Source organism: Scleropages formosus, chromosome 11 (assembly GCF_900964775.1).
Source record: "Scleropages formosus chromosome 11, fSclFor1.1, whole genome shotgun sequence".
In the NCBI taxonomy this organism is placed as follows: Eukaryota; Metazoa; Chordata; class Actinopteri; order Osteoglossiformes; family Osteoglossidae; genus Scleropages; species Scleropages formosus.
In genome coordinates, this window is record NC_041816.1 from 7,619,913 (window position 1) to 7,764,091 (window position 144,179).

At 42.7% G+C, this 144,179-nt stretch overlaps 1 protein-coding gene across 1 annotated transcript; it reads left to right on the forward strand.

Annotated features, from left to right (window-relative positions):
• The first annotated feature begins 5,933 nt into the window (after window positions 1-5,933).
• Window positions 5,934-63,940, forward strand: cdh11 (cadherin 11, type 2, OB-cadherin (osteoblast)). Its single transcript, XM_018752601.2, has 12 exons — window positions 5,934-6,515; window positions 44,799-45,201; window positions 46,062-46,356; window positions 47,140-47,259; window positions 48,952-49,119; window positions 51,598-51,785; window positions 55,256-55,509; window positions 56,353-56,489; window positions 56,935-57,056; window positions 57,590-57,707; window positions 61,163-61,414; window positions 62,318-63,940. Exons 2-12 carry the CDS (start codon window positions 44,971-44,973, stop codon window positions 62,812-62,814), a joined length of 2,382 nt encoding a protein of 793 aa, XP_018608117.1. The 5' UTR covers window positions 5,934-6,515; window positions 44,799-44,970; the 3' UTR covers window positions 62,815-63,940.
• The last annotated feature ends 80,239 nt before the right edge of the window (window positions 63,941-144,179 follow it).

Consider the following 144,179-nt stretch of genomic DNA (forward strand, 5'->3'; position numbering starts at 1 on the left):
GCCTTCTGTGCTCCTGTACCCTGACACGTAAATATATTTAAGCAACATCCTCGTGTTTTAAGTGGAAACAGCTTTTTGTTTCTTAAGTAAATATCAGGCGAAGGGGGATTCTTAAAAATGCAACAACTCTAAATGATATTTAGTTTCATAAATTATTACTTTTTAATGTTTGCTTCATTATAGCAGAACTATTTTGATAGATTAAAACTGAGTTTGAAGCATTGCTTCAGCCATCGGCTTCAGATACCATTGAGTAAATGTGAATTATTTTTCTCCTTCTAATTTAGTATCTGATTGATTTTCAAAGTCTTTCCCTTCTAGCTCCCACACTTTTGACAGCACAGGGTGATACAGGCGAATAGGAGCCGTTGAGTTCAAAAGCAGAAAAGTAAGCAAAAATGGTTTATTGCTTACTTTCAGCAATATGTAAATGGACACATTGATTCAATATTTCACAATTATTAGCTTCTTTTGAAGGAAAAAAAAACAGAAAAGATAAGAAGTTGATCCTAAAGAGTGCATGTAAAGTCTCTGTCAGCCCTACAGCTCTCTTCACAGACTGATTTTATCAGACTGGCTTATCTGGCCCCTTTTGGCCAATGGAAGGAGGAGAATTTGGTCTCCTTTTAACATGATCATTTCCAGGCTCTGCCAGGCTCCTCCCCTTTGCTGACAGATCCCTGCAGGGCTCAATCCTATTTACAGGATATTGCTGGCACAGTGGGCTCCTCCATATGGACAGCGAGATTCGGCCGTGGACCACCCCTTTTCCCGTTAGCAGTCAGAGAGAGCGCCTGGTGTTCATTTTATGACTGGAGTTGCTCGTACCTGCAGCACAAATGGGAGAGAGAGGGGTGCAACTAAACCCTCTATAGGATGTCTACCATCCATCATGGAGGTCTCACTCCCTGTACCACCAGTAGCACATAGTGTAAGATGCTCAAATGTGGATGTTCACATGCAGCATCATTAATATGGGTAAATATGGTATTTAATAGTGGAAAATATAGACTTTAAAGCGGGAACCATAGTCTTTAATATGGGGAAACATTAGGTTATGGTGGGAAGCGCTCAGCCACTCTACTGGTGAGGGATTGACAATAAAATATACTTTTATTTTTCCTTACTTATCTCTTTTACTACATTTACATTCATTTGTTTAGTAGATGCCTTTATCCAAAGTGAATATATATATACACACACTGTGAATATGAGGAACATGCAAAGTTGCTCTTAAATGTAAACCATTTAATTAGTGATAAGCATTTATTACAGCATATTATTTTCTTCTCTGTCTGGTGATTATGAGGCTACATCTGACAGCATGGTTTACAGTGGCTCACCTGGCTGACTGTGAGTATTACTTCCCTGAAAATGGACAATGAAAGACTGATTACAAGTCTACAAGAGATCATTATTTAGCAACAAAGTCTTTGTTTCATTTTTTGTTTCAGTCATTGAACATTTAAGAAAATGTGACAGGTTATAAATACAAATACGGAAATTATTATAATTCCTTATAAGTATGAAAATTGTTAGACGGGTTGTATGGTAAAGAAGAAAGAGCTCTGTATGTGGACACCAGCCCATCACAGGGCGACAACTAGGTAACCAGGCACAAGTACTGGAGCAATTGCAGGGCAAGTACCTTACTCAAGGGCACTACAGCTAGATACAGAGATTGAAGCGGCAACCTTCGGAGCTAAAGGCAGCTGCTCAAACCACAACGCCACCAGCCGCCCCAGCAGAAGTTACTCTGTTGCAAATGTGTAACTTACAGAGTACGTAGTTAGTTTAGGTTACAGGCACCGAAAGTTACCTTGTAGAAAAGCATGAGATAAATGAAGAAATACCTGAATAAATAAAAATACAAAATTACATGTTTTATATGAATGTGAGAATTACTGCCACCCTGAGTAAAAACACCTCTTCTATGAACCATGTTGTATTATTTTTAGGTCCTGACATGTGGTAGCAATGTCTGGTGATGGCCCTTCCTTCAACTGTACAAGGGAAACACACACACACACACACACACTTTCAGAACCGCTCGCCCCATACGGGGTCGCGGGGAACCGGAGCCAACCCGGCAACACAGGGTGTAAGGCCAGAAGGGGAGGGGACACACCCAGGACGGGACGCCAGTCCGTCGCAAGGCACCCCAAGCGGGACTCGAACCCCAGACCCCACAGAGAGCAGGACCCGGTCCAACCCAATGCACCACCGCGCCCCCCACAATGGAAACAGTACAATACAAAAATATAATACTGTGCTGTATTATTATAATTATTATTATTATTATTATTATTATTATTATTATTATTATTATTATTATTATTGGCATTAGTATTTGTACTTGGGGGGTGTCTTGGTCCTGTCTTGGGTGTGTCCCCTCCCCCTCCAGCTTAGGCTCTGGCTCTCCGCGACCCCGAATGGGACAAGCGGTTCAGAAAGTGTGTGTGTGTGTGTGTGTGTGTGTGTGTGTGTGTGTATTTGTACTTGTATTATTTTAAAATGAATAGTGTTTAAAATTACAAAAAATATTTTTAAAAAGCCTGTTAATTGTTCCCATATTGGTGTGGTTTATATAATACAGCATGAGGGGATTTTCAACTTTTCAGCAAAGTTGCCCTAGAACAAGGTGGTCATAATGGAACCCTGCAGAGAAAGTTGAGGACCACCTGTTGTGCTGGCATCTATATGTTCGTGAGTCCGTGTGGAAACCAGGCTGTGAAGCCCTTGTGATGCTTCCTTTTTTGGCAACTATCTTGTTTATTTTCTCAAACTTATCCACTGTGGGTTTTAGGGCAATCAAGGGCTGCCCCCTACCTCCTCTCCCAGAAGGCCAGCTTTCCTCCATTCTAGATCTGACAGGGGACCTTATTAAGAAAATAAAGGGCTCCGTCTCCATTTTGCCCCTCCAGCTTTAGTACCATGTGCAAACCAGTCGTGTCGAGACATGTGACAGTTCTGCCCTGTTTATCCTGCTCCCCCGTCAAACCCTGGTGATCATCAATTCTACATGTCCGTCGTGTGGCCAGCAGATGCCTTCAGATGTTGCCTCTGACATCAAAGTTTTTTTTTCTAAGAGGGCCAAAAAAAAAAAAAAAACGGGTCAGACATTCCCCAGGAATTTCTTGTGAGACGTCTTATCTTTGTGATCCATGATGCACACGACAAATTGGAAGATTCCATGGGAACAACAGTGAGGACAGGCTGCTGCCATGTCTCTGGATGCCAGTGTGGGGTGGGGGGTGGCAGAGCTGCCATGAAGGACCGGTTGAAAAGAGTCAAGGATGCACACTCCATTTCTGCCAAAAAACCAAGTGAAACTCAAGGTAATGATATAAAAGGCCATGAAAAGTAGTGTAATTCAATGTGATATGTGTGATATGTGCAAAACAGCAACGGTATTCTCAGCACCTCCTCTAGGACAGCAAAAACCTGTGGCGTTATTGATTACAGCATCGTCAGATGGTGTCATCTCGTGAATCGTCTCATGCAAGACAAGGCCTCACTAAGTGCAGGGCATCAGCAGTGAGCCCATTATTGCTGCGGTGGCCTGATTCAGTTATTAGATGGCCAAATAATCTGACAGAATTGATTGTTCACTATATTCTACATCAAACAGCCAATAAGAGCCAGATTATGTGAGCAATGCTCTGATGTTATGACAGTAATGGCACTCCACAGTACAATGGATGTGTGCCTCTGTAGTGGTGTCCCAGTAACTCAAAAGAAGTAAGTACACAGCCATGATGTTAATGACATGTGAGTATGAATGTGCAAAGATGATTTATCCCTAGTTTTTGATAAAATCTGAAATCAAATGCCTCACAGATGCTTTGGCAGGAAAAAGAAACTCTTATTTTGTAATGGCTCAAGAGCAGAAGACTCATTTCTGATTTTCCTACTGAGAAGAATTTTTTTCCCCCAAATTTATTTCATACCATTAAAATTAAAACACTGCAAGATTCATAAACACAAAAACACATCCAGACCATACATCATTAAAAACTACTGAGGTGGAATATGTTGGCTACGGGAGGAGGAATGAACAGGGACGTGGCTTATGTGTCTGTTATTATTGTTCACACCCAGGGGAATGCTGCTGTCACTGACAGTTGAGACATGCTGGAACACACAGTTAAGTTTCCCACAGAGTGGTGTAATATGTGTACATGTAACGTGTTTTATAATGCTGTAAAGCTACCAGTGGAATCACTTTTTTCTGTTAAATTATTATATTAACGAGGGGGTGCGGTGGCGCAGTGGCGCAGTGGGTTGGACCGCAGTCCTGCTATCCGGTGGGTCTGGGGTTCAAGTCCTGCTCGGGGTGCCTTGCGACGGACTGGCGTCCCGTCCTGGGTGTTTCCCCTCCCCCTCCGGCCCTGCGCCCTGTGTTGCCAGGTTAGGCTCCGGTTCCCCGTGACCCCGTATGGGACAAGCGGTTCTGAAAATGTGTGTGTGTTTGGCTGAAGTGCCCACCATCTGTTCTCATTTTTTTTTTTTAAAGATAAGCACTGTAGATAAAATATTTAGATGATGTCGACATTAAGATGTACACATTTTTATGGACAATTTTTCTTCTCTTTTTTAGAATTACCAGTGACCACAATGGAGAATCAGGTGGCCCCCCTCCCAAAAAAAAAAAAAAAGTATGGATTGCTAACTGAGACCACCTGGACCAGGTAGCTCCACTAACATGCCAGTCTGGAGTTAACTACACACACACACACATTTTCAGAACCGCTTGTCCCTTACGGGGTCACGGGGAACCGGAGCCTACCCGGCAACACAGGGCGTAAGGCCAGAGGGGGAAGGGGACACACCCAGGACGGGACGCCAGTCCGCCGCAAGGCACCCCAAGCGGGACTTGAACCCCAGACCCACCGGAGAGCAGGACTGCGGTCCAACCCACTGCGCCACTGCACCCCCTTGGAGTTAACTATTATAGCACAATCTGAGGACCTAGAGGACTTTTGCAGGTAATCAGGTGAGTGTCACTCTTCCAATAGGAAGGTTTTGAATAGTGTATGCTGTTTACGTTCAGGTGGAGTTAATAAGGTTATCTGAACAGACTCCATCCAGGTACAAATGAAGGCTGATGGAAACACTTAGTGTGATGGTGATCACTGAGCATCTGAGAAGGACGGAGTTTCCACCTCACAGCTGTTCAGGACTCACAGCATCAGGAACATGGAGTTTTGCACACACAGCATCTTACAGGTGTCACCAATTTCAGATTTGCTTTCATGCAAATAAAAACCTCTTATTTGAGCTATTCCTACAATGAACAAGAACAACACACACACATTTTCAGAACCGCTTGTCCCATACGGGGTCGCGGAGCCTACCCGGCAACACAGGGCGTAAGGCCAGAGGGGGAGGGGACACACCCAGGACGGGACACCAGTCCGCCGCAAGGCACCCCAAGCGGGACTCGAACCCCAGACCCATGAGAGAGCAGGACCCGGTCCAACCCACCGCGCTACTGCACCACTGCACCACCGCACCCCCCTCTGCAAGAACAACAATTTGATGATAATAACAATAATAATAATAATAATAATAATAATAATAATAATAATAAGAAGAAGAAGAAGAAGAAGAAGAAGAAGAAGAAGAAGAAGAAGAAGTTATAGCGAGGTTCTGGTCATTTTCTTAATGACAGAGAGGGTGTATTCCACTGATGTATGGATGAGTGACCCATTAGTGTATCTAGCAGTGTAAGTCACCTTGGTGAATACAGTGTGTGGGCTTGTAACACTACATAGTATCCAAAGTCGCTTTGGAGAAAAGCGTTTGCTAAATAAAGAAATAAATGTAAATGTAAACATGCTCTTCTGCGACTTTTGTCTCCGTTCGTGTCGGAAGAGTTGTGCCCGGCCACGCCTCCTTCTTATGTGAGCGCTCTGATTGGACGACATTTTCACGCGCTTTAACGGCTTGAGCCGTTCTGTATCTGTCTGTCTCTCTCTCTCTTCGCCCCTCCCGCCCCCGCTGTCCGGGATCGCACAGCACTCGAGAACTCGCTTCTTCCAGGCAGAGACGCGCAGAGACGCGGAGGGACCGAGGAAGAACGGGGGGGCTAGACAGACAGACGGAGACCCCACTCCATACACTCCACTTCACTAGCACTGACTCACCGGCGGTGGAGGCGAGCGGGTAGCGGAGACTCGTGATCGCGGGAGCGGAGATACTGAGTTTTGTGTTCTCTCGCACCGTCTTCCTTCTTGATTTTTTCGCTGCTGCTGTACTACCGTTTAGCGGTCAGGAGTGACCGCTCGCGCGAGCTCGAGTCCGCCGGAGTGTTACCTAGTGCCCGTGCTGGATTGTGCACGAGTGCGTGTGGGAGCATCCCCACCATCACCACCACCATCATCATCATCATCATCATCATCATCCCCGTCCCGCGGAGGAGCGTCACCACCAACGTGCCGGCCGGCGCTCGGCCGCCCATGGGACTGCCGACTGAGCCTGTGAGCTGCGCGCGTGTCACACTCGCCTGAAAGGTAGGTGAGGGGTTCTCTGGATCTAGATCAGCACCACTAAGCCATCGCGCTCATCACCGTTGGTGGTTATCGCGTGTGACAGTGTGTCACATGGCTGATGTCCTCGTGGTCGCGTTTCTCCTGGTCTCCTCCCGGGTCTGGATGCGCACACGCAGTACGCGCTGATTTGGTCGATCCTCTCTTCCAAGTACGCAACTCGAGCCATAACGCGGGGAGCGCCGCAGCTGAGGCAGAGGAACTACTCTGGGAAGAAGAGATGCTCAGATCACAGATGTTCTCACTCCAGACCTGCAGACCTTCTCTGGCAGCTCCAGGTCTCCCGCCAGCGGATAGATAGATAGAACAGGGTGTCCACAGGAGTGGGGGAGAGACGAGAGGGCTGGAAACATGGAGATAATAATAATAATAATAATAATAATAATAATAATAATAATAGTAGTATTCAGTAAGAGTATTGGATACGTGTGTAGTGGAGGACCGGCAGAACGCACGGCCATCCGAAAATCTCTTCACATTTCCATACCACCTCTCTTTCCTGCTCCGCTTCGTCGTCGGCTTTTGCGCAGATTTATTATCATAATAATTACAGCTTTTTAATTGTTGTTTGTTCACTCGCCGTGTTTTGAACGGTCTTTCATTGAGTTCTGATTACACTCCACGTTGCGCTCCAGTCTGGAGATCGGGATGGTCCTGTTACTGAATAATAATAATAATAATAATAATAATAATAATAATAATAATAATAATAAAAGGTACATATATTAACAAGAAAGAAAAAAGAAAAAATTGCACTCCTTATTAAAGAATCTTCAGAAAGATGCAGTCAGTGATGCCAAGGAATTGATACATTTAGGTCTCAATAAATTTGGGTTTCTGAGATTGAAGTGGGATTAAGAAAAATAATTTTTAATGGAGTATTTCCAGTAAGACCACCCTGACCACCACCATCCTGTAAAGGTCTTTCAACATGTGTTCTTTATTAAACGGGGCATCATATGGTGTATATGTATGTCAAATACCAATAAAGGGTGAGTAAGTTTGCAAGCTTGTGAAAGAGAAGCTGCAGCTGCATTAAGATTCTGAGTGCAGACTCACATACTCAGACACACATACACACACTGATTAATGTTATTCAGCACCTCAGATGGTACACATGCTGTGTTGTGGACACGTTGCAATGCCTCTTTGTTAGTCATCACTCAGTTCCCCAACACTGCAGATCCCAGGATCGAGAGTTTGTAGTTAAGGATTCACTGTGCTTGTTGAAAAGGACACTTGAACTCATGTAGATTCTGTACAGCCCTTCTCGACCCTGGATGGGTCCTCGGGTGACATGGCAAGTAACATAGGCGTCCCCGTAGGCCCTTTTCAGTTCGAGCAGTTTGTCTGGTTGAGTTGTACATATTGACATTTTTGTGAAAATAGGCACATACACACACACACACACACACACACACACACACACACACACACACATTTTCAGAACCGCTCGTCCCTTATGGGGTCACGGGGAACCGGAGCCTACCCGGCAACACAGGGCGTAAGGCCAGAGGGGGAAGGGGACACACCCAGGACGGGACGCCAGTCCGCCGCAAGGCACCCCAAGCGGGACTTGAACCCCAGACCCACCGGAGAGCAGGACTGCGGTCCAACCCACTGCGCCACTGCACCCCCGGCTTAAAATAGGCACATATGTGTATTTTATTTTAGCATGTATTGCTGAACTGACACATCTAGAATCGCTCTGTGCAGAGCAGTTTCAGGCACTTGTCTCTTGAAATACAGTCATGGAACCCTTTTTCAGTTAGTTCACCATTTGTTAGATATGTTAGATAGTTAATGGAGCAAAAACTTCTGTACTTGTTTCCAAAAAAGAAAGAAAAAAGGTGCTGAGAAATGGGCCCTTCTTTTCAGCAGAAATGATCCTTTGCTTCAGTAGAGGGTGCTGTCGCTCTTTGGTGCTGCCAGCCGGTGTAGAGCACAATCTGCTGTCTCTGGGGGGTATTTCACAATGATGGAGCGCCACCGCCGGTGTTGCCCGCGGTCCCGGAGGACGTGCAATTCAATCTGGCTGTGGTGTGGCCTAATGCTGTGGCACTTTGTCAGGATTAACATCTTTCTAGTCGGTGCCGCCGTTACCTTCGGTGTCGTGTTACTGCTGGCTGAGAGTGGGGAGGGGGATGGAGTATTCTGCTTTGCTCTTCGCCCCCTCGCAGTTTGCCCTCCATGGGTCGATACGGGACGAGGCAAACAAATTCACTGGTTGTTTTCCTGCTTGACAGCTATTTATTATGACTATTATTAGTATTATTATTATTGTTGCCCTTCCATTCCCTTTGGACTGAAGAAAAGTAACAGGAGATTCTCAAGGTTGGGGAATGTAGGGTTATTCACAGCTCATGATGTTCCACATGTTCAGTATTTGCTTTGGCTCTGTAAGAATGCCATGTGAACATGACATCTTAGGGATATCTGTATTTTGATAAATATTACTCAGTAAATTTTGGTTTCTCGCGTCTTTGACTACTGAGGTAATTAGCTGCTGCCGTGGATGTGCTAGTTCTTCAAGGGCTATGGATAAAAGCCCATTTATGGGCTTGGGGGCTGGAGCAGTCCCCTGGAAGAGGTCATCCAGCTTTAACACCTTTCTTTCCATCACACCCACAGTAGAGGTTCTAGCTGCGAAAATCGTGCTCGCTCCTGTTACCTAACAGTGGCCCTGCGCTTGTCTGTTTGCCAGCAGCCGTGGCCTATATAGGCATAGCGGATGATGTTGTGTTTAGAGCTGGAGTTTTATATGGGAATGTCCTCGGTTTGAATCTCTGCTGCTGTAGTACCCTTAATCAAGGTACTTACCCTGAACTGAAAGAGTAAGAATACCATGCTGTATAAATGGGTAAATCTCTGTAACTAATGTTGTGTGTTGCGTAAGGCAAAGGTGTCAGGTAACATTGTTATATAATTGTGTGTGTGTGTGTGTGTGTGTGTGTGTGTGTGTGTGTGTGTGTGTGCGTGTGTGTGTATATGTATACCTGTCAGATCTGTATTCTGTATATAAGTATTAACTGTCCACAGTGAATCAGTAAAGGTCGTCTCAATGATTTGTGTTTTACTGCTCTCCTGGTGTGATCGTGATGTTGTATGTGATGGCAGCCTTCTGGTGAACAAACCAAACTGTTGTTCACATTCCGCATCTGACTGAACCATCGGTTTTCTGAGATTACTGTGTTGGGTCATCTGTGACCCCAAGTGTCCCAGCTAGGCCAACTGTGGCCAAGGGGAAGTAGCAAAAATTACACTGAAAATGGTTTTTCACAAACAAATTAATTTTATTTTTAAATGGTTTTAAGAAGATTAATTGCCGTAGTGTGTGTGTGAATGTGTGTCTGTATGTGAGTGTTTGTGTGTGTGAGTTGGAGGTACCTGGGGGGGGAGGCCACTTTCATTCGCTATTTTCCTGCAAGGGATTAATAATAGGGTGCTTGACTCGGAGCGAGAAGAAGCATGGCTCTCAAGTCGGAGCGGTCGCGCGGCGAGCTGATGAGGGCGGCTTCGCTAATCGCTGCGTGGGTGTGCAAAGAGAAACCTGGCAGGCCGCTACCAGATACACTCCTTTGTGCATTACGTGCATCGGCATCTGCAATGTCTTTCAATGTAAAATTAAAAAAAAAAATATATATATATGTGTATATACTATTTTGTGTGATACTAATAATAATGAGTGATACTAATCTTTTTTGTTCATAGATAATTTATTTACTGTTTACAGCAGATGAATAAGAGCTCTTTTTTTTGCTTAAAGTAGTATCACTATTTATGATGTGCTGAACTCGAAGATGGAAGGCTATTATAATCACTCAGATCAGGACTGATTCATTCAAGGATTTGATTGAAACAATGACGATCAATGACATAGCTGATATCATCATTCACTGTTCTGTTTTCTGCTTCCTTACGGAGGACAAGAAGCAAACAGTAAATATTTTCCAGTTTTTGCAATGACTTGGTTTGAATACAAATATCAAAGTGTACACACATTATTGGTGAATGAATGCAGTGTGAGGCTGTGATTCCATGTGCTTCTTATGCACTTAAAAGGCTACATCTGAGTCCCAAAAAGACGCGCATGTGCATGTAGTTCGAACCCCGAGTTTCGTATCACTGTTCTTGGCCAGCCGTCCACGTGTGTGTTAAAGCTTCTAGCTTAACGTACAGCAAATAAAGCCAAATTCCACTTTCCAAATCCTGAGGCTTAACTCATGATGTGTGATTCTGATTGAGGTTTAAAAATGTTCCTCTCAGCACGACTGGAAAAAATCCTTCCAGAAACATACTCTTTAGAGGTGCTTGTTTTTGGAGTAACATTCAGTTATGAAAGACTGTGATTTTTCCATTGTAACATTTAAACATTTATAGGACAGTATATTTTGGATATGAATGTATAGCACAACTCAGTTTTAGTGGTCATCCTTGCAGTGCAAAGTTCAAATTTATCAGTATGACAGAATTTTTACCTTGTTCTCTCTTTTCTTAGAGAGGCTTAAGTACCCAATACTTTAAGTTTTCACCGATTTACTGTTAGGCAAAGAAAGTTACATTTTAAGGGTCTTGAGAATTCACTAAAGGTGAGAAGTGGACTTTTCATTTGCATTTCCTCACCAATGGAAAATGTGTATGTTTTTTGTACAGTAATACAACTCAGATCCAGGTTGTAACGATGATCTGCCAGTGGGATGCAGCACAAATTTTGAGCTATAACTAAGTCTACTGAACCATCATTTGCCATCCTGTCATTCAGATAAAAAATCTGTTTTCAAAGTGCAACCTTTAAGGAAAATGACCTGATGTGAAGAAATTTTATACTAAGGAACTGTCCTCAGCATTACATTTGTGAATTATGGCAAAATTATAAAGAATATTTCATCCTACATTTTACATGCTGGGAAATCAGGACTGGAGAGTATTCTGCTACTCCGTTTTCCTTTTGCAAAGGCAGAGTAAAACATGTTTCTCTTTAGATAATGGGGCTTGAGTCTCCGAGAAACTTTTTGCTTTGTGTAAACTGGAATTTGTGTTTTCGAAATATGTAACAACACGGATTTATTTATTTGATTTTGTCAGAAACAGAAAGGAACACAGTAAAATATTACTGTGTTATAACTGTAACTGATGCTTATCTCCAAAACAAATTATAATGTTACGTTCGTACACCAAGCTATTTACATTTATGTATTTAATTTTACTGTATTCAGTGTTAAGTTCCCCAATCAAAGGTATTTGCATGGGATTTGAAATGGTTCCCATGACTTAAGGTGACAGCTCTAACCATTACACCACCTGCTGCCATCGTTCTTCCACAAAGTGCATACGTCTGTGTAGCACCAGCCGTAAACAAAAAAAAACACACACACACACACACACACACACACACACACACACACACACACTGTCAACATCACTGTTAATATGCTCTCATTTTCTGCCTCTGAAAAGCCACACTGCTGGCAGCTTTATGGAAGACCCTTAGTGTTAATTTATTATGCATTCCTGCATTCGAACCCGATTCCATCCCAGTGCTAATAGCCTACACTTGGCTAGAGCATTTTTGTCCTTTCATTTGCCTATTTATGCATCTGAAACCTTCCTGGGAGAAGTGCTGCCATACTTAATCAGGGATGTGCGCGGGTCTGATCTCCAATCAGATCTGTTTTGATTTTAGCAGGCGGTCAGCATGCGGAGGCTGGCTCCTCAACACGCTGCTCACTTCGGTACCGGCGTTTTTCATTCCTGCCTCATCCTTTGATGCCGATAGCCCACATTGTGCCGAGTTGTGCAGGTGAGGCCTGTCAGATAAACATCCCTTTGAGAAGATGCCTCCGTGTCAGCTATTTTCATACAGAGCCACATAAAAATTAAGTTATCTAAAAATAGCACTCTTTGCTTGGTTGTGATGGAACCATTAAAAATATACACAACAACCCCCTATACAATTAAAGTTGTGATCAGTCACATGGTTTTTTAAAGTGTGGCTGTTCTGCATATTATCTGCAAATCTAATTTTTCACTGGAAACTTTTTTATCTGGTATGTATTTGGACAGAGCTGTCAGTCTCGATGTCCTTCAGTGTCCTTGCCCTGCAGAGCCACTTGTACTCTGGTTGTGGTGTATCGGGTCTTAAGCTTCAGTCGAGCGCCTCTCAGTTCCCGTGGAGGAGGTCCTGGCCCCACAGGTTCAGCTGGTGCATTTCCATTACTGTGGTCAGTTAAATTGGTAGTTTGGGAAAAATACCATCTGATCACCACTCAGAGCCAGAGCTAATCTCCATTGTTTTTTACAGACTAAGCCCTGGACTGGAGATGTTTCAGTCGAGGGGACTCCACTGGCACATTGTGTTCTTGAAATGGAGCTTTAACTTTGTCGGAACGGGCGTTACCGTGACATCACGTGTTGGCTTCGGCTGCTCATTGTGATTACAATGAGAGCCAATTTGTAAGAACATACAAAGCTCCATTTGAAACCACATCCCAACTCTCAGTGACCACACAGAGACCCTCAGATCCCTCACCCCAATAAAAAAGAACATAAAGGGTGAACAAATACTAGGAACATCTGGTAGTGTTGTGGTTTGAGCTACTGCCTTTGGATCCACGGGTTCAGTCCCCACCTCTGGCTATAGAACTCTTGAGCAAGGTACTTACCCTAAATTGCTGCAGTAAAATGACCTAGCTGTGTAAATGAGTAAATAATTGTAACCTTACCATTGCACATTGCTGTGGAGAAAAGCATTGGGTAAATTGTAATCACCCACTTTTATTTAACTCACACCTTTTTCCAGGGTAGCTTAAAATGGCAAATAACAACTTGACAATCATTTAACGATTTATTCCTTTATACATCAGGGTAGTTTTTACTGTATCTATTCGGCGTACAGCTGCAAGTGTATGAGTCAAACTGATGGCCTTTGACAGAAGATGGCATCTCTAACCAGTGCCCCTCCTGTTGTCCCTTTTATGGCTTGGGCGAATGTTTAGTTAGTTTCTCATTCAATTAACTGAGCCTTTTTTTTCTAAAGCAACTTTCATGGCTGGCTTTGTACTTTGTTACAGAAATTTCTCCATTCAATACAGTAATTTTTACTCTATCAATGCACCTTGATCTCATGTAATAAAGAAGTAAAAGGGTTGCAATCTGGAACTTTTAGAGTACAAGGCAGCAGCTCCAGCAACTGCTACACCACCTGCTGCCAGACACTTAAATACTGCACACTTTGTTATGCCTGTTCAGAACCCATATAGACACACTACAAATCACCTCACTTCAGTTGCCCTGTTAAGTACTCAGGGCTCGGTCATTAATTGGTAACATATGGGGATATGTTTGCATAATGACTATATACTTGCCTGCACTATTCTTTTGTCTCCATCTCGTGTGAAATTCCTGGCAGGTTACCATCGAACTCACTTATACTCCAAGTTTGTGTCCTTGGACTTATCATCTTGTGATTAAGTTTATGGAGATAATGATGAATTGGAAAAAAAAAAAAAACAGGCAAATGTGATTGTGATAAATGTGTTCATACTCAGTGAGTAAGTAGTGATCTTACTTGAGCAGATTACAACATCAAGGATGATGGGAACATTTACACGGCCAGCTGATTAAGACTGCCGACTCTGGGATAATGCGGTGTGATGCATTCACCATGTGGGGACTTTGAGCTCAGCTGTGCTCATCTTTTCGTTCCACACTTTTTAAGGCCACATCCACATTTGCCTTAACTTGGGTTGACATTGAACCCTTGAGTCCTCTGTTCTAGTTTTCTTGATTGACAGAGTCAAAACAAGTGAAACTGGTGATAGGAAAAGGTCCACACTAGTGTGAAGTGCAACAGATTGCTTCTGGAGGCTGATAGATTGTTAATTATCATTGTGTTCTGAGACCGTTGTTCACGTTTTTCTGCCGAGATTTGTTCACTAACAGGTTTATAACATTCAAGGGGAAGCAAGTTGGTCTTAGGTCAATAGATGTTTCATTTTCAGTCTTCTTTCACAGCCTCTTCATAAACCCTTGGTTTTGCTCCCTCTCAATATTTAATGTGCCAGAGGTTCCGCTGGGCTTGTAGTGGAGGAGAGGTCGAGAGCAGATGACGATTCCCCCTCTCTTTGGAGCGATGCACGAAATGTCAACTGAGAGCGTAATAAAAAATTCTGATCTTTCCCTGTATTCCTGCTTCTGGGTTCTCTCTTCTTCTCCCACTACTATGTGTGGAATTTGTTTGCAGAGTCTTCATTTTTGGCCAGATTTCCCTAAGTAGCTGCCTTTAGTGCTCCATTTACAGTAAATGGATCTTTGCAGATGAACAAAAATAACAGTTGCAGTACTGTCAAACATAAGGGTGTTAAGGGTAAATATAGACTATACTTTGGGGGAGAAAAGATTTGCAACCTCAGGAGCTGTTGTTCAAGAGAGCAGTTGTCTTCGATTACCTATGAAATTCTAAGCTAGTTTCTGACATTTGGAATGTACAGCCATGGCCATTGATGCATATCATCTCTCTAGAGACCCCCCCCCCCCTCCATTAAATCAGTTGGGAAGTGACAGGAACGCTAGTACCCAGTCCTCTCCACTCCCACCTTTTGGCAACAGATGCTTGGTAGAAGGTCAAGAGGAAGTACCTGTCTTCTAGTCAAAAGCATATGAAATTAGCGACAGAAATCGCTGAACAATGGCCATATTAATCTGTCCCGATGCAGCGAGTTCCTGTCAACAATATACCAGCTGATTATGCATTCTCCATTTACCTTTGCATTTTTTCATTTAGCAGACACTTTTCTCTAAAGCTATATAAAACTAAAAGTAAACAAAAGTGAATCAACATCAGATGAAGACTTACAGATGAAGACATTAAATTGTTAAATTACACTCAGTTTGTCCAATGCTACAGTTCTTCTAGTGCGCTTTACACCAGGAGCTGTATACAGAATCAATACCAAATATAACTGTGATTGTGACTGATAAATGTTACAGATATAGAGGTGCGAAGCAAGTTTATGAACTAGTTAGGAGATCAGGAGAGAAGTGGGTCTGACTGAGATGTGTTTTGAGACCAAATTGAAAAGGATTCAGCAGCTCTGAGGGGCAGAAGAGAGCTCAGTCCTCCACTTTCCAACATTTCATTTGTTGAGGTTTTTATCAATATATTCTTTAGTTATTAAGGTTTAAATTAACATAAGGAGGTGAGATCAGTGCCACTCTGTTCAGTTTTTGGTATCCGCAGAGATCGACAGGAAATTGGTCTGCAACTTTGTTGCATTCTGTTTAATCAGTTTAATACAACAGGCAAAGTAAACAACACAACTTGCTTGAGCACTATCTTAGCTTGTTTCTGGTCCAAGCTTTACCAGAGGACAGCGGGCTTTTACCGTCTTTCAGTGTTTCTGCCAAGACAGAGAATATGCATAAAAATTTTAATGGGCACTTAAATGCTGTTTGTTATGTGAGAGTCTAGTAATTATAACAGGGAGTCTAATGGATAAAATTTAGCCTATTTCATTGTGTACATTCCTTTATTTAGTTATTTATATTTACATATCTAAAGGGCTCATTTCCTTCAAGGAAAATCACATAGGAAAGGAGAAGACGGGCCAATAACAGAAAGGGGGGAAAAAGTCAACAGACAGCACGCATCTGAATGCGGTTGTAATGGAACATCTGGTGGTTTCCTCATATTGTTTCCTTCTCTTTTTGACATGCAAATTCAGAAAACACAGTGGGGCCTTAAAAGCGAAGGATGCAGGAAAAGCAAAGGAAAAATCCATTAGCGACACGTTTTGTTTGCTCACATCAAAACCGAGTTTTGTCCTGGAATGCTCTGTTTTGAATCGGTTTCTGTAGTTTTTAATTAGGTTTTCTTGCCATGCGCATATGGATGAAGCGTTTGGGGTGTGGGCATTAAAAATCCTGAGAGATCACTGAATAAGTTACTTAGCTCAGATTCCAGTGGCCCTGCTAACAGCTAATAGAGATTCCTGGGTGACAAAAGGCATACATACATTTGTAAATGAGGCGGACATACTTTCTCGGGTGGACAAGGATTGTTTTGTCCAACAGAAGAATTCTGTTGTCCACTGTTTTGGTTGTCAAGTGTCCGGTGTGGCCATGATGTGTACCATCACCACAATGGCCCTTTCATCGGCGAGCTTGAGATGCCCCAAGATTCCCTCACCTCTTTTCACAGCCTCTAATCTCTTTATCAAGCTGCGACAATAGAGGATTCAGGCCAGGCCTGCTCCCCCTCGGCCCAAATTTACGTGTACAACATCGGGAGGGTTTTGCACTCCTGTCACCATAGGCTACCCTGCTGTCAGAGTCCAAAGACTTTCGAAGATGTTCAGGTTGTCAGCCCCCATTTCACCCCTGCTGAAAGATAGCTAGCAAGTGAAACAAAAGGGGGAACTGAAAAAAGGAAGATAAACTCGTTCAGAATATAGCCCATGCATCCATTATGGCCCGGTTCGCTGGCTGCGAACTGTCAGGACGGCTTTGCATCAGCGAGCCCATTCACGCCCCTGAAAGCAGACACCTATTAAAATCCGAGCCGTGCTCCCGCATTGTTAGGGCCTCTTCAGATTCGGACGAGCTCGCTTTTTTCCGTTCCCAAAGACTCAAGATGCTTCCTGTGAGAGCGCTCGGAAACAGTGTTAAGGTATTACACATTACTGGAAACGCACTATGGCAACTTGCAGCTAATTTCCATTCCGGTAAAATGGGTTATGTCAAGGGTGTTGCTTTTAAAGCCTTGGTGCCGTGGGGGTAGGCTAGCTTTGCTCTGCCCACTCGTAGCAAAAAAATTGGCTTAACCTGCAAAACAACAAACATACAAAAACATATTTGTCACTATTGCAGCTAATCAGCAGAGATACCCATCAAGGGTATTTTGTTGAGCTACCTTAGTCATGGAGATTATATACTGCGGCAAGACATGCTCCAAGACAATTTGCCTGGTGATGAAATGGCCTGATGTGTGACATCTGCAGAGCCTTGTTAACGGAGCACTTTGCCAACTTTAATGGGGGAGCATAGCACCATCATCTAGGAATTTGGACACAATGCCAGTGCAAACAGGGGCCACACAGGGGTGAAAGGTGCTTGTTCTCCCCAAAGAGCTGGCCAACCCTTTCGGGAGTAGAGATGCTCATTAACATGACAGTCCGACGGGTATCACAAACCTGAGCCCAAATTCCCTCCCTTGGCGACACCAACCTCCCACCTTTGGACCACCCCGCCAGGTGCTGGACAGACCCTCGGAAGACAAATAAGTCCTGGCTGCTGTTTACTGTCATGTAAAAGGTCTGTGTTATTCCTGTGCTTCTTAAAGTCCTCACTTCCCCCATCCCCACTCTGCAACCCCCCCACACTGCCATTATTCCTTTAGACAGAGAACAAACTCCAGCCTGGCCCCCCTCCTTACCAAACGCCCAGATATGTCATCGCTGGCCTGGCAGCAGTTTCCATTAAGCTCCTTTTCCACTGAAACCGCAGAGCTGTGCTGCACAGTGGCATTTCGATGATGCATTTGCACTTTTCTCCTGCAGTGGTCCAATGCTTTTATTATTTCTACGTTTGCAGAAAATTAAATATCTCAATGATAAATTAAGCTATTAAATACATTTTCTAACATAAAAATGTTTCACAATTACTTTTGAAGTATAAAATAGTGTGTTGTTGACAGCATGTTAAGCAAAGTATTAATGATGTGTATTTATGAATGAATGAATTAATGAAAACTTTTTATCCCGGAGGATAACGGCATGGTTCTACAGCAGCGTACAAACAGCAATGTGGTAACAGATAAAAAAGAAAAAGTTTAAAAATGAAATAAAATTGGTGAGAGAGACAGAACCTGGACTGAAAGGACTAAAATCACATTTGAGGGACTCACATACATACTAACATACATAAACTATAAACATACATATGCTTGTTTAGACAAGCATATTTAGATAAGTATTGTCCTAGTGTACCACCACTGACACTTTGGACTGGAGTCCTATCCGTGTCCTGCCTGATCTAGAAGCGTCCACCGGCAAGGTCCTTATATTGTTCGGTGGAGAACTGGCTTTACCCTGTCTTCACTCAGCTCCTGTTCGTTGGCTGAAAAGCAGTTTGTCAGTAAATAAACAACTGTGCCGGAAAGTACACGCATTAAACATTTGGAAGGGGGGTGGTGATGTGTGCTGCTCCTCTGAATTTCTACTCGGCACAAACGCTGACGTGTCAGGAGTGCTTGTCCTTGGAGGTCTCTATCTGCTCCCATCTCCCGATTAGGCTACATGTGTTGCCATAGGAACGTCTAAAAAAAGACAAAACCTATTTTTTTCCCACTGGAATAATACATTTCCAGTAATTAAAGCCCAGCAAATGATTTAGCAGGTATATGAAAAGGAAACAAAAAAATAAGTAGGGCAGGGTAAGTATTGTACTCAGTGCTACTCTCAGGAATACCCGCTGCTGTTGTACAGAAAAATTCAGGTGTGTCGGCCAGATAAGAGTCGCAAGACCTTGTGGGTGGCACACATGTGTTAAAAGTGTGGGCAGAAAGTGTGGTGATGAGTGGTGTACAGTGCGCAGCACTGAATTTATTTACTCTAAGAGAGGTGTTGCATGGTGAGAGCCATCACTTTGTACTTTAAAGACCTGGGTTCGAATCCTGCTCCAGATATAATTCCCTTGTCAGGCTGGTTAGTTAAAGACCGTGTTTTTACAGTAGTACTGATGATGTATGCCTGAGTGTGGCTCATTTCCTTGGTAAAACAGTCATGGTCTGAAATATTCCAAAGATATTCCATAATCAATTCCAGAAACTCTAGAACCACAGACTTTGGATAAAAGCCTTTTTGTCTAAATTTAATTTTGGCTTATGCATTTATTCACATTTTACAAACTGTTAGAAAGGCTGTGTGTAATTTATTTACTTTTTAAAATAATGTTGCAGCTGCTGCAGTCATCTCCTTTCTTGGACGTTTTGTGTGGATAATGACACCAGATGTGTTTCCTGGAAGGCTGGAATGAGGTTTAGTGGTGGGTTTCTGCTGCGTGCAGTGGCAGACCAACGGGAGTATTTATCACTGGCTCTCCCTCTGAAATCGATTTTGTACCTGTGGGGGGGGCTTCGTACAAAGCAATGGTAGAAGGGAGAAGGGAGGTGCAGGGGACAAGTGAAACAAGAGGCCCAGAGAGCAAGGAGGTGTTATGTGAACATCTGGAAAAGCCATTAATTGTGTACTTTCTGCTGAGAAAGTTGGATTGGTTGGCTAGAGGACCCTGTGTGAGCCTGATGGAATGACAAAATCCACAACCCTCCTCCTGTCCAATACATATGTTCAAAACTCAGTGACATTGCCTGGCCAAAACCACCTGTGCTGCAAAGTCAGGTCTCATAAGCATGGGCCAGACAGGTTCAGCAGTTCAACGGCTGTCTGAAAGAGGAGTGTGGGCCCCAGATCTGATAATGAGCTAACCCTCTCAAGGGCAATTTTCTCCTGCCTGGTCCTTGACTTTTTTCCAACCTCACCAGTCAACATTTTTTGTTATTTTTTTTCCACAAGATGGCTATTCAATTACAAACTAGAGCCAAAGGAAAAAAAAAAAGTTGCTCAAGAAAAGCTATGACATAAACCATTTAGATGACAGCTCCATCATGACGCCTATACCTGGGGCAGCACGGTCACTCATTGCAAGGGGACATTAAGTGCACGTGGTTCAAGGGAAGCAATAGCATCCTGTGGCTGGCCAGTTGCTCCTCACTGTGTGTAGTTTCTCCATTCTTTAAAATACTAGAGGATGCTAGACCTTTTTTTCTTAATTTCTCAAGTTGCTTCATAGGCACGGAAACTTTGTGGTGGATTTTCTTTTCTTGAGCCATGCATGGATGTGAGGGACAGCAGTTTGCCAGAGATAACTGAATAATTGATTACTTTGACCTTTTCTCCCCAAGGCCAGTGTTTCCATCGATTAACTTTCCAGTGCTATCTACATTGCAGCACACAGCAAATTCTCTGTGTAATATATTGCACTTAGATGAAAGGAAGGAGTTCTGCCACCATGGCTTCTGATGCTGACGAATTGGACGTATGCAGCAAGTGCACATGCCATATCTTATACACTTCTGCTTCTTAATCACAATCAATAAAAGCTTCATCATACAGATATCCCCTGATGTTTCTTCCATATATATTCTGTAAAAAAACTCTTATGAAGCTATAATATATGGAAAATACTTTGTAATTAATATTTTTATTAACTTAAACTTACTTTAGTACATATTTAGAGTGACCAAAAATAAGAAATCATAACCTATACAAGCTCCTGTTCTATGCTAGTCACTGTCCTGTTTGGGTGCCTTTTTACAGCCATCTATTGGCTTGGCAGCTAAACACAGGTCATGCTTGGTCTGCTGCAACCTGAAGTTTAAAAAAGTAGAAAAGAAACTGCAGTTAAAAATAAAGAAGCTTGAAAATGATTGTAAACTTGATAGAAATTCAGAACTCGACTGTTCGTAATATGAGGAACCGGTATATTGTTTGCATCATTATCCATCAATGAGGATCAATGAGGCCAAGTAGCCTGAATTCCACTACCATACATTTACATTAAAAAAAGAAAAGTTACTACATCTATTTTGGAGTGCACAGCCTTACCCTTGGTTACTGGTGAGCAGTTTGATGACTAAGTATACAGGATGTGTACTTGGTGCAAAAGGGAATGTCTGCTTTTATCCAGACATAGCACAGGTCTTTTGCTCTCAAGTACTTTACATGCATGCCCTGGGTGAAATTAATTTGTGCCAAACATGGTTTTATTTGAATGAATGTTATCCTGTGACTTTTGTTGATGCAGTTGCGTTATTCAATGTTAAAAAAAAATGTATTTAATATTAATACACATGTAGGTACTTTTCAGATCTGATTTGAATTGCAAAAGGCTCAAGAATGCAGTGTGGGCTAGAAGAACTAACAACCGATATGAATTATTAAGAGAAGCTGATGCGAGAATGCATTTGCCAGTTTACCACAGGACAGGATAGTGTATTGCTGATGAGTATGAAACCAGACAAGTGAGGACACTAATCTTGTGTTACAAAGCAGGATGAAAATGGGATGATTCAACAGGTTTCTCCTATTTTTTTTCAACTAGTCCTGCTACCACACAGTTCCAGGGTTGTGGGTTTTAATCTCACTTCATCTCTAGCTGTGAGGTTTTTGCATGGGTCACATGATGGGTTATCCTATTTTGCACTTTACACTTCCCCAAATTAGTTTTTTTGTCATCTCATTTACATTAATCATTTGGCAGATGCCTTTCTCCAAAGTGTCATGCAGCTCAGAGTAAAGTGCATCAACAGCAAACAGAGGCCTTAGATACAGCACATTGTTATTGATGCACAGCTTGTTTGTTCAATATCGTTGTGGTCAGAGAGCATATCTTTCAGTAGCTGCCTAAGAAATTGGCATACAAACACATAGTAAAAAGACAGAAAAAATGGTGAAAAACTAATTTACAAATGTATGATAACCTTGGGAGATAAATGTGTTCAAAAGCGATGATTTGGAAGTTGGACTTTTCCTGAATGCTGGAAAGAATTCAGCAGCTCTGAGGAACAGGGAAGTTCATTGTAAAACAAACATAAACAGAGCACAGACAAACTAATGAGATGACTGGAGGGGTCCTCGTATTCTTTGGTGTGACTAAGTAATGCATGTTCACAGGTACATTAATTTTGAGACATGACCTGAGACAACAAAGACAAAAAAGGGGAAGTTGTTGGAAATCAAGACACTCATTTAACATTGTATCTAGCACAGTGGAACTAATCAGCAAAGATGGAGTTACAAGCTGACTGGATGGCAGTAGATATAACATTCAGGATGACAGATCTGGTCATTAACTGCTGAACGGAGAGCAGGGCTGAAATCTGTGGCCTGTTCCATTGAACAAAGATATGGGAGGGAAGTCGGCAACGCACTGGACCCAAGTGATGGGACCTCTAGCTGGTGTGTGTTTCTAGCCGGTCATCCGCACCGCCAAATTTGTGTACCTGAATACATCACCTCAGCCAAGGGTTTATTTATTGAAGATTCAGCACTATTGATTTAATCCCAACATTCTCTTGTGGACAAACCACGGACTGGGTCAAGTTACAAAGGCTGAGTCGGGGCAAGGGCTGGTCGCTAGTTATCACTCAACGCAAAGCAACATAAAGCAGCCTCATTTCTGTCCTGAGCAAATGGAGTTCAGGACTGTCCTTTAACCTCCTGCCCACGCCCCACATCTGGCCCTGTGTGAAGAGCGGGCAAGTAGCGGAGGCAGCTGGGTCGTGAAAAGCGGTCCTAATTGAAGGAGTCCATCACGGCCCGCTACGCTAACTCGTGTCACTTGATATTCATTGGAGGCTGTCGGCCCTCGCTCAGCGCCCGGGTCGCCTCTTATCAAGAACAGTGCTCAGCGAGCCAGCTCTTTAGTGTGCCGATGGAAAGAAATAAATACAATAGGTCACTTCCAATGACAAAAACGGAGCAAAGATGAGAAATAGCACCTCCTTATCAGCAGGGAAGAGGGGCCGCTTATCTCCCGGGGATGACTCTTCAGCTTAAAATTCAGAGCCTGTATGGGTTGGAGGAGCGCAGCCAACACGCTCATGCTAATTACCTGCTGCCTTCATATTGACTTCTTTAAAATCCAACATGGCAAAGTTCAGCGAGTTAAAAGGCTAAAGATTAAGATTACGTGTTTATCATTAAAGGCCGATAAATTTGCTTATGGAAGGTGCATTGTTTACACACTTCTCTGTCATGGCACCTGCCCTCGGGGGAAAAAAAAATAAAAAATAATAATGTGTAGTTTTCTGTGAGTTGCATGTCACCAATTTGTGCCCAGATAAGGGGCCAGGAAAATGCTCCATTCAAGCAGCACTCCATGGATTTTATATAATGTGTACTCGTGCCTGCTTAGTTGTATAGATTAGCTGAAGAAGGATGAAATGAAGTATCTGTAATACAAATCGTATTAAAAAGCAGTGTTGTGACCACATCGAATCGAGAGGGCTGATATAATTTCATCAATTAAAGGAAGTACAAAATTCTATGCATATTCAGTACTTAAATTGTTTGATGAACAGTAACCCTCCACCACCGCCTCCTCTACCCAGTTGGTCCGCTGTTTCTGTCGGGAACAAATCAAGAGCAAATCGGACACCCACACGGCCTGGCTAAATGCATGTTGAAAGCCTATCGAATTACCCTCACTAGCGGGTTTTCAAACAGGTAATATGATGCACTTAGTGCTTCTCCTTCAAAATAAATCGCAGTCAAGAAGCCAAAGTGGAGTGATTTAATTTTGGAGTGACTTGGGTGAACGTCAATAGCGGGAGGTCCGCGACCTCCTCCTGCTGAAATAAAGGGCGGCCACACTGTGGTATAACTCATAATCTACCGAATACATATTCAAGAGCTAATCCATAAACATCACCTGGTGACAAGGAGGAGTGCTTGGAATACCAATGTAGTTAAATTAAGTCAGTTTCGGGAAAGAGGATTTCCTAACCGCTTCCCACCCTCTGCTTGAATTTATTACCTGTGCAATCACACTGTCCCGCTTTCGCCTGCCGTTATTACACATTCGTACTTGCTCACCTTGGATCGGTAATCTCCTCTCCGACATGGGGAAAAATGCTGAGTGTCTTCGATAAGGAGAAGAAAAGGGGGAAAGAACTCATTACTTGGTGTTCACCCTGTGCTAAGATTAATCTAAAAAGATGCTTAGGCACCGAAAAGAAACCCACTTTTCATTTCTCTTTCTGCCATCTCCAACATTTAGCTTGGTTTGGGTACGCTAGGAATTGTGAGGGAATGGAGAGAAAAACAATGTTAGATGAATAAACCTGATCAATAAGCTCATGATTTTGCAAAATCAGGAGTAGCGAGGTGGACTCATTTATGAGACTGCCATCAGCGAGTGGAAGGTGGGCAGTCTTTTCAAAAGCCCACATTCGCTAACAGGTCTTCAAAAATGAGGTTTCTTCATCGGGATGGTGTACACTTATGTACACTTATCTGAGGAACAGGCCATCTTGTTCAGTCTCGCTGTCAGTCCACGAGGCCAAAAATGTCACACATGCGTATTTGCCCATCTGAATGGGTTCATGACGTCAACAATTATCACAGTGTTTTGCAACCCATTTCAATTATTGTACATTGCATCACAGACAGTTCAGTGTGAAAAATCAGAAAGTGGAGATAAAATAACATTTCCTCAGTTCAGGTTCAATAATTTCAATAAAAATATTCAGTAAGCATGAAGAAAATATACATCCTTGAAAGAGCCAGTGTTTCAAACTTAGCCGCCAGTGAGATGAGCCGTTACCTGTTTGAAGAGTCATTTGTTTGGATGTTTTTTTTTTTCCTCAGACTACTGTTTTCCATGGCTTGCCGTTTTTTGAGTTATGGAGAAAACGGGCTTTGGCAGGCTTGTCGCTAACATTTCCGCTGACAAATGGAGGGGCTTGGAGAGCAGGTGCACGGTCTGGACAGGGGTGTGTGTTTGCGGGGAGGTTGCCAGCTGGCCCTGGGGAACGATGGAGGCTGTGTGGCACCCGCATGCACTGGTCCTGTCACTGCCATGATTTAATTAGAACTTTTCCTGGCCGTGAGTTTCAGGACTGGAACATGTCAGCCTTGATACGAGCGCTCGGTGCTGTACAGCTGTGACCTGCATATTCATCCTGTGGGCCAGGCCCTTTTCGGAACATTCTAAACTTTTCTGTCTTCTCATCTTCTCTGCACAGTAGACACAAGAAAGAGAAACACTTTGCCTAGTTCTACATTTGCCTCCATGTTCACAAATCATCGTGTGGTCACAGATGTTTTCATATTTTTACAGCCATTTTAAACATAGCTTCTGAGGTCTGTTTTAGCGAAAGGGCGGCCCCTGTAGTGCTTTCCCACTGTTAGCATTTCTTAAGCATTTCAAAGAGTAAGAAACCTTGTTCTTCTTTTCCACAAATCCCTGGCAGTGTCCTAAAAGTGCTTGTTCTGTTGTTTTGTTATTTGGGATCTGCAGGTATTCTCTGGATGTTTAATCAAAGAGAAGCCAATGCATAGAAACTCCAACCTGAGTTGCTGGCACAGTAATTATTCGGATAATTGCCTTTGTCTCGCTTCAGCACACTTTAACCTTCTGCAGTTTGTTGTCCTTTGCGAAGCTAAAGATACGGGAAAAGCGGCACTTCTGGAAGGCAACAGATACAGCAGCACTTTGTTGAAGACCTATTGTTGTATTGTGTTTATGTGCCCTGTGTAATGCCTCCGTAACAAAATTAATGACTGTCAATAATGAGTGCTAGTGTCAGTTAGCTCTGTGGACTGTTATGTAGCTTAAATGCTCTAATTTCATGCAGGTCTAAAAACAGATAGTATAGCTCTCTGTGTGTGTACATTTCTTGAAGCCCTGCTTCTTTATTGCAGCAGCGATTATAGCATGATGTCAAACATTCATTGCAAACCTGTGTTGTAATTCTACCTCACATCGAATGTCACAGTCTTCTTGGCTGATGCTTTAAAATCATAATTATTATGTTGATTTTGTATGTTTTTTTTAGCTGACACTTTTTTCCAGAACAACTTAAAATACTAGGTTTGTCTACTAAGCTACTTGAAACAATTTACCTGTTTATATTGCTAGGCAATTCTTACAGGATCACTTCAGGGAAAGTACCATAATCAAGGACGCTCAAGCAGGAGTCGGTATTCAAAGCCTTGCCAAACCAAACCCTTTAAATGCAAGACAAGAACTCTGAGAGCTCTGCCCTGTGCCCTCTATACTTTCTTACAACATCTAAAATACAGTGTAACAGAAATATTCTTAGTATTTTTTCATATTGAAAAAGTATAGGATCTAAATTATAAACATGACTGTAATTTTTAAATCACAGAGGTACTCAGCCTGAATTGCTTAACAGATCAGTTGATAGAAATGGGGAAGGTTTACAATGATGAGTCTCGACAGGGCACTTTGGATAAAAATATCTGGCAAGAAATGAAATCATGAAACATCAACAAATGCAGAGGCAGAAATTTTGACTGTCGCTTCATTGGCCCTCCAGTTGGCCTACAATGCCCCAAAAAATGTGACCACTGCTCCTTTTAAAGTAAGGAATACGCGTCCATCCAGCCAGATATCTGGACGCATTGGTGCGCTCTTTTTCTCTCTCTTTGTCACTTCCATTTAGAATACGAGTCATGCTGACTAGATAACTAAGCTAAGTTAAGCCTAGCTCCGTTGTGAGCATGCAACACACAGTGAAGGCAAATGCTTAGCTGAGTATAAAGTTTTATATTTTAGGTTGTAAATTATTAAGGGGATTACTAAATAATCTGGCATCTTCTTTTTGTCCAGGTCAGTGGGAATAGCTTTTCACGATGTGTTTTCTCCTTTGTGTTCACCATTCTCTTCTTCTGAAAACATAAAGAACTTGCCTGTTGAAATGTTCTTCCAAATTCTATTTTAATTTGACCAGTTCAAGAAACTTAGTCATTTTTAATTTCCTTACATAAATGCACGTGTGCCTGTACATTTCATTAGTAAGTCATTTAGCTAGCTAATTGTTTAACAGTATTTATTAAGCTGACACATTTTGTCCAAAGCGACTCACAATGACATACCAATTTATATAGCTGATTAATTATTACTATAGCAGTTCAGAATCAGCACTTTTATCAAGGATACTACAGCAGGAAGTGGTATTCAAACCCGAGTCCTTCAAATGCAAGGTGGCTGCTTGAGACACTACACAGCCTGCTGCTTTTATGCACCTGAGCCTGTTAGTTTACATGCCTACTGTATATATTATGTCTCAAAAAGTATTAATAAAATAAATGGAGTTCTGGAAAACAAAGATCTGGAAAAGCTGTCAGTGAATTTGCTAAGGCTGAATTGCAGAGACATGTCAGTGCAGTAAGAAATTCATTCCCAAGGAGAGCTGGTGAAACTCTCACACGATATCCTCCAAGCAAGTGATCCCCAGGCCTTTCCAGGAGGGGTAGCCTGCTCTGGAGCCATGGCAGGTGAGGGGCATGGTCCTAGTTGAGGTCAGTTACTGTGCATTGAGACATAATGCAAAGCATTAGCTACAAGCCCCTGATTATACCGGGTCAGAGGTCATCATATAATATATATACAGGTGGTACTTGACTTAGGACATATACCACTTATGACAGCCCAGACTTACAACAGTCGCCCCATTAACCTTTTATATTATTTTCAAGTCCCAAGATTTGGTCATAAAATGTAATGCTGACCTTTTGTCTGCTGTACAATAACACCCTCTGGCAATGCTGCCACAAGGAACCATGTTTCTTATTGACTCGGTCAGTGTCTATCAATGATTGTGTTTTAGTTATAAAAATGTAATTTACAGAATTCTTGTTAATTGCTTATTTTGCAATGCTTAGAAAGCAAAAACACGAGTGTCTTCGTAATGCAGAAAAGAAAAAGCTTAAGAAAACAAAAGTCGAAATGAAAGTGAAAATAATAGTGCTGCTTGAAAGTATAATTATAATACTTTACTGGATTTATATTATCATTTTATATTAGTATTATTTAAACATGAATAATGTGTGAAATTAATGAAAATACAGTATACGATAGCATTCATAGCATGCATGTTTATATGTCGTTATGGTTTATATAGCACAGAATAAAAGGGTTTGCAACTTAGGATGAAGTTGATTTATCACAAGGTTGTTAGAACGGAACCCCGTCATAGGTCAAGGGCTGCTTGTACGGTTGTGTTTTTTCAGTGTTCAGAAGCACACCCTTATAAGTAACTGCTCTATGCTCGCCTTTGTAAGTATGAACTGCAAAGCTGTGTATTCTTCGAGTGCAAATTTGCATGCCTCACGGATTATTCAGGGACTGTGCAACGCGATCGTGTACGATGTGCCCCCCCAGTACTGACAAAACCACATTTCATCAGTCAGAGGAGAGATGAAGGGGGATGCAAAAGAAAGTATAATGGAGGCTCATTAAAGAAAAATGACTTAGCTGCAAAGAATCCTAACAAGTGACAGCCCCATGTGCCAGAGTGTTCAAAGACGGAGACGACAAAGTAATGGGACTTGAAATGTTTGTTGAAGCAGGCCATTTCTTGTTCTCCTGTCCTTGGTGTTATTATTAGAACCATAGAGGAGTGGTACCGCAGGAGTCTGGCTCATGTGAAGAGACCCGATCTCGCCATTTTCACGACTGGCACCTGGACTCAGAGCTGCTTGCACTTTACAGCTTCATTTTACAACATAGAGGGCAGTGTCAGAAATGTAATTCGTATGAATGAATGGATAGAAAAGCTGAAGACATACAATGGCAGTCAGAATCATCACAGAGTTAAGTTGGAGGAATTTGCCTCCTGAAAGCGTTCACCTACTCGGAAATTGGATATTGGAAATCTTCTTGCTGGCACGGCAGTTCTCTTTAAGCAGTTAGAAGTTCATCCGAGTGACTTTTTATTTTCTGTGCAACCAGAGAAGTTGTCCAACCCTCTGACTTGTCCTTTCTCCCTGCTGGAAAGCAGTAGAATAGACTCACACTCTACATTTTTTTTTTTTTCAGCGCGTCTGAAAATGGAAATGTATTCATTTCAATTGACTCCTGTTAACACAAGGGTCAGTAAGGCCATATGATTTTCATTCACAGCTAATTCTGGACTAATTTAGCAGTGTGAGAAGGGAAGATAGAAAGGCAGAGCTAAAGGGAGAAAGAAAGAAAGAGAAAGTGGTCTAAACATTAATGTGTGGAGTCGGATGCTTGTGTCAACACATACAGTGTTTAGGCCAACCCTCTTGGCTTTAACCTCTGACCTTGTGCCATAAACCCACATAAATCACATTGTAGGGGTGATGTTAACTGAGGTCATAACCTGGCACACAGTGCTGTGGATATGGTCGGCACTAAAGGTTTAACCACAGACTGCGAACCATCGACTGCAGACCCAGGCTGAGAAGAAAAGAATTTACTGTCTTCAGCACCAGACTATGGGTTAACTCACTGTGATCCTCCGAAACAGATGTATTTTTCTTTTGCAACTGCTAACGTTGCTAACAACAGATGAAATCCCTCGTGTTCTAACCAAAAGATTTGGTTCTGCATGCCTTTTGTCAGACATCTGGGACCAGAAAAATCTCTTTGATTTTTCACCATGCTTGATATGTAATTTTCTTAGTGTAAAAGGCACCATTTTTTTGTATCATTTGAGTAACTGTATAAATAGAATGAGGTACGCTGCAGGCCTCATACACAGTGAGTAGCATCTTCTAGCACTTTCTAAAATGATACCGAGTTTTACTGAAAATAATAAGGACATTTACATTTATTTATTTAGCAGATGCTTTTCTCCAAAGCAACTTAGAATGAACTCTATGTAGTGTTATCATCCCACACACCTTATTCACCAAGGTGACTTACACTGCTAGATGCACTACTTATAATGGGTCACTCAGCCGCCGTACATCAGTGGAACACACGGTCTCTGTCACTCACATACTATGGGTAAACCTGAACACCATGTCTTTGTACTCTGGGAGGAAACCCACACAGACACAGGGAGTACATGCAAACATCACACAGACTGAGCAGAGATTGAACCCATGTCCGCTCACACCACCCAGGTGCTGTGAAACAGCAGTGCTACTTGCTGTGCCACCATCCTGCCAATGTATTGACTTGGTGCCTTTCATAATAGAATCTCTAAGGATTTTAAAGTGAGGCCTGCTGGAAAAAAATACTCAGAATTAAAACGCACAAATAATATTTAAAAAACATAATTATCAAATAAAATGTAAATTAAACAAAATAATAATAATAAGCTCATAAGTGTAATAGTAATTTAAGCCATTACATAAATCACAGTGTGGAGGTCTCTTAGGGCCTGATTTAAAAGCCTAGTCCTGCTATAAAAACCCAGGCTGAATGTAGGGCTTAGAGAGAAAGTGCCTCCCTCTGGCTACAGAGCATGTCACAGTGGTCATGAAGCCACAGACAGATTCTTGCAGAATGGATGTCCAGCTGATGGCTTTGACATGAGGTTCAAAATGTGGTGCCCTCTAGTGGTGTAGGCAAGAGATTACCCAGCATGTTCAGTGGAGTCTCTGCATATGTCAGTGCTGACATATGCTTGTATGTTTATCCATTTCACACACACACACACACACACATTTTCGGAACCGCTTGTCCCATACGGGGTTGCGGGGAACCGGAGCCTAACCCGGTAACACAGGGCGTAAGGCCGGAGGGGGAGGGGACACACCCAGGACAGGACGCCAGTCCATCGCAAGGCACCCCAAGCGGGACTTGAACCCCAGACCCACTGGAGAGCAGGACTGTGGTCCAACCCACTGCGCCCCCGCACCCCCATGTGTTTATCCATTTCCTTGTCTGATAATCGATGCTTGATCTTTTATGGTTTTCTTATGTGGTCTTCTGAAATGCAGAAGTTATACTTTCACAGAAGTAGAGGTAAGGTAAAAACCTAGACTTATAGTGTAGACTCATAATGCAGCATGTTCAGCAAGAGACTTTCTTGTACACACACACACACACACACACACACACATTTTCGGAACCGCTTGTCCCATACGGGGTCACGGGGAACCGGAACCTACCCGGTAACACAGGGCATAAGGCCGGAGGGGGAGGGGACACACCCAGGACAGGACGCCAGTCCACCGCAAGGCACCCCAAGTGGGACTCGAACCCAAGACCCACCGGAAAGCAGGACCAGGTCCAACCCACTGCGCCACCACACCCCCATGACTTTCTTGTATTACATCCATATTACATCAATAATACTTTCTTGTATTATCCTCAGCCCTTAGGAAAGAGAGAAAAAAGTGCTTTGTAATATACACAACATATAATGCAAGTTATGTCCTAGCCATTTTGGGAGAATTGATCTGTGGTTTCGAACACATCTGAGGGTTACAGGGCCATTTATATACAGTGCAGATTTACAGCAGAATGAGTACACACACACACACACACACACACACACACACACACACACACACACATTTTCAGAACCGCTTGTCCCACACGGGGTCACGGGGAACCGGAGCCTACCCGGCAACACAGGGCGTAAGACCGGAGGGGGAGGGGACACACCCAGGACAGGACGCCAGTCCGTCGCAAGGCACCCCAAGCGGGACTCGAACCCCAGACCCACTAGAGAGCAGGACTGTGGTCCAACCCACTGCGCCACCGCACCCCCTTCCGCAGAATGAGTAGAATTTCAGAATTTAAAGTGAGTCAAATGGGAATTGATGATTGAAACCTGATTATTCTGGAATTTCACAGAATTGGTCGGTTCTTATAAAGTGTGTATGTGTGTTTTTTTGACACTCTAGGGAAACTGCTTTTTTTACTGATGTATTAGAGCATACAGGATTAAAATATAATTGAAACAGATAAAATGTTTCTATTTTTTAATCTTTTGTTAGTTTAATGGAATTTGATGATTAAAAGGCACCATAAACTTTTAAGTTTTACACACTGCATTAAGAACAGTAGTTGAAGTTTCTCTTCAAGCCATTATTTTGTTGAAACTGATTATTATTAACCTTTTCTTTGACTGATACATCATACCATTGAGAACTGAAATGATGGGCAATCAGCTTTGCAATGATTTAACTGTTCATATAACAGGATGGGTAAACTAAGGGAAAAATCAACTAATTTCTAATTTATACTGTATTAATGCAGATTAAGTACCTTACTGAAGGTACTGCAGCAGGAGGGGGGTTCAAATACACAACCTTTACATAAAAAGGCAATGGTTCAAATAACAATTGTACCTGTTTGCCCAAAAACAGCATGACATGGGCAAAGAAACCATTTTTCATGAATAATGAAATTTCATAAACAAAGCCTGTATTCTAAAAGGATGAAGAAAGACTGTTTTCTATACTGTGTGTTTGTCCGTTCAGTTTGTCCGTGCATCTGGGTCATGCCATTGGTGTTACAGCTTTTATGAGAAGATAAACTCCATGTTGAGGTCACCTTCAGTTCACCGTTTGATTTCTTCAAGTAAACTGGGAATCTCAGCACCCCGAAATGAAATCGGACTCCTGAGCAGTGACTTCCAAACTCATTTGATGAAACAGCCATGGTCAGCTCCAGGGAACATCTCTTTCTGTGGGATTACCATGGCTCACAAATCCCAAAGGACCGAAATTCCAAGATGGGGAAAACAAATGTAAGCCCTGGAGGATTAGCAATCTCATTCCTCCACTCACAAGAATAGAAAACAGGATTCAGGGGGCCTCCATTCATTGCTGTCACGTTAATATCTTAGTGATTTCCCCTTTTTGAAAGGAGAAGGTGGGGCAAATCTGCCAGACAGTGGGGAATCTAGCCAGACCAAGCGGGGCAACTCAAACCTATTCCCTTGCCTTTGCTGTCCCAAAATGGCGGATTGTGATGTCCGGGGCCAAAGCTTTACTGGCACTCACTGCTTTCCTCCCCCCTCATCCCCTGGCCTCTCCTCTTAGAAAAGACCTCAATGCACAAAGGGGGGTAAGTTCATGCCAAAGACACAGACCTAGTAATACGGCATTAAATGCTGGATTAGGCTTTAAAAAAACCCTATCTGAAGCTATCAAGCTCAAGACTCTGCCATTCCTGAAGGATGGCTACCAGAGCATGATAAGTAAGTGTTGCTCAGCTCGACAATGTTTGCATGCCAGGCGATTACGGTAAGAACGGCTGCTGTACACAAACTCCTGTGAACCGCGGTCGGGCGTTGTCTATTGCGTACAATGAGTTTCAAATGGGTTTTGAGGCAGCACTCTCGTCCCTTTGTCAATTATGAGTATTATGCTTAGCACATCAAAGTACCTTTGATTTTACCGCATCACAGGAATCCATTGAGATCATTAGCTTTTAGCTCTCTCCCTGTGGGAGGCCTACCTTTTCTAATGTGCTGAAGCAGTCGTCATTAAACTCAGCCCTCCTCCCTACCTCATAGCCTGGAAGCAGAGGAAACCACCTCAGGACTTCTTTCCCATCCCGATGCATTCTTCCTATTTTTGAAGAAAGTCTTTGCATACTCTGTCTTAACTATTTTCTATCTTTCTAGGTGATGAGATTAATGAGATCTAAGGTGCAACATGATGATGATTCTTTTCAGTGAAGACACAGTGCTTATCAGTGGATATGAATATGAATATTGCAGCCGTTGACTGGATGTCCCATTGACTGGACAGCATAGCTTATTAACCTGTCTGTCTGCAGTCCATGGCATGTGTGATTTGTGGTGTTTTTTCCTTCAGAAGCAAACACATGTTCCTCTGAGGTGAACGACATAGTTACTGAAGAGTGAATTGGACTGCTTGTCTAGACCAACAGTGTTGAGAAGTAGAGGGCTGTCTTTTTACATTTATCTGGCACTTTTTTCAGACTGACCTACAGCGTTAAGCTTAATACAGTGATCTTCCTATTTATAAACACAGCTAACTTACTGAAGCAATTTTAGGGTAAAAAACTGGGTAGTGTAAGGGTAGGTGCAGCAGATGGTGATTTGAACTTGGGTCCTTCAAACCCAAAAGTTGCACTTCTAACCACTGTGGAATTTCATCTTGTCTTATTCTTTCAATCCTTTCCTTTTGCTCCTGATTTTTCCAGCAGCCTTGAAGCTGGATGTTAAGATTGTCTTCAACTACACTGGGCTTCCTGCAAACCCAGGTGCCTTTGGCAGGGGCTGTAACAGAACCTGGGATGCGACCACTTAGTTCCAAGCATCAAGTGGTGGTTTAGAACAATCCCCCAATATAAGACCCCAGAATGTGGTTGTAAGCCTAAATAGGATGGAGGATTATGTTTGAAATTGCCATGCTGGAAGAAAATGTTGTTTCAGATGGGTTCTGAAATTTTCCAAAAACCAGCTTATGGATGGCCTTTCTGGAAACCCTCTTGGCATTTAAAAATGTTCAAGAACATTTGTCATTTGGGAGGAGGGGATTTGTAAAGTATGTACCATTTTTGTGGGCTGACTCTCTTTGTTATCGAGACATTTCAGAAATGTAGTATTTCAAATTTCATTAGAATGTCTTAAGTGACGAAATGTAACAGAATTTATTTTTGGCTGATGTGGGCTTTGCTGCTAAGATGGCCACTGACCTGTGATGTCCCTAATGATTGGAACAAAAATTAAAAGCACACTTTCTGACGTTCTTTGCATTTTCCTCCCACCCTCTCTGCTGATTTGATTTGCTCAGGTTCTCATCATCTGTTTCTGCCTCCTTCTCTCTCATTACCTTACCACAGCTTTGTTTGTTTAACATCCGCAGAAAGTTTCAGGTCCGCTGCCCTTGGCATGTGAATGAGACCGGCTCAGTGGCTATGAAATGATGAGCTTTAGTGCTTTAGTGTGTTTATTACTGAGCTCTGGAAAGGTCTGGGTCACCAGATGGGCTTTCCCTGCTGCTGAGCTTGAACCTGGGTCTGATTCCAGGTAGGGCAGGAATAACATTAAAGAATAAGATAGCAGTGATTTCATATCTGACCCCTTGAGCCAGACAACAGCTGTAGACCCCATACCTGTAATAATGCAAATGTGCAACATTAAATCACCAATTAGATTATTTTTTTAATCTACACAACTTTTTGGATTTCTTCAAATTTATATGGCATTTTTCTCTAAATATATCCTATGTTTCCAGGATTGTCTGTGGACCACCACAGCTCTGCATTAGACACCTCGTAATTAGTAATGGATAGATGGATGAATGTTTGTCCAAGGTGACTTACAACTTTAAATTTGATTGCTAAACTACTTGGACTGATGTTCTCATTTATACAGCTGAGTCATTTTTACTATATCAATTCAGGGTAAATACCTTCATAAAGGGTACTACAACAAGAACAGGGATTTCAACCTGGGTCCTCTAACTGAAAAACGATGGCTTTGACTACTGTACCTCTTGCTGGCCTCATGCTATGGCCAGTTTAAACAACTTTATATTTTTCATCTGAAGGACAGTAGTTACAATACGTATTTTACTCAAAGGAACAATGGCATAACTCTATAAGGGATTTTAACCTACTGTCTTTTTTTTTACATCTCCAGTTCCTAAACTCCTGCATGTATTTCAAAATGCCTTAACCACAACAGATACTATTCAGCCAAAACATCTTAGGAGTCATGGTTTACCGTCAAACCTTTTTGCTTAACCCTTACGCAAGATTTCTCAAAAATGAAAATAACAAAAAGAGGGAGATGGTGCTCTGTCATATTCAGTTTCCCAACGGGGATGGTAGTTTATTGTCACAGGAAGAGCGCCAGATATCACTTAGCATCACTCTCTCCTGCATTGAGATTAACAACCACTCCCAGAATTCATTTTCTTCTTGGCAACTGAGAACAGGAGGATGGACCCGCAGAGGAGGACCGTGTGAAAAGCCATTCAGAATGTGTTGATGTGCCTTCATGCGAGATTTGATTTTCAGTTGTTCCCGTGAAGCTCAAACAGCAGGACCCATCAGTCAATCCAGACAGCCACAATGTAACAAGAAAATGCCCTAGGAAAATGAAAGTATGACCTGTTTGTTAGGAAGGTGTTTACCAAATATACTCAAAGCTAAATTTAATTTCTTAGTGTAATGTAATATTTACACCACTGAGTGAATTATTGGGGTCCGCACATGCTGCAACTGCATATTCTTTGTATTACTTGTACAGGTAATTCTTAGTGGTTTTGTAGTTTTCCATTTCCATCCATTTGCTGTACCTGTTCATCTGATGGTTAGGATTCCAGGTTTTAACCCCAGTAACCCACTGTGCATCCGCTGATCTTGATTTAGCTTTCAGACTGTTTTAGTCCCTTTTTCTGGTACGTCGCTGGGCCCCAGATCTGGAGTCTGTGGTCGTTTGTCTCCTGTCCCCAACTCAAAGAATCCCAAGTATTTTATTTTCCCTTTCCCACAAATCAATTCCAGACTCTGTGGCTTCCTGCCCCTCACATCCACCGTCCCACTGGGGCTGGGCCGCCTCAAACCCAGGGCTACTCCTCCTAGTTTGCCTTTCATTGAAATGAAAAGGGGCTTGTGGGTTGGGATTTTTTTTGGTTGGGGGTTTCAGGGACTTGGAAGCAGTGAGTGTTGGACCCTTTGTACGGTGCAAAAAAAAGATATCCAGTCACTTCCTCTTTTGTGAAAGAAATATTGTGAGCCTTCATTTGAGACAAAGGAAGAAGTGGCTTTTATTAACCCCATTGGTTTAATTATAGATGAAGTGTCGCGTGGGTGATTGAAAAGCTGTAGCGATGCAGATGTCTCCGATGACTGTTTTTATAACCAAATCATTAACATTCTTGGATGTGCATCAAGACTGTGGAATGGTAATTAGAATGGCATAATAATTACTGTCACGACTATGATGTTATTGATTGTGTTTAAAAATTCCCCTTTGCAAAACTGGTAGCAGCGTCCCATTCTAGTTGTGGTTTTAAAATGACATCCTGATGTCGCTTGCAGGAAGTCAATGACGAGCCAGTCCTGGAAGCGTCAAAAGCACTGTTTAGTTTTTCAGTGTGAAGGAAAGACATTTGTTAACATTTAGAATTAAAGCATTCTTCTCATTTTTCTCAGAGCTGTGCCATATTCAACTCTGTGAATTAGTGAGATTGATTCGGCTTGGAATTATCGGTAACTTTGTGCAAGCCAGCTCCAGGCTGCTTTTTCTTTTGCATCTTTTTCCTGTTTCACGTCTCTGCTCTAGCCAGTGAGAGCCCTCTCTGTGCTGACACAATAACAAGCAAGCAACCAATCTTCTGGCAGACAGTTAGTGAACAATGATCAGATCAAAAAGTATTAATAGACATCACCTCTCCTATTGGTGCATGCCTCACAGGCAATTCTTACAATACTGGTTTTAATTACTTGCCATTGTTGCATCAATATTTCTTTTGTTTTTGCAATGACTTAGACAGATGTTGATGAGTTTCTCTTACCTGGGAAGCTACGGTTCATTTAAAAAGCCTTCGCTGCCAACAAACAAATAGGTTTGAAGAAAGTCTATATGAGATGGAGGGTCAGTTACACTCGTTGCTGTCTTCACCGCACACCTTCTTCATATGTGGCATTATGCACAACATTTTACTAGTATACATTTTGAAAGTCTGTTACTCACTTCACATGTGAATCATACGTCATACAACTCAACAGGACAGCTGGTAGCGTCATGGTTACAGCTGCTGCCTTTAGACCCAAACGTTACACATTTGAATCTCACCTCAGGGTGTAGTACCTGTAAGCAAGGTACTTAACCTAAATTGCTTCAGTAAAATTACCCAGCTGTATAGATGGGCAAATAATTGTGAGCAGCTTAACATTGTAAGTTGCTTTCCAGAAAAGTGGCAACTACACACACACACACACATTATCAGAACCGCTTGTCCCTTACAGGGTCACGGGGAACCGGAGCCGACCCGGCAACACAGGGCGTAAGGCCGGAGGGGGGGGGGAGGGGACACACCCAGGACGGGACGCCAGTCCGTCGCAAGGTACCCCAAGCGGGACTTGAACCCCAGACCCACTGGACAGCAGGACTGCGGTCCAACCCACTGCGAAGTGGCAACTAAATGAATAAATTTAAATGAAAACAATAATACATTTTTTGTTCATTTGTTAAACTAATATAAGGTTGAAGATGCTATATGGAGCTGTATGTGGCAAATGAATTCACAGAGAACTGAGGAGAGCTGCCGATGTCTGGGTGGAATCCGCATCCTTCCTGCTTACATGCACACGTTTGCGCGAGATGCACATGAATAAACAATGAGATTATGCCACAAACAGGAATGAGTAATGGGGACATTATGAGGGCTATTTTTGCTTGAATCTGGAGTCCTAATTGACACTGTAATTGCTATTCAGCATGTGTAATGGCTTTGGTAGACTTATAGGCTGGTCCTCTCTATCCATGGAATCCAGACTTCGATGTGGGATGGGTTTGTTTTCAGGAAGGCTGCCAGCAATTGTGGACAATGGATCTTTTTTACTTCTGTATGGAATCTGGTGTGGAGCACATGGTACAAGAGTTCTCTAAATACCAACTGTGCACGTCTTGTTCTTGTTTCCTTCCTCTTTAGTTTGTTTCCTGCCCAGGGTGTGTTAGCAAGGCTGTGTTTGATCTGGTGGTGTTGAACAAAAGATTTGCACACAAGCAGAATTTCCCTTCACTTTGCTCAGGTTTATATACGCCGCTGTATTGCAAAGAGGGCAACGTGGCTTCTCCTGACTGCTGGGCCCCCCAGTCGGTGCAGTAAAGTGATACCCAGCCATTAACATTTCAGCTCCAAGGGCATGTATTGCCCCGTCAGACACCAAAGGCCAGCTGAGCCAAGGGTTATTCTGAAATAACATCACTTAAAAACCCTGCATGTCCCTGATGCCACTGCTGTTCCCAACATGCTATCCCCTTGGTAACAAGACTCCTGCCATCACTCTCAGCCTCACAAGTTTGGTAACATCCTCAGATGCTTGTTGACAGGCCTTGGGCCACAGAGTGTTGTGGTTCCTGTGGCTCTACCCAGCAGTTCCACGAGGAACAACAACAGCAACAACAACAGCAACAACAACTATGAAGGCAATGATGACAATACCTCCTCCTGTGTGTTCGGCCACTGAACCACACCTCATAACTCCAGCTCTCCCCGGATGATAACTACCCATCTGAATACCAATCAGTTCTTTGGATCTGCAATGCAGAGATGCCAGGTGGGATTATCATGCTTTAAAATCTCGTGCAATGATTAGTCTTTTTAACTGAATGGCAATTAAATGCCAGGTTCCGTTCTATGAGGAGGATCACAAAGTGTTCTGTTCACGGCCATGGGAGGGGAACCTGAGTAATGAGGAGCTCAGAATCCATTACTTTATAGCGGCTTAAATTCCTGCATTAAGTAAAATGGTTTTGTTTTGTTGTCAGGATGACTATATGAGCATCTCTTTATCCTCTTCTCATATTACAGCCTTGAATGATTTGCATCCCCTGACCCTGGTGCGTGGATCATTAAAACTCAGTCGTTAATGGGAAGCACTTAATTAACTTGCTACGTGAAAAGCAGTGGGTTGAGGAAATCCAACAAGAGGTCCGAAAGTGGTGAGCTGGTGCCTTTTTTGACAGTGTCGCTCATCTTCCTGGCTGCATTTCTTCTGGGGAGATAAGTAGCTTGTCATGCTTGTTGGTCCTAGATTTTGACTGCTTTCACTGAGAGGCCGAGACCACAGAGGCTCACTGTATTCATGAGCTATATTTGCAGAGGCACACGCTTCAGCCTATGAAACTGTGAGAAGCTATGGAGCAGGATGCATGAGATTACCGCTTGCCATTCGTAGCTCCCAACCCCAGTTTGTTTCTTGTCCTTGCGACAGAACAAGAGTGCGATTAAGATTTCTATTTTGTGTAAAAAGTGCTGGGTGTTGAAGCAGATACTGAGCGTGGAAAGGGCCAAACTTGAACTGCAGTTGAGCGAGAGGTCATGCAGCAAGGTCAAAAAATACAGTTCTTGTTGAGAAACTGATGTTTAGAAAAACACAGGGCTTTTTGGCCAATGTGTAAGACATCTGTTCTCCTACAAAGTGTTACACCGGAAAGCATCATGTAAGAATGGCTGCAGTGTACATCTGTATCGATTGGCACATCTTTTTTAGGATGCAATCTGTTGCCCTTAACAACAAAAGCTTTATAATATGCTGAAGCAAACTGGTGCAATGACTTGTGTTTAACCATGCTACACATGTACATAGCAGGCTGGACCGAGTCCTGCTCTCCAGTGGGTCTAGGGTTTGAGTCCTGCTTGGGGTGCCTTGTGACGGACTGGCGTCCCGTCCTGGGTGTGTCCCCTCCCCCTCCAGTCTTGCGCCCTTTGTTGCCGAGTTAGGCTCCGGCTCCCCGTGGCCCCGTATGGGACGAGCAGTTCAGACGGTGTGTGTGTGTGTGTGTGTGTGTGTGTGTGTGTGTGTGTGTGTGTGAATTAACCGGATTGTTACATGATGACAAGGTAGCTAAGAGCTTATAACTAGAAGGTTGTTGGTTCAACTTCTATGCCTTTGGGGAACAGGGTGTGTAGAGACACTGCCTCTAGATTGAAAGGATCCAGGTTCAAGTTCTGCCTCTTACTTTAGTACCCTTGAGCAAGGTATCTATCCTAAGTTGCCCCACTAAAAAGTTACCTACCTCTGTAATTGCTCACAGCTTTTGTAGTCTAACATTGTGAGTTCCTTTGAAGAATAACATCATCTAAACAGAGAGGCACTACACCTGCTTTTTATTTCAGTCTTCCAAGTTACCCACTGTAAAAGCATGAAATGTAAAAGTAATGCATTTGCTCCTTCTGTGTACGTTTTTTTATGTGTCATACTCACATAAGGCTTTTACAGACTCATTTTTTGCTGTCTGGAGTAAACAAAAACCTTTGAATTGAAGAACATGCCTTACCTTTAAACTGAGTGCCTCACAATTTTCCACTTCCCAGCTATTTAAATCGACTCTGCTGCAAAGAGAGCTTGGTGCTCCACGTGGATAATTAATTCAAGTTCTTTTGCTTGCAAGACTGTGATCCCCGTATGTGTCCGCTGTGGAAATGGTCCGGTTTTTTCTTTGATTCAGAGATGATCGGGTGTAATAACTGCCGGGGGAACAATTGGCTTCAGCCGGGAAAAAAATTCTCACACAAACAGCATGTGTTCTATTTCACACAACGATCCCTGACTTAAGGGGTTTCTCTCCACAGAGCTAAATAAGAACTTTACTTCTTTTATCTTCCATTGCTCACCTCAGTCTGCTGTTGGAAAATATCATTAAAAACCGAGATTCTTGTCAGGATTTTAATGAACTCTTTCAGCGGCGCGTGGAGGAACTCATAGGCCCTGTCTAATGAAATGGCTTTTGGATTGGATGATTGCTGGGAACATCTTAGCTCATTTGGCCCTCCTCCTCCCCTTCTGTCTCGGTTGTTTACATTGATGCAGAAGTTCAAGGTCTTTATGTGGATGGCACACAGATGTGTTTCTTGGCTTAATTAAGTTGTGTTGCATGAACTTTGGTTTCATATGAGTGACACTTTCAAAAATTTAGGTATGTGACCTGTACGAGGTCCTGTACTGTTATGCTCTAGCAATTAAACTTGCAGCCAACCCAGTGAGAAACAAAACGACTTCTCATTACACTAGCAAATTGACCACAGCGTACATTAACTTGGCAATATTTTTTTTGTTCATAATATTTTAGAACCCTTTTCTCCCTGGCGGACCATGTTAGGGCTGCCGTGTTCCTTGTAATCACAGGCTGCATATTATCACGAGGATTGTTTTAATTGTTGTTCATTGTTTTGTGGCTACATTTCTTCCAAAGCCACAGTTCCTACATTATGGAACTTAAACTAGTCAAAAAATTGCCAGCTGTGCCCTGGGCAGAAATATCTACTATTTGACAGTCCTGCCCTTTATGGTTGTTCTCCCCAACTCTTTTTTTAGCGAATGGGCAGGAGCTAAGGGAAATATAGGTTTTTCTCAGACTCCATAATTATGTGGCTTACTGACTGATAAATTTTTTACTGCCACCAACACCACTGGCATTTTCTTTGCTTTGCACTACATGGTCAAAGCTTCAGGGCTATGCGAATTGGGCTGGGCCAAGAAAAAAGGGGTACATCGAACTTGTGCCCTTCTGTCCGCCTCAAGATCCAACTTCCACCTCCCTCAGTGGTCCCAGTGGATGGTGCTCAGCCTTGATCTACTTTACCCATCTGTTCAAGTTCCCGATGTCCTCCTTGAGATTGCAGAAAAAGCCTTCTGCCCTGCTCCAAGTCACCATAATACTGAAAAGAATGAGGAATTCAGTGCTACTGGTGAATCATTTACTGTCCCCAAGCAACTCTAGGTGAGACTGTGTTCTGCACATCCATTTCAGTGAAACCATGCACAAATAACGATTGATCTGAGGGTAAACCATTCATTAGAGGCCCAGGACTTGTTCTACAGAAGCTGGGAGCTTAATGGCATGGAGCATAGTTATGCTGTATAAATATCGCTGATAATTTTTGCATTGAGAACAAGTGGAACTATGCATTCAGTATCAGTAAGCAAAACAAAAGCACTGCACTTCCAAATTTTCCACAAACAAAAAGGAGGACATAAAATTCGATAAGCCTTGAGGCTGAAGACAGATGCTTTAGTCCCCTGGAAATGAAAGATGGGCTTCCCATATCAAAGTGCTTCTCTACTTAGGAGATGCCAGTCATGTAATTTTAACCTCAAACAAGGAGGCTCTGTGTATTAGGCCTGTTTAATCTCTCTCTGTCCTTTGATTTGACAGGGATTGAAAGTGAATGGACCTGTACCAGGGATTTGCTGACGAGCCCGGGGTCGGATTTCTCCTTTTTCTCCCTCGTCGGCAGAGCCGGCTGCAGGCTGCTATTTCTGAAAGAGATTTAGCAGGGAGCAAAGACATTGGGCGAGTGGGACTCCTTGCAATTAACACACCATCCCACGCACCGTACAGCTTTGACATTTTGGTGGCCAGCCAGCTGCACCAAAAAGGCAGGATGTCTTCCCTTAAGCCCTGACCACCGATTTACAGCTGGGCCGCCGGAAAGCATACCATGTTATCAGAAGTTCATTACAGAAGTTGACAGGGCAGCAGCTAGAGCTCCCATTTCTTTACCCCTTTGGTGGACAAACCTCAACTAGGATCATATTTATGGCTCAGGGGTCTGGCATATTCTGACCTTTAGATGTCTTGAGAGGAAGCAGCAAGGGCTGGGTGTGTGTCTGGAGTGTACTGGCTGTGGGTGGGGCATGGCATGAGTGTTGGGGGTGGCACAGCGAGTCATGCTGCTGTCTTACAGCACTTGGGTGGTGTGAGAGGATGTGGGTTCAATTCCTACTCAGTCTGTGTGGAGTTTGCATGTTCTCCTCATGTCTGCATGGGTTTCCTCTGGTGGCTCTGGTTTTCTTCCAAAGACATGCTGTCCAGATAACCCCCAACCCCCCATAATGTGTGAGTGACAGAGAGAGTGTGTTTCACTGATGTATGGATGAATGACCCATTGTAAGTAGTATATCTAGCAGTGTAAGTCACCTTGGTGAATAAGGTGTGTGGGCTGGTAACACCACATAGAGTTAATGGGAAGTCGCTTTGGAGAAAATTGTCTGCTGAATAAAAAATTTAATTGTTGGGAAAGGACTGGGTCTGGGAATATTATGGGATTGGTGTGTGATGGGTGTGGGCAGGTCATGTTTAGGTTGGATCCCCACCATCCAAAAAGTTCATTGGTGTAAAACAAGGTGACAACAAACTACCCAAGATTAGAAGCCACATCTTGTCAAGCCTATTGCTGAACTATACACACACACACACACACATTTTCAGAACCGCTTGTCCCATACGGGGTCACGGGGAACCGGAGCCTACCCGGTAACACAGGGCGTAAGGCCGGAGGGGGAGGGGACACACCCAGGACGGGACGCCAGTCCATCGCAAGGCACCCCAAGCGGGACTCGAACCCCAGACCCACCGGAAAGCAGGACTGTGGTCCAACCCACTGCGCCACCGCGCCCCCCTGCTGAACTATATTTCCCCAAATTTTAAACCTGTAATATTTCAGTCCTGTAATATTTAAATCCTGTAATATTCAGCCGCACAAGAAAAAATATCTATATTTTTTTTACAAAGTTTGAACAATCAACATTTTGTGGTTAATAACATTATCTATAGTTAATAAGGGATGAATGTTGCTTGAAAAAGTGATATTGGGATTTTACTTTTGAAATCCCTGAAAAAAGAACTCCTCAAGTTACTTTTATGTGTTTTTAATAATTATTTTGGATAATGCCCTTGTGAAAAATGTCAAGGGATGATATTTTGGAGAGACTGTCACCATGGATGAAGAAAATCATTTCCTTCACTACTTTCACTCTCAAGTCCCCGGGTGTTACATGATGTGCGACGGTGCTGCTCCATTCTACATCACTAAATGCTACTATTGTGTTGTATAATTAATTCATAGTAAATTGAGCTTTTAACCTCTATCAGTTAATTAGTATGACACACATGAGCATGAAATAAATTAATATGTTTAGATTTTCGGAAGGCAATTAATTTTTTAGAGCAAAAGCTGGTAACCATGTTTCCCAGATGTCTCTTGTGACTAAAGACGTGTCTATTTTTTTCTGTCCCAGAACGAGCACCCGAAGTTGCGTGTGGGCGATGGTCCGAAGAGCACACAGCATAATCTGGGGTTGAGCTTCAGGTCTGCTTCCCAGCGAACATCAGGGCGGTCTTCTGGAGAGAATAAGACCAGTATCCTCATCAGCAGGAAGGCACAGGAAGGCCAAAGTGCGGACCGACAGGATGCGGGAGGGACTGGGCCTACAGGTGTTCCTGGTTTGCCTGGGCATGGCTGTCTGTAGCCACGCCTCCATGCCGCAGAACCATGCCCACCAACGGGGGCTCTCGCTGCACAGGCACAAGGAAAGGGGCAAGGAGGGCCAGGTCCTTCACCGCTCCAAGAGGGGCTGGGTGTGGAACCAGTTCTTTGTTATCGAAGAGTACACGGGCCCAGATCCTGTTCTTGTGGGCCGGGTGAGCACCTTTTTCTCTATTTCATTTTTCGAAAGGCAGAATAAAGTCACCAGGGTTTTTTCCAAGGGTAGAGCCCTGGCAAAGTCCTCTGCTTGCACCACAATGCAATCAGTGCCCCAGCTGATTAAAGGTTATAAATTGGATTTCCTTTTTAATAAAGAAGCTTCTCCCAAAGATGCCGCATGTGGGAAAGCAGTGATTTATGGGTTCGAGGAAATAATGATTTCCAGTGCTTGTCTAAATAGCCTTCCTCTGTTCCTTCTGGACCAGACTGGTATTCATCAGTTATTGGATGGAATTGTCTGGGGTTAAAGGTCACTGCAGCTTTATTGCATTTAACGGGTATCCAGGCATTTCTGGATGTCAATAAACAATTATAAGTAAAGCATAAAAATAATAATACATGCTGAGTTTCAGAGTTTTCTCTAATATCAGTAATTAAATTAATGTTTTACATTCTGCTTCCAAGAGGCACTAGAAATAACTGCTACTCTGGGAGACTTGAAATTAGTCTCTGAAATAACAGCTGAATCTTATTTTAATGTTAAAGAAAAGTGTAAAAATTTCTTCTGGACTGGCTCGTTTTTTCTGCTTTATGAAAATATTTAGCATTTTAGAACCTGACTATAATAAATTTTCCTTTGTTGTGAACAGTAATATATCTTTAGGTTAGGTTTAATGATGCCACTGTAGTATAAGACCCCAGTTTATCTAGAGCATACATCTATTTGTTACTTATGCAGAAATTTTGATTAATTCATGGGATCACAGAATTTTGTGCTGTTTGAGCAATTCTTGGTCTTGGCCCTCTGTGTGCCTTTTGTACTCAACCTATGCCTGACTGCCTTCCCTCTCATCAGCTGCATTCGGATGTCGACACCGGAGACGGCAACATCAAGTACATCCTCTCGGGGGAGGGCGCAGGGACTATTTTCGTCATCGACGACAAGACAGGCAACATCCACGCCACCAAGACTCTGGACCGTGAGGAGCAGGCCCAGTACACGCTGACAGCACAGGCGGTGGCGCGCGACACAAACAAGCCGCTGGAGCCGCCATCTGAATTCATCGTCAAGGTCCAGGACATCAATGACAACCCGCCTGAATTTCTCCACGGACCATACTATGCCAGCGTGCCAGAGATGTCCAACGTGGGTGAGTTCTCTGACTACGATCAGATGGTCTGTACCTGTGCAAAGTGAAGACTAAACTGTCAAATTATCATGATCTTTCTTATTATTCACGTTGTTTGCGCCGTCTTTGTCTTGGTGCTAGAGGCCTTGATTTGGTCCGGACATCTCCACACAAGCCCAGGTCCACTCCATACATCATCCTTAATGTCCTTTTGTCGCTGAGTAACGATCTGTTACCACCATCCCACTGTCTGACAATGTAAATGATGCCGCAAGGGTAGCCCAGCCCAGGACGACTGACCCGGACAATTTCGAATATACCCACATCCGCCGGCCGTGCTAATGTCGTAAAATTGATCGGAAATTTTCAGGCTTGTGGAGTTACTTTTTCTCCTGCGGTCCTCATGTTGATGGACAGGCAATAAACTCAGTATCTCATCCCAGATGATGCCACCTGTACGCTAGCAGCTGTTTTAGCTTGCTGTGCTGCTTCCTGTTCAGACACCTCGGATGTGCCATTTCAGTGTATCCGTTTTTGATGGCGCCTGTAAAATCCTCAAAAAATAGCCTAGCCGCCTTTGGCAAACTTTGACCAGTCTGGTTCTGGACAAATGTCAGCTGCTCAGCACAGCACATAATCCAGTGTTGCACGCAGTGAATTTGTTCATAATCAACAGCAGGCGTTGTTTTTATTCTGGGTGTGCTACGTCTGTGATCCAACTGGAGTCAGCCTCTGGCTCGATCGAGGGGCCCCCTTGACATCCCCCTGTGCTCTAGTAATGTCTAGTGGTTTTCCCACCTACAGGGACATCAGTGATGCAGGTGACAGCCACGGATGCTGACGACCCCACATACGGCAATAGCGCCAGACTGGTCTACAGCATCCTGCAGGGCCAACCATACTTCTCCGTAGAGCCCCAGACAGGTACGCCCAGTCCTGCCCTGAAAACCTACTACTACAGTTATTATTATTATTATTATTATTATTATTATTATTATTATTATTATTGTTGTTGTTGTTGTTATTTTGCTTTTCAAGACAATCTAGAATAAAATAGTTTTGCAGCCAACACAATTGGTCAAGCACAGAAATAAACAATCATTTAACAACTCAATACATAATTGAAAAAATTGTCATTACACAGTGGCACAATGTAGCCAAAAAATTTTTCTTTGGCCTGTAGCTATTATTTACCACTTCAGACTCTGTGCAATCAGAGAAAAGTGCTCTATTCCACACATATTATGGAATTAAGACATGTTACGCACAGATTAAGTCATCGTTATGTTATTATTATATGATTTCATACATGGATAAGAAGCTTTATCTGAATTGCTTCATTTTATCTTGAATATTTCTCACAGTTATGCCCAGAATGTACTTGTCCCCTGCCAAATGAATTAAATGTTTTACCAGGATGTGTCCAGTCAGTATAAAAGCCCGCCACTCAACTCGGCCCAGACTGGATATTAAGTTGGATGCCAGCCAGTTGCTACGGCTCTAATTTGTTGTGGCCTTATTTGCTTTTCAAGCGTAAAGCTCAGTTAAATATCACCATCCTTGCTCTATTCCCCTGTGGCCCTGAGAATGCCAGCTTGCTTGGAGGAAGGAAAAAAAAAAAACACAACACAACCTGGGCTCAACAAAAGCTCAGATGAGCACAAGCTTATAATTAGCCACCTGAAGAACAGAAACGCTGCATTCCTGGCAGTGTTACATTATTGCACTCGGCTTGTGTGTGTTTATACTGCATTAGTATTGCCGATTTTCTATTTTGTCACAGAGAAAGAAGCTCTTAGCCTCATGGCCTGGCATGATCTTACACAGTGTTGCTGCCTAGCATATTCTAGCAAGTATCAGTATTGAGCTACATGCATCAGGATACCCTGGCATTAAGCTGCACAGTCTAGTGTGTCTTAGCATTGAGCTATGCAACTTTCCAGAGCACCCTAGTGTTGAGCTGTGCAGCCTAGCATTTCGTAGAATATTCTAGCACTGAGCTACTCATATCCTACCATTGAACTCCACAGCCTGCCATAGTGTATCGTAGTATAACCTAGTGTTGAGCTACATGCTTCCGAGAGCCTAGAATATCATAGCTTTGAGGTTTGCAATATAGTGCATCATAGAATATCCTTGTGTTGGGCTGTGCAGCTTAGCATATCCTTGCTCTAAGTCACAAAACCTTTCATATACTAGTTTTTGACTGTGCAACATAGCGTGTCTTAGAATTTCCCAGCCTTGATCTATGCTTATCTTATCATTGAGTTGCACAGCATAACGTATTATAGATTTGAGGTTTAATTTATCGCAGAATATCCTAGTTTAGGGTTGTTCAGTTTAGCATATACTAGCATCGAGGTACACATATCCTACTGCTTGCACTGCACAGCCAGGCATCTTATACCATATCATAAAGTCTTGAGTTACAGAGTCTACTGCTTTGGGCTGTGTTACCTAGCATATCTTGAAATATAATAACATTGAGCTATTCAGTCTACCATATTGTAGAACCCCCTTGCTTTGAGGTGATCCCACTGCTAAAACATCTTCAGGTGGGAGCCATTTTCCTTTGCTTGGGTCCGCAGGCCCCTAAACCTTGTTTTATTTACACAGGAATCATAAGGACTGCACTGCCCAACATGGACCGGGAGGCACGGCAGGAGTATGATGTGGTCATCCAGGCCAAAGACATGGGGGGCCACATGGGTGGTCTCTCAGGGACAACAGAGGTGAAGATCACACTGACGGACGTCAATGATAACCCGCCGAAGTTTCCCCAAAGTGAGTGCACGTGATCAGCCTGCTTTCCCTCCAACATTTTTGTGTGTGTGTGTTTTGGTACATTTGACATTGATCAGAAGGGAGAGAGAGTGAACTATAGACTGGGCTGGTGTGTTTGTAAAGGAACATCAGAGCTCATTTCTGTCAGAAACAGGATTTAGCTTGTGGGAGAGCACGTAAAGGAATGCTGTAATGATTTAGTGTAATAGCAGTTTCTCTCCCATATGAGGTCTGTGGCTCTGCTTTGAGATCCGCACATACACAATCACAGCTCTCCTGTCCTACATAAAAAAGAAAAAAAATGGATGTCCAGTTTTTCTTTCTTTAGAGTGTCTCTCCAAAGGATATCCTTCTTAAACTCATGGTCAAACATTATTATTATTATTATTATTATTATTATTATTATTATAGAATCATGATGAAGATAATATTTAAGGTCATTTTTTGAACACAACATTCTAAAGACGTAACACATTTATTTTGGAAAAACAGAATTGGAAAGAATTTTATTTTTTGCACCAGCCTCCTCCATCTCATTAAGATCACTGGTAATTTTTCTCCCTAATGGTAGGATATTGGACCAAATAAAATACAATTTGTCACAAAAGGAATGTTATTTTAATATTTCAACTGATTTTCATATCATGCTAAAAACACAAAATATTTTACTTTTTCTCTTTTAAAGTGATAAAAAAATAGCACAGTTAATTCATTTAGCTTATGCTTTTCTCCAAAGCAACTTACATCATTAAGATACAATTATTTACCCGTTTATACAACTGGGTAATGTTACTGGAACAATTTGGGGTAAGTACCTTGCTCAAAGGTACTACAGTCGGAGGTAGGGTTCAAACCTGCAACCTTTTGGTCAAAAGGTAGTAGCGCTAATGACTATGCTACCAGCTGTCCGCACTCCATTTAAGAAGGTATAATTGTGAGGAAGGACAGTAAACATTCATTGTTCTAAGAGCGGTAAATGTACTGAACTATTTTTTTGCTGTTCTCAGTTGCATTGAACTGGTTTGTTTCCCATATGAAGGATGTGAACATGCTTATATTTCAGAGCCAGCCGTTCTTGACACACATGCTACTTCACGTATAAATGCTATACTCGGATATTCCATTGATTAGGTCTTACATTTACATTGCCAGACACCAATGCTGAACTTTTTGGTGAATTGTCATGACTCACAGACAAGAGAAGCCAAGGGAGCACTTTATCTGAGTCCTCCCATGTATGAATCACTTATTTTTATGTAGTCTGATTGAAGTAGGAGGCATTTTACATCATTTGGCCTTTCTCGCTTACTGTGTCGGAGTTATTTATAAAGAAGCCTGAAGCTTGGGGATGCTTTAAGAGATCGACCAGATGAGGCAGGGAGCAAAATGGCTTCCGTGTCACATTAGCGCTATGAGCAACCGTCTGCCTTTTCATTGGTTGTATGTGTCGGTGAAGCATGGTGGGGGTCACCAGTTCTGGCTGATGATTCGCTGCCTTTATGTTAAATATACATTTATATCACATTGTAATCATCATCATCAGACTTGTCCACTGTGGTTTGCATCACCAATGCAACAAATTCAACAAAGACCATCAATAAAGGACAATGTTTATTCTCAATAGCATTCACATCAACTAGGTCCCTCAGAACTTCAGAATTCCTTCCCACATTCTTGTCTCAAAACTTGTCGCTCTCAAGTCCATTTCCTTCCCAAGCTCCTAAAACCTGTGTATTATAGTTTATCACCTGCTACTTTTTATGTGTTGTAAGAACAAGACTAATAGAACAAGAGGAGGATCTGGTTACGCAAGTGACTGGCATTCCAACGTATTATACATGTGATTTTTTAAAAAAATCATTTTGACATGATAATGTAGAAGATAGAAGCTTGTTATATGCAAATACAATCTTTTGTATTAAAAAAACACAGCATCGCACCATAAACAAGACAGTAATATAGACATGCTGTTTTGGAAAATGGCATTGCATCTGGAGCACCTCCTTGTCAAATCTGTCTTCATATTAACTATTTATAAGTATCAAAAATTTATATACAGGTTAATAATTTCAAATATTGAATTTTTTTTTCTGACATTATGCCTTTAAATATTTTTTTTTTTTTAGCATATTATGGAAAACATATAAAAAAAATAATGCAGTGGACTTTTTGAAAATGTTCCAGTATCTGGTAATCAGTGGTTCTGCTTGCCCAGATTGATTGTACTTATTTTCCTGTTTCTTTCTTTCCTGGTTTTGACTTTAGTAGGCAGCTACTGCAACATGTGTTCTACGACAGTCACCTTCCATAATTCCATAAGTCCCCTCTGTACACTTTTTGATGCACTTTTATTTACTGTAAACTTTACATCACTTTGGAGACAAACATCTGCCAAGAGCATAAATATACCGTAAATATGTGTGTACCTAACACTGTAAATTGTTTTGGAGGAAAGAGTAACAACCCTGTTCTCTACAGGTGTGTACACCATGTCTGTGTCGGAGGATAAGGTTCCCGGTGAGGAGGTGGGCCGCCTGAAAGCCAAGGACCCTGACCTGGGTGAGAATGGCCTAGTGCTATACCGGCTGATAGAGGGTGACGGAATGAACATGTTTGAGATCAGCGTGGACTCAGAGACGCAGGAGGCCGTCATCAAGCTAAAAAAGGTGAGCGGCGAAGGCCAGATGCTAGGGGGCTAGTGGGTGGGAGCGTGGGTACCGTTAAAACGGCAGGTAGGTGATTTAAACAAGTCACACTTTTTTAAAAAGCAAGAGCTTTTTTACAACCCAGGGACTGAGAGCTAGGTTCAAACCATTGTTACATGTGGGAATATATGAAAATGTCTGTGTGTCTGTGTGCCTGCGCCTGCATGTCTGCGTGGGAGTGTCACCATCACAGCTCCGAGCTGTGAAATTTTATTCATCTGCACCCAAGCTCCCAAGCCTGGCTGGCATGAGGTGTATGCGTGTGTGTTAATGTATGTAGGGAACAGAGGGGTCGGGGGGAGTGTGTTCTTTCCGTTCCAGTCTCTGCCTGCAATGACACCACCTGGGTTTTATGCCTGGCTCCCTCAGTGAGAGAACTCCTCCCAGTGGCCAGGTTCCAGGACATCCTCCAGAAGGCTAAGCCCTGCCCCTCTCCCCAGGGACCAGGATTAGCTACACATTAAGGCACCTTTAGGAATCGGACTAGTGCTGTATGGCAGAGTGCCCCGTCTGGCCAAACTAGGGCATGACACCATGAGGCCATGCAGGCGAGGGGTTGCAGGTATGACCCCCGATGGAATGGTGCCCCCTGGCAGTGGCCTTGAGTCTTGAGATACTGAAGCCTTACAGCCACATCCGTAATCCCAGTTTTCAGTCTCCAGGAGAAAGTCGACCTCTCATAAAACCACCTGTTAATAAGCAACAGTTTGTTTATCCTTCACCTCAGTGCACTTCTCTTTTGTTGACTTGTTTATCCAGTTATCTGTTCATTTAGCTCACACCTTCTTCCAAATCAGCTCACAATGATTTACCCATTTATACGGCCGCGTAACTTTACTAAATCAATTCAGGGTGAATACTTTGATCATAGGTACTACGGTAGCAGGTGGGATTCGAACCAGTATCCTAAAATACCCTGAACTGATACAGTAAATATGAGTATCTTAGTGCTCAAACCTCACATTGTAAGTGGTTTGGGAGCAAGCGTCAGATATATGAATAATAAACCCTGGTCAGCAGTATTAACAGATGAGGCTGGTTAGTTGAAAACCGTGTTTACAATGGTACTGATGGTGTGTGCTTGAGTATGGTTCTTCACCTAGTCGAAAAGAGTCATAGACTGAGATATCCCACAGACAATGAATAACTACTCAGTTCTTCAGATATGGAAAGCAGCTGTGTAAACAGGAAACGGGGCGTTTGTCTGAGGGCTGTTGGAACTGCACTTAACCCAGGGTCCTGATGAGCGTTAGATGATGGGGAGTCTTTGGCAGTCAGAGGACACCGGAGGACAGAAACCAAAGGCAGGAACCCTCATACTTCAAAAGCAGAGTCTCCCTCTCTCTCTTTGTGTTTTTATTGTGTGTTATGTGTGTGTGTTGGGAGTGTGAGGTTAATTATCAACAGTAGGTCCCTCTCAGGTGTCAAGGCCAGCACTCATCCCAGCCAACAGCAGACGAGTGGAGGTGGGAACTGGGGTGGCTGGGGGGGGGTGACACAGACAATGCTGCTTTGATGCCAGCCAGATCCGCTCAATAACATAATGCCTCCGTGATCCAGCTCTCGGGAAATCATCACCTTTGGCTCTTCAAAGCATGTCGAAAATTAAAGTCGAAGTTACTGACAGAATTGTAGGGGTTTTAATCAAGTATTCCGTTTCAACTGCAGGCAGGCGGCACCCCCAGAATATTAAGAGACGGCCGTGGCATTATTGTGGATATTATCTGCTGTTGATTAGATTTGGGTAGCCAGTTATTAGATGCCACAGGACAGGATCGGAACCAGGGTTTATGCGCTGGGAGGGAAGGGGTAAGCATGAGTTTAGGCTCCCGACCTGTTGAGAGGAAGACGGCAGCATCTCTTCATGTGCTCTGAGGTGAGAAGGACCTTGTAATTTATATACTGGAAATGAGAAGCGTGAATTTACTGACAGTCCTAGATTGGTGGCCACTAAAAGACAGTGCCTGTCATATTTGAATATATCATTTTTTGTATTCATATTTATATTGGGCCAGCAGTTAGTGTAATTAGAACTCATCTAACTTGGTTAAAACCCCTGCAATTCTATCAGTTCTGCCAGTTGGTTAGAGCTATCACCTTGCACATGATGAACCCCGGTTTGATTACTACCTTCTGCTGTAGTGTCCTTGATCAACTAAATAATTGACCCAGTAAAGACCCTGCTGCATGAATATGTAGATCAGTGTCAGTAGCTTAATTTTAAAAATCACTTTGTAGGGAAGTAGTGGCTGAATGAATATTTTAATTTGTTTTGTGAATGTGACGTTCTTAAAATTATTCAGTGTGCTGCAATATCACATTTTTCTTTCCCAATCCCACTCCATTCTGTTACTAACAAAAGTAAAATTTATTAAACTATAAGGATGAGTAAATCCAAGTTACACAAGGGAAACGAGTTTTTGAAAAGAAGCACTTGGGAAAGGACTGTATTCATTTCCATAGATAAGTTCTGTAGCAACAGCGCCCTCTATCTGTTCTCGATGCATCCCCCAATAAAAACATAGTATATTCATGGATTTTTTGCAAAAGTCCACGATTACCTTTTTTGTATTAATTATTTCCTTCCATCAAAATTCAGTTACCATTCTATTACAGACTGTTGGAGTTTAAGTTGTAAATAGAAGCAGATTCAAGGAAATGCTGCAATGTGCCATCGCTCAGCTTTTAGCACTTTTGTCTGACAAGCTTGTAAATAGGGGACAAAAGATTAAAAATTGAAAATTTCAGCTTCCTGCAGGTGATGGCATGCATTGTTTTACAACTTAAGCACACATTTCAGTGTCTTGAATGCATTTTAGTGGGGGGCGCAGTGGCGCAGTGGGTCCTCCTCTCCAGTGGGTCTGGGGTTCGAGTCCCGCTTGGGTCGCCTTGCGACAGACTGGTGTCCCATCCTGGGTGTGTCCCCTCCCCCTCCGGCCTTGCGCCCTGTGTTGCCGGGTAGGCTCCGGTTCCCTGCAACCATGTATGGGATGAGCGGTTCAGAAAGTGTGTGTGTGAATGTGAATGCGTTTTTATAAAATACTGATGGCGTAGTTGTTTGGAAAGAGAATTGTGAATTCCGTTTACTGAATCATCACTTCCGAACATCTGCTTATTTCCTGCTGTGCACTTCTTAAACCTCATCGCTTAGAGTCTCTCGGAATTACATCAGCCCTGAGGACTCAGAACCAAGCCCCCGTGAAGGCAGAGACGGGAAAGCTAGGGATGTTTACCATGCTGTACAGTTGTCACATCCACTCCCCTCAGACAATGCATTCCACATAATAAAGACTGTCAGAAGATAATTCATGTATTTGTGGTGCATCAGAAACGTGGCACTCCAGACTGTTTGTTTTTCTAAAATGTGCTGTATGAGAGATGATAACAATGCAATGACGTGACTGAAACGGGCACCATTTTTGCATCCACAGCCGGTGGACTTTGAAGCCAAGCGGACGTACACCCTGCGGGTGGAGGCATCCAACAAATTTGAGGACCCCCGCTTCAACGCCTGGGGACCCTACAAGGACACGGCTACAGTGAAGATCATGGTGGAGGATGCTGATGAGCCCCCTGCTTTCACCTCACCCAATTACACCTTTGAGGTGGAGGAGAATGCCCCCAACGGGACAGTGGTGGGCCGGGTGCACGCCCGGGATACTGATGTGGCTAATAGTCCAATCAGGTATGCACATCCACTCTTACCCAGCCTAGTTCTGCTCAGACCTTTTCAGTGCTGCTCCTTTTTTCCCCATCCTCATCCCAACCTCGCACTCATCCTGACTCAGACCTACCCAGCTTCATCCAACACCACTCAGTCTTGCCCAAAAGTAGTCAAATAAGCGCCATAACCTACATAATCAAAACTACTCAAAATCTGTTAACCGAGCTCAAAAATCACTAAGCCATACCCAACACTAGACAACCAAGCTCAACAACCTCTCAGTCGTATCCACTAACAGTCAACCTAACTGAACAACCGCTCTGACTTACCCAACACCAGCCACCAGCACCTAACACCACTCAGCCCTGCCAAAAATCAGCTACCCATGCCCAACAACCTCTCAGTTCTGGCAAAACACTGCTCAACTCCTCCCAAAACCTCTCAATCCAACCCAAAACTGTCCGACCACTCTCCACAACTCAACCTTCTTCTGCACCTCACATCACCGCTCAACTCTGCTTGGCACTGTGAAAACCCAATCAGGACCACACAACCTAACCCAACAAACACTTGTCAGTGCTCAAAATTGCTCATCCATGCTGTAACCATCTTCTCATCATAACTAAAACATGCACAGTATTAAATTCCATGTTTGAATTAAGATGGTATTTTCAGTTAGAAATCCTCACTGCTTATATTCAAATGGATGTCTACATGCTTCAGTATCTTTTTAAAACAATTTACCATGTTATAAGAAAGTTCCATTTCATAATGGCACCATATCTGAATATAAGTTGTGATGCTCTGTTGACATAAAATGCTGCTAAGCTTTTTTCAGGCTCTGTGGTTTTTCTGCCTCACTAGGTACATGATCCTTAGCTACACAGATGTGGACCAGTTCTTCACCATCGATTCTGAGAAAGGGATTATTAAAACCACAAGACCCCTGGACCGCGAGACACAGTCGTGGCATAACATTTCGGTTAGCGCCGCTGAGATAGGTGGGTCACTGGGCCAACGTCCCCCCATCCAAAGACGTAACTCTGTATTATTTAGCTCTTGTGCCATACTCCACCTCCTTGTTTAATCAAAACAGAAACCAGGGCCAAAGCCCATTTGTACCATTAGTCAGGAGTGATAATGCAATTCTGTCACTATTCATAAATGTTTAGAACTTTCTTGTTTTTCTGAGTGTCTCCATTTCCACCATCTGGTACAACTTGCATTGCAATACGAGTATGGGGTTTCATACACGATGCAATCATCTGAAATGTCCACAGATGCCTCGTATCCTAGCAGATTTGTAATGCAATCTTCAGATCTAATCAGTCTTGATGAATACGTGGAACCTGTTTCGGGTATTAGAAATGCTGAGAGAGGCTTTCAGGAGAGTGTGACCTTAGGAAATCTGCACGCATTCACATTTCTACTGGTGATTCTGCACAGGAGGACACCACCAAGATGCCAAAGTCCGCGTCAACATCAAGGTCAAGGACCTTAACGACAATGCTCCCGAATTTGCAGCTCAGAATGATGTCCTTGTCTGTGAAAATGTGGCACCGGGCAAAGTAAGACCTCGCTTAAGATTGCATCTCCTACAGTAAACATCTGGAACCTTTTCAGTTTCAGATAAATGACCTTGGGATTCTGTAAAAGGAAACAGAGGCAGATGACTTTTACACTAGAAATACAGTACAGTTTTGGATTTGTGAAGCCATTAGCGGGATGAAAAAAGCAGTGCAAGGTATTCTTCCGGTTGACAACAGAGGATGAAGAGTAAGAATGAAATAAAGCAAAGACCTCAGGGTCATTTCAACATAACACAGTGAGTAATGGCCCTGGATTCCACAACACTGAAGGAAAATCAGTTTGACTTCCCAACAATTCAGTAACTTTGAAATAAACAACCCAGTGAGATAGCTCAAAGGCCATTATGTTAAACATAAAAGCTATTCTCCACAGATATGAAGATATTCGGTTATCACTATTTGTGGCGAAAGAGAAGGCTTAATGGGCTTGGTGTATATGTGTGTGTGTGTGTGTGTGTGTGTGCACGCATGCACCACTGTTGCTAATGCTCAGCCTACACTCTGTTCATCAGCTCATCGAGACAGTCAGCGCTGTGGACAAGGACGAAATGGCCCACCGGCAGCACTTCCGCTTCAGTATCGCCCCTGAGGCAGCCAACAACCACAACTTCACACTCAAGGACAACCGAGGTAGGTTGCGGTTTTTGCAATTGGCCACCGGTTCTTCGCCACATGAGCTGAATCGCAAGAGCGGTAAATCCGACACTGAGATCGGAAGCTTCTTCCCCATATGCCTGCATTTTGTTGAGATTTTGCCCCTCTGCTGCTTATTGAAAAACACAACTATCCATTAGTGCCAGATAGTAACATTAGCTTTATCCTCGTCACCCTTCTGTGCCTATCACTGTGATGCCCACTGCTGGTTTCCAAGAAGCCCTCAAACGTGTCCAGTCCACAGGAGAGTTCGGCCAATGAGGTGTCAGGCTGTGGCAGTGTACCAGGGCCCCCCTGCCGCTCCGACAGGTTGACTGATGACTCGAACAAGCTGTTTGCAGGCCCTGCTCTGTCAAACCAGAGGCAGCATTCATAAGAGTGGCGGTCACTCTGTGACATATCAAAGCTGTCTTTCTGCTGCCAAGTCCAGTGCACCTTGAGGAACTGATCTGAAGGCAGAGAAGGATGCTGAGAGACCGATGCTGAACGTGGGCCTAGAGGGTGTATTTGCAGAGGGTAGTGTTTGGCAGCAGGTGGAATAGTGGTTGTTACAGCTGCAGCTTTCTGCTCACAGGACCCATGTCTGAATCCCATCTCCTGCTGCAGTGTCCTTGATCAAGGTAGTTACCATAAATTAATACTGTAAATATTACCCAACTGAATAAATGGTTAAATCACTCTAACTAAACTCTAAGTTGCTTCGGAGAACAGTGGCACCTAAATTAAAAAAAAATCTAGTTATGATTGCTGTAGTTTATAATATGTGATGCACTATCTAGGAACTTTGAAAAATATTAATAGAATTCATTAGGAATTATGGAGTGCAAGTAATTCCTTAGTGTCACGTCCACACCCGCACCTCAGCCAGTGGCACCTGACTCCAGTTAAGAACCTGACGACAATCAGAGTGCTCACCTTCAAAAGACACTCCTTAACCCTTTCTCACTTGTGGAATTTCATCGAGGCAACCATCCCCTCTGTGCCTACATTACTCACTACATCCCATCTTCTATTTTCCTTTGTCCCTGTCTCCTGTTCTTCTTTCCCTGGCTTCTGACCATTCGCCTTGCCTCCTGACTTTGACTATGGACCGTCGCTCCCACTCTTACCGATCAACTAAATCCTTGCCCGTTCCGACAAGAACTCGTCTGATCCCTCAGTTCTAAATAAATTATCCTGCATTTGGGTCCAACTTTCCCCACGTCCTCTGTTCCGCATGAAACTTAGACACTTGATTGAAACAAATATTTGTGAAGGGAGCTCCTTCTGTGGACCATAGCAATAAGATACATTTTTTTGATCAAAATTTAAGAGAACTCGACATAAGCCCCATATATTAATCAAAACCAAAATCTGAGTTATGGTTTAACAGGAGGGGGGTGCAGTGCGTTGGCTCGGGTCTTGCTCTCTGGTGGGTCTGGGGTTCGAGTCCCACTTGGGGTACCTTGCGACGGCCTGGCGTCCCGTCCTGGGTGTGTCCCCTTCCCCTCCAGCCTTTTGCCCTTTGGTGCCGGGTTAGTCTCCAGCTCCCCGCGACCCCGTATGGGACAAGCGGTTTCAGATGGTGTCTGTGTGTGTGTGTGTGTGTGGTTTAATAGGGATATGAAGCAGGACAGGGCAAAGGTTTTGTTAATGATATTTTGAATAATTGATTGTAGAAGAGAATAGAAGATTGTATCCTACCACATTCCCACATTTTACAGCTAAGTGTTGACCTGGTGAATACGGTGCTGTATTTCATCTGATGGGAAATCCTTGGTTGGATGGGTTATTGCATTTTTCCTGTGATTTCTCAAAGAGTATTCCTTTTGAGATTAAAGGGGTTAACCCCTCCACCCCTGCTTGACATGACGCGTTGGGAACAGAAGCAGACCAGAGCCCACAATTGGCTGCTGGAAGAAGCCCAAGCTCAGATCGGGGCACCACTTTGATGGAACTGTCGAGCATCTGCCAAGGGTGATTATATGCTGCCTTTGTTAGCACTGTAATTAGTCATGGTTGGCCTTGTAATACCCAGCATCGATCATGAGTTTCACAGACAAACACAGAAGAAATTGAGTTTCTTCCCCTGAATCAGCTCCTTTAGTCATTCCAGTGTTAATAATAACAAAACTCCAAATGCAAACCTGGTTTGGAATAGTACATGATTTCAAAGCTTTGTTATAGTATGTTTGTTGCAGTGTGTTAATTGTTAATGTCAGGCAGACATTTTGGCGCTCAGATGATGTTGAATCAGGCTTTTTCCTAGGCCCGGCAGCTAGGTTACTGCGTAGCTCGTGCTGAGAAACATCCCTCGGCTCGGATGTTCCTCTTCCTAATGAGCAGGGAAATGGGTCCTTTCAGAGGTGATTTAAAAACCCAACAATGTGAGAGAGAAAGATTAGTCCCGTCCAGATTTGGCACATTTATCTGTAGAGAAACCGCCCTCTCAGATGGGTCCAGATTTCAGCAGTTTTTTTTCTTTCCCTCTTACAGATTTATGTCTCCCTTTCCCCCTTCAGACAGTTGTTTTAGTTTTCCGACATGGTCTGATTGATCATTTCTGACGCACTCTGGCTAGTATGTACTGCAGCCTCATAAATGTCAGAATCCCTATATGACCTATTTCATTTCTTTTAAATCCTTTTTACCCTGGAAGAGGGCAGTGTGGCACGTGCGTGGAGGATATGGTCTTGATTTTATCAACGTGTCAGCCCTGCTCTCCAAACTATGGAATTTCTACTGAATTTTCCCCTAGTGATGGCTGGCATTAGCAACCAATTAAAAGACCATAAGCTTTAAAGAAATTAAATGGCTTCTTAAATCCAGCAGGCTTATACAGAAACCCTTAAATACTGTGAAGGCGAAGGCTAAACTGCGGCCATTAAAGAACAATAAGCCTCTTTATGAGTTTATGACCTTGTTTAGGTGACATGTGAGACTAAGGGAGTATGTGAGAGTCACGTCACATGACCAGCAGTCGAAGGATGCTTATTTGGAAAACCATATCAGCAGTGGGGGAGGGGGAAGTCAAGTCTCGTGCCTCTGAAGAGTCCCAAAGAAACGCACTCCATCTTCACTCTTAGTGTGACCATGCACCTGGCACTATTCCAGCCCCTCCAAGTTCAAAAAGAACCTTGACCGCACTTTGCAAAGCAGATAAATGCTCACAATATTAAACGGATTTAATATTGCAAGGACATCCCCCCCTACTCAGTTCCTCCAAATCCCACTCTTCCACTGCATGTTTTTAATTGTATGCGTTCTGCACTTTTTGGATAAGTAAAACCCCTGGGACCCATGCAGGACTGTGCTTTTTAGTCTGTTCACTCTTCTGTGGTATTGAACCTGTTCTAAAACAAGAAATAACGGCTTCGCCTTTTGCTTGTTTCCCTACCGCGCTGTTACGCTGTCGCTAACCCTCTGCTTCTCTCCCCTCTCTGTCATTACAGACAGCACTGCCAGCATCTTTGTCACCCGAAAGGGCTTCAGCCGGATGACCCAGGACATTTACTTCCTGCCCATCGAGATAAATGACAACGGGGTCCCACCCATGAGCAGCACCAACACACTGACCATCCGTGTGTGCAGCTGCGACAGCAGGGACACCATCCTTTCCTGCAATGTTGAGCCATTTATCCTACCAGCAGGCCTCAGCACAGGAGCGCTGATTGCCATCCTGGCCTGCATTGTCATCCTGTTGGGTGAGTCTTTGCGGGAGGTGGCGCTAACAGTTGGTAGGGCTTGGACGTTTCATAGCAGGGCTCCTGTAAGAAGAGTATCTTGCTGTAGAAAAACATGCTCCTTCTTACAGGCCTCAGCTTGCTGTGTATTCTGCTGCTTTGGGCTGTAAATCACACACACACACACACACACACACACACACACACACACACATTTTCTGAACCACATGTCCCATACGGGGTCGCAGGGAGCCGGAGCCTACCCGGCAACACAGGGCGTAAGGCCGGAGGGGGGAGGGGACACACCCAGGACGGGACGCCAGTCTGCCGCAAGGCACCCCAAGCGGGACTCGAACCGTAGACCCACCAGAGAGCAGGACCCGGTCCAACCCACCACGCCCCCGCGCCCCCGCGCCCCCCCGGGCTGTAAATCATCATTATGTATATGTTAAAGTGATGCATTGAAAATAATTCATAATTTGTAGGTTGAAATAAAAACTGCTGAAGCAAAATGGCAGCCTCCAAAATAAGTTGACTTTGGTATGACTTGTATGGTATGGTATGGTAATAGTATGATTTTACATTAGCATGGTAATTAAAGAATATTAGTATTTTTGAAAAAATATCTGTGAAATTACATTAGCCATTCATCAGTGTAATTAAAAAAAAGCCTTTTATTTTCTTTATAGTTTTTACTGTAATACATTCATGTTTTTATTCTCTGTATGTTGCCCGCATTTGGACGCAATAGAGTTATTCTCAGTAGTCTTTATTTGTAGTGTTTTTTCATCTTACAGTTATACTAATTTATTCACATGTTTTCAGGCATCATATTAAGTTAGATGTTCTGCTAAACAGTTCAGCAGTTAGGTGTCCTATAGAGTTTGAATAGACTGATAGTGTTTTCTTTCTCCACCACGGCAGCCATCGTGGTGCTCTTTGTAGCCTTGCGCAGGCAGAAGAAGGAGCCCCTCATTGTCTTTGAGGAGGAGGACATCAGAGAGAACATAATCACATATGACGATGAGGGTGGCGGCGAGGAGGACACAGAGGCCTTTGACATCGCTACTCTCCAGAACCCTGACGGTGCCAATGGCTTCCTGCCGCGAAAGGACATCAAACCTGAGCTGCAGTACCCGACCCGGCCCGGGACGCGCCCAGCAGCTAATAGTGTTGATGTGGATGACTTCATCAAGACGCGCATCTCGGATGCAGACAATGACCCGACAGCACCACCCTACGACTCCATCCAGATCTACGGTTACGAGGGGCGGGGTTCGGTAGCCGGCTCGCTCAGCTCCTTGGAGACTGTTACTACGGACTCAGATCTCGACTACGACTACCTCCAAAGCTGGGGGCCGCGCTTCAAGAAGCTGGCCGACCTCTACGGCACCAAAGACCCTGCCGATGATAACTCATAACCCTCTCACACTCACCATTGGAGGTTCACCTTCCAAGGCCTGCCCACAATGGTGTACACCATGTGGAGTTTGCTACGAGAATACTGCGAGTTCATCTATTTATGGTAAACTTTTTTCATTTAAGCGTACTTGTAGTATACTACAGTACATACTTAAATGGGGTTGAGTTTGAAACCAAGATTTAGTGTGGAGTGAAAGCCAAAAGACAAAAAAAAGATAATAAGTTAAAAAAAAAACAAAAAAAGACATCTGAGCAGTACTGGTATGTATGAAAATGTAGACACGCGAGACATTGTGGTAGTTACACTTTGCGTTTTGGTTACTCTGGGAGTGGCTTCAGCGAGGCGCAGCAAGAACATGAAAGGGACAAGGATTGCAGGAAGACACAGCAAAGCTGATACTGTGAAGGAGCTCACTATGGATTAAAAATGGTTGCCTTATATTAAAAAAAAAGAAATAAATCAAATGAAATACGAGAGTTAAAAGTCAAGTCAAAATTGACTGCTTCGGTAGCACGTCCATCTTCCAAACGGAGCATCCTTTCTGACTTTTAGGTGTTCTTTTTTCCATGACCATGACACAACGGATTATAACAAAACGAGGAACCGTTTCCAGTGTTTTCTCGGAGTCCCCACTTCAGCCAAATGAAGTATCAATCACAAGGAACAAGCTGTGAGCTCAAAAATCGCCTTAAATAATGGACACTCTTGCAACGCAGTGCATCTTTTGTAACTTGAAATCTATATCCTAAAGCTAAAATATAACGTACATATAACGTATGTACAGTACAATGTGCAAATGTCTCGAGGATCAAACTTGCGCCTATTAATTCTTGTAAATCTCTTTTTTATTATAAAATGATTATGATTATGGTTAGATTTCAGTTGTCTTTATTTCTTTTCTCTTTACTGGTGTATGTTTTTCTTCCCGGTGAGAAGATACCAATCTGTTCTGTCGCAGTGGGAGACGCCTAATTTCTTATGTCGATTTTATGGTACCTTTGTACAATTTTAAAAGTTCTTATTTTAGTATACATACAAATATCAGTATTTCAACATGTAAGAAATGTTACATCACACTTATATTTTATGAACATTGTACTGTTGCTTTATTATGTGCTTCAATCTCAGAAGCGGAAAACTTTGAAATAAATGCTTTTTATAAAATGACTGATGGTGTTAATAAATCTGTAATAGCAAGATTATTACTGTGAGCAGTGTATGTCATACTGTTTTTTGGTGTCTGAAAAAGAGGCTTCGGTGTGCATCTAAAACAGCTAGGTAAACACACACGTTGACGTTTTCCTCTAGTATTACAGCACCAGACTGTCAATTGACTGCTCAAAGAAAGAAACCCATTTCCCCCTCTCCACCCCTCGCCAGTTCCTTTGCAGCTAAAGGTCGGCATGCACTTTGGAAAACAATGGGGAGGAGAGGTGAATAGAAGTGAGCTCCAGAGCACCTGAATGAGTTTTCCCAACAATGTCCCCCAGGAGGCCAACAGAGGGGCTCTCTTTTGCTCTTCTCCACTGGTGACCCAACAGCTGTTAGATAAAAGCTAATGAAATACTACTAATGAGTACAAAAGCAAAAGAGTACATTTATTATCTAGGTTTATGTGTAAGCACAGGACCAATCTGATTTGACTCTCAGAGAAAGACGATGCCTTTGCAAAAGAGAGACTGATGTCTTTGCCTTTAAGGTGGAAAATGGATAGATTTTCATCTGTTGGAAGTGTGAATCTAGTGCTTTTGGTGGATATTCAGAAGAAGCAGAAGTGAAGCAACACATAAATGGTGTGGCTGAGGAAGGTAGTACTGAGGAACTTTCCTAAAGGTTGAGGAAACAGGCGAACTACTCAGGAGCCCATCAGAAAGAGAGCTATTTCACACAGGACCAAAAGGTGACCCAGTCCCGCAGGTCACCTATGGTACATTTTGTTCAGTGACTGGATGCACACGCACACAGTGCCAGATCATGAAGCTCTACAGCACAGCAGGTCTGGTCCAGAGAGAGGCATCCATCCTCTGGCATGGCCTAGCTCTTTTCATTACATTTCAAAGTAAAACTCAACATTGTAGCTTCACCCCAGAGCTATGGGCTGCCACCTGCTGCTGTGTCGAATCTGCAGGAGAAGTCAAAAGCATAGCCATTCTTCAATCCCTGTGGAGTGCTCTGCCATTGCGTGGTTCTGAGGAGTGCAAAGACAATGTTCCTTATCTACTGTAGCCTTCTAAATTTCTGGACCTTAATCCTGTCTATCTTTTGAGGGCTTCTCTGGAGAGGCAACTTACACAGGCTTTTCTAACTCAAACTGGTAATCATAAATTGTAGCACTCCTCGTAGGGAAAGAGCATGACATTTCTGCACAACAGTCCCCGAGATTCTAATTTCTTGCTCAGTCTAATCTTCAAGGTCCTGACAACAAACCAAGAGTTCTGTGTAGTGTTTAAGTTTACTATCTGTCATCACTAATGAAGGAACATCGTGCTGATGTAGTGGTTGGCATGTTTGTTGCAACTTTAGGGTAACCTGTGTTTCTGAGGTCTAGTAAGTGTGTGACGATTTGTATTTGTGTCAAGTTGGTAACAGAAACATGACCATAGATGATATAAAGTGAGGTTTTTTTGAAACACTGTGAGCAGGAGCATGGTTGTTATGAGCTATTTTGATGTTTACATTTCCATTTATTAATTTAGCAGGTGTTTTTTTCTCCAAAACAACATACATTTCATAGAAAAATACAATGAGTGCATGACATCAACAGAAAGGGAGACTTGGTTGTAGACAGGTGATTCTAAATCACAGTTAAGGTAGTATTAATGTATATGTATAGTATAGTATTGTATAGTTAATGTAATGACATTCCACCATTTGAACCAATGTACGTCACATGAGTAGCTGCATAAAGGTTTATCCATTATTCAAGAATTTCTAATCAAAGAATTATAACAAACATTTACATTAGGTGAGTAGCTGCATAAAGGTTTAACTATTATTCAACAGTTATAATCACAAAATTACTGAAAACAACATTTACATGTTTATGATGCACTTAAGAGATCATGGGAGAAGAGTGTTCGAAAGAGGTGAGTTTTAAGACCCTTCTTAGATTTATAGAGATTCAGCACTTCTGAGTGAACGTTGGGTCATGTGGTAAAGTACATTATATTGGAATGTGTTCAGTCCATCCATCCATCCATCCATCCATGAGTACCCAACCATTTCAGGTTGTTTTGGAGCTAATCCCCGAAATCATGTGAAGTAAGATGGGCTAGTGTCCTGGATGTCCTTCCCAGCTCTTCAAAGACCCTCATACACATACGAACAAACGCTGAAGACAATTTAGAACCACCAGCTCACCTCAACAGGTGGTCTTTGGACTGTGGGAGGAAACCTGATCACCCAGAGCAAATGTACATGAACATGGTGAGATATCCAAACAAAATTATGCTGCCAAGACTTGTAAGCCCTGAGACACCACTGTTTAGAGGCACACGTGTTCTCCCTCTGGGATGCATTAGGCTCTGTCAGTCTTTTGTCTCATCTAGAGAGAGGTTTGCCTCCGTAAATACAGCCTTGTGCCTCGAATCCTCAAAGCAAACAATTCTATTCCCTTCTCACCTCGGCTTTGTGTGGACTTCCATGTGGACCCAGAAATTCTGAAAAGCGCTATAAAACACACAGACACCATCAGCATCACATAAGATGATGTTCACAGATCTGCAATGGCTCCCTACAATTAAAATGTTTCCTTTCCTAAACCCGGGGTGCGGTGGCACGGTGGGTTGGACTGGGTCCTGCTCTCTGGTGGGTCTGGGGTTCGAGTCCTGCTTGGGGTGCCTTGTGGTGGACTGGCGTCCCATCCTGGGTGTGTCCTCTCCCCCTCCAGCCTTATGTCCTGTGTTGCCAGGTAGGCTCTGGTTCCCTGTATGGGACAAGCAGTTCAGACAATGTGTGTGTGTGTGTTTCCTAAACCTTTCACAACCTTGCTTTTCCAAGAACTAGATGCATTGTCTATTTTTTAAACACAAATCTGTTCTAATTCTTAATGCTTACTGGTCTAATTCAATGAGAAACAACAAACTAGAGCCTTACTGCAGGCTTTAATAATGCGTGGTGTACCATATTTACGTCTTTACGCTACACATCTCTCAGCAAGCCATGTGCAGCATAAGCTACTTGCCCACTCTTTGATTGATTTACATTATACAAAAGTGGGCTACGAGCCACTGTAAAAATATATATGACAAGTTATGAATCCTGTTATGAATACAGATTGTGCCACTGCATTAACTCTCCCAGGATCTCTCTTCTCTCCGAAAGGGTTCTCGGTAGAAAGTGCTTTTCTGTCCTTCATTCCCCTGCAGCCCTTTATGTAAAATGTACTCGACCACAGACATTCATTCCGCGGAGTGTGTCAGGCTGCACTTGAGATCATCTCCTGTTGTCCTAATCCATAAAAACAAGCCTGGGTACACTGCAGGGACTATTGATCAATTCTTGGTTTTGCATTGGGTGACAGTGGTTGCTACCTAGAAGAGTTGCAGCAAGGTGAAGAGGAGGATGGGTTGCCTGGTCACAAGACACATTTACCACACTTTTATCAGAGGTTAATTTGCATTTTTAGTGATTTTTCGAACAGGTGTGTATGTGTTGTCTTCATCAAGTCTGTAATCCTGGTTCACAACTACTGCTCTTACATGGTGTGAAGATGACTCCTATGATGTCACCTCAGCATTCACTCTCATGCCATTTTGATGAGAACATTGCTAAGGTGCAACAGTGTCACAAAGATGAGGAAACTGGACAGCCTATACCCTGAGGACAAGGGCCCCAAAGGCTGGACAAGGGTGTTCTGTAGCTACTGTTTACACTGTGAAATTGATCACATGCTTATCACACACACCTTTATTGCCAACCTTCTAGAAATTAGCTGTGTAGCTTATACACTGGAAACTTGACAGTGACACAAAATTTGATCAAGGCACAAATTACTCCTGTTAACCGTTTTTTTTGTAACTTGAGTGCTAATTGTGTGCTATCGCCAAATAACCCCAAGCTTCAAATGACACCAACTGTCAGATGGTGCTTTTTTCCCTGACATGACATGTCTTCACTTTAATGTGATCTCTGTGAAGCAGCAAATGAGAATAAAAATAGGCATTGCACACTTGGTTTCCCTCAGGAATTGAAATTAATTTCTCTATCTAAAACAAGCGATTACTCAAACGTATATTAATTATTCTGCATACTGAACTTTCTGTATGCCATTAACGTGGATGCCAGTCAATTTCTGAAGCAGTGCTGATTAGCTGAAATTCCTTTCTCGCTCAAAATATAGGAATGAGCAAATGTGACACAATGAGATAAAATACTACACTAAAGCCATAATTTATTGTATTCATCTGATTCTAATGGAATCAAAACAATAACTACTGCAGAAGTCAATATGTTATGAGTTGCCTTTGGCAACTAAAGAAAGAAAATACAGATTAAACTGGTGTTTTGGTTATAACTGTGAACATATGAGCATTCAAAGTAACTTATCAACACAACCAAATACATATTTTGCCATGTCACTGTAAGAGACGAGGCAGGAGACAGGAGATACAGTCGCCCGTAGCTGTGTGCTTTTATTTGCTAGACAGCGGAGAAGGATGGAGATGGGAAAGAGGGAGCAGGGAACAGGTAGGGAAGGGTTTCGTGCAGGCTGGGAGAGTAGGGTCGATCGGGACGAGGGCTTCGTGTCAGGGATCGGGTCGGTGGTCGTCTCGGTCTGATTCTCCTCCTTGGTCTCTTCCCCCTACTGCCGGGCACCGGGGAAGAAATAGGGGTGAAATCAACCCCAGCTGTGGCTGCTTTAATCCCGTCTCCGCCCCCTCCCTGGGCAGCCTCGGTGTGCTACAGTCACTTTTCTCCTTTCAGTTAGTTGAGTTCATGAATCCTGCATCTCAAAGAAGGAAAGAAATACAGATAACTCCTTTTCCAACCGCTGTTGTCTTACACAGTCACCATGCCGTTTCGGCAATTAAGCAATTTTGAGAAATCAATTAACTCAAATCACAGAGCTTCCAAGCAATGTGTTTTGTGGCAGATGCTGTGGAGATTGTGAAGTGGTAAACACTGGAATCCCACTTAATACACAAGTACATAGCAATAAAACAGAAAACACACTGTCCACCATCATGTTCAATGAGAAGCATCTTTGACTCTCATTCATTGATAACTAAAAGATAAATTACATGATAAAAGAACAACTGCCGCACTTTAGATTCAAATGTCTGGCTCAGAGGAAGGAAATGTCATATTGGTGTTGACTGTTTTCTTATATTTATATATTATATTTATTTAGCAGATGTTTTCCTTCAAAGCAACTTACTATGGATACCATGTAGTGTTATAAGCACGCACACCTTATTCACCAAGGTAACTTACACTGCTAGATACATTACTTACAATGGGTCACTCATCCATACATCAGTGAAATGCACTCTCTCTGTGTCAATCATACACTATGGGGGAATCTGAACAGCATGTCTTCAGACTGTGGGAGGAAACCCACACAGACACAAAGAGAACATGCTAACTCCCCATAGACTGAGCAGGGATTAAACCCACATCCTCTCACGCCACCCAGGTGCTGTGAAACAGCAGCGCTACTCGCTGTGCCACCATGCCACCTACCATGCTGCCCAATATATTGCAATCAAAGGATCCAGGTACAAATAATTCACTCTTCCATTGCTGATCAAGCAACGGATGTTTAATTGATGAAAAAAATTACCGTGCTGTACAAATAGGTAAATGTTAGTAGTTTAGTGTACAAGGTGTACCTAAAATTTGAAGTAACCTTGGAGAAAGAGGTCATAAACTAATAAATATAGCTACCAACTAATGTCAACAACTGCCTGCCCCAAGTGGGGTCACAGCAAGCTGGAGCCTATCCCACAAACACAGCAAGCAAGGCTGAGGGAGGAGAGGAAGCACCCAGGGTGGGATGCCAGTCCATTGTAAGGCACCCCGAGCAGGACTTGAACCTTGGACCCGCCACCCAGCGGGCACCGGTCAAACCCACTGAGCCACCACACCTCCCATTACATAAATATAAGATGCACAATTCTACAGACAAGTCACAATGTACAAAGTGCATTAAATATGTTTTTTGATTAGAAATGTGGTTTGATTAGCTGGAAGCAGCCGCCAGATTATGACATGCTCAGCTAGACATTCTTGTCATTTTTGAACTTTAACAGAAACCGTTGTCTTTGACACTGAGGCTGCAGTTAATTAATAAGCTGTGATTTGCTTGATCAGTGTGGAGGAAAGCATGCTCTCAATGTCAGCACCACTCCGCCTTGCCGCATGAACAGTATCACATTGCTTACAAAATTGTTTCCTGCGGCTGCGTATCAAGACTAATTGTTTCTTTTCCCGATCGCAGGCCTAAGCTCCCATTTCCTTGTCTTTGTTCAGCACTCCAGCAAACTCTGTAATTTTGAATATGACCTTATTAAACCTAGCAGGGGAGCAGCTGTCAGCAAAACAGAGCAAATTGTACAATAATTACAGATTTCTGAATTCATTTACTAAATAATACCCCATACTGATATTTGTCTAATTCTAAGACTTAAGTGTGCATGGTCCCAACCCACGCGGCCCAGTCCTTCATTAGCCAACAGCCTCGAATGCTTTTTAATGAAAAATATGAATGAAAACCGCTTTTTTGATGTTTTGATTTTGATGAACACTGGATTTTATGTCACAGTCATACTGGAATTCCAATCACTGTATTTTAAGATCCTCCTTAAAAAATTTAAAAATTACAGTGCATGCAATTGTAAACAAAAATACCTCAATGATCTTTTACCATCTTTACCTATGTTCTCAAATTGCATTGCATGATGTAGTGCACTTCAATACATTTTTTTATGAGATCTACATCACTTTGGTGAAAAGTGTCTGATAACTGAATACATGTAAATGTAAACATACATTGTAGAGCTGGAAGCATGAAACTTACTTATTTAAAACTTTTCCTTTAGTGAGTGAATGTTAAGAACCAGTCTGCCCCACATTAAAGGATTTAGTTTGAAGTTGTCAGGTCCAGGTGAATTATTGCAATAATATTACTCCTTAGTTTGAAGGTAAATGCAATTTTTCATAATTTCAATATGATTACAGTAAGCATCAGGGTAATGTTATTTATTTAGTCATTGGTTATGTGGCCATACTGGCTTTGTCCTTACCGTAATCTCTCTCTATATATATGACAACAATGTAATGCTATGTACAGTACTAAACAACATCAACATTTTAAACAACATTTTTCCAATATTTTCCAATGTTTATCACTTAGCTTGAAACTTGTTTCCCCGTACAAGTTTCAAGACTTTCAATATCAAGTTACATTTGCAACAACAACATCTGGATGCATGTTGCTAAACCTTTGAGTGTCATGCCCACACCCACCGGCTCAGCCATAGCACCTGTTGCCGATTAGCACGGCTCGGTATAAAAACAGTGCCGACACGGCAATGGGTGTGGAATCTACAACGCCCTTCCTTAGGCTTGTACATTCAGCTTCTTGCTTTCCCAGTACCCAGTTCCCAGTACCCTGTTCCCTGTTTACAGTTCCTGCTTTTCCTGGCTCTTCGACCTCAGATTGTTTACTGGTTTCTTGAGTATTGCTTCGTCCCTTACAATGACGTTAGCTCCTTGGAAGATCCTCGCCTGTACCCAACCTCAGTCTTTGATTGCTCCCGTGTTTTGGCACAGCAGCACCCACACTTGGGTCCAAAGCCTACCTCCCATCTCCTGCCCGCAACCATGACACTGAGCTTGAATTTCAAGAAAAAATGTTTTGTTTTCCTTGTCTTTAAGTTTTATTACATTACAAAATTATATTAGCAAAAATAACAAACAATACCAGACAAAATTACAGGAAAATTGCCAAAGCATCTTTCAACTGTTCATCCCTCCAAACAAGATGATAACACAGTGGCATTTCAGCAGGAGGCTGTTGGTTTGGATCTAGGAATATGTTTTGCAGCTGTGCCCTACAGCAAAGTTCTCAAACTGGATCAGATAATGTAAACATTTTAGGGTATTATTTACCATTTAAATAATTAAATTTTAATGTAATTTTTTTCTTTTTAATTTTTCAAATTTTTTTTACATCACTCACTGACTGTGACCAGGTTATCTTCAATAAATTATGCAGCAGAACTCAGTTTCAAGGATGGCAGTGCTTCAACAACCTTCTGGTCTAGCACCTGTCTTTCCATCATTTCATGTTATAATGATCAGACATGCAAATGTGAGTTTGATGTGTGGGGACATCTTTGAAGCAGAGATGCGAGGAGTTAAACTGAACCTTGGTCGTTCTGTAAAAAGCACCTTGTGACCCAGAGAAAAGTATAAGGCAAGTTCTAAATGTTATTTTCTGATACTACACCAGTCAGGCATGGTTTTGTTGTTGTTAAACCATCTGCTTTTGCTGGGGTCAAAAGACCTTGTCATTGAAGTTGGCTGTCCCTGCACATGCCCCTAACCCTTAACTCATTGGACATTAAATTTTTTTTTTTCAGGAGGACATTGTGCCTCCCATATTCCCCATCCCAGCTTTGTGATGGACAGTTCCTCAGAGGTGGGTGATGCATTAATCAAAGGGCCAGAGGTACGGTTAAAACACAATGGCATAAATACCACAGTTATTGCACCATTGTTGCCAAAGGTGAGTTTATTGATCAAACCAGCAGAGGTTAAGGCCACATCGTGAAGTCTGTTTACACAAACCATGTGCCTTGATTCCGTTGGTGCTTTGTGTCAAGTTTCACTTGTTTTTTAACAATAAAAAAATTAAAATAACGCTCTGTATAGTATTAAGTTAAAATCCCTGCTTTAAGCAATTTAATCTGCAAAGGAAGCATGATTCAGAATAGCTAATTCCAATGCTATTAAGAAAATGCTATTGTGCAAAGTACAAATTAAGGAAAGATTAAACATTTCATGAATTTACCCTTTATTCTGCAGCTTTTTTCCCCAGTGACAGTTTTAACCTTGCAAATTTAATTGCAAATAGTATAAACTGCTCTTTGTTTCTAGGGAGAATCAAAAGCCTGCTTGATGCCCCTCTTTAACCTTTTAAGAAATAACACAGGAAACACTTCTAAATAAATAATATTACTAGGTCTCTAATGCACACCTATAAGGACAGAGGTCTCCAATCTTCCACTCATGGTGTTATAGTGCCTTGTCTTTGTTTGGAAACGGATTCATTTCCTGGTCTTCAGCTTTAACTTAATATCCGTGTAAGCAATATACTTGACACATAGAGTAGGTTAAAATGCCACTTATACAAAAAAAATTTTTCTTTCAGATTTCATTTTGGTGAATGGTTTGACAGGGGACGATATTGTTTTCGAAGTCTGTATCAACTGCAGTGTTTCTGCTGCTGCGAGGTCAACTGACACTTGAGATTCTCAGAAGAGCTGCCCTATGAAAAATCATCATTCTCTGTAAACATGTGGATGATTTTACTTTTTAATTTTTAATGTTTTCCACTTGATAAAATTGAAATTTGATTTGCGTGACAGTTCTATTGAATTCTGCAGTATCTGGACAACCTTCTTTAAGTTATTCAAGTATGCTACATGAAAATACCAGTAATATATTGTAACCTTTCAACCTGCTCTTTGTATGTGGACATATTAGCAATTTCTTGGTGTACTGTCTCTACCTGTTGTGACCCTCTGGAGTTCACACACACACACACTTTCAGAACCGCTTGTCCCATACGGGGGTTACGGGGAACCAGAGCCTACCCGGCAACACAGGGCATAAGGCTAGAGGGGGAAGGAACACACCCAGGATAGGACACCAGTCCATCGCAAGACACCCCCAGCGGGACTCGAACCCCAGACCCACCAGAGAGCAGGACTGCGGTCCAACCCACTGCGCCACCGCAGTGGACCTCTGGAGTTCATAAAACCATAAAAACTACCCTGCTGCACACATAGGTAAAACTTGCAAATTGCAATGGATGAGAAGTATTAGTAAGTAAACATACACTCACAGATTGACTGAAGCTGCTTGTCCCAAGAAGGATCACAGCAAACCGGAGCCTGGCTGCCAGACACACCCAAGACAGGACACCAGTCCATCACAAGGCACCCCAAGTGGCACTCAAACCTCAGAACCATCAGAGAGCAGGCACAAGGCAAACCTGCTGTGCCAGCACACCCCCCACACTAAATAAACAACATAACATTTACACTGTTAAAAAAAGAAAAAAAAAAAATACTCTAAAATGAAGAGAAAAATAAATGTCAGCTGCCATCAGGATTTCATGGGTTGTATTTCTTTTTTTTGTAGTGTTCGTGTTTTTACTTGCTGCAGTGCAAACAGTGTCTGTTTTTGATCCATAATGTACCCATAAAGACCCAGTGTTACCTGTGTCCATTTTCACCATAGCAAAGGCATGTTGCAGTATTTCAGCACTTGTAAACTGATTTATTTTAATGTATGTTGTTCATAAAGAAAAAAAAAATACAATCACCAGACAAATAAGCAAAGGTGTAAAAATGATGATATAACAAATGATGAGGAAGGAAATGACAACAGTTAATGGAAAAATGCTTCTTGTATATGTAACAAACTGCGGGATTCAAAATTAAAACAAGAAGCCTTTCCAAATCTAGAAACTTGTGTAATACTTATTGTATCAATAATCTACTACATCTGGGTGATTCTTATAGAATCAGTTCAGAGTAAGTGCAATGATTGAGGGTACAGCAGCATGAGGAGGACATGAACTCAGAACTGTAAGGCAAGGACTCTAACCAACACACCACCTGCTGCTCCACTCAAAGTGTGGACACATGCACACCAGGAAACTCATACCCCAGGAACAATCCATTGAAACGACAGATATGGCAGCTGTTGGACTTGAATATGAATTTCAAATAAGTATACTTCCTCTAACCAGCAGAATACATGCAAGAGCAGCTGTGCCAACTTGATCAGAAAGATGTTCCCAGTTTTGCCTGGAAGGGTGTCTGCATGTTAATTAAAATTTCTGTTTATTATAGGTTTGCCCGTATCAGTGTTCACAGTTCATCATGTCATTGTTCATGTTTATGAATGAATCGCAGGAGACGCTTTGAGCTCAAACTAATGAAAACGAATCCTCTGATGAGATTCCAGGTTCCTCTCCACTGCGTTATTGGAACAATTTGTCTGTGATTATGAGGTAGCACTCTGGAAGTCCCTCTTCAGGTCAGAGAAGGGAGACCAGTTATAGAGTGGTCAGTACTGTTAATCACTGGGAAGTAAAATGAAGCAGGAAAACCCCTGCAGTCCTCTACAAAAATATTTTATTTATTCAGTAACAAGCAACTTACCCTGATTTATCTACGCACAGAATTTTTACTGTATTAGGGGAGGATAATTACATAGATCACAGGTACTACAACAGGGGTTGGGATATGAACCCACATTTTTTAAAGTCAAGAGAGCAACTCTAACCACAAGACCATCTACAGCAGGTAGTATGTAGGTCAGCTTGATGTGTGATACTGGGTGGAGCTTTGTTGAGCTCTTTTAGGACGCATGGCAGAGTGATGGGGTGAAAACAATTAGGGTTTTTTGTGGTTTTAATTAAAATTTTACAGAGTGATATTCTCTCACAGGTCCAAGTCACAAGAGGTATTGCTAATTAAAACATATATCCTTGCAGGTCTGATTAGTAGCTATAGCTTTGGAGGCCAACTGGGGCCTGAGTTGTGCAGTTCAGGTGTCTGAGCTTACAGATTCTTTTCAAATATTATAGAGGAAATCTTTTCTTTTGCTTTTCCAAACTGCTACCTATCTCTTCCTGCCCTCTTTGAGTTTTATTGTCTGGTAGGTGGTAGAGGGATTTGGAGTTATCACCTTGTAAAGAAAAGGACATGGGTTTGTATCAAACTCCCTCTATCACACAGCTGATCAAGGTGATTCAGTAAAAATAACCCACTTTATAAATGGTAAATCATTATAGATTTTCATATGTAATGTTATGTTACATGGATTATGTTACGTTATATAACTGAACTTTTTTGTCAGATTTGTCCATCCATCAACACAATAACATATTACAGATCAAAAGGCAAAAACATGCAGGTAAGAAAGAAAATGTTATCTTGGACAAAGGTGTCAGTTAAACAACAACAACAATGACAATAATAATAATAATAATAATAATATTAATAATAATAATAATAATAATATGCAGATGTATTTATCACTGACACATGCTCATAAGTTCATTTTAAATCAGATCATTTCCAAGAATAATGTATGAGCATCACCTATAGAGTATGTAAGAATAATACTTTTATAATTAAATGCTAAATATAGAGTATGCTATAAAATTGCAATTAAAATAAAGGTCATTTAGATTTAATTTAAGTCAGTTATTGAAATAAAGTCATCAGTGGGTCCACTCACAATATTATATTCAAAATATTGTCATAATTCATACAAAGCTGACATTTATAATAAAATAAGTTTCATTAATATCTCTTCACTGTGTTAGATTTTTTTTGGCCAGGGCAGGGATATGGCAAACAATATATTTTATGGTAAAACACTTATAACACCGGTACTTAAATCGTTGCATTGGCTCCAGGTGCAATTTAGAGATGCTTATAAAATCCTGCTTTTGACCTTTAAGGCAGTACATGGCATTGCTCCAGCTTTCCTTTGTAAGATTATTGATTCTTATATCCCAGGATGATATCATCGTTCATTGGATGCGGGTTACCTTAAAGTACTTGTGATCAATAAGACCTCAGTAGAAGGTTATGCTTTTAGTTATAGAGCACCTAAACTGTGGAATACTCTACCAGTTACTGTCAGAAAATGCCCCGTCTGTCTCTGTCTTCAAATCCAGACTAAAGACTTACATGTTTACTCAAGCATTCCACCTCAAAATGTAATTTCACTTGGCTGTCTGTTTTTCCTACCTCTTTACCAATGCAAATTAAATTTACTTGTTAAAGTTACAAATCACGAACTATTTCTTCTTGTTGAGCACTGTCTCCCTACATAAGACTTGAGGAGTCCGACCAGTGGTCACAGACGCATCCTATGCCGACTGAAGATGATGACCAGCTGACATGGTGGATGAGATGTATTATGCTGAGCTGGGGATTCAAGCTGCCATACAGCAACAATATCATTATTACTTGTAAACTGGCTTAGAATTGTTACTTAATCTAGAATGTCCAGGAGGGGTGAGCAGCCACCGGCCCTTGGACCCCCAGAGGTTTTTATCTCCCTCGATTTTTGATTGGGAGTTTTTGTTCCGTGGCCAGTAGGCATACTTATAACTCTATAAAAGTTTTATATTATGATAGTCGGTAGTCAACTGTCTTCTTTGTTTCTTTATTTGATGTATTTGTTTTTCTTGCCTTATGCCTGTGTTGAAGCGCTCTGTGTCACTGCGTGAGAAGAGTGCTCCATAAAAATAAATTGAATTGAACTGAATTGAATTGAAATTAATTTATTAATTCTGCAACAGTACTGTCTTGAAATTTTAAAAATTCTGACTGGACTCTGATATATGCTTTAAGTGGTGTTAAAGACAATTTGCACACTCACGTTACGAACTGCAATCTGTGGAAGCTAATTATGCCAAATGGTCCCTAATTTTCAAACTGACTTTTCATTGTCACTACTTGTAATGTGATTTATTGATAACAAGTATCCTCTACTGCTTCACAATTAGTGAATGAACGAAGTGTCCTCTGGTGCTTCACAATTATTCCTTTTTTCTCCATCAGATGCACCCACGACTCCTAATCAAAGACTCTGTGCTTAATTTTTAATACGCCTTTTTAAAATTTCTCAATGCGAGCATGCATTTCCTGCAATGCCCCTAAATTATTCATACTCGATTTATAAGTTCTAAGGCAGTTTACGTATGTAGAGAGATTTTTATGTGCATAACAGAAAAAAAAAAAGTTCTTATTCTGCCCTTGGCACCAGAAGACTAGAGAACTTTCTGGGTGATGATACATGGTCACAGTTATGAAAAAAATAAAGGGGACAGTTATTCTAATATGCGTTGAAGAGGGGGCTGGTGTCACTAAAGCCAGTGTGTTGTGATGTTTTAAAGAGAATACTGTTTGCCATCTCTCTCCTCGTACCCGGGTGCCTTCCCCTGGCGAGGCCTGCCGTCCGTCTTCATCAGGGGGCTGCACTAAGATGCACGGCCCGGGTGCCTGCCTGTGCGTGCTCCAGATGGCAATGCGGCAGCCACTACCAGATTAGATAAATCTTCATTTTCTTTTCCATTTCGAGGGAAGAAAGCTCTCATGTATTCACATGTCCTTTTTTCCCTTGTTGTCTCCTTGTTAATATTGCAAAATAATGTTCCACTCTTGTCTGTGGCAGATCAGCTCTTAATCCTTCCCATTGTTTCCTTGCTGCTCAACAAAATCCCCACCAATGGGCTGATATCCATTCCCTTTGCTGTGCTGGACAGATGCTATATCATATGGTACCACACAGACAGAATAAATAATCATATTCATTAAAACAAAACTGAACTCTTGCAATTAAAATTGGGTAATATTTACATTTAGATTTACATTGATTCATTTAGCAGACGCTTTTGTCCAAAGCAGCGTACATCTCAGCAAACGTACAATTTATGCAAAACATTAAGAGAAGGAGACGTAGCTGCAGACATGAAAGTCTCAAGCAAACCTAACTTGTTACCTACCACTTGCTGCACCAAGGGTCATCGCTCGAGTAGGTGCATAAAACACAGGACAGACAAATTCCGATACCCTCCCACATTTTTTTTTTAAAAAATATTATAAGATACACAAATAAGCAAGTACAATGCCAGAGTAGTGGCTGAATAAAGGTTGTATCTGGAGATGCTTACAAAATTCCGATGCGTGAACAGTTACACTGTAAATGAGCTGGAGAGATCTTAGGTGAAGTGGATCTGGAAAAGATGAGTTTTCAGACCCTTCTTGAAAGTAGACAGACTTTCCGCAGTTCTGAGTGACAGGGGAAGGTCATTCCACCACAACGGACCAAGAACCGAGAACCTCTGAGCTTTACCTTTCGTGCGTGGGACCACCAAGCGAGCAGAAGTAGATGAGCGGAGGGGCCTGGCTGGGGTGTAGTGGTTGATTAAGTCTTGTAAATAGCTGGGAGCAGTTCTATTGATGAATTTGTACACAGTAACCAGGGTTTTGAATTTGATTCGGGCAACTATAAGAAGCCAGTGCAGAGAAATGAGTAGAGGAGATACCTGGGAACGCTTTGGCAAATCAGACACAACTTGTGAAGCAGCATTCTGTAGAAGCTGCAGAGGTTTTATGGCATTAGCAGGAAGGCCACACAGGAGAGAGGTGCAGTAGTCCAGAGGGGAAGTCACCATGGCCTGGACAAGTAGTTGGGCGGAGTCAGTAGTGAGGTAGGAATGGATCCTACGAATATTATGCAGGATGTATCTGCAGGACCGGGTTGTGGCATACGAAATGTAAACAGGTTACAAAAGATACATTTATTTAGCTGTACAGAGCTGGATGACCTAGAGTTAGTGTCACCGCCTTTGCTACAGGAAATCAGCGTTTGAGCCCTGGTCAGGGCGAGTCTCCAGACTTAGACTCTTAATGCTATACACAAGCCTACCCTGGAACATGAGCAAGAGGAAATGTAACTGAACTATACAAGAGTTCACCAACACATTATAGAAGGCCAACAGGACACTGATAGCCTTTCTTAAGAACCCTCAAACTAGGAGAGTGGCTCCACCAGATTCCAGGATCAACATCTGAAGTCTCTCACCAAAGGAGTGCATTCCTAGGAACAGCTAAGATACTGGGAAGTACCCTCAGACTCCAAGGCCTCTGGTAAAGGGCCCGAGCTTGAAGAAGACACACACACTGTCATGGTTGGTTCCGGAAGGAAGCAGCGAACCCAAGTGCAGAGCGGGATTTGTGGTTTATTCAGGGAAATCCAAGAGCGGAGGTCAAGGGACAGGCAATCGGTCTTCGAGGCACGAACATCGTTACAAGGAGAATCCAAAAGGCAAGGTCGGTACACAGGCAAAAGGTCGATGATCATAGGAAGGTACAGAAACGTAGGAGCAAGGGACAGGATCAGGGAAGGCGTCAGGGAACAGGAAGGAGTAGAGCAAGAGGCTAGGAGATCGCTAACAACAAGGTTCCGCATCAGCTGGTGGTTTGACGCAGCCTTTTATACTCCAGTCTGCGCCGTTTTTCCAGGTGTTCTGCATAGGCTCGAGGATGTGGGCGTGACACACACACACATTCCACCCCACGTGGGGATGAGAAGGAGATTCTATATATGTATACAGTATATATTTATATATATACTTATATCACTATATATATCTATACACTACATATTTCTGTATAAGTGGGTGCGGTGGCACAGTGGGTTGGACCACAGTCCTGCTCTCCGGTGGCTCTGGGGTTCGAGTCCCGCTTGGGGTGCCTTGTGACGGACTGGCGTCCCGTCCTGGGTGTGTCCCCTCCCCCTCCGGCCTTACGCCCTGTGTTGCCGGGTAGGCTCCAGTTCCCCGCGACCCTGTATGGGACAAGCGGTTCTGAAAATGTGTATCATATGTGTGTGTGTGTGTGTGTGTGTGTGTATATATATACTTAGTATGTAGAATAGAAACATACATTTTATGTGTAAGTATGTCACTGCTGTTATGTACTGTATCTAATGGCATATTAAATATCCAGATGCCCTCCCAGCAGTCACCTCATCACATGTCATGCCTGAATAACTTGAGTGCTTCATCTGAATTGAGACAAAAAGTAATTATAGAAAAAAATGTTGATTTTAAACTTTTACGCTCATTAAAACTGGGAAACTGACAAAATGTAGATGTGATGCAAAAGGTAAATGCATGGCCGTGTATATCAGGGAAATATACTGTATGTGTTTAAGTATCTCACTGCTGCTATGCACTTACCTAACTGGCATATTCAGTATCCAGATGCCCTCATAGCAGTCATTTGGTCATGTGTCAGCTCTGAGTGACTGGGGGTTTTGTGTAAATGAAGATGAATAAGCTAGCACAGCATGCCTGCTGGGAGGCCACCAGAGTGAGGAAGGGGCATCTAATACAAAATCAGGCATCCAGCAAAAGATTTGAAAATACATTTATCTGTCTCTGTTTTCCAAGGTGACTTACACTGTGAGGTTTGTACACTGATTTAACCATTTATACAGCAGGATAATTTTTACAAGATCAGTTCAGGGTAATTACCTTGATAAAAGGGGTTGCAGCAAGAAGTCAGATTCAAATCAACATTATTTGACTGCAAAGTAGTAGCTCTAAGCATGGACAGTTGGTATAGTGGTGGTTAGTGCTGCTGCCTTGGGACCCCAAAGTCATAGGTTTGAATTTCATCTCCAGCTGTAGTACCTTTGAACAAGGTACTGTAGCGTGCTATGCCCAGGGTGCAGATGGAGTGAAGAAGGACATATGGACAGCAGTCATTACACACATTTATTGGAACACCAGCACACAGCGAGAGGTATTGGCGCAAGCATAAACAAATAATACTTTCAGTGCAAGGATACCTTTTCATCAAGAACCTACACCTCAAGCCAGCCTTCCCATCCTGCTTAGTACCCCTGAGGCTTTTCTCTTCTTTTCACTAGCCAGCAGACACTCACCCCCTATATTCCTGATAAGTCCCCACAACGGGTAAACACAATTCCATTTTACCCCCAATACAACTATTTACAATAAAATTTTTTCCCGCTCAACCTCCCAGTAATGCAGGTCGTTACCATGAAATTGCTCCAGTGAAACGTGACTGTGACCAGCATACCTGACTGTGTAACTGGGATAAAAAAATAGTAAGTAGATTAACACTGCAAGGTGCTTTGGAGAAAAGTGTCTGCTAAATGAATATATGTAATGTAAGCGACAATGCAATCCGTCTAGTGGGCAAAGTGGTTTGGGTCAGTGGGCAGGTGGAATGGGTGTGGTCCTGGAGTGCAATGAGAGAGTAATGTTCCGAATGAGTTGCCACTTGATGAATGAGCAACTTCTCTTGTGATGAAAGTCTTCTGAACCCCAAACACCACAATTTCTGCAATGAAGCTCCTTTGTCAGAAAATAACAGTCACTACAAACAATAGGGAGCCCTTCCTTCATTGCTCCCTAGGCTTAATCTGCCAGGCCAGTGTTCCAGTGGTTTGTCTAAACACAGCAGCTGGATGACAGAGAACTGTAGGTATCTGTAAACACCGTGAATGTAAAGACATTTGACAGCTGAGTGCAGGAGCACCAGTGTAAACATTGGAAATGTTCTCTGTGCTAGATGTCTAGGACAGGGGCACATGCAGATTTGGAGTACAATGTATAAATCTCTTGGGTGGGAATACAAAGGGATCTCTTAAAGAAATTAATTGGTAATATAAAGTGTATGTAGCAGGGGGTGTAATGCTTAGAGCTGTTGTATTTCAGTCACAAACACCCAGGTTTGAATCCAAAACTTCTGCTGTGGTCCCATTGATCAAGATATTTACCCTGAACTGATGCAGTGAAAAAATGATTTTGCTGTATAAATGTGTAAATCACTGTGTGTACCTTAGTGTACAAACGTAACCTTCTAAGCTGCCTTTGAGAAAAGTGCCACATAAAGAAGGAGTAATAATAAGGAACAATACATATTGTATGTACTCTGTTGTTTTCATTTCTGTAAATGAAAGTCTAAATTGTCCAAAATGTGGCATAAACAGTTCAGCACAAGCTTTAACAAAACTGGATGGACATTCCTCTTACTGCACTGCAGTGCAAATATTTGGTAATACATGTGAAACAGATAAAATATTGGGAAGTGGTTGTAAGGCTCAGCATAAAGAGGAAGAACTTGCTCATCCAGGAAATCCCTTCAGTTGCACAGAGTACCTCCACAATATTGTGAAACCATGTTATTCTTTTACTTTAATCGGTTGGGCTTGACTCATAGTTGTCCTATGGCCTTACAAACTATCAGGATCAGGTCTGTTGACCTCTGGCAGGGGTAAAGGGAAGAGAGGAACAGAGGGCCCATTCATCCATTAATGAGGTCTTTTGTTCAACATCGAAACAAAAAGTTGTTTCAGACAAGGCAAGATAACTCATATGGTTGGAGTCAACATCAGAAGTTCTGCTGCTGGCACTGCTCTTAATGGCTCCTCAGCGATGTTCTTGTTTTAATATTTCACAAGTTGGCTCACCGTTGTCTTTAACAGGTGGACGGTATGCATATCCCAAAGCACTGAGAGTTTGTGACAGCTGCCAGCCACTTAACATCACAGAATGATCGTCAGAACATGGAACTGAGTTCTAGCAGAACATGATTAAATTTTTCCTTTCCAATTACATCTCCAAAAACATATATGGGAGGAAGGAAAGGGCTGCAAACTTATACTTTTCCAGATTTCAATTAACAAAAATTGTGATAAACTTCAAATAATGAAAATTTTGGTTATTATAACAGATTTAATTCTGAAAATACTCATCAGAGAAAGGGAGCTTAAGAGAGAGTAGCTGGTGGTATACAGGTTAGAATTAGTGCCTTACAATTAAAGAACCTGAGTTGATGTACCTGCTCCTTGTTACCTACTTACCCTGAACTGTTTCTGTACAAATTAGCCAGCTTTATGAGTGTAAAAACAACATTTAACAACAGCTTAGTATCCAACCTAGTATTTAACTTTTAATACTGGACTACACGTATTTCTATTCTACTTTTTTAATTATTGATTTTATTATTTCTTCTTTCCTATTTTCATCATTATATATTTCTCATATTTCTGTAGTATGTGCTTAATTTCTATTTATTTGTATTGCCTTATCTATCTGTACCACAGACAGTCGGAAAAGCATTTCACTGCACGTTGTACAAAGTATGGTTGTATATGTGACAAATAAAACTTGAAACTTGAAACCTAACATTGGAAATCTCTTCTGATAAATGAATGAATAATAAGAATTTTGAACTTCTTTGCTTTTGATTGTGTTTGGCTTTTCAGGAAAGATTGCTAATGAGTTCAGTTTTGTTTTGTGAACAAAACATTTGAAACACAAGAGAACTCTATCTATCTATCTATCTATCTATCTATCTATCTATCTATCTATCTATCTATCTATCTACACACACTGTCTGAAACTGTTTATCCGGAGAGGGGTCGCAGCGAACCAGGGCCTAACCGGGCAAAACAGGATGCAAGGCTGGAGGGGGAGGGGACACACCCAGGATGGGACAGCAGGCCGTGACAAGGCACCCCAAGCAGGACTCAAACCCCAGACCCGCCAGAGAGCGGGACCTAGCCGAACCCACTACTCCACTGCACCCCCTTCTATTTATCTATACGTCCTTAACTTTACATTATGTATACTGTACTGCAGAGAGCTGAAATTCTGCAGGTCAGATGACAAATCTAGCATGACAAAGTAAAAATAGGAGGGAAAGAGATGGAGATGCTGGAAGGCATCTCAAGCACTCCCCAGAAATGACTTTGTCATTCTTGTTATTATTTTTATGTACAGAACTTTCCTGAGACATTCCATGACAGTAGTGGGAAAGGGAAACCTCTCCTACAGACTAACAGACACCTCTCTGGCTGTCAGACTTGTATTCCTGTTGAGGAAGCCTTTGAGATCAATAGAGAAAAGGGTCCTCTTGGGAGGGGATTGCATCAACTGACTGACAGTAGTTTACACCGGTTTACGATGGTTTACACTGCAAACCACCAACCACGTATCCCAGCTGTGTAAACAGGGAGTGGCAGGGGGCTTCCGCTGACGGAGCATCATAGTGGGTGATCCTGTCTTCGCTCTTTCCAGATGACCTGATCTGCTGAGCGGTCACCAAGCAGCCCCGGGTGGTTGTTGGAGAAAGAAGGAGGAGGAAGACACCTGGCTGTCTGCCCAGTCCATCGCTATTTACTCAGGTGCTACGATGGACGGCCTGACCTGGGGGGTCCGCTTCACCACAGTGACACTAAAACACTCCCAAAACGTGGGCCGAGACATCATCCAGCTGGAAGGCACATGGGAGGGTGTCATTATCGTCCATCGGAAATATACTGTCATCCAGTGGTCTGTGGGAAAACCTTTCCATTAAAAACCATTAAAGACAAATGTGGTTCTCAGTTAGATTTATCTCTTTTTCTGTTTTCCATTTTAGATTAAAAAAAAAATTGATGAGTGTTATTTGTTTCCACGTATTCACTGTGGATTTCCCTTCTGATAAATGAATAATGAAGATTACATATCAAAATGTTGAGTGTTATTTCATACTTAAAACATCAATGTATATATAAGTAAAGAGAAGCAAATAATACATGCATAAGTAAAAAAAGTTTTTGTGTGTGTTTAAAGAGGACCCTTTATGAGCTACAATGTGATGGAGTGATCAGACTGATCTTGTATTTGGATGGATAATGTAAACTGAATCTACATAATTATATGATCACAACAGAAGCTTAAATTTTTGCATTACTGATCTGTTACTATTTATCTAAGATCAGATATTTAAATTAGACAAGAACAGAGGACAACTTGAACTGTGTGATATCTGTAGCATCATAAATGAACAATTCTCTATTGAGACATATGGCAAAAGAATAAGACAGTGCGGGTAGCTGATCAGGCCCTCATGTACAGGGATTCCATCAGCATGTGCCAACCCTACGTAGTTGAAATTCAGGCTTATTTATTGTAAGTTTGCTCTTGGCAAATTGATTCAAGTTATCAGGGGAGATGGAATTGTGTTGTTTGGCCATGGACCAGAATGGCAAATCTTTCTGCAGCAAGTCAGTCTCTTCTGAACTTGCCACCCCTTCACACATCTATAAATAAAAAACAGGGGTTGTACCCAGTGAGGGCCCTTCGATTAGGCAGAACATTAATTACCAATCGACCAGGGGCCTGAAGCCTCAGACCGCAGTGTTTTTGCTGATTTTTGAGAAATTTGACCAATAAAAGAAACCAGAAAGACAAAGTTAAGTCTTAAGCTCAGAGTGCCGTGAACCCAGTCTCAGGTGCACTTCTGATTTTAAAAACGTGTGCATTTTATCTCATTTTCTGACAGTTCTGCTTTAGATTTACATCCTCAACTACACATTCATGTTCCGAGCTTTTAAACAGATTTTATGATTATTTCTGGTTCTACAGGGACTCAATAATTAGGCACAATAAAGATTTAAAACATTCTAACTGTGGAAAGTTTCTCTCCAGGTGTCATATATTAGCAGCTGCCTGCTTCTCTACTGCACACACTGCTGGAAAAGCAACACATCTATGCTCCCAACACACACTGATGAGCACTGTTATCGGTTAAATTTCCCAAAACATCTTAATAAAACCTGGTAAAGGTTGTCTTTCTACTATCACATTTCCTGTCATGGATATTTAGAAGCAAGCAGGGTATTCTATTGCGAGGTTCACAGAACTTAAAAAATACATACACATTGTCTGAAGCTTCTTGTCCCAAATATACTCCATCAATCTCCCTTTAATTCTAAGTTAGCCATTGATAGGAATCACTATAATGATAAGCATATTTACAGTTTAGTGTAAAACTTTTAAGGAAAACTTACTCTTATGAATGACATGTCATTAGAAGACCTTACCATGTGTGATTACACGAAACAGGGTGAACTGGGACAATAATCACCCCAAAGAAAAACAAGGATCCTCTGGACAGAAACAAAGAAATCCACAGCGAATACGTGTTGAAACTTATTACCCTGCTCCCATTCAGGGTGGTGTATTTGTTCTGATGCATCTGTGGGAAAATGCGTGTTTTGTTTTATGTAGAAGAGTATTTTTAATATAAAGAAAATGGCACACAGATTGCTCATGTAAGCATGTAAATAAATTGAGGCTTCAGGAAGCGAAGCCCGAGCACCACTGAATTCAGAGTTGACCCCCCTCCCCAAGTGTCAGCACTCTCCTGTAATTACGCATGTTTTTAAGATACAAAAGAAAGAACCATGAAATAATGATCCATGAAATGATAATCATGCAGGAGTGAGTCAGAAGGGTCACAGCAAGCAAAAAGAACCTGGTGTGTGTTATATCTACAGGATCTTATGACAGCTGGTGTAATCATACATAGGTCTGAAAGAACTTGCCGAGTGAAACAAAAAGCAAAGAAAGGATAATTATTAGAATGAACTCATACAAGTATGAAGTCCAGATCAGTCTGTGTGGAACCTTCATGTTCTCCCAGTGTGTGCATGGGTTTGCTCCAGGTGCTCTAGTTCCCTCCCACAGTTCAAAGACATGTTTCAGGTAGATTGGTGACTCTAAATTGCCCTTTGTGTATGTGTGTGTGTGTGTGTGTGTGTGTGAAAGTGATGAGTGTGTATGTGATTACCCTGTGATGGACTAGTGTCCCATGAAGACTGCTGCCATCTTCTTACCCTGTGATTCTATGATAGGCTCTGAATCACTGTCACCTGCATTACAGATAGAAGCTATGGTCTTAAAAATAATTATGTTTGCTGGCCACAAGTAGAACACAAAGCTCATTTTACCCAAGTTATGACATGGCTGAGCAGATCAAGTGTTAAGTTTGAAGCACAACCAAATGCAATGGGCACATTTCAGCACCCTTTAGTCCATTGTATTACATGGCTTTTTTAATTGTTCAGTGCTCACAAGAGTTTAGTGGAAAGGTGTTGGGAGAGGATATTAATTACACAAGATAGCATAGGGATGTGGGAGATTGGTGGTGGATTGTATTCAGCTTCTGTAACATGATATTCTTGACAAAGAAAGTGCTGGCTGTGCATCAGGCTCCACAGCACAGATGTCTATTCTATTCGAGCAATTTGCACACAAAGAGTTTTTCACACTAATCCCTTTATCCACTAATATTATATCAAGACATTCTTTTAGGCTTTTTATTAAAATAAATATACAATTTTTTCAGGGGTGATTCTTCGTTACAAACATTCTTTCATCTTTCATTCCCCTATAACAATACTTAATGACATGACACTGAATTAGACATAGTGATGAATTAATATGCAGTTCTCTTGGGTCTAATTAGACAGCCTTGTAATTCCAGATATATCGGCGACATGGGACTTTTTAATTATCTTCAGAAGGAAATCTAAAACAAAAGATCATTAAGACAATATATAGACCCTTAGAGCTAGGAGTCTAATAAGATAATAAGACGTGGTGCATTGTGGCCAAGCTGTGCAGGTTGGCAGCTGCTGAATTGTTTGGCAGGAGGAAACCTTCCGTCTCTCACCGCTGCTGGATTTCCTGGATGATGTGATCACAGTGACATGTAGTGCATGTACATGCAAGCCAATTTTACACTCCTTATTTTTCAGAAATAAAAATAAAAAGTAAGAAAATTTTGAAAAAAAATACTTTGACATAGTTATCGGGTTTTCATCAGTTAATTCCTACTCTTTATTTTTTTTGTCTTCGTGTTTTGAGAAAAATTAGGAAAATTAAGTAGTAGCGCTGCTGTCTCACAGTGCCTGGGTAGTGCGAGATTGTGGGTTCGATCCCCGCTCAATCTGTGTGGAGTTTGCATGTTCCCGCCGTCTCCTCATGGGTTTCCTTCGGGTACTCCGGTTTCCTCCCACAGTCCAAAGACATGCTGTTCAGGTTCCCCCATAGTGTGTGAGTGACACAGAGAGAGTGTTTCACTGATGTATGGATGAGTGACCCATTGTAAGTAGTGCATCTAGCAGTGTAAGTCACCTTGGTGAATAAAGTGTGTGGGATAGTAACACTATACAGTATCCATTGTAAGTCACTTTGGAGAAAAGTGTCTACTAAGTAAATAAATGTAAAATTTTTAATTATATATCTAGTATAAAACAGAATCTTCCTTTGTTACTACTATGCTTACAAGTTCAGTTCCTCAGAATGGGAAGTCACTGTTGTTTTGTTTATAGATGCACACATTGCTTTTTATGAAGCTTTCAGTATTACATTATCAGCTTTGCAATGATTTACCCTTTTATACAGCAGGGTATTCATGAACACATGGTAAGTACCTTCACCAAGGGTACTACAGCAGGAAGTGGGGTTTTAACCCGGATTCTTTTGATTACAAGGCAAGACACAAAACAGCACCACTAAATTATGTAACCTACTGAATATATAAAAATTCTAACTGAAAAAGAAAAAAAAATACAAAAAAACATTTTTGACATACACCTTGACAGCTATGTGGTGCCACAACCGTGTCCTTTCTGGGTTTTCCAAGGAAAGACCATCAGCTGCCTGCACTGCTCACAAAGGCCCATGTGTGTCATATTATAAACTTTCTGCTCTGAAATTATAGGAACTCGGTTGTTTTCTTGTGCTTATTTTCCATTCAGCTCTTTTTTTCCACTCCTTGCCACGCAATGATATTGAGGTTGGCCTCTTAGATACCAACAAAAAATGTGCATATTTATGCAGCAGTCTGTTGACTGATGGAAAATCCTCAAACCAAATAAAACAGCAACAACACAAAGGCACTTAGGTCTGCAGTTAGATCTTTTGTTTCTTCAGTGTTGTTGAAGAATTGCGTGAAGGAGTGGAGCGCCGGGGTGGTACTGTCTGCTGATCCTTCTCCTCCTCCCTCTCCTCCTTCTCCTCCCTCTCCTCTTTCTCCCCATCCTCATGCCGTGTTGAACCACTTACTCCTGACCCTCTTTCTGTCTCCTCATTATCCTCCCCACCACCGTCCTGCTGAGATACTTAATTGTCTCCTCAATTTCAATTAGGCTTCTGCTGGCAAGCAGCACTATAAATAGTCCCATTGGTCAATTACTTCCCATTTACCACAGAACCCCTCCCCCCATTCACACACTAGTGGTTCTAAACTGAAATAGTTTAAGAATTTCTGAAGCAGACATTACTCATTTTTCCTGTTAATTTCAATTTTTAAAATTTAATTTTATGTTATTTTTTTTTTCTAGAATAAACACAGAGTGTAGATGAATGAAAAAAGCAATACACTTCATTTAGTCATTCTATCTATTTGTCTGTCCATCTACTATCTATCTACATAGGCCCACAAACTAGATAATGAGAAATAGTGAATGATGCAATTAGGTAACATATTTTCACTCATTAGGTTCAAATTAATATGCAATTTGCTGTCACACTGGAAAGTAAATATGTAAATAGGTTGTGCACATTCCCAATGCAACGCGAGACAAAAGTCAATTGACATCATGTATTTAATTTGGATAATAAAGTCAAGACAGCATCTGCAATACAAAGGAAAAATGGCCTTCCAGTACTAAAAATTTAAATATTAATTACTACATTACATTACTACATTTACATTTATTCAGCAGATGCTTTTCTCCAAAGCAACTTCCAATGAACTCTATGTAGTGTTATCAGTCCACACACCTTATTCACCAAGGTGACTTACACTGCTAGATACATTACTTACAATGGGTCACTCATCCATACACCAGTGGAACACACTCTGTGTCACTCACACACTATATATATAAAATTATGTATGTATTTCTCCATCTTTTCAAGAGTTTGTCCATGCTGGATTCTGAAATAAATGCTGTGCTCTTTACATGTCCAGTATAACAAGTCTCTCTGCACATTGCGTTTCCCAGTATGTGAAAAGACAACATTGTGCACTACAGGAGACACTTTGCGTGACACACTCAGAGCGTTTTGCTCTATGACATGTTTCTAAAGGCATGTCATGTTCCATGGCAACGTTTTTTTCACGGAATCCCAGCAGCTCATTTTGTTAAGCATACATTTCTCTTTTCCCAGGCTGCGCTGTTTGTGCCAACTGGGGCATGCAAGAAGTGTTGGTCTCCCGATACACGTGATCGTGCATGTGATTTCTGTGTGCATATGCAATGAGTGGGATGCTGCATGCAGACTGCAAAACTCCAACAAAGCACTTGCCTGTTTCCTATAGTTTCCCATTGATTTCTTTTGCCCCATCACACCTAAAGGATTCTGATGGTTTGTCCTGTCATCTTAGAATAACACCCTGACCACACAGACAGACAGACACACACACACACGTGTACACATATCTTCATGACTTGAGGAAAGAAGGAGTCCCGAAGCAGTAAAAGTGATTGAATCTACGACCTTGGGAGAGTGCTGAGGGTTAACGCCAGATTTGTAGAGCTCATTATCATGTGTGAGAAACATGTTGGATGTATTGATTCTGTGCTCAGATCTTCAGAAAGCCTGTGGAGTGAGCGCCTCTGCCTTCACATGCCTTGAGGCCTCATTGTCTGTGGAATTTCTCAGAACTCTCATAAGATGCAGCTGAACATAATGCTGAACAAATGACATCTGGCCTAAGAAGCATTTAAATGGAATGGGCTCAGTAAAGGACCTGGAAGAAAAAATATATATACTATATATAGGGAATACACACACACACACATTTCCAGAACCACTTGTCCCGTACGGTCACAGAGCCTACCCAGTAACACAGGGTGTAAGGGGACACACCCAGGACAGGACACCGGTCCACTGCAAGACACCCCAAGCGGGACTCGAACCCCAGACCCCCCGGAGAGCAGGACTGGGGTCCAAGGCATGAAATGAATCAATGATTAGCACTCGCTCTATTCAGCAGGCAGTTGGTCACTTGACTGTCACCTTGTATATATCTGCATTTTCCTTCTGACACGTTGCTTAGTGTTGATAAGTTCCCTCTCCATTGCCAGCGGTGAGGAGGGCAGGTACGTCCCTCACACTACAGAGTTTCTTGTGATCATGCCTTTGACCTTTAACCCTTTCTTTTGATCGCTCTTTAAATCCTCAACTCTGATATATGGAATGTATCTCTGAATCCTTTGTTCTTAATTCCATGCACTGAGCAGAAAGCTTAGAGAAAATGCAGTGTGTGTTATCTGTATGAATAATTCCCAGAGAAAACACTACAATTTGAAATGTAAAAAAAAAAATGTTTATCAAACAAAGCAGCAAGCCGCACATCTGGGATCTCCTAAATACATGCAAAGCCTTTTTTCCCCTCTCTCCAGATCAGCCGTGATCTCAGCCTACGTATTTACACACAGCTGGCTCATACTGATGGATTCCAGAGATGTGAGGAATGCACAGAAAGACCATCTGAGCTCTGCTTTCTGCAACACCATCTCACAGATGTAGGTGAGCATCCTCCACCACCCCAATGTGCCACCCCCTCCTGTTTTGGGATAATAATATGCATTTCCCTGACATCTGATTGCATACTGCTCTTCCAGTAAAGTTGGGAGAGGAGAACAGCCTTTATCAGCTTTGAGATTAGCCCCTGGCTCTAGCTTTTAGTCTGCCAAGGGGGGGTGGGGATCATGACCTGGAACTGTTCATTTTTATGTCTGGAAGGAGAACCACACCATATGGGATATTGAAGTATTCAGAGTCCAAAGGCAAACTGCCTCTTGTCGACAAACTTCCGTTGCTCCTTTCTAATCTCAACCCCGATCCCAGGTCCACCGTAACCCAAACACACTCACACACTGTCTGAAACCACTTGCCCCAAGCAGTGGTCGCAGTAAACCAGAGCTTAACCCAGCAACACAGCGCACAAGGCTGGAGGGGGAGGGGACACACCCAAGACAGGAAGCCAGTCTGTTGCAAGGCACCCCAAGCAGGACTCGAACCTAAGACCCAGCAGAGTGTGGGACCCAGCCAAACCTGCTGCACCACCGCATCGTCCTGTAACCCAAACATCCACAAAAAAATCCTTTATGAAGAGGAACGACAAGTTATTAAACAGTAAATAATATATTTATAACTATATATAATTAAACTGTATATGAATAAGAACATCTTCTGTGGTCCTTAACCTTCTTGGACAGTGTAGTGGTCCTTCAACATCTGATAAATGATGGTAATGCACTATGGAGACTAAATAAATTAATTTACTTCTCATTCTAGAAAAATTAAAACAAAAAACTATTTTTACAAGTTTTCAGTTCTGTTGACTGTTATGATGAATGCAGCATGGTTGGAATTTACACATGAAGAAGATAAACTGCAAAGTTGGATTTTTAAGAAGAATTTATAGTAGAAACCTTCCCCTTACATCCTATATGCCAGAAAAGTTTAGACTGTAAAACTCAATACAGGGAACCAGATAAGAGCCATACAGATCGCAAAGAATGTACAATTCCTTAGATATCATAAATCTCCTCGGAAAATGTTCTTACATGAAAACTAGATGTTTCACTATGTGGTAAATATGGACATTAATAGATGTGAGGTGACTTTAAGCTCCAAGTAGAAGTGTACACACACACACACATTTTCAGAACCGCTTGTCCCAAACGGGGTCACGGGGGAACCGGAGCCTACCCGGTAACACAGGGTGTAAGGCCGGAGGGGGAGGGAACACACCCAGGACGGGACGCCAGTCCGCCGCAAGGCACCCCAAGCGGGACTTGAACCCCAGACCCACCGGAGAGCAAGACTGTGGTCCAACCCACTGCGCCACCGCACCCCCAGTAGAAGTGTAAACAAGCATTAATAAAAAAGCATAAAAAAGTTGAGGTTTACATGGCAGAAAGTATAATCATGAAACATTATACGATTCTCTATATGTATTTAAACAGATTTCTGAGGCAGGATGTCTGGCCTCCTGTGCACCTCTGCTGACCAGCGAGTGTCCAACACTCCATGGGCACCTCTACCAGCCATTATCTCAAAATAACATATTTCACAATATACATCTACCTTGGAAGTTTTCTTAAGCAATCTTTGGGAAATATTTCCACCATGCAATTACTCACACCGGAGACATTTACTAATGATAATAACAGTATAAAAATAGAATAAAATTATGTCCAGTGTAAAATATGTTGTGTAATATTATATAATCAGTATGTTGGAGAATGGAATATATAGTAAAATAAATTACTTTATATAATACACATACAATATAATTATTTTAATATGGTAACATGAATTGGCAACATATTTTCATACTATCCGCAATAATCAATTCTGAATTTCAGTGTTACAATAAACTGTTATCACGCGGAATACAGGCAGCCTGGACGGCTGAACCCAAGTGCAGTGTTGCTCGTCTGAAGTTGAGGGAAGGGGCAAGTTCTCAAAACCAGGGATGGGCAAAGGGTTGGTCGATCAGCGAACAGGACAGGAACGAGGATCCGTGGACGTGGTTGGAAATCGAAGCAAGGAGTCAAAAAACCGGAGATCATGAATAGAGTAAGTGTGTGTAATAACGTGAGGAAGGGCAGTTGTCCCAAACGAGATTCCGCAATGGTACGGGAGCTGAAGAGGGTCTTTATAGGGTGAGCGATTACTCAGGAGTCAGGTGTTGTCGCTTGTGTTGTGGGCGTGACAACTGTGATGACATGAAATACAGCAGTATGTTGTACAATACAAATAAGATACAAATGTGTCACATGCCTACATCATTCAACAATCAACTTTCTGCTTTGCTATACTGACATGTTGTGAAAAAATAACTGTCTGCCAATACAATTTTTATTTGTGTGTTTATTTATGTTGCTTATTGCCTATCCATTCATAGGCAATTATTTTTCTTTCTTTTTGAACAGCTCGTCCCATATGGGGTCGCAGGAAGCCGGAGCGTAACCCGGCAACACAGGGCGCAAGGCTGAAGGGAGAGAAGACACACCCAGGACAGGACGCCAGGCTGCCACAAGGCACCCCAAGTGGGACTCGAACCCTAGACCCAGAGGAGAGCAGGACCCGGTCCAACCCACTGCACCACCACACCCCCCCCATAGGCAATTCTGTATTTTAATATTTTCTGTAGTATTTTAATATATACGACAAGATAGAATTTTCCAGAAGGGCCCTTCCTGTGCCTTAGGAGCAGGACACCCTCCATCTCATTGCTCCCACGTCCTCCCCAGCTCCCCACATCTCTCTCCAATGCAGCACATCAATATCGTCGCCTGAGCGAATGTCAGGCCCTTTTCCTTTTAACGGGTCGATAATCACTCTGGGCGCCCACATTCGGCGCCCGGAAAAGCTCCCAAAATGAACACAGAAATCCAATATTTCAGCATTCATTTCACCCAGAGGATAATGTTGTAGGTGTGATAGGTCTGATTGCACAAAATTATTCCCTGGTGTTTGTGGCCCCACCAGGGTGCGACCATTTGCAAGGATATGGGGGATCTGGGGAGGCGAACCCTCCTGTGGAGAGCTCTTTCGCACCCGATGCTCTCTTCTCCAGCTATTTGAAAACTTCACTCCAATAGAGATATTGTACTTAATCCACTCCAAATGTGTCAGGCCACAAACATCATGAAATGCATGCACAGACAAGTATTAAATCATTCTGAATTAAAACACGTAAACACATTTGATATAATCATCTGAACATGCTGAGTATTTATAGGAAACCAGTGTATATGCAATAAAATAAAACACAGAAACTGATGGTCCAGGGTTTTCTTTTTGAAACTGTCAGGACATTTATAAACATAAATAAAGTTTGCTATTGAAATTATTGTTATCGTAAAATTTTCTTTGTTACAATGTGAGGTTTGTACACAAAGCTACAGTTTCTAATGATTTACACATTTATACGTCTGGGTAATTTTTACTATATCAGGGAGATGGGATTTGATCCTGTGCTATTCAAATCCCAATTAGCAACTCTAATCAATATTCTACCTTTTGTCTACAAATACAATAAATAGAATTTATAGTTTTTCATGCTGAGTATAACAATTTTGCCACATCCTATTTCTTTCTGACACACAACCACAGAAAAACTTAATGTAGTTTTATAAAGTTCTGACATACCCTTGACTTTGATATTAACTGACCACCTGATTGATTAAGCTGATCAATTGACAGAGCTGCTGTGAGCTAACTTCTCTTTTACACATATGTGCTCCATTCTTAACCTGTGAAGGGAGGCGTGTGCACTGCTATAGAAAACCCAACACTGCCTTATGGTTCTGCCAAGGAAATATACCACAGGGGTTGTCGACCACCCACTGCCTCCCTGTATGTGTGCTGTGGAGTCCGTCCTCACAGGATGTATTACATCCTGGTGTGGCAGCTGCTCCATACAGGACAAGAAAGCCCTACAGAGAGTGGTCAAAACAGCTCAGGAAATCATCGGCACACAGCTACCAGCAGTCCAGGACACCTACACCACACACTGCCTGAGAAAGATGATGTGCATCATGGAAGATCATAGTCACCCCTCATGGGCACTTTTCTCTTCTCTGCCATCTGCAAAGCGGCTCAGGTCTATTCAAACCCGCACAGCTAGTTACAGGAACAGCTTTTACCCCAGTGCTGTAAGAGTATACAGCAATCACCAATGTTCCACCTTTAATAACTAGAGTTGGACTGCTCCTTCCAAGCACATTGGTAAATTACACTGTCACTTTAAGCATTCGCATTCTCACGTTCTGAGTTCTCTGACTGTGTACTGTTATTACTGTTACCGTTATTTATTGTCATTGCTATTAGCATTACTCACTGTCATTGTCATTGTTTTGTTTGTACAGTATTTCTATTGTCTCTGTCTTGTCCATGGGGGTGTGGTGGCACAGTGGGGTGGACCACAGTCCTGCTCTCCAGTGGGTCTGGGGTTCAAGTCCCGCTTGGGGTGCCTTGCGACGGACTGGCGTCCCGTCCTGGGTGTGTCCCCTCCCCCTCCAGCCTTACGCCCTGTGTTGCCAGGTTGGCTCCAGTTCCCCGTGACCCCGTATGGGACAAGCGGTTCTGAAAGTGTGTGTCTTGTCCATAGTCTGTGGAGAAGCATTCAAGAAGAATTTCATGATACTTGTACCTATGACAATAAACCTGAAACTATCTGTGTGTTGAAAGAGATGATTCTGGGATTGGTTGTTTTGCCAAATGTTTTCAGTAAGAGAGGAAACTACAGCATCTGCATACTTCTCCCAGTCTGCTTACAGAGTTTCTGTCACTTTATTGGGGAAATTATTGCCACATTATTAACTGAGCTAATGACAAATTAGTAGGATGATGGAAATATGTGAAGGAATCACCCAAGTTGACATACAGTAATGATGGAAATTAATGTTTCATAAACACACAGGAATGCATTACATCACTGCTTTTAAGTAAACAAGCAGATACTGTTCTCCTTTGCTGGGGCTGCAGAAAATGTTTAATTTCACCTGCAGATTTTTGTTTTTTTTAATTAATATATTCAATGGCACAGGGGGGTGCGGTGGCGCAGTGGGTTGGACCACGGTCCTGCTCTCTGGTGGGTCTGGGGTTCGAGTCCCACTTGGGGTGCCTTGTGACGGACTGGCGTCCCGTCCTGGGTGTATCCCCTCCCCCTCCGGCCTTACGCCCTGTGTTGCCGGGTAGGCTCCGGTTCCCCCGTGACCCCGTATGGGACAAGCGGTTCTGAAAATGTGTGTGTGTGTGTGTATATTCAATGGCACTTCTGCCTATTAGACTGGTACCAGGCGCAAAGGGAATTTCTACGGAAGTGGGATTTTGAACAAAGTGTGCACGAAGTCCACTGCATCTTTCTTCAGAAATCATAGAACAAAAGGGAATCCCTGAACAAGAAAATTGCTCCTGCAACAGAAATGTGTTGTTTTAAAGAATATAAATAAAATAGCTTACATTTGATTATGTTCTTGGACCTCAGACAAGGCCTTGCTGATCCTTTTGTCACAATGTACTCTATCGTTTTCTAGTTCAGAAGCTCAAGTATTTCATGACAAAAGGTTTAAAGACATTTGAACCCTGGTAGCCACACCAGTGATGGCTTTGACAGGTTCTGTACATTTCACAGATACAGTGCCAGAGGCCTGGGTTCAATCCTCACTCAATCTGTGTGGCATTTCCACATTCCTCCCTTGTCTGTGTGGGTTTCATCCAGGTATCCAGTTTCTTCCCACAGTTCAAAGACATGCTGATGGGTTGGTGACTCTAAAAGCCACCAATAATGTGTGTCATTGAGAGGTGGAAAATGTGTTGCACTGGTATATAAATGAATGACTCATTGTAAGTAGTGCATTTAAGTCATCTTGGGTGAATAAAGTGTGAGCTGACATTACATTTATTAATTTAGTTGATGCTTTTCTCTAAAGCACCTTACAATGATCAGGTATTTACAATTATTTGTCTATCTATACATGGTGAGTGATGTTATTGGAGCAGCTTCTTTTTTTGGGTAAGTACCTTGCTGAGGGCTACTACAGCCAAAGGCAGGGAGTGAACATGCAATCTTTGGGCCCAAAGATAACAGCTCTAACCACTACACTACCAGCTGGACTATTACTGAATGGTGTTCACTGAAAATTACTTTATAGAAAAGTGCCTGCTAAATGAACAAATGTAAACAGATAAATGTAAGATAACCAAACATCAGTTATTACATTTCAGTGGTTAAAAAACCAGTCAGGTATTGGGGGACCAAGAAATATTAACTATGCTCCTCAGTAGAGGTATACGCAAATATTTGTGGATTTAGCAATTAACTATACTTCGTTGGTTTCTGGGCACTAATTTTTTACAACTGTTTCTTCAGTCATGATTTTGCTCATGATTAAATCATGATAATTTGAAAGATTCCAAAGGTAAATTTACATTTCCTTTTATTCACTTAGCAGGCACCTTTGTCCAAAGCGACGGACAATGGACACTATGTAGTGTTACTAGCCCACACACCTTATTGACCAAGGTGATTTACACTGCTAGATACACTACTTACAATGGGTCACTCATCCATCCATACATCAGTGAAACACACTCTCTCTGTGTCACTTACACACACACTATAGGTACCACTGGCTCTGTCCCCATCTATCTTATAATTATTCGTGTGGGTCATTCAAATTTTCTCTTGTCACCCCTGCAATGGATTCTTGGTAGCCAATAGTAATACCGTAAACCATTCATCATGCTTCATAGTTATCATTCCCTGTGGTCACGCTCCACAACTTTAATTACAAAGTTACAATCTACTCAGTCCTTGTGTGATGGGATTATTATGAGTAATTCAAAGCAATGAAATGTTCAGTCATTTCTCCTCTACTGAAATGCAATTACATGTCTGTCTGTTATCTTAGTCTTTCAGTGCAAGCGTTTTTAACATTTTGGGTCATTCTGTTGTTTTCAGATTTACTGAGCAATTTCGGCTACACAATATCATTACTTTGCAGCTGAGATAAACTGGTGGAATAGAAGAGTAATAAAGCCCATTACAGTGGTAATCTGAATATTCCATTATCCGGAGCAGATGTGATTGTCTCAACAAAGGAAAACACTTTCTATATTTGAACAATAAATTATATGTTTTTGAGTTTCCCTCTGCATGAAGGCAGAGGAAAACGCTCCTCACAAACCGATGATATAACCCAGTATGAATGATGTGCAATAATAACATGTATGTGGCACTCTCAGGTTGACAGTTTGGCGAGAGGAGAGTTCTTTCTCTTTAACAGAGACAGTCATGGCTTCAGGCGCTACCCGCTGTGGTAGGGAGGGGGCGCCCGGCAGGACAAGCCAAGCACAGGAGAGAGTATTAAGGTAAGTTTCACCAAAGGTGTTCAAACACAAACTTCCCTTAATCGCAAGCTTATTGGTATGGATAACGTTTCATCTCAATTTGATTTAAAATTCTGGACCAAATGGAAGATCTGCCTGAGGCCAGTGGTAGGGGGGCATAAGTTATTTCCATATGAAATCCCAACCAGGCAACAGGCAATACAGTGGTTAATGGGATCTAACTGGTTTTCTTGCCCCCAGGTGGACACTGTGGCTATACCTTTGAGCAAAATATTTAACCAGATTGGCCTCAGAAAATGTCCACCTGAATAATAAATATAAAAACCATACATTTGTAAATTTCTCGACCTTCCTTGTGCTTTTCAGGAGAAGATTTTATGGTAATTTGCAACGCTTTGCTCACTATAGCCTGCAACCTCCCTTGGTTAGCATGTAAGTCAAATTAATTCTTTAAAAAATGCTAAAATAAATGGTTTCTATTTTTCTCCACTGTCAAATCCGACACTGTTTTGGCTTGTTACGCACCACAGACTCACTGCTGTGCCCTTGCAACCTTGGACATTCATTTCTCTTGAGTCCTGAGTGCCAGACCCTCAAATTATGCTTCACAAGTGGGGGGAGGGGGGGGGGGGGAGGAAAAAACCAAGTTGGGACATTTGGTTGAAGCCTACTTCACACGGAGAGCGGTGCTCTGGCCCAGTGCTTCACAGGCAGTTATTTTGCTTCAAGTGTTGTACTATTCATCATGGCTACACAGATTTATTTGACACATGAATGTTTGGTGCCAGTGGCCAAGCTTTCAGTAGCTTTTATGCAGAGAACTTGGTTTGAGTGTTCCGTGCTAAGTCAAAAAGTAGGACTGTTTTCAGGCCTAGGTGCACTTCTAAAAGCTTGTTATCCCCTGAAAATATTTCTGACTAATCCATCATTACAGGTGGATTTTGGTTTCTAAACTGCTATAAATGGCATGTTAGCACAATCTTAGACTGACTCTTTCACAGTTTTGCCCTGAATCTCGTGCACAAATTTGCCTTCAGTCTCCTGTGTACTTTGTTCCTGTAGTCTCTTTCATGATTTCACCCTCAGCCTCTATCACAATTCTGCCCTCCGCCTCAATCACGATTTTGCCGTCAGCCTCTTCAACAATTTTGCCTTTGATCTCCTACACAATCATGCACTCAACCTCCTGCATGATCTTTATACCCTTCACACAGCCAACGCAGTAGTAGGACTATTGAAATGGCACAAAGTCCTGTATCAGTAGGTTTCCACAGCACTCTGTGTTTTATTCAATGTTCATAAAATACCATATAATAATACCATTTCAACCACAGGTTCCATTAGAAGTTGCACAAACATTAATTTGAAGAAGCACAACTGTAACTTTCTCTTCAAGTTTGTCAGCAGTTCTCTATAATAAAACTTTACAGATTCACAAAGATAACAGTGGCAAATATTTGTGCAAGTGTTGTCATATTGGAGACTTGGTAAGTGTACTCATACCATTGTTAAACTATTGTTGTTACATGTGGGTTTCTACCTCTCAGGTATAAAGCTGCTGACATAACTGATGACAAGATTTCTCAAAACATTTCCTTCATTCACTGCATTGAATTATTATTAACCTCTGTTTCTCACTAAACACAGCCAGCTGTCAACATATGCAATGTACTACTATATACAGTACGGTACATACTGTATACACACACACATACAGTACAGCCACACATATCACATGGCAGTCTCATCCTTTGCCTCCTTGATCATTTCTTTTCTATTCTCCTATTCTCCTGTTCTAGAACAATCTGACAGCTTCCTCAACTTCAATTTGACCCCTTTTCACTATATTAACTCGTATGAACCATATGGTCAGTCACATTTTCTTTGCCACCACTTCATTATTCATTTTGTACTGTATAGGCAATAAATTTAGCTAATACAAGTGAAAAAATCATTTGAAAGATCCATTTTATAATTGTTGAGCAGTGTTTTTGGCTTCATGTTATGAATGGAAATTGCTCAGTTGCCTCCTGTGTTTTGCTCTGAACCGCTGAACACAATTGCTGAACGGTCTCAGTGTAATAAATAAGATCTAATCTTTACCAGTACATTTCTTTTGCCTCTTTTACTTTTATATATAAAGCAATAATTTATTGCAGAGTTTGAAATAGTATAGTTCATATCTCATGGGAAATAAACATTGTTTGAGTATGTTGAATTTATTACAATGTGGTGCTGTATACATTCGAACTGTGTGCTGTAATCCATTTTCTTTCCTGCACAAATCTCTCATTGCCACCAACATCAGAGGGTTCTATCCCATAAACAGTGTTTCTGTTACCTACGTCAAGTGGAAGCCCCATTCATTGTCTTTTTTCATCCTTTCTTTTCTTCTTTCTTGCTTTCCTGTTTTAGAACCATCCAAAAGGGTTCCCGACAGCAGCATAGAGTAGGTGTTGGGTAAATGTCAATGGTTCCCATAATGCTGCAAACTTGAATTTCCTCAGTAAAATCACACTTAGATGTTTTAAACCCAAAAGCACTGTTGCAAAAATACAGCATATTTATTAACTTAGGTCATGCTTTTCTGAAAAGAAATTTAAAAGTTGCTTACAATTATTATATCATAAGCTGAAGCACTAACCACTATACTGCTTGCTACCCAAAACAATAAAAGGCGACACTTGTAACAGGTAGCACTGGTACCTTGGAGTTCTTTGTCAGGGGGTTTGATGTGAATTTTAATCCAGCTCAGTCTGTGTGGAGTTTGCATGTTCTGTCTGTGTTAATGTGGGATTCCTCTGAGTACTCTGGTTACCTCCCACAGTCAAAAGACATGCTTCAGGTGAACTGGTGACAGAATGATTATGTTTTTTTGTGTGTGTGTGTGTGTGTGTGTGTGTGTGTGTGTGTGTGTGTGTGCGTGCACGTGTATGTGTGCGTGTGTGCTTGTGTGATTACCCTGTGATGAGCTAGCATCCCTTTAAGGGAGTACCCTGCCTCATGCCTATGCTTCTGAGAAAAATGGAATTCCCATAATAATGGATGATGAGTAAAATTAAAGAAGCAATTTAACCTATATCTGTAGAGTGAGATTTTTTTGAATGTGAGTTTTGATTTCTTTTGCATATTTTTGATTCTTAAAGAAAGGTGAAAAGCCATACATGGATTTTGATTCCTGATGGTCCTCTAGTGCTACATTAGATGTCCTCTAGCAAAAAGATGCTGAGCTCTGAGAGGATGGCACCGTGATGATGCAGTCTCTCTCACATCCTAGTCTGACAGATACAACTAGCGACCAGTCCATGGTAGAAGAAGCATTTCTGTGCCAATTAGACAGCAAGCACTGAGGCTCTGGGTTGAACAAAGTATGTAAATCCTGTGCTGTGACATGGGGATCCTTCTATTGACATACAACAAGGTGCTTTGACAACATTTCCGTCAGATGTGTCAGGGAGAGAGGTGGTGCTTTTACTCCCACACAACAGGCCGGCCCGATTTGCTCTGTACCCATAAGATTCATTAGGGCCACTTTTCCAGTGGAAATGTCTCTTTCAGTTCGCAGACATATTGAGTGGATATGAAGAAATAAGGAAAAAACTTTGCTAAAAAAGGCCTGAAGAATGAGTGAGCCAGACTGACTAAAAATACATGCAGCCAAGAGCCGTTTGCTTCTGCCCACTGGGAGCTTTCATGTCCTGCCTCTCCACCGGAGTAACTTTCTGTAGAGTCTGTTCACAAACACAGAACATTACTCAGGGGGTACCTTTGACTGGCAGCTTGAACAAGTTCGGTTCAGTCAACATCACAGTTAACTTGGGACAGTTATGAAAGGCACCTTTTAACAGAAGATCAAATTTTTTACATAACGATAAATGATAATGCTTGTATGGTGATTTACATTATCAGATGATTAAGTAATCTGTACAATTTATTGTAAATTATAATTACATTTATTTTCTTGGTATAACATCCAGCTGCACGTTTTACATAACAATCAGTAACTTCATGCATACATAACAATCATACACTTTATTATTTAAATTAGATGGTTATGCTCTGATATTATCCTTTCTCTGACACCTTTGTTCAAAGTACCGTGCTGTGTTCAATAATCAGCATTAGTGGTTTACCCATTTTTACAGCATTGTATTCTTACTGCATCAATTTGGGCTAAGTACCTTGCTCAGAATTTGGCATTCAAAACAATTTCTTTTACTGCAATGTGATGATTCAAACTGCTGCATTACCCAGTGCCCCAAATCATATTTTCTCATTAAGGGAATTTATTTATTATTTATATTCATTTATTGTTCTGGGGATTGAAGCCTGTCATTTAACAATGATATATATCACACACATCTACAAGCCTGGTGACTGCAGAGCTGGTGGATGGAAGACATCTCCCAAAAGTGACAAGCTGTAAATGAAAAGACATGCAGGGAGTAGAGGCACACACTTTGAGAGTATGTGCCTGTCAATTCATGGAGTGACTGCGTGCGTAATCAAACGGACGACTGTTGAGACAAGTGCCGAAACACAGGATTTGCCGGTTAGATATGATGAAGCAACTGTCAGTTGTACCTGGAAACTTAGCAAATGGATGAGTGAAAGGCTGCGGTCCCACTTTGGGTTCCCCTCAATGAAAATGTAACAACCAAACCCGTGGCGATCGATGACTTGACCAGTAAAGGCTGGAGTATGAGTGGCGGGCTTGTAGATCAGTATACTGGATGTATTACGGATTTGTGATATGTTTGTACAGGAGACTCTTCCGAAAATGGGTATTTACTGGGGCAGCAGGTGGTCTAATTATCAGTGCTGTTGCCTTATAATCAGAACATTCCTAGTGCTATTCCAAGGTCGGCTTTCGTTCATGTATAAAAAGATGTTAGGTATTAAAAAAAAAAAAAAACTCGGGTACCGTTAAATAACTGAAGATCACTGAAAAAACAGACAATGATGCTTACTCTTCGTATACATTCACATCCTGCTCCAACTTGGGTGACTGTCATTGAAATTATGCAAGAAGTTGCCTTGGGGTATGTAATGATGTGCTTTGACAGTATGTAGCATCTTTAATGACAATAATTCCATAGGAAACTTGGATGTCAATCCAGTCAGTAGCAGTAAAAACATCAGTCAAACACAAATTATCCCACTTTTGAGGCTTAGGGGACATTAGGGAGATATTCAATATTCAAGATTCAAGAGTTTATCATCATATGTATAGTAAACATTCTGTGACACCATACAATGAAATTCTTACTCTGTGAATCCTCCGAGCAGCCTAAGACGTACATTATAAATTATGAGGACATAAAGAAAGAAAACACAAGGCATAAGTTACAAATTCACAAAATTACAATTAGTGCAAATGCAAGAAACAAAATATGTGCATATATAAAGTTTACAGTGTGCAATGTAAACATGGAAGACATGTATGTGCAAAATACTGCAGAGGTAGATTGATGTGTGTGTTTTTCATATTTCATGAGTGGGGCACATATGCGGCCATAAAATACAGTAGAAAGTGTATCTTTATGCCAACTTACATAAATTGTGAGCTTCAGATGGAAAAAAAAAACAATGCAGAGTCTTTTGAATTTTCTATCAGCATGAGTGACATGAGAACCCTTCAGTTATTTAGTTGATGAAATAACATTTCAGCATGACAATGTCCAACTATTATACACAAATTTTTACAACTTCTAGAGGTAAAACAATTTACTCTTAACTTTAATGTCTGGTCTGTAAGAGGTCTCGTTTATTAATGCTTATCCATAGGTTTGCTCAGTAGCAGGGAAGTTTGCTCAATACAAATTAATTTTAAAACATGTTTTATTAATACATTTCGAAATATGTGTTCAGAAAAATTGGGGGTGCGGTGGTGCAGTGGCGCAGTGGGTTGGACCATGGTCCTGCTTGCTGGTGGGTCTGGGGTTCGAGTCCCGCTTGGAGTGTCTTGCGACGGACTGGCGTCCTATCCTGGGTGTGTTCCCTCCCCCTCTGGCCTTCCACCCTGTGTTGCCGGGTAGGCTCCGGTTCCCCGCGACCCCGTATGGGACAAGCGGTTCTGAAAGTGTGTGTGTGTATTCAGAAAAAGGTCCTTCATGATGAAGAGTTTTATTCTTTCTTTAATATTTAAATTCTCAGCAACTATTTTGCCAGGCTTTTATTGATATTCTTTTTCAGTGTAAAAGGTCTGCTTCTGTGGTAATGTATTCTGCCGATCAAAACTACTCTGAATAAGGTTGACTCACTCAGCTAGTTTAATTAAAAAAAAACAAAAAACTGATGATGATGATGATGGCCATAGAAGCTGTAAAGGCCAACAAAACCAGAAATTCTCAAAAAAGTATTTTTTGTTACTCTTGTGATAACAAATATAATTACAATAATGTCGCCTATTGTATCAGTGACTTGCACATTATATGGAATCTGTTTGCAGCTAGAAGTGGAAAACATCACTGGAAGGAGAAAAAAAATTCAGTCATAGCTACAATATGTTTCATTGCTTAAATATTAAAACTTCACACCCATTCCCTTCAGTAAAATTCCTAAAATCTGTATGTTAATATAGCAAATTCACAGAGAGACTCAGTTAAATGACTTTGAATTGTCTATAAAATTTTCTTGTGAGGTAAAACATATTTTGATTAATCAAACTGAGCATCAGGAACAAGTATGATCGAAACACAATTTTCTTGTGCTTCACTTGTGTTACAGTGATGTGCTGGAACACTGGTCTAGCTCTAGTAATTTCTGGACAAATTTAATAAAATAATTGATGACAAAATAAATTGGAAAAGAATAATTTATTTTACCTGAAATATTTCTGTTCATTTCTACTCTTGTAATGCCAAGGCAGATGTTTGTTTGAAGGTGTCCCTGTGGCTGAAATGCATTAACCTAAAACATCTCTGGGAAGCAGGTTATGTGTAAAGATAATAAAGTAAATTCTTAAAAATTTAAACCTTGTTGTCACGCCCACAACAAGTGACACCTGCAGCTGATCAATGGATGGGCATATAAAGGGCAGCTCTGGACGCAATGGTTTGTGGAACCTTAGCCTAGCCTTACCTGGCAACTGTGTTAGAGCCTGTTTTCCTTTCTTTTCCATACTCATCAAGGAAAGGGTTAAGGTCTCTGATTTTTGAGTCCTTGTGAATATTCTGCCCTGTCTTCGATTCATTTATTTCTCTGGCAAACACCTTGCCTTGTGCCTCCTGAATCCACAATCTTTTGGCTTCTGACAGCTCCTCTGCTGTGAGGTCTCCTCGTTTCTTGTCTTGAGCATGACAATTATGGACAAATCGTCTGATCCAAGCAGTGACTCTTAAAACAGTGGTAAGCTTACTGAATGCTTCTAGTTGTAGTGGTTCAGACTGAGTCACTTCAGTGTTGCTAAGCTGAACTGTTGCTTGACATGGCTTCATCTCAGACTTCAATTCTTCCTCAGAACACCCTTCTGCTGTTGATTCTGGTTGTGTTGGTGACGTTAGGAAAGGCGGACCTGACCACCACAACTCATCTCCTTTCAGCTTGGATGCTGTTTGTCCTCTTGTAATAAGGTCTGCTGGGTTGAGCTTACCACAACAGTGTGACCATGATTCTGGTGCTGTCAGTGACTGTATTTCTGTGACTCTGTTCGCAATGAACTGCTTCCATTTTTGTGCTGAGCCACGAACCCACTGAATAACTATCATGGAATCTGACCACAAACAAAGCTGGGATGGCATCACGTTCAGAATCTTTAACAAGTTGCTCCGTACTCTAGCTCCAACTAAAGCTCCCATCAACTCCAAATGTGGTAGAATTAGTTTCTTTATGGGAGCCACTCTCAATTTGGATGCAACAAAACTGGTGACAGTTCTTCCATCCTTAGTTTGTCCTTGGAGGTATGCAACTGCTCCATATGCCCGTTCACTGGCATCACTGAAGACATGAAGAAGCGGGGATTGCTCATTCTGCCAGTCACTTACTCCGTACCACCTCAGAATGGCAATCTGATGCAGCTGTGGGAGCTCCATGCACCATTGTTGCCACTTATGACTGAGGTCTTCTGGCAGCTCCTTGTCCCATCCTAAGTCCCTTGGCCACATGTCTTGGAAAAGGCACTTAACTCGTATAGTGAATGGTGCCAGGAAACCTATGGGATCAAATATTCTAGCTGATGATTTTAGAATGCTTCTTTTTGTGTTACCCTGCTCCTTCAAGATGCTCATCAGGTGTCTAAGGTCAAAGACAAAATCATCACTATCTGGCCTCCACACCAACCCAGGCACCTTTAGCATGCAACCATGTGCTTCAGGTTCTGGCATACATTCAAATCCACCATTCAGCACTTAGCCTTCAGTTCTGCAGAATTCGTCGTCCACTTACACAAGTTCATGCTGGCTGTGGACAAGATCTCCTTTGCTCCTGATGTCAACATATAAGCCTCTTCAGTATCCTCTGCGCTGGCAATCAGATCATCTACATAAAGGCAGGTTTCTAGAATGTTAACAGCATGTGGATGGCTGTTTCTGTACCCTTGTAGATGATGCTGGATCGTAGCTGCCAGCAGGAATGGGCTTGAAGAAACCCCAAACACGACACGAGTCATCCTCATCTTGCATGGCCTTTTGTTCTCAGCGTCAGGTGGTCCTGTTATCCATAAAAATCTTAAGGCATCTCTGTCTTTCGTTTCAATGGATATCTGTAGGAAAGCCCTTGTAATGTCTGCTGTGAATGTAACTGGATGCAGTCTAAATTTCACTAAAATGCTTAAAAGGTCTGGATTAAGGTTTGGACCGGTCAGTAAACAATCGTTAAGAGATGGACTGCCACGCTCATGAGAGGAGGCATCAAAGACCACTCTCAGTTTAGTTGTCATTTTGTCTTCTCTGATAACAGCATGATGGGGCAAGTAATACATCACATTGTCCTCTGTCACCTGTGAACAGTTGTCTTCTGGGACATGTTCACACACCCCCTGCTGTAGATAATCCTCAATAACATCATTGTATCTCTTGAACAACACTACATCTCTTTTCAGTTTCCTTTGCAGTCCATCGAGTCTTTTCTGGGCAATTCTGAAATTGTCTGGGAGGTGTGGGGCATCTTGCTTCCATGGCAACCCAACCTCATATATATTTGACTGACTCCTCAAAGCTCTGTCTAGCTTCGCAGTCATCTGCGCTGTCCCCATCTCCCTGTGTTATGCCTAGGGAATCCAATTCCCAGAACATGCGCAGCTGCTTTGAGACTTCATTGCATTCACTTATTCCAATGTTCATACAAGCAACCTCGCCCATATTTGAAGCAGAGACTGGTCCCTGTACTGCCCAGCCAAATATTGTTTCTACAGCTACTAGGGCTTCTGATATTCGCTCTACTCTTCCTGACAATATCCTTCAGTAGTAATCGGTGCCAATCAGTACGGATATTTCTGGCTCCTCGCTGCTATTGACTGAGACATCTGGTAGTGATGGGCCCCTCTTCTCTAGCTGGTGTCGAATATGTTCACCAGGCACCTTCATAATTGCAGTGCACACTTGCGGTGTCTCAATGGCTTCAATCTCTATTTTCTGTTCCTTGTTCCAGACATTTTCCAGCACTAATTTTACAACATTTCTCACGGCCGTTACTGGGTTCTCAGAGCCAAAGGTATGCAACTTTAGAATCTCCCTCCTTTGAACTGGCAGACCCAAATTCTTTACTTGCTTCTCGTGGATGAAACTTCGTTTGCTCCCACCATCCATTAAACAGCGCACCACCTTCCGTCCGCTGGGTCCTTCAGTCCATGCTCTCACTGTTTGCAACAGCACAGTGTTCTGACCCTTCGTGTGTGTGTGTTTGCAGTACGGGGCATAACGGATGAAATGAGTGCATCTGTAGAACCTTCAGTGTCATTGGGGGCTTCTGCTTGTTTGGCCTTGTCACACAATGTGGTGTGGTGTCTTCTGCCACAAGCAATGCATGACACACCCTTTGTTTTACAAACCTTTGCAAGGTGTCGTGGTCGTAGGCAAATAAAACACCTCCCCATTTTCTTCAATTATTCTTTTCGGGTGTTCACTGTGTCATCCGTGCACGCCTCTGATTTGTGGCTTCTGCTATCACAGAATATACAAGTAAGAGGTACGGTCGAACTGCCTGTGTGGAGAGCTGCGGCTGTAGGCACATTTGCCCTTCTGACCCTTGTCTCGCTCCGTACATCTACTTTACAGTATTGCTTGTGAGAAACCTGTGCATCCTTGGTTATGGTTCCTGTGTTAGTCAAGTGCATCGCACGCTCTCTACTTTCAACCTCCTGTTGCAGGAAAGTAACAAGCTCAAGAACCTTCCATTCATGACCTGGACTCATTTTGCGGGTGTACTCAAGGACAAGATCGTCTGGTATCATTTGAAGCAGTATGGGGCACAATAATCCTCCATAAGTGTCTGATATGACACCTAAGGATTCTAAACTTCTGATCTGTACCTCACACTCATCATACAGTCGTCTTAATGCTTCAACGTCGGAAGATTTCTTTGCTGGAGTCAATTTCAATAATTTGGACATGTGCGCACTCACAACAAGGTCCTTTCTTCCAAATCTTTCCTTCAGCATATCAACTGCTGTGTCATAATTGCTGTCAGATATCTTTAATCCTGCAAGAGCTCAGGCAGCAGGGCCAGCGAGGTATGACTTCAAGTAAGCAAATTTCTCAGTTTTCCTTAATTTTCTGTTTTCGTGGATAGCAGTTTCAAACTGATCCCAGAACTCTTGCCAAAGACATACTTCTCCGTTAAATTTACTTATAGACAGCTTCGGTAATTTCACCGATGATCTATTAATCTGTCTGTATGCGTACTCACATCACTTAGCCGGGCCACCCTTACTCCCTCCGTCTCGTCAGTCTGACATTCAATCAACCTGGCAGCACGGGTTTTCCACAGACTGATGTGGTCCTGATAGTCTGCAGTTTTCGCGACATCTGCAACTAGCTCGTCTATTGGTATTTCGTCTTCTATGTCTTTATCCAGTTCGCGGAGATTCTCCTCCTTAATGGAGAGCAAGGACAACAACTCTCTCAAACGGTCCAATTCACGTTGTCCTTACATGTCTCTTCTTCTAGAGACCGCAGTAGTTTTGTTGCGGATGCCCACAAAACTCCACGTTTATGTTTCAGCCTCTGTAGTCGGTCCGACATTTTCTCTTTTACCCTTTTACTTCGCGGCTAGGTACAATGAGCTATCCGTTTAGTTTGCCTCTTCCCGGGTTTTGGCACCAAAAAATGTTGTTGTCACGAACCACGTTGCAGCTTCTCAAGTTCGCAAATGACGAGACCGACTCCGGGGTTTCTAATAAAACGTTACATTTAATTAAAATACCAACAAACATCCGTCGCTCCACTTATACACTCTGAGGCAAAACTCTTCTTCTCTACTGCTCTAGCATTTACGCAAAAAACCAAGGAACGTAATTAACGTATGGACATCTAGTGGCAGTTCTATAAATCGCATTTCAAATTGTACAATTAAACTCAATGCCAATCATTCATCAGCAATTACAAGTTGACAACCAGATACAAACAACACCTTTCCACACAACATCAACAACACCAACTCAAACAATAAAAATACAACAGCAGCGGCACAGCGGGTATGACCAGGTCCTGCTCTCTGCCGGGTCGGGCCCAAGTCCTGCTTGGGGTGCCTTGTGACGGACTGGTGTCCCATTCTAAGTGTTCCCTCATCTCCACGCCCTGTGCTGCCGGGTTAGGCTCCAGCTCGCTGCGACCCCACTTCGGACAAGTGGTTTCAGTCAATGTGTGTGTGTGTGAGACTCTTTAAAGAATAACATAGGTATAAATATTATACACATATACACTTCTGCAGGTATATAATATTTATGTCTCTTCATAACTGTCATTCATTAGAGTCATTACAGGTCTGGCTACCTATTGTGCTGTGGAGGTGGGTAATTTTACTGTACCTTAAGAGGCAAGTAACTTGATTAAAGGCCTGGCTGTTCTTTTGGAAAAGCCTTGCAGTTTTTTCATCTGGACAATGCCTTTTTTTTTTTTGGGGGGACTTCTCAGCAGGGGGTGCGGTGGTGCAGTGGGTTGGACTGGCTCCTGCTCTCCGGTGGGTCTGGGGTTTGAGTCCTGCTTGGGGTGCTTTCCGATACAGTGACGTCCTGTCCTGGGTGTGTCCCCTCCCCTCCAGCCTTTCGCCCTGTGTTGCTGGGTTAGGCTCTGGCTCCCCGCAACCCTGTATGGGACAAGTGGTTTCAGGTGATGTGACCTCTAAGTTTAACTAAGCAGTCTTGCACTGTTAACCATCCACAGGGATTGGAAAGATCCCACACTGGCAGGTGACGTTGGAAAGCACATTTTAATTAGCGGCAGATTTCTACCTGAAAAAGCAGATGAAGTGACTCTAGAGCTAAATAATTACTCAGGAAAAAAAAATAAAGAGCTGAGGTGGACTGAAAACCGGAATGGCCTGGGGCTCTTGAGCACCAAGACTATGAACCCCTGCCCAAGATCGCTGTCTGACAATTTCAATGTTATAATATCAAAGCAGCTCACCTTATGTATGTAAGTGAAGTAAAAAAATATTCCAATCATAGTATAAGGCAGGTTTATATGTTTGAGATGCTTGTGGAGCACAAACAAAGTCCTGCTCCAAGAGTATATATACACGACAGGCTTCAAATCTGTTTTTTGTTATCTACCATTTCCGAAACTTGTTCAGAAACTGTACTTGGTGTTAGATGATGTGGGACTACTTACATTTTGCACAATTTATTTTTTAGGTTTTACCAAGAGAATTGATTAAAATGGCAAGACTGGATGAAAGCACTCATCACTGTCCAAATTTCTGATTGTTTGGATTATAAATATTTCACATTTACACTTATTCATTTGGCAGACGCTTTTCTCCAAAGCGACGTACATCCCAGAGAAATTCAATTTGTGCATTGCATTAGGAGAAAGAGAGACATAGTTACAGACATCTAATTCTTAAATCAACTTAGCTAGTTTCTTTCCACTATATGCACCGATGTTCATTGCAAGAGTAGGTACATAAAACTCATAATAGGTGATTCTTGATGACCTTCCTGGGGCGCGGGGGCGCGGGGGCGCGGGGGGTTGGACCGCAGTCCTGCTTTCTAGTGGGTCTGGGGTTCGAGTCCCGTTTGGGGTGCCTTGTGATGGACTGGCTTCCTGTCCTGGGTGTGTCCCCTCCCCTTCCAGCCCTACGCCCTGTGCTACCGGGTAGGCTCCGGTTCCCTGCGACCCTGTATGGGACAAGCAGTTCTGAAAATGTGTGTGTAATGACCTTCCTACAAGAATTTTTTTTTTTTTTAAGGTACACAAACATTTACATACAATACAGGAGAAGCGGCTGTGTAAAGGCTTATCTGGGCAAGATCATAAAGTTATTGTGCATGAACATTTACACCTTACATGACCTTAAGAGATCATGGACGAAGTGAGTCTGGAAGAGATGAGTTTTCAGACCCTTCTTGAATGTGGGCAGAGTTTCAGCAGTTCTGAGTGAGAGGGATAGGTCATTTCATCACAACGAAGCAGAACTGAAAGCTTATCTGATCTTATCTGATTCTGATCAGATTTTAACCTTATCTAGCACATTTCCTTAAAAACAGGGCTGGCATTAACTCTCACATATGTGTATAATATATCTAAGTGTGAGTGTGTCTGTGTATTGAACAAGCTTTATTTAGCCCATGCTGCTATGTTTAAGGTATGTCATATATATGTTGCATATGTATTACTCACTCACCAGCAATGTTCACTTTTAGGTCTGTCAAAAGACCCAAGTAAGGTTTTACAGGACTTTATATATTGTTATTTTCTATGGTGCACATGTTCAGTTTGACCTAAATGGAAAACTCATTGTTGGGGAGGTTTGTAATTTCTTGGTTTTAATTAGTGATTACACTTTATAATATGTATACCTGCATTATTGTGACACCCTGTTTTGGTGTGAAATGGTTCAGTTCTCCCTAGAGACAGAAAGAGGCTACACAAGGGGATCAAAAACTGTTTTTTGAGAGCAAGCTGTAGATTCATACTGAGTGAGTTGTTGATGTGAAGTATTGTGTGGTTTTTTTGGAAATATTATCCATACAGTATGTTTTCTCCTATGCTTATTCTGACACTTTATTAAACACCTTCGGCATGCAAAGAGTTTTTGCAACTTACCTACAACTAAAGGAAAATCCCTGGAGAAAGCATGTTCACCCCACCCCAAGACATGTGTGGCATCATATTTAACTGATGTTTTTGTTCAAGGCATCTGATGATTCTAGATGCGACACATTAAACTACGTACAATTATCTACCCAACAAAACAAGTCAACACACAAACTATGGGAAATTTACAGTTACCTGCAGGGTGTTGATTTTGGGGTGGCTGAGATGACAAAAGCCCTGTATTGGTCCATAAATCAGTAGATATATAATTGTTTTCAAAATGATACTAAAAAGGGCTGTCTTGTATGAAAGCATTATGCAGTGAACTAAGTGCTTCCTCAACTATAGACTCAACATCCCTCAGTTTTCTTTTTTCCCCTTTTCTCCTGATTGATGTAAAAAAAAAAAAAAAGCAGCATCTCACCATCTTCTACAGGTAAAATCTGCTTTTGCTGAAGTTATTGAGACATGCACCTGAACATGGCGACTCATCTCTCATCAGTATTCCTCCCATGTGACCTTCTCATTAAAGTAAACCTATTTGGTTCCTCCGATGGAATCCATCCCTACGGTTAAGATAGTAATTTCATTTGCATCACTTCGAGTCGCTCAGTGTGGGATCTACATTTCCTCTGGGCCTTTCAATAATCAGTCACAATAACAAATTAATCTTAAGCCAGCCACACCCTGTATGCTGTTAGACATAATTCAGATTGTTTTTTTTGTTAATTTCTTTTTGCTTGTGTGTAGCTTCATGGAATTTTCCATGTACCATTCTGAACACCAGACAAATGGGCATGTAAGTGAAAAATGTGACCAGTCTCAGATTCAGCTTACCATCCCACAGTACAAAATGCTTCTGATGAAGATCAAATCTTTTCCTCTGACCTCTGGACTGACCTCTGGACTGACCTCGTGAACCTGTCTGGCACCAAGACAACCCCACGAAGGCTTCTATCATTTTTCCATCAGTAAATATCCCAGCATTGCAGTTCCCCCAGGTTAATCCATTGCCTGCAAAGCCCAAGTGATTAATCAGTGCCCCGTCAATCATGTATTATTATTGTCCAGCCTCAGACGAGAAAATTAGAAAAAGAGCTTTTACAATGAGCTTAGGTAGAATTACATTCCAGCACAGAAATGAGATATTAGACCAGATTTACCGATGACAGCAATGATTGTGGACATGTTATACTGCAGATATAGGATTTTTGGTTGTGCTTGTTCATACTTTCAGTGGGGTGAGCTGAGGTGCTCAAGGCCATGTAGCATGCCCTCACCTCGCTCAGCCAAGAAGGTCAAGTTTGTGACTACTGCAGATGATATTGCCAAAAACATAGGCCTTCCCTGGGTTCAGAAACGATCTGATTTAGATTGCTGAAGAGGAGCGTGGAGAAATAATGAATATTAGTAATGTGTCATCCTAATGAATATGCAAGACATTATCAAGTGCAGTACGAGCAAGTGAATGGTTAGAGTGGTCACTTTCAACTTAAACGACTCAAGGTTTGTATTCACCCACCTTTCGTTGTACCCTTGACCAAGGTACTTACTCTGAACTGACACAACAGGGCTCACCCAGATGTATAAATGGGTAAATCATTATAAGCTGCGACCCTGCTTGCAACAAGCAGTTGTTGACATTGGTTGGTTAGTCAAGGAACTCTGACAGCAGTCACTGGGTTCTTCATTTCAAACATCTCTTCATAAAGATGTGCTGCTTGGCTATAGGACAGCCATTGGGCTGTATTGCAACGATGTTAACTATGGGACAGCAGCTGAGCTATGAGATATCCAGTAATATTTCTGGACAGTCATTGGGTTATTTGGTAGCTGTTGCGGTATGGCAAAGCCAGTGGGCTATCAGTCATTGAATGAGACTTACTGATAGGGACCTGTCATAACAACTGAACTCCTGTCATGGATGGAGGCAGAGACCGAGGATTTGGTGAGGACCAAAATGGTGGTTTGTGTATTATGAACAAGGATCAAAAAAGATTCATAGTCGGGGACAGGCGTGGGTCAAAGTGTAGATGTTGTTCTAGGGATGAAACTGGAGTCAGTGTTGGTTAACCAAACCAGGAAATCTGCAACTGTAAACGTGGACATCAGGGAACAAGGGTCAAAGGACGTGGAGGGTCTGGAATGGATGAGGAGATAAGTGAGGTTCTTTCTCTCAGTTACAAAGGCAGCGGTTTTCTCGATGAGGTTCCACAACCAGGTGTGCAGGCTCAACTTTTTTTATACCCTGCTGCTCTGATTCTCTCAGGTGCGGTCATTTGGGGCATGGGCGTGACAACTGCTGGCTGTCTTTTTTGATGTAGAAAGATATGATGATGATCTGAAATGCACCTTACCAATCCCCTGAGGGAAATCTAATTGACAAAACAGTTTAAAGAGATGGAAACAGGTACAAATACAATAAATAGAAAACACAGCAAACACAGTAAGAGTAAATAATATTACCTGGCATATTATGCTATGCAACTGTAATGCAGAATGGGATGAAAAATGGAAATAATAACACACTGTGCAACAGTCAAGACCTATCAAAAATAGACATGTCAAAAACTGAAGGGCCACAGATTACATGGGATACATGTGCAAGTTACGATTTTTCCATAAATATGTAGCGCGACAATAAAGTGTCATGGGATTACCTGCATTTCTTTCCTTCCTCTGCCAGACTTAGAAGTTTTTTCTCTCTTCCCTTGCCTTCTGGCATTTCCCCCCTCACTTATTTCATAGCTGTTACTAATACAACATGTTGCATACAACTCTATTCTTATTGCGCTATCCTGTATTACGAAAATGTTTTAAGGTAACCTTTTGTGAAGGGCATTATACAAAAATGAATGAAATTCAAACAACTAAGGGTCAGTGTGAGTGAAGGCACACAAATTGCCTAAACTTATCAGTTATGGTGCAAGGTAGGCTATGATGAAATGTCCACTGAAAAGGTGATGACTGGGTAAGGTTCCCAGCACACTGCTCTTCACATTTACCATTTTAATCTTCAATGTGTTATGATTTGTACAGATTTTAAATGAGCACACATGGGGAAGTACCAAGAGGAATTGATAGTACCGTTCTGCTGCAGTTTCTTCAGGGAGATAATTTTTTTGCCCCTCATTGTTCAATTGCAGTGGGGGTGCAGTGGCGCAGTGGGTTGGACCACGGTCCTGCTGTCCGGTGGGTCTGGGGTTCGAGTCCCGCTTGGGGTGCCTTGTGACGGACTGGCGTCCCGTCCTGGGTGTGTCCCCTCCCCCTCCGGCCTTACGCCCTGTGTTGCCGGGTAGGCTCCGGTTCCCCCGTGACCCCGTATGGGACAAGCGGCTCTGAAAGTGTGTGTGTGTGTTCAATTGCAGCAAACTGACACAGACAATTCAGCCATCCCCAACACAGAATCCTGGATGCTGATGGGTGACAAGAGTACCTTCTTTCTACTATCCACAAGTAACCTGATGCAACATTCAGTTGAAGTTAAAAACTGTACTCCAAAATGTTCTGTCAGTAGTCATCATAAAAATCATGACTGAGGTGCACAATAAATCCATAAGCTGTGAGCAACTTTTTGGTGACTGAAGTGATTATGACATAAAAAAATGAAAGATCACAAAGAACATATCTTTCACTCAAGATCATTAACCATAACTTCTGTGTTAAACATCCAACTCTATGAAGACATAGAGAGTGATCATACACTTCTGAAACAATGGCTGTTTATAAAAAATTTAAACCTTCCACAAACTTTAGACTGCTTTCCTGTGCTGCTGTCACATTTTGTCATGGCAACTCAAGGCTCACACACTGATTGTTTGTGTTGCTACATGTCACAATTAATTTATTTATTTCCCAGCTTTGATTTATTTATTCCCTGGGATTTGATTTATTTATTAATGCATGGGGTACAACATTTGTTTTTCAATTACAAAACGGAATTGAGAGTGCAAGATGACCTTTCGACGTCCTGACTAATCATATCTGGCTTAGCAACCATTTGGGTTTGTCAGTGATTAAGGCTGGTGGCGCATTTATAACCATTAGAGGGGCCCGGTCCATCCATCACTGGAGCATATGCAGAATTAAAGTAGGGGGGTGATTGATTTCAGGTCTGCCTTGTCTGACCCAGGTGTTAATGAATTAAACAAAGCCATTGTATGACATGACGGAAGTAACCTCTCCCCTCATGTTACCTAATCCAATGGCAAGATTTTACCATGATTCAAACTGTGGTACAATTTGTAGAACTGCATATATTTATGTTAAAATGTTATATTTCCATAGGGGGTGCGGTGGCGCAGTGGGTTGGACCGCAGTCCTCCTCTTCGGTGGGTCTGGGGTTCGAGTCCCGCTTGGGGTGCCTTGCGACGGACTGGCGTCCCGTCCTGGGTGTGTCCCCTCCCCCTCCGGCCTTACGCCCTGTGTTACCGGGTAGGCTCCGGTTCCCCGTGACCCCGTATGGGACAAGCGGTTCTGAAAATGTGTGTGTGTGTTATATTTCCTGAATGACTTGAAAGACCTTTTTTTGTAAATTTGAGGAATGGTAACAGTTACCCCTGTTTATTAACAAATAATTATTAGTGATGGTGGCTGTGTGGGGGCTGAAGCAAATGTTTTGCAATCAGGTTCACAAATCTCAGGGAAATTTGTCCTACCACAAGTAACCCACGGGAGTGTCATGTTGGGGGAACCGTGTACGCAGTTTGAGAAGTACCCATGTGCGATCTTTATTTAGTCCAGGTGCAGAGATCCCATGGTGACTGCAAAATTACTCTTCTAGAGAGTGAAGTCAGGCTGCTGCCATGAGGACATTTATTCCATTTTCCCTCTGTTATACTTCTTAGGAAGACAGATCCTCCCCTACAGCTCATTCTGCAGTTTGGTGAAAACTTTTCCCTTACTTTCAGGAACAATTCAGTTAAACAGGTCTCATCTGTAATTCCATTTAAATCCATTATTTTGGAGGCACTTTTATTAATTTCATAACTTTCACAGTCTAATCAAAATAAGGTTGTGTAAATATTTTAGATTTTTTTTTTCTTTTTTTTAAGAAATCAAATCAATAACAATTTAAAGTATTGAACTGACCCCTTACTGGCAGCCAAGATTGCTTTGGTATCTCGTCCACATCTATAACAGGTCATTCTATGTTTCTATGAATTCTAATAAGCTCAGTAACTCAAGTCAAACTGGACCAACAGGCTAAAGTTTTTCAAATCTGTGTCAACAGGGAAAATCACATATTACATTTATTTCATGTGTTTTTTGTAAACTGTTGCTGAAGGAGATTATCATATACAAACAACAACACAATGAATGCACATCAACATAGAGAAATGTGTGGAGTGTAGCATGCATGAAACATTAACTCAAAATCCCAGAAGTTATGAAGGGTTAATCTGGGGAGTCCAAAACCAGTTGTACTGCAAACTGTTAATGGAGATGTTCACAAAATGAAACTTCAAGAAATGAGGTCCGAATCCTACACCTGTGGATATTTGCCCTGCTTTTAAAAACTACGCAAATTGGTGCTCTGGGACCGACTTTGTGATCCAAAAGAGACGATAGAGATAATAGCTTCCGTAATGATTACCATATGCATAAAGAGACAAGGGTATAAAAAAACAAATGTATAAAAAGGCAGCATCTGCTCAGCTCATTGATGGCCATGGAAGAAAATCCACAGATTTGAGTACCATGCTACTCACACTGATTTATCTTTTATGTAACAGTAACCATTTAGGGTAAAGATATTTACTAAGAGTGCAAGAGCAAGTGGGATTTAAACCTGGCTCCTTCGATTTTACAACTTGGACTGCTACACAACCTGCTGCCCCCATATTGATATATTCATCTGTGGATCGAAAGCAAGCACGAATTCAAAAATTCCAATTTGGAGATCAGGATAATGACAGGGGATAGCAGTAGTATAATATCAACCTCTACATGATGAACATAGGGAGTTTTGGGCCACAGAGAGGTTTTTGACCTCTTGCTTCAGCTCTGGATTATTGACAAAGTGGCTGTGTTTTTTGGAGTCAGTGCAAATGCAGCTTGACAAGGCAGGAGGATCAGGGCTTTCTGTGAATGGGTATAATCAATGCACGGCAGTAGAGAGATGTGACTGACAGGATCCCCAGCAAAAGGGAGCAGAAGGCCCAAATGTGTGATCTGCAATCCAAGTCATTTCTTTTACTCCTCAGGTTCACTGAAATCAATACTGTCCTTTTTTTCACTCCAGAACCAGGCTAAAAATGTCAAACAGGTGACCTACTTAAAGCAATAGTTTTCTATAGATTTTACATGGGACACACTTTTTTCTCATAATGGTCTTTTTATAATTGCCTGAAATTAATATGAAGTGTGAACTGAAGCATATTTTATGGTAACTTTGTTTCTGTGAAGGTTCATGCTTTGAAGGCTTAGGTAAAAGTACAACATGTCACATCAGGGATGTCAGATATGTGTAAAAATAATGCTAATCATCATAACGTTAATCATAATGTCCTCATGCTATCCAGGTTAAAGTAATAGTGACCCCCTTTTTTGGCAGGGAGAAGGGAATTAAGGGGAAGGAATGAGGCCATTTGAAAACTTCAGTTTCAGTTCTGTGAAGGTCAAGATATCACTGTTGGGTTTCTCTCATTGTCTATCAATAATTCACATGTTTGTAAAGGAACTTCTAAAGTTTAATACCTTGTCAAGCATGTAGCCGCAAGCGTTTTCTGCACTCAGGCCGAGCTGAGGACCATCCAGTTTCCCGCTCACATTTTACATGATTTCTCCACCTACATTTCTGCAGGAGCTTATTGTGAACTTCACCATAAAAAATACTTTTCTTAACATATGTTTGAATTTTACACCCTGAACACAGGATAGAAATCTGTGTGGCAGAAAACTAAGTAAAATCAAAACAAGAGCTTGTTGTTTTGTATCGTAAATGCTTAAAATGCCTAAAAATAAATGTGCAATAACAGAAAAGTTGCAAAAAAGCAAAATTAATAATGAAAAAATATAAAGTGATTTTAGATATACAGACACCCTTCCAATGCACAATACAATTAATATTTAAACACAGACGAATACACACATGCGCGCACACACACACACACACACACACACACACACACACACACACACACACGCTGTCTGAAACTGCTTGTCTCGAGCGGGGTTGCAGCGAACCAGAGCCTAGCCCGGCAACACAGGGCGCAAGGTAGGAGGGGGAGGGAACACACCCAGGACGGGACACCAGTTCGTCACAGGGCACTCCAAGCAGGAATTGAACCCCAGACCTGCCAGAGAGCAGGCCCCGGCCAAGCCCGTTACACCACGGCTCTCCCCCCACAGACAAATAGTTCTAAACAAATAAAAATTTATATAAATTTTAAACTGCTGTCAAATATAATTACTGTACTCATATCTCTGAAGCATAAAGAAAATGTGAAGAGTGGTAAAGAATAAACATTAATTTGCTGTTTTCAGATGGAAAGGGATGTGGGGACGCGGTGGTACAGTGGGCTTGGCTGGGTCCTGCTCTCTGGTGGGTCTGGGGTTCAAGTCCTGCTTGGGGTGCTTTGTGATGGACTGGCATCCCATCCTGGGTGTGTCCCCTCCCCCTCCAGCCCTATGCCCTCTGTTGCTGGGTTAGGCTCCTGCTCAGAACAAGTATCTTCAGCCTGTGTGTTTGTGATTTTGTGTTTTCAGATGTATGAGTATTCTTGTTCAAATTCAATATTGTGCATCTATATTAAATAATGGGCACCTATTTTTAAATGTGCACAGGGCTAAGTAAGCTCAAAGTCACACAGAGACTAAGATATTCTCATTTTTTTCAAATACATATTTTATTCAGTAGTAAATCTATACCAATGAAATTACTTATGATGATCATGTGACATGCAGCTGTCTTGGCGACCAAATACTTCATATTATCACTGAAAGTTCATCTGTAAGTGTCAAGTTTTAAGATTTTGCCATCACTTATAAAAAAAAGAAATAAAAATAATCCTCCCACCTCATTGTCCTCATGCTGCAGTCTGTAGGGATTAATTTACACTCTAATTTAGAGATTGGTGACTCTGGTCATTCCAGGACCTGAGGTCTCCATGTTTTCTTTCTCGCTCAGCTCCTAATGGTATAATTGAAGTCATTATTGGGATAGGAAGTGACCTTAGCTCACATAATGTCTCAGGTGTAAATCAGTGGCTAATTGGGTTCTCTGAAACCTGCAAGCCTCTGTGTCATCAGGACTGGAATCGCCGACTCCTCCTCTAATTTACCATTCCAAGCCTTCGGCGTGATCTTAGCTACTGTTTCTGTGGCACAGGGTGAACCTGGGACACAGTCCATGCGCTTCTTCTTTGTGATACATTATGATAATGCCATTAGTTGTTCTTCACAGGAGTAACATGTAATTGTGGGGAAGGAGGTTTGTGCTTTTATATGGAGATTTAAACATAATGTAGCCCACAGTGCTCTGGGTTTGGACGGGGCAAAGAAGGATGCATGAACACTGGTACACAGCAAGCGGTATCTGTACACACACAAGGAAATTATGCTCTCAGTCCAAGGATCCCTTTTTCTCGAGGACATGCACCTCAAGCTAGCCTTACACACTGTAACAGGCACTCACCCCATTATAATCCTTGTTGGCTCATATGATGATTGGAGAACTATTTTACATTTTTCCTACAATTCCCAATATTAACAACTACTTACAGTGAACATTTGTTCCTGCTTGAACGTAACACTCCTCAGTAACATGGGTCGTTACAATAATACCATTCACTACTGATGCCTTTTAACATTGATCTCTTCCAGAATGACACAGAAAATGATAGTATAGATTATCTATATTATTATGTTATGATTATTGAAGTTGTGGTATTTGCTGTTTGGGTTACTGCCGCATTTTAAGTGCCTACTTACGGTGTATGAATTTTTGGTCAGGGAGGTGATTATTAGTAAGACTGTAAGGAAGTGACTGGAAGTGCCGCACTGTTTAAGTTGTGTAATGCTATATGGTAAGGGCATGCTGGAGCTGCTGGTGGCAAGTTTAGTCAAAGAGTATAAGTGTGCTAAACTGCATTTAGAGATGACATTGGTGTAGTCATAGGATGTGATGGTGAGAAAGGGGGCACTGTCGGTAAGGATGAGTACGGGGTGGAACCTTAGAGACACAGTTAGCCACATGCAAAGAGGGAAAGCGAGGATTGTCTCTGGCTGGATGGAGCAATTGATGCCCTGGAAATTCAATAAACAGTGGCTGGTTGTTGAGTATGTTCAATTTATTTTTATAGAGCGCTCTTCTCACGCAGTGACACAGAGCGCTTTAACACAGGCATAACGCAAGAAAAACAAATACAAACAAAAAAGACAGCTGACTAATGGCTACCATAATAAAGTATTTTTATAGAGCTATAAGTATACCTACTGGCCACCGGGGAAAGGAACAAAAACTCCCAACTGAAAGTTGAGGGAGAAAAAACCTCCGGGTGTCTATGGGCCAATTGCTGCCCACCCCTCCTGGGCATTCTAGATTAAGTAACAATTGTAAGCCAGTTTAACAAGTAATAATGATATTGTTGCTAAATGGTATCTTGGATCCCCAGCTCAGCATGGAATGTTTCGTTCGTCATGGCAGTTGGTCATCATCCTCAGTCAGCGTGGGATTAGTCTGTCACTACTGGACAGCCTCCTCAAATCTTATGTAGCGAGGCAATGCTCAACAAGAAGAAAGAACAGAGTTAGTAATGTGTTACTTAAGTTAATTTATTATGCATTTTTACAATGATGGTAAAAAACAACCAAGGCAAGTGGAATTACATTTTGGGGTGGAATGCCTGAGTGAACATGTAAGTCTTTAGTCGGGATTTGAAAACAGAGAGAGACGGGGCATTTCTGACAGTAACTGGTTGACTATTCCACAGTTTAGGTTCTCTGTAACTAAAGGCGCGACCTCCTACTGAGGTCTATTGATCAAAGGTACTTTAAGGTAACCTGCATCTAATGAACGGATATATCGTCCTGGGATATAAGAATCGATAATCTCACAAATGTCAGAAGGATTTTTATAGTCAACTCTAAATGTGACCGGGAGCCAATGTAATGATTTAAGTACCGGTGTTTTATGGTCATACTTCCTAGTCCTAGTGACAATTCTCGCAGCAGCATTTTGTACCAACTGTGTAGCCTGATACAGTCTGGTATGGACAACCCGACAATAAAACATTACAGTAATCTGGTCGGCTTGAAACAAAGGCAAGAACCAGTTTCTCAGCATCCTGTCCACATAGGAATCACTGCAATTTAGCTATGTTTTTTAACTGAAGGAAGCATGACTTAATTTTATACTGGTAAAACAATTAGCTAAAGACACCACATGTGATGGATCATCAGGCTTGAATGATACGTATAGCTGTGCGTCATCAGCTACACAAGTGCAAATGGAAATTCACATTGAGTTTAGGAATAATGTCACCCAATGGTAACATATAGCGTGAGAACAGTAATAGCGCCCGACAGAGCCCTGTGGCACACCATACTGAACCGTAGTTGAGATGGAGGGGGTGCAGTCATCAGATTTCAGTACCAATTGTTCACGGTTAGCTAAATACGATTCAAACCACATCAGAACGATATCTCTTAGTCCAACCAGGTTTCCAAGTCTGCTTAGTAGGATACGATGGTCTACAGTATCAAATTCAGCACTCAAGTCTAGTAACATAAGAACAGAGATCTGACCAGCATCAGAAGAGATGAGAATATCATTAACAACACGTGTGAGCGTCGTTTCAGTGCTGTGACCAGTGCGGAAATCAGTAGGGTCAGTGGGTGAATCGGGAGGGCACGGAGAAGCAGAGGCTGTTCTGGCAAAACATGTGGGCTATGGAGGGGAATTGCATTAAGTTTATATTTACATTTATTTATTTAGTGGACACTTTTCTCCAAAGCAACTTCCAATGAAATCTATGTACTGTTATCAGCCTACACTCCTTATTCACCAAGGTGACTTACACTGCTAGATACACTACTTATAATGGGTCACTCATCCATACATCAGTGGAACACACTCGCTCTGTCACACACACCATAGATGAACGTGATCAGCATGTCTTTGGAGTGTGAGAGGAAACCAACACAGACACAGGGAGAACATGCAACTCCGCATAGACTGAGCAGGGATTGAGACCACATCCTCTCCTACCACCCAGGCACTGTGAGACAGCAGTGTTACTTGCTGTAGTGTCGTGCCACCCCGTGTTCTCCTCAAGTTCATAGTTGGAGCAACATACAACGTGCTGCCAGTGCCACAGAAACAGTGGATAGATGGTGATGGTTGTTCTATATATCTATACTTGGTGCCATAATCAAGTGCTTAAATATTTAGTAGGTGCTCTTGAGCAAGCGTGTGAAAGTGAATTCATTCCCTGTTGGTTGTATAAATAATACAACTGGTGTTGTGCAGGTGGGGGAGAATAACACTGTTTTAGAATGGATGTGTCTTGGTAGATGGGGTAAGGCACAGGACTGAAAGCTGTTGGCTGATGTGGGCAAATGGCTCCAGGTGATGCAGGTAATTTTGATTATTTCATTGCATTCTGACATGGTGTTATTTTACCAGTGCGATATGAAGGATGGTGGTGAAGGACCTGTCTAAAGCTGCTGACAAGGTGAGTCAGTGGTTATGGTTGAGAAGACAGCAGGGTAGCTGGAGTTGCAGGTCGGAGGGAGGCGTGTAGCGGTTGTTAAAATTAGTGGTAGATGACTAGCAATGGGAGTCAGCTGCTGTTGGTATGTATGGAGGTGTGGTTTTGTTAATTGGGATGGTTTGAGTTTGTAGAGGTGCTGTGTTTGCTGTGGGTGGAGGGTGTCTATTATGTGTGGAGGGGGTTGGGCCCTGGGCCACCAGACCTCACTGCTGAGTCTTTCTCAGGTGTCATGTCCCTAATTCAACGAAACACTGATAAAAGTTGGTGCCCACTTGCAAGGAGATACCCATGTTGGCACCCTGTGGTTGATGTTTTGGTTGGGGGAGGTGAGCTGCTTGGTCTTGAGTCATGGAGATGTATGACGGCAATGCCAGAACTCTTTCTCTGTGGCGTCATGGTGAAGTTAGTCAGACTGGGTGGTTGTGTACAGTCATTGTAATGTGCACCTGAGGTGTAACATTATCTTGTGTATGTTGGATGCTGGGTAGAAATTGCTTGGGATGCTTCAAGAAATTCAGGGTAAGCATCATGTTCAAGAGTCCTATTACTGAAAGTATAGCTTGAAGTTGCAGCTTTCAAGCCATTTCCTTAACCTATGTATCACTGGTGGCATCCCTGCCACTGACGACAACCGCGCACCTGGTGACAACCTCTGACCCCTGGGATGCAGTATAAAAGCACCCGCTTCAACGCACCTGGCCGTGGAACCTCCAGCTGAGAGATTTTCTCTTCACCTATCTTCCGAGGCACTCTGCTCTGCTCTGCGGGTGCAGTTCTCGTGTTATACAAATAAAGTGACTTAAGCATCAGCATTTGAGTCTGTTCTCCTGATCCTACATACTCAACATGACAGAAGGTTCTGCCTCTTACGCGGACTCAGTGATGCTTGACTAACTGCACCATGACGTCTCCTTGCATGGCGTCCTGCTAGGTTCACATGACCAGTCCCTTCGTCAGATCGAGGAGACCCTCCGGGACATGGTACAAGTGTTCCGGACCAGTGGGATCACGTGATCCACTGAAATTCCTGCTGCCACCGCAGCACCAGAGCCCTGCAAGTCACGGCACTGGGTGATGATGGACCCCCAATCTGGCACCCCCCACCTCACTAACTGGATAAGTACGACGGAGCACCAGACAACTGCCAGGGCTTTCTAATGCAATGTGAGCTTGTGTTTGCTAATTCTCCGCAGATCTACCAAGCGAACAAAACCAAGATCGCCTACCTGATCTCCCTCCTCATGGGCCCCGTGCAGTACTGGCCCACAGCCAGGTGGAAGTCCTGCAGCCCTTCCGCCTATGAAGCCTTCAAGAGGCGCTTTAAGGCGATGTTTGACCATCTGTTCTCCGCTCGAGTCACCAGTGACCGCCTCATGAAGATCTGACCGAATAACCGCTTGGTTGCTGAGTATTCCTTGGAATTCCAGACCCTGGCAAAGGGAGCAGGTGGAACTTTGCCACCCTTCTAGCCAGCTTCCAGAATGGGCTCCACCCCCCAGATCCAGGCAGAGCTCACCTACTGGGAACTGGGAAAGGATTGCATCTTCGACCGCTTCTTGGAGACGGCAATAACTATCGACAACCTTGCCCGAGAGAGAACTCCTCACCTATGAATGCCCCCTCCAGAGCACTGCCCCGCTGAGCAGGCTCCTGATCTAATGCAGATCAGCAAAGGCTGGCTGAACCCCGACGAGAGACAGTGCCACCTCCACGACCGCCTATGTCTCTACTGTGGAATCTCCGGCCATTTTCATGCAACCTGCCCAGCTTGCCCGTCACCACCCAAGGCTAATTCGGAACCCAAGATTAGTAAACCGCAACTAACCATGTCTGTGACTTTGGAGTGGGCTGGGTACAGACTGCCGACGCACGTGCTGATGGATTCCGGCGCCGCGAGTTGTTTTATGGACACCAGCTTTGCTAGCGCTCATGGTGTACCCAGGCTGGCTTGTGATATACGCTTGCGAGTCGTTAGCCTTGATGCCCAGCTAATAGGAACTGGGTTAGTGGACTCACACACGGAATTATTACACATTCCAGTCAGGACTTGCCACCATGAAGAATTCATATTTTACCTGGTCACATCACCGGACACACTGATCATCCTGAGCTTCACTTCGTAAGTTCTACATGACCCAGTGTTCTGTTGGAGCACTGGGGACCTGGTTTCTTGGGGGCCACAATGCGAACATTCCTGCTTGGTGCTTCCCTGTCGAGTCACCTCTGTTGAAACCGCCACAGATAAAGCAGCAGTGTTGATTCCTCCCAAATATCAAGACCTAAGTGAGGTGTTCAGTAAAGTCCGATTTCCCTGCACTGACCATGGGACTATGCCATCAACTTCCTGCCTGGAACCACACCCCCCGAACAAAAAGCCATGCAAGAACACATTACTAAAGCACTGAACGCGGGCTATATTAAACCAGGTAAGGACAGTGTTACAATGACTCCTGCAAAACCACCTCTATATGAAGAGGTAGAAATGTCTATTCCACCAGTTGCGAGTGTCATTCCTCGGCTACATCCTGAGTGTCGTGCGCATATCCATGGATCGGGAGAAGGTCCAAGCAGTGATTGACTGGCCACAACCAACAACTGTAAAGGCCTTGCGATGGTTCCTGGGTTTTGCTAATTTCTACAGAAGATTTATCAGGGGGTTCAGCTCCATCACTGCCCCCCTTACAGCCCTTACAGCAGGCACAGTGAGCCTTCCTGGAGTTAAAAAGTTGCTTCACGACCACACCAATTTTACAACACCCAGACCCCACACTGCTGTTCGTGGTGGAGGTGGACACCTCAGAGGCCGGGGCTGGGGTGGTGCTGTCCCAAAGGCAAGGCAATCCACCAAAACTGTACCTCTGTGCATACTTCTCACGGAAGCTGTCTCCAGCCAAGCGGAACTATGTCATTGGCAACCAGGAGCTCTTATCTATCAGATTAGCCCTGGAGGAATGGAGACACTAGTTGGAAGGTGCCTCGCATCGCTTCCTCGTACTGACTAACCACTGTAATCTAGAATACCTCCAGAAGACACACTGACTGAATCCACATGAGGCCCGTTGGACCCTGTTCTTCACCAGATTTGATTTCACTGTTTCCTATCGGCCGAGTTCTAAGTACACAAAAGCCGACGCTCTACCACGGTTGCATGCCAGTGATGCACCAATTGAAAGCCCTGAACTGATTCTACCAGTGAACTGTGTTGCAGCCCTGGTGCGCTGGCATGTCTTTCAGGATCTCCAGGAAGCACAGGCAGCCGAGCCCAATCCCCCCCGAGGCACCAGAAGGTAAGCAGTATGTGCCTGTGAAAGTGCAACTGGCGCTGTTGCAGTGGGCTCATGGATCTCCCACAGGCGACCACCCCGGCACATGCTGAACGATGTCCCTCCTCCAAGGGAGGATCTGGTGGCCCTACATGCAGGAAGATGTTCAGGAGTAGGTGGAGTCCTGCACCGCCTGCTCCCAGGCCCGAACCCTGACACAGAAACCCGTGGGCCTGCTGAAACCATTCCCAGTGCATTCACGGCCTTGGTCCCACGTAACAGTGGACTTCTTGGTGGACCTTCACCCGTCGGATGGTGAGACTGAGATACTAACCCTCATTGACCGGTTTTCCAAAGCCTGCCACTTAATCCCCCCTTCCACGGTTACCCACAGCCCTGGCAGAGGCGCTGTTCCAACAGGTCTTCTGCCTCTGTGGCCTGCCTGAGGACATTGTGTCAGACTGTGGGCCCCAGTTCACCTCCCAAGTGCAGAAGGTGTTCTGGACTAAGCTGGGGGTCTTGGTGAGCCTCATCTTTGGTTACACCCCCAGTCCAACGGACAGGTGGAGCAGCTACAACAGGACATCAGCCGCTTCCTCCGCAGCTACTGTGGCCAACAACAGCACCATTGGACACGGTACCTGCTTTGGACCGAGTACGTCCATAATGCTTTGACCCACTCCTCCACAGGTATATTGCCATTTCAGTGTGTCCTAGGATACCAACAAATTCTGTTTTGTTAGTGCACCGCCCCGAATGACATCCCCGCAGTCGACGCCTGGCACCAGGCCAATGGTGAGACATGGTGCGTCGTCAAGACTCACCTCCAATGGAGCACCTGCTGCCACAAGCAGCAGGCGGAACGCCACCATTGTCGTCCTTCCAGCCGGGGCAGAGAGTGTGTCTGTCCACCCAGGACCTGAGATTGTGTCTCCCATCCAAGAAGCTCAGCCCCCACGTCATTGGCCCCTTTGAGGTCCTTCGCCAGGTCACTCCCATGTTCTATTGAGTCTGGTTACCCCCACACTTGCAGGTCCACCCCACCTTCCATGTTTCCTTGCTCAAAACATGTGGGACCTCTGCTCTTCGGACCCCTTGTGTTGTCGTCCCCTGCCGACTGAACCAGCTGTGGTGGAAGGGGATCTGGTCTACACCGTTTCGGCAGTTCTGGACTCCAGTCGGTGCAAGGCACCCTGCAGAACCTGGTGGATTGGGCGGGTTATGGCCCAGAGTAGCAATGTTGGGTGTCTGCGCGTGATGTTTTTGACCCTATTCTGATTACTGATTTCCACAGGAGACATCCGGACCAACCCACGTCCTGCCCCAGGGGCTGTCCTCCCTCGCATCGTAGAGTGGTAGGTTCCGCCCCTAGGGAGGGGATATTGTCACTGCTGGTGTCCCTGTCCCTGCCCCTGACAACAACGTGCCTGACGACGGCATGCCCGGAGACCGTGCACCTGGTGACAACCTCTGATGCTTGGGATGCAGTTTAAAAGCACCCGCTTCAACACACCTGGCCACGGAACCTCCAACTGAGAGACATTGTCCTTACCTATATTCCGAGGCTCTCTGATCTGTGGGTGCAACCCTCGTGTGATACAAATAAAGTGACTTAAGCATCCCCTTAATTTGTGGAGTCTGTGCCCAATTCTTTTTTTTTACTTCTAAAGTTTAAAATAAAAATGAAGTTGATGCTTTTATTCAATGCCACTTAGATTGTTAACCTACCTATAATAATTTAGAAATAGCTGTTTAGGTTCAATACTTTATGCAAGGGAACCACAACAGTAGGTGGGATTCAAACATGAGACATTTGAATCCAAAGTGACAGCTCTAACCATTATTTTACCAACTGCCCCCAAGGAATATTACATATAATTATTTAAATTTGTAGGACCACCCTAGTGGCTCACTGGTCAATTCCTATGTGCCTCATGATGGGGATGTTTGTTTAAATATGCATCAGCAAGTGTAGAGGAAGAGATAATGGCTGGCTCACAGCATGGGCACTGGGGGATCTAATTCTATGGGGGAGCAAAATTCATTAAAAGAAACTACGGTATACAAGGGTGTTTAAACTGAAGAACTAGTGTTTACAGCTTTGGGATGGTTCGCTGGATGTATTTATTCAGAATACTTAAAACCGTGATTGATAATGGGAATTCAAATGCAATAAACAATACAGGTGGGCTAAGAAGTACCATTAATTTTAGATGTTAAAAGTTTCTCCGCAATGAAAACTTCGCAGGCCTCAGGGCTACATGTTCATATTTTTGGTTTAAGTTGCGCTGACATGATGTGTGGGCGATGGAGGGTAGTCGCCTTAAGTTTATTGTTGGAGCAACTTATGACGTTTTACCAACACCACAGAATGTTAAGCAATGGGCAGGTGGCGATGGTTCTGGTAAGTTGTGTGGTGGTGTGGCAACGTTGAGGCACATTTTATCAGAGTGTAAGGATAGTTTGGGGCAGGGGCGCTATACGTGGTGCCATAATCAGGTTCTTAGATGTTTAGCAGGTGTGGTTGAGAGTAAGCGGCAGGTTAGCTGGAGCAATTGGTTTTGTGCGAGCAGGTGAGAGTAGCACTATGCAAGGGCAGACGTGCCCTGGTAGGTGAGGTAATGCATGGGACTGGAAGCTGTTGGCTGATTGCACTGTTGAGCCTTCCAGAGGTGTCGTGGGCCTAATTCAACAAAACACCAATGAAGGGAGGTGTCCACTTGATAACCTCAATGAAATACTCATGTTGGTGCCCAGCTGGTGTGGTTTGTTGGTGAGTTAGGCTTGGTCTGAGATGGCTTGGGTTAGACTTGGTTTGGTATTCCTGGTGGATGTGGTTTGATTGCTGGTGGTTAGGTTTGGTTTGTTGGCTTGGTTTTGCTGGTGGTTTGGGTGGATGGTTCTGAGTTGATGTGATAGACCTGGTCTGTGTGGTTTGTTGGTTAGTTTTTGTGTTGGTGGGAGTAGGCTTGGTTGGTTTCTGTTGGTGGTTGTGCCCTGGTCTGGTTTGGTGGCTGGGTATTGTTGGTGGGTTGGCTGGATGGCTGGCTTGTTGGGTTAGGCTTGCTTTAGGTGTTTTGGTGGTGGGTGTGGCGTGGTGTTTTGTAGTCGGTAAGGCTTGCTTTGGTTATTTGTTGGTGTGTTAAATCTGGTTTAGTGGTTTGGATGTTGTTGGTGGGAATAGTTTTGGTTTGTTGGGTATGTTAGGTCAGTTGATTTCAGGGCATGAAAATGTATGGTGGCTATGCTGGGTGTTCTCTGTGGTTTTAGGGTGGTGAGTGGACTGGGTCCTTGTGAAAATTGAGCATAGAGTATAACATCTTTTCCTGTCTATCGTCTGGGAAGGTAGTTTAGGTGGTTTTGAATGGGAATGTAAATTGATTTTAGGATCCTTCTTCTACTGGATTGCAGTGCACATTTCCCATTGAATTTTTATTTGCCAGATGATGTCCCTTTGCTGAGATCCTCATCCATTAATTGTGTGCATTTTTGATGGGTATGATGCCAATAAGACCGCTATCCATCCATCCATTCATCCATCTTCCTCCGCTTATCCGGGACCGGGTTGCGGGGGCAGTAGTCTAAGCAGAGCCCCCCAGACTTCCTTCTCCCCGCACACGTCCTCCCGCTCCTCTGGGGGAACCCCAAGGCGTTCCCAGGCCAGCCGGGAGACATAGTCTCTCCAACGTGTCCTGGGTCTGCCCCGAGGCCTCCTCCCAGTGGGACATGCCCAGGGAGGCGTCCAGGAGGCATCCGAAGCAGGTGCCCGAGCCACCTCAACTGGCTCCTCTCGATGCGGAGGAGCAGCGGCTCTACTCCGAGCTCCTCCCGGGTGACTGAGCTCCTCACCCTATCCCTAAGGGTGCGCCCAGCCACCCTGCGGAGGAAACTCATTTCTGCCGCTTGTATCCGCGATCTCATTCTTTCGGTCATGATCCAGAGTTCATGACCATAGGTGAGGGTAGGAACGTAAATCGACCGGTAAATTGAGAGCTTCGCCTTACGACTCAGCTCCCTCTTCACCACAACAGACCGGTACAATGACCGCATTACTGCGGACGCCGCACCGATCCGTCCGTCAACCTGCCGCTCCATTTTTCCCTCACTCGTGAACAAGACTCCGAGATACTTAAACTCCTCCACTTGAGGGAGCAACTCCCCCCTAACCCGGAGGGGGCAATCCACCTTTTTCTGACTGAGGACCATGGCCTCGGATTTGGAGGTGCTGATTCTCATCCCCGCCGCTTCGCACTCGGCTGCAAACCTCTCCAGTGCACGCAGTAAGTCTTGATTCGATGAAGCCAACAGGACCACATTGTCCGCAAAAAGCAGAGACGAGATCTCGAGGCCACCAAAACAGACACCCTCCGTTCCCTGGCTGCGCCTAGAAATTCTGTCCATAAAGGTAATGAACAGAATCGGTGACAAAGGGCAGCCCTGGCGGAGTCCAACGTGCACCGGGAACAGGTCTGACTTACTGCCGGCAATGCGAACCAAACTCCTGCTCCGGTCATACAGGGAACAAACAGCCCGTAGCAACGAGCCCTGAACCCCATAATCCCGAAGTACCCCCCCAACAGGATGCCACAAGGGACACGGTCGAATGCCTTCTCCAAGTCCACAAAACACATATGGACTGGTTGGGCAAACTTCCACGAACCCTCCAGCACCCTAGTGAGGGTATAGAGCTGGTCCAGTGTTCCACAGTCAGGGCGAAAACCGCATTGCTCCTCCTGAATCCGAGGTTCGACTATCGGTCGGATTCTCCTTTCCAGTACCCTGGCATAGACTTTCCCAGGGAGGCTAAGGAGTGTGATCCCCCTGTAGTTGGAACACAATCTCCGGTCCCCCTTTTTAAAAAGAGGGACCACCACCCCGGTCTGCCAGTCCAGAGGCACCGTTCCCGAACTCCACGCGATGCTGCAGAGGCGTGTCAGCCAAGACAGCCCCACAACATCCAGAGACTTGAGAAACTCGGGGCGGATCTCATCCACCCCCGGAGCCTTGCCACCGAGGAGTTTTTTGACTACCTCAGCAACTTCAGCCAGGGTAATGGACGAGTCCCCCTCCAAGTCCCCAGCCTCAGCTTCCTCTATGGAAGGCATGTCGGAGGGATTAAGGAGATCCTCAAAGTACTCCTTCCACCGCCCGAGGACATCCTCAGTTGAGGTCAGCAGCGCACCACTTCCACTGTAAACAGTGTTGGCGGAACACTGATTCCCCCCTCTGAGTCACTGGACGGTTTGCCAGAATCTCTCTAAGGCCGACCAAAAGTCTTCCTCCATGGCCTCACTGAACTCCTCCCAGGCCCGAGTTTTTGCCGTGGCGACTGCCAGAGCCGCGCTCCGTTTGGCCCGCCGGTACCCGTAAGCTGCTTCAGGAGTCCCATGAGTCAGCCAGGCCCGATAGAACTCCTTCTTCAGCTTGACGGCATCCCTTACCTCCGGTGTCCACAACCGTGTTTGGGGATTGCTGCCGCGACAGGCGCCGGAGACTTTATGGTTGCAGCTCCGAACCGCCGCCCCAACAATGGAGGTGTGGAACATATTCCATTCGGACTCAATGTCCCCAGACTCCCTCAGGACCTGGTTGAAGCTCTGTCGGAGGTGGGAGTTGAAGACCTCTCTGACAGGGGCCTCTGCCAAACGTTCCCAACAGACCCTCACTATGCGTTTGGACCTGCCAGGTCTGTCCAGCTTTTTCCTCCGCCATCGAATCCAACTCACCACCAGGTGGTGATCAGTTGACAGCTCAGCCCCTCTCTTCACCCGAGTGTCCAAGACATATTGCCGAAGATCAGAAGAAACGACTACAAAGTCGATCATTGACCTCCGACCTAGGGTGTCCTGGTGCCAAGTGCACTGATGGACACCCTTATGCATGAACATGGTGTTCGTTATGGACAAACGTTGACTAGCACAGAAATTCAATAACAACTCACCACTCGGGTTCAGATCAGGGAGGCCGTTCCTCCCAATCACGCCCCTCCAGGTGTCACTGTCGCTGCCCACATGGGCGTTAAAGTCCCCCAGTAGAACGACAGAGTTCCCAGTGGGAGAGCTTTCCAGCACACCCCCCAGGGACTCCAAAAAGGCCGGGTACTCTACACTGCCGCTAGGCGCATAAGCACAAACGACAGTGAGAGACCGTTCCCTGACCCGAAGGCGCAGGGAGACGACCCTCTCATTCACCGGGGTAGACTCCAACACATGGCGGCTGAACTGGGGGGCTATTAATAAGCCCACACCGCTACTGATTGATCATAATGAGAGCTGGGCAAGTATGAGGCTGTTGCCTGGGAAAATCAAGGCTGGCAGGGAAAATATATGCCTAGACTCTCCAGACACAATGGGGGTGGGAAGCTGCCTTTGTACATTAAAAGTGACATTTACTGGATCAGTTTTGACTGAAAGTTCAGAGTGGAGGCGCTGGGGACGGCTCATGGGGAAAGAATATGGATGTCCTCCAAATAGCTTGTTCATGCCATGGCCTTCCTTCCAAACAACCCTCTCTTCCTCTTTCTCCTTTACAGGTAACTACAATTTGGGCTTTGCTATAGTCCTGCCTAGCTCCCCACCCCAACTTGAGCTCACCCACCCAATTGCATGGCTAGAATTTCAACAAGCAGTCAGGAAATAAATGACCTTTTACCTGTCCTGACTTGATACACTGCTCATAATGATTATGACCAAATGAATGATTGAGGAAAAGCTGTCTAGGATAATTAATTTTGAACACACAGCCTACAGTTACAATATGCAATAGGACCAAAATGGAAAAGTATTGTCCATAAATGTACAATATCCTATTCTGGATATTAATGGTAAGCCTTTAGTGTTCCACTTCTATAGACCATATTACGGATCTAAATATATCTAAACCAGCTGAATAATGTCATGCCTCAGATTGAAATAATCCTCTGAAACCTTGAGGTGGCACTCAAAATTCACCTTATTGAACAGATTTTCCCTCAAGGTTTTAATTAATTCCTCAGGGTTTTCACTGCATCTTTAAATGCTGGATTCTTGGAATTTATGTGGGTTTATAACACAAATAAAGCAAAGTAACAAGCCATTTCTCAAGGTTTCATGACAAATCGTGATCTTTATTTTGTGTTCTAGATAGGAAAAGATGAGTATTTTTGAATTTACTGTACAAGTGCATTTACAGTAGTTAGCCCAGTAGTTCCAGGTGACAGTAATTAGCAATTAACTGGTTTGCTGGTATGATGTTTATAAATATGGACAAGCATTAAGGCTTCCTTAGTTGCTTGGTTACAGCAAACTAACCTAAAGTCATCCCTAGCTATTTATTAATGCATCACTCTGCCATTGTGCCTCTGTGTCTGATAGAGTCAAGTGCATTAGTGAGGCTAATTACCAAACAAAGAAGATTAACAACTTCAGGGAATGTAATTTCGGGAACAAAAAAGCATGGAAAATTATATTAAAACAATCAAAAGTTTTGCACTAAAGAAGCATTCTTCCATGAACAGTCCTGAGAGAAGTGCAACAAAGTTTACCTTTAATGCAGATGATTTATGCACCTCAGTCTCCACAGAATAAGGCAATAGGAAAACAATTCAGCAACTCTATATTTTAGGAGGGGGTCGTGGTGGCGCAGCAGGTTTGGCGCAGCTGGTGGATCTGGAGTTCGAATCCTGCTTGGGGTGCCTTGTGATGGACTGGTATCCTGTTCAGGGTGTTTCCTCTCTCTCCAGCCTTGCGCCCTGTGTTGCTGGGTTAGGCTCCGGTTCACGGTGACCCCACTCGGGACAAGCAGTTTCAGCCAGTGTGTGTGTGTTTTAGTATTAATATGTACCCAAACAAAACATGGCATAGGTTGTAGCAAGTCTTAGCTCTTTAGCATGTATAGTTAGGTCACCAGTGGTTTAGGCAACTAATGATTTAATGGTGTAAAAAGGAGGCACTATCTTGTTCTGTAGAAGTATAGTAAAACAATATTAACTGAGCATAATCTGTAAAGAAAAACTTGAGACAAGGGAGATGATGCGATGGAGCACAGATGTGAATGCTGGCAGTCTGGATGTGTTTGGATTCTTGCAATATAATCCTGCTGTGTTTAGCCTAATCTCTTACCAAGTAATGGAAGGACTAAATTTGAAAATGTTGAATAAGAAAAGGTAAGCCAAATCCAAGTAAGTAACCCGTGGGCTGTCCACCACAACCCACTCCTGTGTCTTGTTTCCTACCTGTTGCAGTAGCCACTGCCCTTTGTTTGATACTCTGGGGTGAGTATGACCAAACCTTTAGCTGCTGGTGGTTTGTATGGGAAATCTGTGAAAGCTCCCAATGTACAGACCCAAGTGCAGAGCTGATACAGTATAGGGACTTGTCAGGAGGGATACAGTGATGGAAAATGAAGAGGGGATTTAACCAAACTCTAATATCACAAAACAGTGTAAGATCTTCAGAACACTTGAAAGGCTTCACAAAAAGAAAGAATGATACCAAGAAAGCTTCAAGGCTGAGAAGCTGAGTACTACCATTGCTTTTATGCTACCTGTTAAGGTCCCAACAGTTTCCTGGATCAAAAGTTAATGGGAGGATCTTGGATGATCGCAACTCCTGGATCATCACTGTCTCCTCTTAGTATGCAGTAACTGTGAGAGAGGCAAGGTTCTCTGAGCTTATCATCTGCTTTCCAGCCAACATCATCACAGAGTACAGCACAAGTGCTTTGCGAACATAGAACCTACAAGCACAAAGTAAAATCTTTAAACTTCAGCACCCATAATATGAAAAGGTAGTACATCATCAGTAAGTGGTAGACTTCTAAAGTGTTCCATAGGTAACTGCTGATGCAGAATGACTAGGTTGTCAGACCATTCATCAATTTTTATAGTGTCCCAGAACAAGACACCTGCATGTCAAAAATTGGTAAAATATGGCTGGCTTAATCAAAATACAAAGCAAAAGAAGAAAAAGTCAACTTTGTATTCATTAAACAACTTACCAGATCTGATTGATTCAGACAAATTTTTACTGGAATAATTTACAGCAAATACTTAACTGGAGGGAGGTACTTCAATAGCTGTGGGAGATAGATAACCAGACATTTGCCTGTTAGTCCTTTAATGTTCTAGTTCTTTCAAAGGTTGACACTTGCCCATTTTCCATCAAATTTACACACAGGAACTGATTACTGCACACAGCACTCCGGGAGATGTAACTGAAGGATTGTGGTCCATCAGTGAAACACTGGAGACTATTGATTGCCTTGTATGTATAGAACAATTAGAACAAAGGGAATTTAGAGTCTGAACTACTCAAAACACTTTTATTATACTGACTCCATTGAAAGTAGTGGGGAGGAATCAGGTAGGGTTCGGAGATGAGGATTATTGACAAACAAAAAGGTCTAACACATAATGCTGGATGTGAACAAGGGGACCATGAGCTATTGAACTAATCTGTTTGTATCACTGTGACAGCTGCACTATTGTCTCACTCCTCTGCTTTTCATGAAGGAAAACAGGTGAATATATAGAGTGTTTCCCATTATAGGGTCCCCAACCTCATTCCGACTGCCACTCTGCGGCATGTCGCTTCTCTTTCTCGGGTTAAAATCATTTGTACTGGAAAGCATTGAATTCCATCCTCTTTTAATTTCCGTTTCAGCTGAATCTTGGCCGGCGCTTCCTAATTAGCTGGGCCTTTGTGTGGAGCTGCCGAAACCCTTATCAAACAGTGAATCCCTCAAAAATGGAAACAAAGGAAGATTACGGTGAAGAATAAAATGAGTTCTGAATTATGATTCTCACACAGACTAATGGGTTGACACTATAGGATTGGCGCTGAGACGTGGGGGGCGAGAAGGCTGGCGTGGGGGTTTGGGGCTGCAGGGGTGCATGGGAGGCAATAAATGAAAAGAGCCCTTAGACGGTCTTAATCTGATTGTCTGTACAATTTGCTCTGAATGCAGATTTTCTGATTCTGACGTCCCTGAAAAGTTTCTTTTCATGGGCAACTCTGAATTCCACTGTCGTTCCACATCCCACTTCAAAAGAGATCCCTAGAATGGCTGCAGATATGTTTAAATTATTGATCTTTTTAGAAAAATTCCCATGCATTGAAGAAATAGCATCTACAATTAAGGCCTTAATTTTCTGTCTTTGAGCATAAGCCACAAGCATTAAAAAAGGAAACTGTGAAATTAGAAAAAATGAACATGAATATTAGGGTGAGGAGCTCAGTCACCCGGGAGGAGCTCGGAGTAGAGCCGCTGCTCCTCCGCATCGAGAGGAGCCAGTTGAGGTGGCTCGGGCATCTGTTCCGGATGCCTCCTGGACGCCTCCCTGGGGAGGTGTTCCGGGCTTGTCCCACTGGGAGGAGGCCTCGGGGCAGACCCAGGACACGTTGGAGAGACTATGTCTCCCGGCTGGCCTGGGAACGCCTTGGGGTTCCCCCAGAGGAACTGGAGGAGGTGTGCGGGGAGAGGGAAGTCTGGAGGACTCTGCTCGGACTGCTGCCCCCGCGACCCGGCCCCGGATAAAGCGGAGGAAGATGGATGGATGGATGGATGAACATGAATATACTGTAAGTATTATGAAAGGAGCAGGGGGTGCAGTGGTGCAGTGGGTTGGACTGGGTCCTGCTCTCCAGTGGATCTGGGGTTCGAGTCCCGCTTGGGGTGCCTTGCGACGGACTGGCGTCCCATCCTGGGTGTGTCCCCTCCCCCTCCGGCCTTCCGCCCTGTGTTGCTGGGTAGGCTCCGGTTCCCCGCGACCCCGTATGGGACAAGTGGTTCTGAAAATTGTGTGTGTGTGAGTGTGTGTTATGAAAAAAGAGGGAAAAAAATATTTAAAAAAAAAAAAAGTTGGGCACTAGATTTCAGTTCAGGGCTGTTTCACTTCAAGCTTCTGCTCAGTGATATATAAAGGAAATGTTTCTTTTGCTCAGTAGAAATATGATCTGCTCCTTTGCATCCCTAAGGATCAGGAAAACAATTGCATTTATGACTTTTTCTTTGATGGATTGTCTGTTTTTGGTGTTTTCTCTGGGATCCATGGTGACAGATAACATTAAAATAAAGACAGAGAACACAAACTACAAAACAGGAAAAAAAAAAACACAGGGAAGGTAAAATGAGTTTAAAGTTTAAAAAAAAAAATCAAGCATCACTCAAGTCTTACAGGCCCAAAGATCTCCAAGAGGACCCTCAAGGGCCATGGAGAAAGGAGATGAATAGAGTTTTCACACGATGCATTACTGCATAGTATTCACCACAGGTGGTAGAATTTGATGCCCAAAGGTCAGCTGAAATTGTATAGGCCTGTCAGCCAGACATCGCTGAGGAAATGCTCCCCTCCTGCTCTAAGGATAAAGAGGGAGGAAAGTAACACTCTGGGCCTGTTAAAAAGAGAGTTCTTCCATACCCCTTTGCTGGATGTAAACAGTGAAAAAGGGTAGACATCCTTGCAAATTAACACTTGTGGCTGTGTAACTTTCCTAAAAATATTAAGAAGGCTATTAAAATATTACTGTAGGATATCAAAATGGAGTTTTAGCTTGAATGTAGCACTATAGTTGGGGTGTGTAGGGAAGCGTAATGGTTGGATAGGTCACCTTGCCTCTGAAAGTCCGGAGTTCAAGTTTTTGTTCTAATTAATATACCCTTGAACAAGGATAATTTTTGCTCTTATCAGTTATTGTGTCAGTTAAGGTTTACTACCTTGCTCATGGGTTCTGCAAAAATAGCTGGAGGAGCTTTTTCCAAACCTGAGATTTTACAAAGTGACTGATCTAAGCACTGCACCACTTGCTACCTAAAATTTTATTTACCTTATTTTTTAATTAGATTAACATTGCCCTGTATTCAAGACTTCATACTAAGATATTTGTACAATACTGCCAATCCATACCTGCATATCTATTCACATTTCTAACGTTAGATGTAAACTGTCCAGCCATGTGGTGGCTTGAGAAGATAGTGGAGCAGTAGCAGTACCTATTTACCCTGAAATGAAACAGTAAAAAATACCCAGCTGTATAAAAGGTAACGCTGTTCAGAAACTTAAGACTATAAATCATATTGGAACTAGCATCGAATGAAATAAGTAGTTATGTATATATAATACACATGAGCACACACGCACAGATATATGCAAAATACTAATAATATTAGTGTTGTGTACATATCAGCCAGCATTCAGTCTTAACCATGAAGGGCTGCAGAGTCTTCGAAATTTAAACAGTGATCAGACTTAAACGTGGGACATGGCACAGTATTTGGACTTTCATGTTACTTCTCATCTAGATGGACTTTGAGATCATGGGGCATAACAACTTGTCAGATTTTGGCAGGACCCAAAAGGATATTATTAATAGTACTCAGAAGATTTTTAGACATATGGGGGACATATTAGGTTTTCTAACATTTATAGTAGGTCAGCATCAAACAGGACACTTTATCGTGGAAATTTCTGGACTGCTTTGATAACTTGCACATGTCCCTATTTACTCTGTCGAGAAATCTTTAGAGAAACTGTGGATGAAAATTCCAGACATAACAAAAAACATGACAAGTGTCTCACAGAGAAATGGCCTATGTCACGCCCTCCACCTCGGCATAATGAGGAACATCTGTGGCAGATCAGGAGATGAGTGTATAAAAGGAAAGCATGGAGCGCAGACAATCGTGGAACCTTGTTCAGCCTTGTTACTCACTTGCGTTTCTTGCCTTAGCTCTCCCGACTTCCCTGATTCCTCTTCCTTGTTTCCCTGTGCTTGCTCCTGTATCTCCACGATTTCCTGTCTTACCACAACTTCTCGCCTGTTTACTGGATTACAACTCTCGGATTCTCCCATCAGATTTTGTTCGCACATCGGTGACCATTTGCCTGTTTATTTAATTCAATTTGTTTTATAGAGCATTCTTCTCACACAGTGACACAGAGTGCTTTAACACAGGCATAAATCAAGAAAAACAGATAAAAACAAAGAAGACAGTCGACTAATGGCTACCATAATGAAGAACTTATTATAGAGCTATAAGTATACCTACTGGCCACCGGGGAAAGGAACAAAAACTCCCAACTGAAAGTTGAGGGAGAAAAAAACCTCTGGGGGTCCACGGGCCGGTGGTTGCCCACCCCTCCTGGGCATTCTAGAAAGTAACAATTTGTAAGCCAGTGTGTAACAAGTAATAATGATAATGTTGGTAAATGGCTTCTTGGATCCCCAGCTTGGCATTGAATGTCTCGATCGTCATGACAGATGGACATCATCCTCTGTCAGCAAGGGATTCGTCTGTTACCATTTGACCATGTCTTTTGGACTACCCCTTGAGAAACCTTCCTGTGCTCCGCACTTGGGTCCGGCACTTCCACTCCGGGGGGACACCGTGACAGCCTAAACTATGTATGTTCATTTGTAGCATGACAGAAAATCATGTACATCTGGGCATCTGAGATCTTTGAACATATTGATTTATTAAACTGAAATTATTGGGAATTTTGTATTATTACAAAGTTAACTGTTCAGATGGGATTTTCTAGGGAATTGTCTTATGAGTATCCGCAGCAAAGAGTGCAGTTTATTAACCAAACAAAATTATCTGCAACAACTTGAAATGCAGCACGATTGGGGATGACACTCCATGGCACAGTGCATTTGATTTATCTTTCCTGGGAGACTCCCGAGATTCTTAGACATACGCAGTTTAAAGCAATCCATGTGAAATATACTGGAAGGGCAAAAAAAATCTAAATCATAACAAGATTGTTATTTGTAAATTACACATTTCTCTGCCGAGGCACAAAATAGACCATGTATTAGTGATCCGCAGTTTATTTCAAAGACAGCTGGAGAGGACGAGAGCAGGCTTGAAAAAGTTCATCAGGTGACTTTACCAGTGTGATTCGCAGCTCCATTTGTTTGCTGAAGCTTCCAGGCAAATTTACAAAATAAGAGTGGTATCTTGATGCTGGGCTTTGAAACAAGGGTGAACTCACACAACTTGCACAACTAGAAGCAAAACTGATACCCTGACTCTTCCAGAAAACATCTGTTGCTTTTTTTTTTTTTTTGCGAACGTGCTTCCCCCCTGCTTCAGTTTCACTCTGTTATCTTTACATTGCACTTCGGCCCCTGATTTCCCATTCCTCTCACCAGGGTGTCTCATTTCCACTCGCAGTGATAACACAGATGTTCTCCTTCTCCATCTGCTTGCTATTTTCCTCCCAAAGAGCCCTGCATCCCAGTGACCCTCTGCTGCGGAGGACGCCTCGTCTTTAATGGTAAACGAGATGGTCTGGCAGTTCGGGTGGACCGTCAAGTTCTTGTGGCTTCACAGATGATTAGGCCAATGTGTTATCTAGAGGGATGAAGTGTTTGTGCAGGAAAGGATCATTGTGGCTTTGCAGTGTGGTAATGCTCCCTGTGGAGACTCTACCAGCCTGTATGTTGGGCACCTCACTGTACTAATGAGAAAATACACATATCAGAATATTATAGGAGAAAAAGTGCAGCCAAATCCCTGAAGAGAACATGCAGGGTGCAGGATGGACTCCTTTTTCTGCATACATCTATAAAATGCAAAATTGGAAACCACAAGAGTTAAGGAGGAAGTCACACAAAGGTTAAACATGTGTGAGAGGACATGACATCCACATTCACCACAAACCATAGTCCATCATACTCTGTATGAAGAGCTGTGCACTAACAACTTTAAAATGTTCAGAATTAAGTTAAATAAAAATAATAATCTACAAAGAGCACATCTTTGGGTTCTGTACAGAACAGCATAAAATCTAATAAAATAAGCGTTACTTTATTGCGACATGTCACCCCTGATAGATGACTGCATTTTGCCAATAATGTTTTCTCATAGAAAAGATAAATACACCTTGGAGTTGAACTATCAATAAAAAACTGATTTAACCAAGGTTGCCATCAATTATAGTATGGATCCCTTTTACAGCTCAGCCACCTGTGTGACAAATGCTTCAACTGAACAGAAAGTCATGGGGTACATGCATCTTAACAGCATACTGGTACATTTAATTCTTTAAACATATGCAAAGCATGAATACTTTTGATTTATACTTTTTTTGAACAGTATATTTCAAGTGGGAAGTGTAAACTGTGGAACGGGAGGGGTTCTTGGCATATAGAGAGAGAAGCATATTGTAACGACACGCATTACTGTGGTTTAGGCGGGAAGATTTGCTTATTGTAAAGAGTTGTACTGTGGGTAGCTTGTAAATAACATGCTCAACCACTGGGGACACTTCTGGGGAAAATGATGGGGTGTCTGTGTTTGGTAGTAAAAGGAAGAGAAAGCCTAGGGGTGCTAAGCAGGCTAGGAAGGCTGGCTAGAAACGTACATCCTGGAGGAAGGGGGGTCCTCGGACTGAGAGCATTATTTCTCTGGGTGCTGGTGTTCAAATAAATGTTTGAGATGAACACTACCTGTGCGTTCTTCTTTGCCCCATCTAAACCCACGGTGCTGTGCGCCTCACTATACACTTTTTCTCATTTTTATTTTATCATTATTCACTGTATTTCTTGCATACAAATATTTGATTCAATGGCAAGAAATAATTTCTGACCACGTTTGTTCATCCTAGTGGCTGCTGCCAATGGCATTCTGTCATGTTGCACAGTTACATGTTTCCCAAAGTGTGTACTGAGGTAACATTA

Excerpts from the sequence above, each read along its gene's own strand:
- cdh11 (XM_018752601.2), top strand. The coding sequence starts at position 44,971 with ATGCGGGAGGGACTGGGCCTACAGGTGTTCCTGGTTTGCCTGGGCATG. Across the intron at positions 55,510-56,352 it reads GTGGCTAATAGTCCAATCAG|GTACATGATCCTTAGCTACA; the intron begins GTATGCACATCC and ends CTGCCTCACTAG. Across the intron at positions 56,490-56,934 it reads GGTTAGCGCCGCTGAGATAG|GAGGACACCACCAAGATGCC; the intron begins GTGGGTCACTGG and ends GATTCTGCACAG.